This window comes from Gorilla gorilla, chromosome 2, assembly GCF_029281585.2.
Source record: "Gorilla gorilla gorilla isolate KB3781 chromosome 2, NHGRI_mGorGor1-v2.1_pri, whole genome shotgun sequence".
Lineage (NCBI taxonomy): Eukaryota > Metazoa > Chordata > Mammalia > Primates > Hominidae > Gorilla > Gorilla gorilla.
In genome coordinates, this window is record NC_086017.1 from 209,154,734 (window position 1) to 209,297,079 (window position 142,346).

General features: G+C 50.2%; 4 protein-coding genes and 2 pseudogenes across 20 annotated transcripts; 2 read left to right on the plus strand and 4 right to left on the minus strand.

Moving 5' to 3' along the window:
* Nucleotides 1–18,285: 18,285 nt before the first annotated feature.
* On the minus strand, nt 18,286–33,810 carry LOC115934054 (succinate dehydrogenase [ubiquinone] flavoprotein subunit, mitochondrial-like; annotated as a pseudogene).
* A 6,354-nt stretch (nt 33,811–40,164) lies between these two features.
* On the plus strand, nt 40,165–41,787 carry LOC115934000 (serine/threonine-protein phosphatase 4 regulatory subunit 2-like; annotated as a pseudogene).
* A 1,190-nt stretch (nt 41,788–42,977) lies between these two features.
* LOC115933999 (uncharacterized) lies at nt 42,978–43,865 on the plus strand (the record flags this gene model as incomplete). Its single annotated transcript, XM_031009348.3, has 1 exon — nt 42,978–43,865. A coding segment is annotated over one exon (780 nt), but the record flags the coding sequence as incomplete, so codon positions are not given.
* Nucleotides 43,866–52,830: 8,965 nt separating this feature from the next.
* LOC101138917 (protein MOST-1) lies at nt 52,831–59,812 on the minus strand. Of its 4 annotated transcripts, none has more exons than XR_010133055.1 (3): nt 57,856–59,812; nt 56,560–56,621; nt 52,831–53,305 (listed from the first exon to the last, which is right to left on the minus strand). XR_010133055.1 is itself a non-coding variant. In XM_063704539.1 (2 exons), exons 1-2 carry the CDS (start codon nt 56,420–56,422, stop codon nt 54,082–54,084), a joined length of 246 nt encoding a protein of 81 aa, XP_063560609.1. In that variant the 5' UTR covers nt 56,423–56,553; the 3' UTR covers nt 52,831–54,081. The 4 variants fall into 4 exon arrangements, 1 of the variants encoding a protein (XP_063560609.1); XR_008678412.2 differs by having other exon boundaries at nt 52,831–54,243; XR_010133056.1 differs by lacking the exon at nt 57,856–59,812 and having other exon boundaries at nt 56,560–57,846.
* Nucleotides 59,813–107,529: 47,717 nt separating this feature from the next.
* On the minus strand, nt 107,530–111,698 carry LOC134758136 (uncharacterized). 7 transcript variants are annotated; one of them, XR_010133061.1, is made up of 4 exons: nt 111,446–111,698; nt 110,477–110,671; nt 108,357–108,414; nt 107,530–108,238 (listed from the first exon to the last, which is right to left on the minus strand). XR_010133061.1 is itself a non-coding variant. In XM_063704541.1 (3 exons), the coding sequence occupies exons 1-3, from the start codon at nt 108,703–108,705 to the stop codon at nt 107,722–107,724; spliced, it is 639 nt and encodes a 212-aa protein (XP_063560611.1). In that variant the 5' UTR covers nt 108,706–108,754; the 3' UTR covers nt 107,534–107,721. The 7 variants fall into 7 exon arrangements, 2 of the variants coding, with proteins under 2 accessions (XP_063560611.1, XP_063560610.1); XR_010133058.1 differs by having other exon boundaries at nt 107,538–108,235; nt 111,446–111,697; XR_010133057.1 differs by having other exon boundaries at nt 107,541–108,235; nt 110,481–110,671; nt 111,446–111,697.
* A 7,094-nt stretch (nt 111,699–118,792) lies between these two features.
* Nucleotides 118,793–138,391, minus strand: LOC134758137 (uncharacterized). 8 transcript variants are annotated; one of them, XR_010133067.1, is made up of 6 exons: nt 138,139–138,390; nt 137,170–137,364; nt 123,754–123,811; nt 123,428–123,660; nt 119,923–119,980; nt 118,793–119,829 (listed from the first exon to the last, which is right to left on the minus strand). XR_010133067.1 is itself a non-coding variant. In XM_063704543.1 (3 exons), exons 1-3 carry the CDS (start codon nt 135,397–135,399, stop codon nt 134,416–134,418), a joined length of 639 nt encoding a protein of 212 aa, XP_063560613.1. In that variant the 5' UTR covers nt 135,400–135,454; the 3' UTR covers nt 134,226–134,415. The 8 variants fall into 8 exon arrangements, 2 of the variants coding, with proteins under 2 accessions (XP_063560613.1, XP_063560612.1); XR_010133066.1 differs by lacking the exons at nt 118,793–119,829; nt 119,923–119,980; nt 123,428–123,660; nt 123,754–123,811 and adding exons at nt 134,223–134,932; nt 135,051–135,108 and having other exon boundaries at nt 138,139–138,391; XR_010133063.1 differs by lacking the exons at nt 118,793–119,829; nt 119,923–119,980; nt 123,428–123,660; nt 123,754–123,811 and adding exons at nt 134,229–134,929; nt 135,051–135,108.
* Nucleotides 138,392–142,346: the final 3,955 nt, after the last annotated feature.

Below are 142,346 nucleotides of genomic sequence, written 5' to 3' on the forward strand. Positions count from 1 at the left end.
GTCCTTGGCTCACCGCCTGTGCTCCATTTCTGCATCTCTCATGGCCCGTAATACTCCAGATCCTGCCACGAGTAGGGGCGAGGGGAAGAGGAACTGGGCTCAGAATTGGTAGAAAGACTTGATTTAGGAGAGCTGTGTCTCGGCACGGAGATGGGATTGCTCATTAGGCAGAAGCTGGTGACCACCACACCAGGTGCCTTAAGATTTCAAAATCACAGGCCAGGCATGGTGGCTCACGCCTGTGATCCCAGCACTTTGAGAGGCCAAGGTGGGTGGATGACCTGAGGTCAGGAGTTTGAGACCAGCCTGGCCAACATGGTGAAACCCTGTCTCTACTAAAAATACAAAAATTAGCCGGGAGTGGTGGCAGGCGCCTGTAATCCCAGCTACTTGGGGGAGGCTGAGACAGGAGAATCCCTTGAACCCAGGAGGCAGAGGTTGCAGTGAGCCGAGATGGTGCCACTGCACTCCAGCCTGGGTGGCAGAGCGAGACTGTGTCTCAAACAAAAAAACAAACAAACAAACAAATCACGGGTGTATGGAGGATGCACCTGACAGCAATAACTTAAACATACCCCTGAGAATGAACCTAGGCCTAAAAAGAATGTGTTTGGAGTTCTGAGCTAAGGAATTGGGAAATGGGGCCAACCTGGAGACTCATTCCTTACCTGCGAGGGGCATCTGAACCCCCCGCCCATCCTGTGGAATGCAGGCCATAGAGGGGATCCAGGCCCTTTGTTTTGGGTTAAAGGAAGGTTGGCAGGTGGAGGTTGCTAGGGGGAGGGTGCTAGGTGAAAATGCTATATAAACTGCATGCTTTTTATGAATGGTTGCCATTCTCTGGTCCAGCCTGCTGCCACTGGACTGCCCTGTATGTAAGTCCCCTCAGGAAGCCCTGTATCTCATTCACTGGCTCCCAGCCTCTTCTTTGGCGTCTCCAACACAGTACCAACGCTACTGCAGTCAGTAGGGCTCTGGCATGACAGCAGGCTTGCTTTTTTTTGTTGTTATTGTTGTTGTTGTTTTTGAGATAGAGTTTTGCTCTTTTCACCCAGGCTGGAGTGCAGTGGCGCGATCTCAGCTCACTGGAACCTCCACCTCCCAGGTTTGAGCGATTCTCCTGCCTCAGCCTTCCAAGTAGCTGGGACTACAGGCACACACCACCACGCCCAACTAATTTTTTTTTTTTTTTTTTTGTATTTTTAGTAGAGACGGGGTTTCATCATGTTGGCCAGGCTGGTCTTGAACTCCTGACCTCAGGTGATCCACCCACCGGCCTCCCAAAGTGCTGGGATTACAGGCACGAGCTACCGCGCCTGGCCCCAGGCTTGCTTTTACACACAAGTTCAACCCCAGACACCTTCCAAGAATGGCTTCGTAGTCAGCAAGAGAGGAGGCACCCTATAGCACTCAGCTAGAGACAATATCACACCATATCCAGCAGGAGAGAGAAAGGTCGATCTTATGCCATAGGCTGACAAACTTTAAAACAGCTGTGTAGAAGGGCCCTGGTGACATAGGTTTGAAAGGGGCCACTGCATTTGTCCAGTACAACATTTAAAGTCTGTTGTACTGTTGAGACTGATTTTCTTTCCTTACTGTCTGGAGCATCGTCTTATTCACAGGCCCGTTTATTCATCATGCGGAAACAGATGACCAGGGAATTCAAATCTAAATGATAGGTCTATCTCTGTATCTCAGTATTGAATAATAAAACCAATGATTTCTTCAGGGATTCCAAATCAGTGTTTGATAAAGATACAGGACCCGAGGGGAGAGAAGGGATCCGGAGCAAAAGAAGTTCAGATTAAATTTTCACTTAGCGTAAGATGCCCGTGACTCTATATCATGGTCCTCGAAGGTCAAAAGAGTAAAGAAAACACAAACTAGGACAAATGAGAAGGGGCCTATCCCCTAATGCCCAGTTATCCAGAGAGAAGGCAGGAAAACAACAGCTGCTGGAGAAAGTGAATGATGGTTCTCAGCCCCGGCTGCAAGTTAGAACCGCCAGGGAACTGTCAAAAATGCTAATCCAGACCGGGCGCGGTGGCTCACACCTGTAATCCCAGCACTTTGGGAGGTCGAGGAGGGTGGATCATGAGGTCAGGAGTTCGAGACCATCCTGGCCAACTCGGTGAAACCCTGTCTCTACTAAAAATACAAAAAATTAGCCGGGCGTGGTGGTGGGCGCCTGTAATCCCAGCTACTCGGGAGGTTGAGGCAGGAGAATCGCTTGAACCTGGCAGGTGGAGGTTGCAGTGAGCTGAGATCACACCACTGTACTCCAGCCTGGCAACAGAGCAAGACTCCGTCTCAAAAAAAAAAAAAAAAAAAAAAAAAAAGCTAATGCTTGGGTGCCACTCCCAGATTCTGATTTAATGGGTCCAGGGTTTGGCCTGGTTGTCAGAAATCTTACACCTCCCAGGTGATTCTAAAGTGCAGCTCAAGCACTGTTTTGGAGGCAGACTACTTCTGCTCCTGACGCTCTCTTGTCTCCATCTGTCACTCTCCCTCCTATTCTCCCTCCCTATGGGCCGCAACAGCTTGCTCCGGAGTTCGGATGCACAACTGACCCATTTGGGGAGTGAAGTGAGCTCTTCCAGCTGTGCCCTCCTGTCTACCGGTGCAGGAACTCCTTCCACTTCCTCCCTGTGATGTGAGTAGAGTGAATTCCAACTCTCCTGGCAGCAAGTTGCATACAAAATAAAGCTTGAGGGAGAGCACTTTGAGTAGTCCCGAAAGTTCCCTCGTGGAAGAAAGACAGCAGCAGAAGAGGGCAGTGTGAGGGGCACACAGCCAGAATTCCATTCATTTCCTTTAGAGTTTATATCTAGCCAAAGAAAAGCCCTCACAGGGGAGAATCAAGGGTTCTTTTCCCCACTGACAACTCTGTGCCCACAACGCTGGTCTGCTGCAATGGTAGGGTGAGCAAGTAAAACTCGTAAAAATTTTTCAAAATTCTTTGAAAAGCGAATCAATATTCTATCGGGCTCAGACAAACTATTTCTGCTGAGACCCATCTGGAAATGTGAAAAGCTCTTTGTAGAAGGAAATTGCAGTTGATCTGAGTATTTTCTACAGAATTCTACATTCTGGACTTCCTAGAGACCTAATTGTCCTTAAAAAAAAAGAAATGGGATTTTTTTAGTTTATTCTAATTGGAAATCAGCGACAGACATCAGAGGCAGAAGAGATAGCTGTTTTTTCTTTAAAACAAAACTAAATTGGGCCATCAGATTGCAATGGTAAAGTGCTTTTGAACCTGCCACATATGAAGTGCTTGGTAAAGGCAGTTTTTGTTATCCAGAAGTGGTATTGGCTAGGCAAACCATTAAACAAAAGTCATGCTACTTCACTTTTTAAGGAAGTCCAGGTGCAAATGGCCACAGGTAAAAAAGCAGTGGTAATAGGAGTTTAGAAAGGACAGCCTGGCAGGGGCAGGGGCAGGGGCAGGGGCTGGCGTGAGGGGATGGGCCGCAACAGGGAGAAGTGCCAGGAGTTTGCTTCTCTTCTCTCTGAAGCCAAGCAGGACCCTAAGAACAGCCTAGAACAGGGGTTCTCAAACCTCCGTGTGCAACAAAATCACTCCCAGTTTCTGATCCAGTGGGTCTGCAGTGGGACCTGAGAATTTGCATATCTAAAAAGTTTCTGGGTGCTGGTGATGCTGCTGGTCTGGGAACCACACTTTGAGACCCACTGGCCGGGAGAGAAGAAGCAGAAAAGAAGGTTGTGTGATAATGCTGGAAAATCCACTGCTGGAACGAGGCCCACAGGCTGCGTGAAACCAGACTGGGAACAGTCTCTTCTTTTCTTTTCTTTCCTTTTTTTCTTTGCCTTTTCTTAACTTGCAAATATATATATACCTTATTCTTTTCAACCAAGCAAACACAAGATTTTATTTTGCTAAAACATGTTAATAACATTTATTTTATTTATTTATTTATTTATTTATTTTTTGAGAAGGAGTTGCGCTCTTGTTGCCTAGGCTGGAGTGCAGTGGCACGATCTTCGCTCACTGCAACTTCTGCCTCCCGGGTTCAAGCAATTCTCCTGCCTCAGCCTCCCAAGTAGCTGGGATTACAGGCGTGCACCACCACACCCAGCTAATTTTTTGTATTTTTAGTAGAGACAGGGTTTCACCATGTTGGCCAGGCTGGTCTCAAACTCCTGACCTCAGGTGATCCGCCTGCCTCGGCCTCCCAAACTGCTGGGATTACAGGCGTGAGGCACCATGCCTGGCGTTAATAACTTTTTTTTAATGACGATGACTGGAAACAATTTCTAGCCTCTGCATCTGGGCCACCATGCCCGCTATGGTTCAAAACTCAGGCTTCTGGATTTTTTTTCTGTATCCTCTTCCCACCCCACACTGGTGGCCTGACAGAATTTCAACAGTGTCTTGGTGAACAGCGATTTGAAGTTGTGTTAGCATTCGGAATGAAACAGGACTCTTAAGGCCAGTCAGTTTTGCCACTGATTAACCATGTCACTCCTCCCTCTCTGAACCTTGGCTTTCTTATCACTAAAGGAAGAGGTTTGGACAAGATGGTATGCATGAAAATGACAATGTTTTGATGTTTATCGTTTATTTGGCCTTTGAGCCATAAGATCTCAGTTAATCCCTGTGAAATAATTTTTATTCCCTCCCCAGTTTTCACAGAGAAAGAGAATTGGAAAAGCACAGTCATTTTTGAGCATCAAGATAAAGAAGATGGCCACATAAAAGCTTCTGCAAAAACCCCACGGAGGACCTAGTCCCTTATGTTACTTAGTGTTCCTTATATAACAGTTTACGTGAAAAAATCCTCCTAAAAGTTAGTGCCTGATAAATATGTCCCTCCAGAAGATGTAATATGCGTCATTTTATAAGGCAGAATCAACTTTCTAACACTTCATGTTTTTCTTTTGTTTAACCGCCAGGAAGCTTGGAGCTAATTATGCCAAGATTATAATAACCATTTAAATCTCAAAGTCCTGGCATTATCTCTCATATCTTCTAAATCCTAATGCCTAAGTTTTCTTATGGAGACTATCTGTGAATAGGGGGATTGTGTAATTTATCATCGAAATGGGAGTCTTTTCAGAGGGAGAAAACTATTCATAAATATGCCAGGTGACAGATATAAGCCAGGACTGTCCCAGGCAAACCGAGATGGGTAGGCACCCTACCTGTAGGTGGAAACAGGTTTGCCAAAAATTATATACAAATAGCGGTCGATTAGACCTGGTTGGAGCAGCAGTTCTGGGTCTCATCAAACTCGGCAGAATAACACAGAGTAGAGATAGATGATAAGCCACAGGAAACAACAACAACAAAGGTTCTGAACGTATTTGTGGGTCTGGGAAGGGAATGGGTGAGCCCTCTCCCATCATGCAGCCCTATCCCACTTTATTTCCCAAAGCCTGTGCCTCCTCAGTACTGTGGACATCGTGTCTTGTGGCCAGTCGCAGCTCAGAGCCTCACTCTCTCCCAGGCTGGAGTGCAATAGCATGATCTCGGCTTACTGCAGCCTCCGCCTCCCAGGTTCAAGCGATTCTCGTGCCTCAGCCTCCTGAGCAGCTGGGACTACAGGTGCGAGCTACTACACCCAGCTAATTTTTGTATATTTAGTACAGATGGGGTTTCACCATGTTGGCCAGGCTGGTCTTGAACGCCTGACCTCATGATCCACCGCCTTGGCCTCCCAAAGTGCTGGGATTACAGGCCTGAGCCACCGTGCCCGGCCAGCTGTACAATTCTTTATAGGAGGGGCTTAGGTTGGGCAAATCTGTTTAGAAGGGAAGGTCAGGGGGACTTTAATCCGGAACTGTAAGGCACTTTACTGAAGACTGGAACAAATGTGATTGTCCATCTCAAAAAAATGGGGTGGTGCTGATGAAGATGATGAGACCCTGAAAGTCAGTCACCACGCAGTCGGCTCCCTCACAGAGCATGCCACCCAGCGTTTGCCTGCTCACATCCTGCTAAGCTTTTCCCCATGCAGAGGACAGTACTGACCTCCCCACCTTTCCCCTGGCACAGCCAGTTTAGCTGCGGGACCCTCTCTGCAGACAGGTCCCAGCAAGGCTCAGAGGCAGGAAGAAGCCGCTATGCCGCTTCTATGAACCAACACTAGAGGTCGCCCTTCTCCAGCATCGGACAAGAGTCCACCAAAGAGAGCTCCAGCTTCTGCTTAAAATGCCCTGATCACAGATGACGACTCCGGGAGGACCTCGCCCCACGTGGGAAGGCGCTGCTCTAAGGCAGAGGAGGAGGCTGAGCCCACCCAGCCCCAACGGAGGCCCAAGGTTGCTGAGGAGAAGCAGAGCTGGGCTGGAGGCAGGGACAGGCCCATCTTCAGAGTCCTTTCTCCCGCCCAGCCGTCCCCGTGGAGAGAACGCTGTGCTCCAGGGGAAGCCAAGTGCCTTGGGATCTGAGGAGCTGCCTGGCGCTGGGCTGGGAAAGACCGAATCGTTTCCACGAGCGATGAACTTCTGGGAGCGACAGAAGCCTGTGCAGCCTGCAGAGTGACTAATGTGTGTGTAAACTGTGAGGGGCTGTGCATGCAGAGGCAAGCACATTCATTCGTAATTGGCCTCTCATTCTCTGCAAATAGAGACCTGTCTAAAGAAGGCTCAGGTGCCCCGTAAGAGCCATCGTAGCCGGGGCTGCCTGGCTTGTCTGTTGTTCTCGCTCCCTTGGGTTCCTGGGCAAGCTTTTCTCACCAAGCCCTGGTTGTCTGTGTAAAAAGGAAGGGAGGGTGCTTCCAAAAGGCAATTCTACACTATTTTTTTTTGTTTTGTTTTGTTTTTGAGACGGAGTCTTGCTCTGTCGCCCAGGCTGGAGTGCGGTGGCACGATCTCGGCTCACTGCAAGCTCCACCTCCCGGGTTCATGTCATTCTCCTGCCTCAGCCTCCTGAGTAACTGGGATCACAGGCACCTGCCACCAGGCCCGGCTAATTTTTTGTATTTTTAGTAGAGACGGGGTTTCACTGTGTTAGCTAGGATGGTCTGGATCTTCTGACCTAAGGTGATCTGCCCGCCTCGGCCTCCCAAAGTGCTGGGATTACAGGCGTGAGCCACCGTGCCCGGCCCAATTCAACACTCTTTAGTTTTCTAGTCATAACCTATTTTCAGCTGGAAAGCAGAAAGGCTGGTTCTGTGTGCAGATGGCAATGCTGAGGTTTAGAGGTAAAACACCCACCTGAAGTGAATAGAGGCTGGACTGGAACCCAGGATGGCTCACCTGGAGGCGGCGCTCCCACACGGCACCCGGCAGCCTGTTTTGTACAGGAACAATACTTGCCTTCCTCAGCAAAAAACAAACAAACAAAAAATGCAGGGGTTGAAAAGAAAACTGCCTGAGCTGAAAAGTTTTGTTGTTGTTGTTCTGAGACAGGGTTTCCCTCTGTCGCCCAGGCTGGAGTACAGTGATGTGATCTCGGCTTACTGCAGCCTCCGCCTCCCGGGAGTAGCTGGGACCACAGGAGTGTGCCACAGCTAATTTTTGTATTTTTGTAGGATATGGTTTTGCCATGTTGCCCAGGCTGGTCTCGAACTCCTGAGCTCAAGCAATCTGCCAGCCTTGGCCTCCCAAAGTGCTGGGGTTACAGGTGTGAGCCAGCGTGCCCCACCTGAAAAGTTTTAAATGAGGCAAGGGTGTCAAAACAAACAAAAAACAACAACCGGGAGAAGTGAGCATTGCCTCTGAGCCCCATGTGCGAGCCCTCAGATGCCGAGGCAGGTTGCACTATCACCCGCCATGAGCCCTCCGACCATGGCCTGTGGAGTGGAGAAAAGACGCCACCTGCTCCCCTGCAGCACCCTGCGCTTTTCTTCCTCCAGGCCCGATGGTGGGTCTCAGCCAGCTGGTTACACACGAGTGCGCGACATGCCCAAAGCGAAGCACAGTCCTTTGTGTCGTCAGCAGGGGAACAGAGAGCAGTTGCTCCCGCATGAAGCCCAGGGTACCTGGCAGAGTGCAGCCCCTCCTCTTCCCACTGGGAGGAAATAGGGTAACTAACCCATTTCCCAGATGCAAAGTGATCTGGAGGTCCTCCCTCAACAGACCCTCCAAGCCGAGCGTCATCAGGAGCTGAGTCATCCAGACACTATGGTACTAGGTCTGTGCCATCACAGAACTAAAGTCACTCTCTCTTCAGCTAGAGGACAGCCTCTCATGGACAGGCGCCATGGCTGATTCATCCTAGCATTGCCCACAAACCTGGACTCACGGGGTACGGTGGGTGCTTAGTAAGTACTCATCCATCAAACTGTCCAAATTAACCTCACTGCCGAATGGAATTAAGCCAAGGCCACCTCTCTTGGGAGAAGCGTGTTTTTCTGGAACACAGGGAGGATCCTTAGCTCTAACAAGTTGACATTTTGAAACATAATAACCCTTTAAAGGCATCTGTTTCAGTTTTTTTTTTTTTTAAATAACTCCGGAAAAAAGGACCTTTCATAGCAGTACTGAGTATCTACCCAAAAGTACGCGTGATCGTATTTCTTCTTTGTTTCTTCTCAGGAAGGAATGGTTTTCCCAAGCGAGTGCCTTCCTGGGTGTTTCACTGCCCTTGAGAAGCTGGATGCTGCCAGAAGGGAGTGAAGCCATGAGAACAGTCTGTTATTCATGTTTGATTCCTCTTGACCTTGAAGATCTTTTTTCACGTGTGAGATAATAATAGAAGATATTCCTGAGAGTTTTGTGTATTTTCCTTGCTTGTGGATGGAAGCGCAATGTCTTCTATTACCAAATGTTCCTAAGCCCCAGCCTGTGGCTCTAAACAAGGTTACGTCAACATAGAAGTCACATTTTAATTTTCTGTCTTCCTGCACCTGCCTGCTGACTCAGGATCTCAGCCCAGCCACGTGGCGTCTCCCACCACCTCCACTTGTTTCTGGGACTGCCTGGAGCAGCTTGGATGCACTGTGGCTCAGCTCCCTCACAGTCTTCAGTCCAGCCGCTGTCAGGCTCCTTGTGGGGAGGCCTCTCGCTGCTGTCCCTTCAGCCAGGGGTCTCCAGGGGCGCTGCTGTGGCTGTCTCCAGAGCTCCCCAAGGGGCGAGTCTGTTGAAGGTGCCAGAACGTTCTGCGTTCCCTGCCGGCCAACACATCATCAGAGGTGGGGCGATGCTCCTCCTCAAGCAGTTCACTCTCTGTCCTGCGCCAGCTGGGCCTGACCACACTGCCCTTGGCCTTTTCCTGTCTTTCTCTGCACCACACTTGCTGCACCTCAATATGCATCCACCAACCCCCACCCAGAAAAAAAAAAAAGCTGCTGCTTCAGGACCCTTTCCGGACGACTCAGTCACCAGCGCCAAGCAGAATGTGCTCAAAGGGCATCTCCACACTGCTAAATCCATTCTACACCAAAATGAACACAACAAAAAAGTAACCCCTTTCTCAGGACTGCACCTGGGAAAGGGAGTTTAAACTTTACCTTTGCGACCTGGCTTCTTATGGGCAGCATTGTGCAAGAGCCGGGTCAGCACTCAAGAGTGATGCCACCTGAAAGGTCACACACTCAGTGCCCAGCTTGCCTTCCCCAGCCCTGGCCTGGCATCTCAGAGCCCTTTTCTTGCTGTGTGAAGCTTCCCCTTCTATCATCCCGGGCCCTCCTTGCTTTCAAAACCTGCTCCCAGGAAAGGCACTGCGGAAGCCACGTGTACCGTGGCTAAGTACCTGCGTGCCCTCTCTCAGACGGGCAGTGACCGCATCGCCCGGACCACAGAACAGTGAGGTTCGATGTAAAAAATGCCACACCTGCTGGCTGGTGGACTTTGGGAAAGTTAAAGTCTGAGGCTTTGCTTTCTCGTCAGTTAAATGAGAGTTGTGAAAACGACATTTGTCACAAGGTGATTGTGACAATGAGGTGAGATATGTCGCTGGAAAGCACTCAATAAAAAATGATTTCTTATTTAAGATGTAGGTAGGTGGGAGGTATTTTCAGGGAAAGTGGTGGGAGTGAGGATGGGCATGACAGGCACAAAACGTTTTTGAAAGAAATTGCTGTATGTACTTTGTTTTTTGAGTTTTTTGTTTGTTTTTGAGATAGAGTCTCCCTCTGTCACCCTGGCTGGAGCGCAGTGGCGCAATCTTCGCTCACTGCAACCTCTGCCTCCCAGGTTCAAGCGATTCTCCTGCCTCAGTCTCCCAAGTAGCTGGGACTACAAGCGTGTGCCACCACACCTGGCTAATTTTTGTATTTTTAGTAGAGATGGGGTTTCACCTTGCTGACCAGGCTGGTCTGGAATTCCTGACCTCAGGTGATGCCTACCCCTGAGGAGGTAGGAATCCTCCTACCTGAGGGCCTACTGAGGAGGCCCACCTCGGCCTCCCAAAGTGCTGGGATTACAGACATGAGCCACCATGCCTGGCCTATATTGCTGAATTTTAAAATTCTTCAATGTCATGGCTCTCAATATAGAATGTTAAATCATTTTTAGGTAAGCAAAAGTAGAATATAATAATATAGCTATATGCTATAAGCTTAATTGGGTAAAATGATATATGGGGAACCCAGAAAATGAGTTGAATTTGGGGGACACAGAATCTAGGGTGACTTTTTTTTCTTTCTTTCCTTCTGCTGTCTATTAAAGTTGATTGAATTTTTTATTTTCTTGCAAGATCTATTAGGATAGGAGGATTATTTGATGGTGAAGTGATTAATTCAAATACATGATCACATACATGAGGTCAGCATGGTAACCTGACATTGTTCCCAGAACTTATTTCCTTGGAACATTCTTCTCTTGAGAACGGGTCCTTGTTCCAGGCCACTTTCAGTATCCTTGAATCACACAACCTTCCGGTGCTACTTTTCAAAACTCTCATTCTGGTCACATTATTATTATTATTGAGACAGAGTCTCGCTCTGTCACCCAGGCTGGAGTGCAGTGGCGTGATATCGGCTCACTGCAAACTTCGCCTCCCGGGTTCAAGTGATTCTCCTGCCTCAGCCTCCCAAGTAGTTAGGATTACAGGCACCTGCCACCATGCCCAGCTAATTTTTGTATTTTTAGTAGAGACAGGGTTTTGCCATGTTGGCCAGGCTGGTCTCGAACTCTTGGCCTGGTGATCTGCTACCTTGGCCTCCCAAAGTGCTGGGATTACCGGCGTGAGCCACCGTACCTGGCCGCTTTATTTATTTATTTATTTATTTATTTATTTAATTTATTTTTTAGACAAAGTCTCGCTCTATCATCCAGGCTGGAGTGCAGTGGTGTGATCTCAGCTCACTGCAAACTTCGCTTCCCGGGTTCAAGTGATTCTCCTGCCTCAGCCTCCCAAGTAGCTGGGACTACAGGCATGCATCACCATGCCCAGCTAATTTTTGGTATTTTTAGTAGACGTGGGGTTTTACCATGTTGGCCAGGCTGGTCTCAAACTCCTGACCTCAGGTGATCCACTCGCCTTGGCCTCCAAAAGTGCTAGGATTACAGGCGTGAGCCACTGTGCCCGGCCTAGAGTTCACTCTTTATGTTGTACAGTTCTGTGGATACTCACAAGTGCGCAATGCCATGTATCCACCATACAGTGTCATACCAAATATTTTCATTGCCCTAAAAATCCCGTGTACTCCAATACACATTCCTTTCCTCAGCACATGAGTCATTCTGAAGGATAGACCATATGTTAAGTCACAAAATAAGTCTTAAAACTAGAAATCAGTAATGAGGAATTTTCCAAAAAATAAAAACACATGGAAATTAAACAACATGCTTCTGAACGATCAGTGGGTCCGTGGTTTTAATGTCATAAACTTTTGTTGATAATATGTCTTTCAGCCTGATATAAGGGCAAGCAGAGAGCCCCCATGGGGTTTTCCAGCTATGGGGAGTCAGTGGTATAGTGGGAAGGCATTGATTTTGAGTCACAAGATCTGAGTTCTAATAATACCCTGTCCAAATGCTGTCAGTAATAAACCAATTAAAAAATGATATAAACTTTCTCTAATTCCTTCAACATTTCTATAAAATACTTTAGGTGTCATACTTAAATGTCCATGCTTACACCACTACAGGCCACCTGCACAAGTGATCACTATGTACACCCTCTAGGGGTGAATTCTTCGGAGGCCATATGTGTGGCTAGATATCCCTTGAAGAATTCCTAGTGTTCTTGTCACACAAAGTTCTAGAAACTGCTTTGCAAGTGTGCGTTTTCATCCTGAATGTTTGCTGAGTTCCAGCTAGATTTTCACAGCAATATTGTCTCCTTTCCTTCTGATCTAGTTTGATCTTTGCACACGTGTCCAGGTTTTGCTACAAAATGAACTACGTTTGGTAACTCACAGGGCACCTCCTGCTGTCCCTTCTTCTGGAAAGACCCATCTCCAGGTCACAACGCAGAGCTTGCATTTCAGGCCCATTCGCTGGCTCTGCAGGGCCTTTTTGTGCAGTGCCCGAACTGCCCCACTGCATACTGCGGCCCTGGACACAATCCTCCCTTCTGCCAATAAACAGTGGAGCTGCTACCAATGAGTTGTTCTTCCAAGATTGAGGGCAAGAACTGTTCTAGCTCATCTGTAGTCAGTTTCTAGCACACAGTTTGGCATATAGTAAGTCATTAATTTGGGATGAAGGGGTCAAAGGGTGGCTTGAAGGATGGATGTCTCAAAGGATGGATGGATGGATGAATAATGCATGGATTTATGGAAGGATAGATGGAAGACAGAAAAGGAGAAAAATGTGGTAGTAAAGCAAGGCTGAAGGCAAAAACACCTGGAACGAAGGACTGTGGCCCTCACCTGACAGGCGGCACCCGATGTGAAGAGAGAAGGTTTAAGCAAGAAGTTATAGCCTACTCATAGTGCCAGCACTTGTTTCTGAAGCTGCGACTTGGAGCCTTTCCATTAGGACAGCCAAGAGACCAGGGCAGGCCATCTCCCATTCTCCCTTTCTCAGATCTTCTGTTTTCTCCTCAAGAAATGGGAGTGGAGAAAGTCATGAGGGATTTCTAAATAAGTCTTCAATGTATGAAGACACCAAGGAGATCCTGCAGCCTTTGTTTCTTGGGTAGATCTGGAGGTAATTTCCTAAGAAATAAGCTGAAGGAAGAAAGCATTCCTTTGTAATCTTCTCCAAAGCTCTGGGCAAAGCCTTCTGATAACAAATACTTTTTAAGGGCTTCATGCAATAAACATGGAGCTTTGAGCTAAGCCTGCTTGGGCTCCTGCTATGGTGCACACTGGTGAATCCAGGTTGTTCCAGGCCGTGGCCACTGAGTCCAAGGTAGAAGCCACATCACAGGTACATCCTAGCACTGGAGGCAGGACCTCAGGTTGTCATTTCTCCGGTGGGAAGGCTACACTGGGCTGACTTTATTGATGACTCTTAGCGTGTTCTCCATTAGGTAATGCTCCACAGGAGTGAAGATTCTGACTTGCTTTCTGACCAAGAGCTTTAGATGAGGTGACTTTGGAGTAAGCCTTTACATATGCATACATTTTTCCTCCTTTTACTTGAATTTCCTTGACTTCTTTTGCTCAGATGATCCGTGACAGACAATTTGCTTTATGTCAGGTGAAGGCCATTAACAACCAGGTGAGCGAACTGTGACAAAGTCACACTGGAGGCTGTTTAGGTCCTTGCTGACTTGGCCCTACTGTAAGGCCACGGAAGGCCATTGTTGTTGAAGGTGATAGTTGGGCCTTTTGCATGGGTCTGTGTTTGTAAAGACCTTTATAACGGAAATCTGTGAAATGTTTGGTACTAAGTCCTTCTGGGGTAAATGAACCACAAAAACTCTGGGCATGCTGACCCATGAAGGGAGTGTCAGGTTCCAGGACCAGTCACTAACTTGCAAATAACAATTGTAGCCTGGATTTCTCTTCCTGTGTTTTCTTCGTAACCTTTCAATCAGCATGCGGACAGCTAGCTAAAGGAGCTTAAAGCAAACCTGGAGAAGTTGATGAACAACACTGGGATCTTATTTGCTGAAATTTCCCTGAGAGCAAAACAGTAAAAGGAGAACTTGGATTTCCAAAACACAGTGGTCATCCCTGTCTTGAAAACACTGTCCTCATTTGAGAAGCAAGTGGCTTTAATCTGTTCCTCACCCCACTGGCTTGTCTCCTAGCTTTTCGTTTGGGTTCTTCCTCTAAAGTGTAGAATTCCAAAAGTGAGGAGCGTGTCTCCTCTGGATCCCCGACCAATGACTGGGCCTGGAACCATCACAAGAGCCCTGAGAAGACCTGCTAGCACCTTGCTGGGGTCTGTGTCCTGAGTGGACATGTCAGTTGCCAACCTTTAACAGCGCTAAGGGCCAACCTCGTGCAGCTGGAAGCTTTTGTGAAAAGGCACTCACAGGATTCCCTGCTGGATGCATGGTGCATGGCTCGGCACAATGAAGGGACACAAAAGCAATAAAGTGATGGTCCTTACAGTCTAATGACAAATGTGAATTATTCCACAGACACCAGGAACCCCTGACTAAGGAACGGGCCCTATCTAGGGAGCAGTTTCAAATCACGTTCTCAGGTAATACCTGGTACTCACATCCAGTCGGAGTGGATTCATCCCAGGTTCCAGGGCAAAGCCAGAGAAAATGCAGAGCCATCACATCTCTCACTTCCCCCAGGATGGGCTAGACTAGTAGGTAGGTCTTCTGGGCAGGAAAAAGACTATACCATATGCGTAAAAACCCTCGCATGCACACTCCCACACACATCTGAGTTGTTTGCCCTGAGCACCTCCAGCATATCCTCTGAGGGTCCATCCTGTATCCCATGCCTTTACCCTACTCCTATCTTTTTTTTTTTTTTTTTAAGATGGAGTGTTGCCCTGTCACCCAGGCTGGAGTGCAGTGGCACAAGCTCGGCTCACTGCAACTTCTGCCTCCCGAGTTCAAGTGATTCTCCTGCCTCAGCCTCCCGAATAGCTGAGACTGCAGGCACCCACCACCACGCCTGGCTAATTTTTTAATTTTTAGTAGAGAAGTGGTTTCACCATGTTGGCCAGGCTGTTCTCGAACTTCTGACCTCAGGTGATCCACCCGCCTCAGCCTCCCAAAGTGCTGGGATTACAGGCATGAGCACCACGCCCAGCTAAGGACGCCCATTTTCATCACTGTTATTCAACATAGTACTGGAAGTCCTACCCAGAGCAATCAGACAAGAGAAGGAAGTAAACGGAATCCAAGTTAGAAAGGAAGAAGTCAAATTATCTTTGTTTGCAGATGATATGATCTTATATTTGGAAAAAGCTGAAGACTCCACCAAAGAACTATTAGAACTGGTAAACAAATTTCAGCAAAGTTGCAGGATACAAAATCAACATACAAAAATCTCTAGCATTTGTATATGCCAACAGCAAACAATCTGAAAAAGAAATTTAAAAAGTCATCCCATTTACAATAGCTACTTAGGATTCTATTTAATCTTTTATTACTTTGGTTAAGTTCATTAACCATTTAATTAATTATTAGTTAACTAATTATAGAGATCTTGCATTTCTTTGGTTAAGTTTATTAACCAAAATGTGTATACCTTTATTATACATTTTATCAAAGAAATGAAAGATCTCTATAATTAAAACTATAAAACTTTGATGAAAAAATTTGAAGACCACACACACACACACACACACAAATGGCAAGATATTCCATGTTCATGAAGGCATCAATATTGTTAAAATGCCCATACTACCCAAAGAAATCTGATGATCCAATGCAATCCCTATCAAATACCAATGACATTCTTCTTCACAGAAATAGAAAAAAAAAAAAACAACTAAAATTTATGTGGAACCACAAAAGACCAAGAATAGCCAAAGCTATCCTAAGCAAAAAGAATGAAACTGGAGGAACCACATTAGCTGACCTCAAACTATACTACAGAGCTATAGTAATCAAAACAGCATGGTATTGGCATAAAAACAGACACATAGACCAATGGAACAGAATAGAGAACATAGAAATAAATCCATACATCTATAATGAACTCATTTTCTACAAAAGTGTCAAACACATACACCGGGGAAAGGACAGTCTCGTTAATAAATGGAGCTGGGACAACTGGATATCCATATGCAGAAGAATAAAGCTAGAACCCTACCTCTGGCCATAAAAAAAAATGGATTAAAGACTTAGATCTCACTTTGGGAGGCTGAGGCAGGTGGATCACCTGAGGTCAAGAGTTCGAGACCAGCCTGGCCAACATGGTGAAACCCGTCTCTACCAAAAATACAAAAATTAGCTGTGCATGGTGGGGCACCCCATAATCCCAGCTATTTGGGAAGCTAAGGCAGAAGAATTGCTTGAATCTGGGAGGCAGAAGTTGCAGTGAGCTGAGATCATACCATCACACTCCAGCCTGGGCAACAGAGTGAGATTCCGTCTCAAAAAAAAAAAAAAAAAAAAAAAAAAAAAAGACCTAAATCTAAGATCTCAAACTATGAAACTACTAAAAGAAAACATTGGAGGAACTCTCCAGGACATTGGACTGGGCAGTTATTTCTTGAGTAATACCCCATAAGCACAGGCAACCAAAGTAAAAATGGACAAATGGAATCACATCAAATTTAAAAAGCTTCAACAAAGTGAAGAGACAGCCCACAGAATGGGAGAAAATATTTGCAAACTACCCATCTGACAAGGGATTAATAACCAGAATATATAAGAATCTCAAATAACTCGACAGGAAAAATTCTAATAATCCAATTTAAAAATGGGCAAAAGATCCAAATAGACATTTCTCAAAAGAAGATATAAAATGGCAAACATACATATGAAAAGGTGCACAACATCATTGATCATCAAAGAAATGCAAATCAAAACTGCAAGAAGATACCATCTCACCCCGGTTAAAATGGCTTATATCCAAAAGATAGGCAATAACAAACACTGGCGAGGATGTGGAGAAAAGGAAATCCTCACACACTGTTGGTGGGAATATAAATTAGCACAACCACTATGCATAAGTTTCCTCAAAAAAGCTAAACTACCATATGATCCAGAAATCCCACTGCTAGGTATATGCCCAGAAGAAAGGAAATTGTATGGCAAAGGCATATTTGCACTCCCATGTTTGTTGCAGCTCTGTTCACAATAGCCAGGATTTGGAAGCAACCTAAGTGTCCATCAACAGATGAATGGATACAGAAAATATGGTACATATACACAATGAAGTACTACTGAGCCATGAAAAAGAATGAATCATTTGCAACAACATGGATGGAACTGGAGGAAATTATGTTACATGAAATAAGCCAGGCACAGAAAGACAAGCTTCACATGTTCTCGTTTATTTGTGGGATCTAAAACTCAAAACAATTGAGCCCGTGGAGATAGAGTAGAATGATGGCTACCATAGTCTGGAAAGGGTAGTTGGGGGTGGAGAAAATGAGCGATGGTTAATGGGTACAAAAATATAGTTAGACAGAATAAAATCTAATATTTGATAGGACAATGGAGTGACTACAATTTATTATACATTTAAAAATAACTAAAAGAGTATAACTGGACTGTTTGAAACATGAAGAAAGCATCAGTGCTTGAGCTGACGGATACTCCATTTACCCTGACATGATTGTTACACATTGTATGTCTCTATCAAAATATCTTATGTACCCCATTAATATATACATCTACTAGGTACCCATAAAAATAAAAAATAGGCTGGGCACAGTGGCTCGCGCCTGTGCCTTTGGGACTTTGGGAGGCCTAGCACTTTGGGAGGCCAAGGTGGGCAGATCACCTGAGGTCAGGACTTCAAGACCAGCCTGGCCAACATGGTGAAATGCCATCTCCACTAAAAATACAAAAGTTAGCCGGGCATGGTGGCACATGCCTGTAATCCCAGCTACTCGGGAGGCTGAGGCAAGAGAAATGCTTGAACCTGGGAGGCGGAGGTTGCAGTGAGCCGAGATTGTGCACCACTAAACTCTGGCCTAGGCGACAGAGTGAGACTCTGTCTCAAAAATAAAAATAAAAATAAATTAAAAATAAAAATAAATTAAAAATTAAAAATTAAGACCAGGCTGTACCCTGAGGTAGTTTAGAAGGCTAAACTCCTGTAACTTAGTCTTGGGAGGTCTCAAGGCTTAGCCAGCTCAAATTTTCCATTTCTCCAATAGAAGTTCTCTTATGAACTCTGAAGAAATTGCAGCATTTCTTTTGCTTTTAAATCTATCTACCTCTCCATAATTTTAGGAATACCCACTGGAGTTTCTTCTAATGTAGTGATTAATTCTGGTAAATTCAATATAATACAATTTAATTTAATACAATCCAGGGAAGTGGGGTGGATGGGGAAAGTGGAGAAGTTCATCAAAGAGTACAAAGTTTCAGTTAGACAGGAAAAATAAGCTTTAGCGATTTATTGCACAGAATAATGACTGTATTAAATAATAATGCACTGTATATTTTATTTTGTTTTGTTATTTATTTTTGAGACAGAGTCTCACAATGTTGTCTAGGCTGGTGTCAAACACCTAGGCGCAAGCGATCCTCTGGCCCTATCCTCTTGAGTAGCTGGGACTACAGGCATGTACCACCATACCACACCATTTGCATATTTTAAAATTGCTTGTGTACGATGCTCACGATCTGGCTGACAGGATCATTCATACCCCCAACCTCAGCATCACACAATATACCCATATAGCAAGCCTGCACATATACCCCATTAATCTAAAGTAAAAGTTAAAAATACTTTTTCAAAATAACAAAATAAATAAATAAATAAAATTGCTAAAAGAGTGGTGCATGCCTGTAATCCCAGCTACTCAGGAGGCTGAGGCAAGAGAATCACTTGAACCCAGCAGGTTGTGGTGAGCCAAGATCATGCCATTGCACTCCAGCCTTGGCAACAGAGTGAGACGCCATCTCAAAAAAAAAAAAAAAAAAAAAAAAGAAAAGGGTAGATTTTAAATGTTCTCACAACAACAAAAAATGATAAGTATGTAAGATTCTTAACCACAGGTGATGTACCTCACAGGAAGAGCTTCTCTTTCAAGATGTGTAGCTGCCCGATGGGTTCTTCCTGCCCACTGCACATGCAAAATCAGTTTATGGAGACCATGGCATTGCAGTAAAGAAAGAGGTTAATTGACATGATGCCAGCCACACCATGTGGGAGGCAGTTATTACTCAAATCAAACTCATCTAAGGCTTGGAGGTTAGGGATTTTTCAAAGGTAATTTGGTAGGTAGCAGGCTAGGGTATGGGGAGTGCTGATTGGTTGGGTCAGAGATGAAATCATAGGGTGTTGAAGCTGTCCTCTTTCTCTGAGTCGCTTCTGGGTGGGGACACAGAAGCCGTTGGCTGGTCCCGGTGGAGCCATGGGAAATCCTGAGAAGATATCTCAGAAGGCCAATCCTACGTTCTACAAAAGTAACATTATCTGCAGGGGTAACTGAGGAAGTTGCATATCTTGTGGCTTCTGGAATAACGCCTCACAATTGTTTTTGTCTACACCTTAGCAGAATTTAGGCTCCTCTCCTCCTCCTAGCCTGGTGGTCTCTCATTAGTATTACAAGGGTGGTTGAGTTTGGGGGAAGGGTTATTATAATTTAAACTATAAACTAAATGACTCCCACATGTAGCTTGGCTTAAACCCAGGAATAAGTAAAAGCAGCTTGAAAGCTAAAGGCAAGAGGGAGGTTGGCTAGATCAGCTTTCTTTCACTGCCATTATTTTCTCACTGTGATAATTTTTGCAAAGGCGGTTTCAGATGTGATTGGATTTTTGGATACTGTGAACCCTGAATATCTGAGACTGGTCTCGGTTGATTTAGAAAGTTTATTTTGCCAAGGTTGAGGCTGCATGCCTGTGGCACAGCCTCAGGAGGTCCTGACGACATGTGCCCAAGGTGGTCAGGGCACAGCTTGGTTTTATACATTTTAGGGAGACATGAGACATCAATCAATATATGTAAGATGAACACTGGTTCCATCCAGAAAAGCAGGACAACTCAAGCAGAGGGATCTTCCAGGTCACAGGTAGGTGAGAGTCAAATGGTTGCATTATTTTGAGTTTCTGATGAGCCTCTCCAAAGAAGGCAATTAGATAAGCATTTATCTCAGTGCACGGAGGGATGACTTTGCATAGAATGGGAGGCAGGTTTGCCCTAAGCCATTCCCAGCTTGACTTTTCCTTTTAGCTTAGTGATTTTGGGGGCCTCAAGTTTTCTTTTCCTTTCACATTTCCCCCCTTTTCTGTTTAAAAATCTTTTGGAGAAAGCATTTTAGAAGAAAACGAGTCTCTGGTCTCAGGTTTCGTCTGGTCTCTCACAGCTGGGATGGTTTATTCCTAGGCAGGTGGGTCTTGAGTTATTAGAAAAGCTCATTTTTATCAGGTTGAGAATCCTCATGTCCTATGAAGAGAAAATAGGGGGAGGAAGGGAGAAAAACAACAAACAAAATAACGATCCTAGAAAATTGATATAGGCCACATTACTCTGAAGTCCATACGTCAGTAGGCAGGTATGAAAGTAGCTTATATATGTAAATAGGCTGCTGTTATTTTCTTCTGAAGTTTAAGTTGTCTAGCTTCAGTTCACAGGGCTTCAAAAAGCACAGCTTAGCTTTCAGTGACTCCAAATTAGGAAAAATGGGAAAAAAGAAAGGGAAAAAATTGAAAACGTTATATTGAAGACTTGTAGCCAAGAAAAACTAGAATTTGGTCCAAACTGTAGAAAATAATAAAAATTGAAAAACATTGGGCAAGACTAGAATCTAACAACAGGTGTACTATAGTTTTTAAAACATAGTTTTTCTCTCTCCAGTTTCTCATTTTTACTAAAGATAAACCATGGTAGGACTGATTTCCTTTATTATACTTGGCCTGATTATTTGTATACAGTGCAGCAAGAATAATTATTTTTTTTACACAGGCTTTTAAATTGGCTTTGATGGAACTTTATTCCATAGAAGGAATCTCAGAAAAGACTTTTTTAAAGCTGAGCCCTGCCATGGATTTGTACCATCAAATACCTATGAGTTGCATGAATTCCTCTCCTTTTGAGGTCCCGAGGTAAAACTTGGGGCTCCTGGGCCTGTCAGAAAGTGACATTCTTTATTTACCACAGATCAGGAACCCTGTTCATGGACTGTGTAGACAGGGTATTTGGCCAGCTTTCCCAAGGGGCTTTTACTGGCTTCATAAAACAAGTTTAATTCCTTAAAGGAAAGCACACCATTCCAGTCAAAGCCATGGTAGAATAACCAGTTTCTTCAATTGTGTCCTGTTACAAATAAAAACAGATTATTATTGCACTTATGCAAATAACTATATTGCGATAAGTTAAGAATACTCACAAATAGTTTCCAAATTCAGGAGAAATCAGGCAGAGAGAAACAAATATGCTCCAAATTTTGTTCACAGGAGTATAATAACTTGTTAAAAGCTGTCAATAGCTCAAAAGAAAAGTTTCCTTGACTCTGAAAAAAACAAAACAAAGGATCAACAACGTTTTAAGCAAAAAGTCAAAAAGATTACTTCAGTCTTCTATAAGTTCAGTCCATGTAGTTCATTCCTGTTCTGCTTGATATTCATGAACATTTCAGCTCTCCATGAGTCCCGAAAGTTTTTCCTCTATTCTGATGTCACAATCTCCAAAGTTACCAGAAACCTGCATTCAAGAGCACCTTTTAGTTTTATAGCTGATTATAAAACCACTTTCTTTCTTTTTATTTTTTTGAGATGGAGTCTCACTCTGTCACACAGGCTGGAGTGCAGTGGTATGATCTCAGTGCACTGCCACCTCTGCCACCCGGGTTCAAGTGATTCTCCCGCCTTAGCCTCCTGAGTACCTGGGATTACAGGCACCTGCCACCATGCCTTGCTAATTTTTGTAGTTTTAGTAGAGACAGGGTTTCACCATTTTGGCAAGGCTGGTCTTGAACTCTTGACCTCATGATCCACCCACCTCAGCCTCCCAAAGTGCTGAAATTACAGGCATGAGCCACCGCACCCAGCTATAAAACCGCCTTCTAAAGAGGACCAAAACAAGACAATTGTCTGTGGATAACAAAAAGTTTAGGGCAGCCATAGTCAAAGATACAATTGACAAGGAAATTTGTTACCTCTGTGGCACAAAATAATGTAACATAACATTATTACTGATAATGTACAGTAAGTCATATCAGAATTATAGGAGTTTCCCATAATTTTAGAACACATACCAATAACATATTTATACAAATACAGTCCAAACAAAACCAAACACAATTTCATACTTGACAATGCTTTCTGTATAATTTTTATACCAAATAAGCCAAATTATGTCATTTTTGGACTTTAGGGAACCTAGTATCTTAGATGATTAGGACAGAAAAATACATAATTTATAATTTGATTTTGGAAAGTTTGTCAGACATCAAAGGTTTAAAACACTTGATATCACAGGTCATTGTAAAATAAGTCACTCATTTGACCAAAGTGATAGCTGAAGGATTTCAAAAAACAGGCAAAAGCTTTCATTGTTTTGGAGAGGAGACTTAATTTTTCAAACAATAAACCCTCATTTAAAAAAACAGCAGGAAGCTAATTAAATTTGTTTTTCAAAATTTTATAAACAAGCTATAAAATTTTAATCTTGACCATAACGTATAACTTCCATAAGCCTTTTATAACCTTTATTAAGGAGTCAGTTAATGCTTCAAGAAAATGTTGTTAATCTGACACAGGGGCCCATGTGCTGGTCTTGTGTCAGTGTGCCTTTGACATTAGTGATTAATTTACAGAGAAACTCAACTTATTTTATCTCTCAAAATTGGCCCTTACAATCTCACATGCCCATGCTAGTCCCCGGGCCTTGAGGATTTGAACAGCTTTAATTCTGTGTGTCAGGATGCAGTTCATTTTGATTGGCATCTTCTACTGGGCCTGAGGATGAGGCTTGAATCGCTGTCAGTGTTTAAGATTTTCTACTGGGCCTGAAGATGAGGCTTTAATTACTGTCAGTGTTTAAGATTTAGCAGGACTTGGTGCCCTTTCTAGACCCAGGAGTCAAAGCCCTGTAACTTTATGTCGGAAGGACTTGAAAAGCGCATACAGAAAGATACATGGATGTACTAACCCTAATTTAAGAAAATTTTTTCAATCTCAGTTTTTTTCTTAAGTAAATCAAAATTTAATAATAATGGCAATTATTTCAGGAAACCATAAAATCTGTTAGGCCAGTTACCAAAAGGCAAAAGAAAAGACCTTCTGCACTGCACAGAATATTATGATGAAAGAAAACATTTCCTTTAGACCTTTAAGAGAATATTGTTAGCATCAGGCCACAAAAAACAGAACTTGAGGAAAAAAACTTTTATGAGCTGACAGTGAGTTGAGGGAGAGCATTACTATTTTGCACCCTTTCAAAGAGGAGAGACAATAAAAAATGGTGAGATGCAATAAATGTTGAACTTTGGATTAAAAAAATCAGAGTCTCTTATAATTTATTAAGAGTAAATAAGTCCCTTAAGAAAATTCATTGTTTTAACCAATTATTTAGTGTATAAGTTTTTTTTTACATCAAGCCCAATCTCTAGAAAGATCTTCCGCCTCAGCCTCCCAAGTACCTGGGATTACAGGTGTGCACCACCACATCCAATTGATCTTTGTATTTTTAATAGAGACTGGGTTTCGCCATGTTGGCCACGCTGGTCTTGAACTCCTGACCTCAGGTGATCCACCCCTTCGGCCTCCCAAAGTGCTGGGATTACAGGCATGAGCCACTATGTGTCTGGCCCTATTTGTATTTTAGATTTGTGCTGTTCAAAAGGTTTCCCCAGTAAGCATATACTACTTTTATAACGAAAATTTTAAAATTTTTATGGATTTTGGTTTTTTCCCCCAGATTTACTGAGGTATGATTGATGAATTAAACAAAAAACAATACTGTATATATTTAAGGTGTACAACGTGATGATTTATTTTGTGAACTGATGACACAATCAACTTAATACACATCTCTCACCTCATACAATTATCCTTTTTTTTGGAGATACAGACGCCTAAGGCGTAGACCTTTGCAAATTTCAAGTTATATTAACGATAGCCACCGTACTGTATAATATTAACTATAGCCACCATGCTGTATAACATTAACTCTAGCCACCATGCTGTATAACGTTAACTCTAGCCACCATGCTGTATAACGTTAACTCTAGCCACCATGCTGTATAATATTAACTCTAGCCACCATGCTGTATAATATTAACTCTAGCCACCGTGCTGTATAATATTAACTCTAGCCACCATGCTGTATAATATTAACTCTAGCCACCGTACTGTATAATATTAACTCTAGCCACCATGCTGTATAATATTAACTCTAGCCACCATGCTGTATATCAGACCTTCAGAACTTCACCTTGTAACAGGAAGTTACACCTTTAATCAGCATCGCCACAGTCTGCATTCCCCCAGCCCCTGGCAACCACTGTCCTACTCTGTTTCTGTGAGTTGTGACAGTTTTAGATCCACATATGAGTGACATGCAGTATCTGTGTTTCTGTGCCTGGCTCGTTTCACTTAGCATAATGACTTTGGGTTCATCCACATTGTCACACATGACAGGATTTCCTTCGTTTTCATAGCTGAATAATATTCAGTTGTGTATACACACCACATTGTCATTAAACACCAAAAATTTTTAGGTTGTTTCCATATCTCGGGTATTGTGAATAACGCTGCAATGAACATGGGGGTCCAGGTGTCTCTTTGAGCTTCTGATTTCATGCCCTTTGGATATACACCCAGAAATGAGGTTGCTGGAGCACATGGTAGTCCTGTGGCTTTTGAGGAACCTCCAGAGTTTTCCATAAGAGTTGTACTAATTTACATTCCCACCAACAGCACACAGGGTTCCCTTTTCTCCACATCCTCATCAACACTCACTATCTTTTGTCCTCTTGGTAACAGCCATTCTAACTGGAGCGAGATGAGATGATACTCACTGGGGTTTTAATTTGCATTTCTCTGGTGCTTAGTGATGTTGAGCATTTTTTCATACATCAATTGGCCATTTGTATGTCTTCTCTGGAAAAATATCTATTCAAGTCCTTTGCCCATTTTTAGTAGGGTTGTTTTTTAGTAGGGTTTAGTAGGTTGTTTTTAGTAGGGTTTTTTTTTTCTTTTGCTATTTTAGATACTAAGATATCATTAGATATATGGTTTGGAAAATATTTTTTCCCAACCTGTAGTTTTGCTGATTTTTTTTCTTGGCTGTACTGACACTTCTTAACTTTTAAAGTGGCTAAAGTAACTGCCACTGTATAAAATTAAAGTTTTTTATTTTCATTATGTGGAGAAGACAGACTTATCTATCCCAGGAATCAGTATAAACACAGAACCCACTAAAACAAGAGAGATTTTGCCAGAAAACCCCATGTGACTCTTTGGGCCGCAGCTGCCTCATCTAAAATCGGGAGAGGTAAGCTGTGAACCTGATGGCAGCCACTACCGACTACTGAGGGCCATGCTTTCTCACCCCGAGGCAGGTGCTGCTGTCCTCACCCTTTACAGGTGAGGAACCACGGCTGGGAAAGGCCATCACCCTCACATGGTTATATCAAGGCCTGTGTCCGAACTGTTATTCTACAATGCCTCTATTTTCCCTAAAATAAAGAAACTCTAAATGAAATTTATTCATTTTTACAAAGGAAATAAAGTAGAAATTAGATTCCTACCCTGTGGCAACAAGTGTTCTTTGCTCTTCTGCGATGGATGGACCCATCCTCTATGCACAGTGCGATGACACCACGGCACTCCCCGTTCTCCATCAGGAGATCCAAGGCAAAATACTCCACAAAACACCTGGTATCATATCGCAGAGACTAAAAGAAAGAAAAAAAGGGCAAGAAGTGTTAAGCCAACCTTTAAGGTTTTAAGGTGATATCTGCTCATGTGAATAGGTGAAAGAACTTGATCCAAATGGACCAGGTAAATCCAAGGAGATCAGCAACAGTGTCAGTGACACTGTGAGGGCCTGAGAGGCATTCCACGCCGAGCAGTACAAGCAAGGCAGGTGTGCTAGAGAATGCAGCAGCAACACCTCCTATGTTGGTGACACATTTCCTACTTCTACACAACCCGAAGAGGCACTCCACACTGTCCGGTGGCCGCATGCAGCTCCACTCGGAGTCTGGTGCCAGAGTGAGGTCCGCAGACCATGGGGTCACAGCCCAGATGGGAGCTACTGGCAACACATAACCACTTAATTAATTAAAATAAATCAAAACGTTTAGCTCTTCAGCTACACCAGCCACATTAGCAACAGCCCCATGTGGCTGGCAGCTACCAAAGCGGACGGTTGCAGACGAGCAGATTCCAGCACCGCAGAAAGGTAGGCGCCGGACAGCGCTGCCCGCCTGGACCTGCCATTCCCTCAGCCAGCGCAAGTTGCTCTCGTGAGCCTGGGCCAGCTCCCCACATGACAGCTCCTGCTCCGGACGGAGCCGCTGTCTCCTCCCACCACACACTTGTCGATGCACTCAGCCAGAGAAGTCACTGGTGTTCTAACAACCTGCAAATTAATGATCCGTCCCCATTCATCAGAAAACAACAAAGTTCAGAACATTGATTACTCTGAATCAATACTGTTCAGAATATTATTTGGTCATGCCAAAGCGGACCCTGATTACACAGTAACTATTGTCACCTCAAGTCTTTGTCCAGTGGTAATAGTTAATATTAAAACAATCCATGGCCGGGTGTGGTGGCTCACGCCTGTAATCCCAGCACTTTGGGAGGCCGAGACGGGTGGACTGCCTGAGCTCAGGAGTTCCGGACCAGCCTGGGCAACATGGGAAACCCTGTCTCTACTAAAATACAAAAAATCAGCAAGGCGTGGTGGCATGCACCTGTAGTCCCAGCTACTCTGGAGGCTGAGGCAGGAGAATCGCTTGAACCCGGGAGGCAGAGGTTGCAGTGAGCAGAGATCGCGCCACTGCACTCCAGCCTGGGTGACTGAGTGAGACTCCATCTCAAAAACAAAGCAAAACAAAACAAACAAACCAAACCAATCCATTCAGGAACTCAGAGGTGGTAAAAGAGCCTTAAAATACTTGTTCTTTGTCTTTTTTTGAGACAGGTCTCCTGTTGCCCAGGCTGGAGTGCAGTGGTATGAACATGGCTCACTGTCTCAAGTGATCCTCCTGCCTCAGCCTCCTGAGTAACTGGGATTACAAGCATGTACCACCATGCTCAGCTACTTCTTAAACTTTTTGTAGAGACAGGGTCTCGCTATGTTCTCCAGACTGGTCTCAAACTTCTGGTCTCAAGTGATCCTCCTGCCTTGGCCTCCTAAAGTGCTGGGATTACAGACGTGGGCCACTGTGCCTGACCTGCTTGCTCTGTTCTTACATGCTGAGTGTCACATATGCCAAGCGAAAACCTGGTATATAAGATTATCAATTCAACTTTCCAACATAGAGGCAACAACTCACACATTGCCTTAGGGGCAGCTTCTCAAGGCACACGTCCGCTCCTGTCACATCCAGTCGCTGCATGTGCCCCACACCGCTGTTCTCTGTTGCTTTTTATGCAATCTCTGGCTGACTCACTGGGCACGCTAACCCATTCCCCGCTGTCACCATAAGCCCCAGCACTACGGGTCCTGTCTCAGGTGGACGGGGGGCGGCCTTACCCTCTCATATAAGGTGTGCAATATTGAGTGGCCGGTCCGATCAGCCACACAGCAGCACCGATGGACCTGCCCGCCCTTTCCAAACTTGAGGCTCTGTCCACCAAATGCACGCTGATAAATCTTCCCATCTTCAGTTCGGCTAAACGGCATGCCATACTTTTCTACCTGTGAAAGATAAAAACAAACAAAAGCCTTATTACCTTAAAGGAGTCAAGATATTCACAGCTAATCTACACTAAACGAAACTTAGTACAAATCTGCAAACCCAAAGTAACCTATTATATGAAAATGTCAACACTTCATCAAAGAGAAGTTTTTCTTATTACATGTAATGCATAGTTCATGACAGACAAAACCTTCTCTTGTGAGCTTTGCTAATCACCATTCTTTCGGCTGCCACATCTGCCTCAATTGCTTACATTTTTTCCAGGGCTCTTGTACTAGAAACAGGCCACAAGAGCACCGAGCCTCCCGCCCATCACCTCGACCACGGCAGTGGGGGCCTGCTCCATCACGTAGTGGATGGCATCCTGGTCCCCCAGCCAGTCGGAGCCCTTCACGGTGTCGTAGAAATGCCACCTCCAGTTGTCCTCCTCCATGTTCCCCAGAGCAGCATTGATTCCAACCTGGAAACACCAACCACTCCTTACAAGCCACAAACAGGAGCCCCAACTTTGTCTTCCAGGCCCAAATCCACCCGCTGGGGGATTCAGAGAAAGCCAACTACTCACGCGGTGACTCCCAGTGAGGGCTGACCTCAGCAGAGGAGCAGCCAGGCCTGACAGATTCCAGATCACAACCCCTCCCAGACTCACCCAGTGATTCCATCCCTTAGCCTCAGTCTCCTCATCTGTGTGGTGGAGACAGAGGGAACTCCAGGAAGGGCTGACTGGAGCAGTGAGTGAAAGGCTACCTGTAATATGCTTATTACCTAACGTATCTGGCACAGAAAAGGTACTCCATGAATCTCTCCACATAATTTTATTAACAAATCTTCCCAACAGCATTTACGGGCATGTGTTAAAGATTAGAAGTGCTTCCTGCCAAGTAATAAACTCCACACTCAGAGTCGCACTCCCCTGTACCCCTACTTCCTTTGGCTGTGTGTGCCCACCACCACCTTACCCCTCAGAGAGTCCCAGAAGACAGCAGCACAGGGACAAATGAAACCCTTGCCCTTTTCTTCCCCAACCTAAATTCTGATTCCTCCTCTTTAGATGATCTCCTTTTCTTAAGGTGTTGGGGTGGCAGGGGTGGGTGGGGAGGGTAGCAGGTGAGATGGTCAGAGAAGGTGTTGGGGTGGCAGGGGTGGGTGGGGAGGGTAGATGGTCAGAGAAAACCCAAGTGTGACTGGAGTCTGAATTACGAGTGACAACAAGGCTCCCGCCCTTCAAAGTCCCCAGGGAAGAGGCTCCAGGGATAGACCCGAGAGGGTGAGCTGAGTAAGGCACAGCAACAGGCCATGTGGCTGGAGCACGGGGAGGAGGCAGGAGGCTGCCCAGGTAGAAAGTGCGAGGCTGCGCGGGACCTGCACGGAGTGGGAGCACAGTGGGGCATCTTTCTCTTACCTGAGCTGCAACAGTGTGTGACCTGGTAGGAAACAGCTTAGTAACACATGCTGTATTCAACCCTGCCTCGGAAAGGCCAAATGCAGCTCGCAAGCCTGCCCCTCCAGTGCCTACCACCACTGCATCAAATTCATGATCCACTACTGGATACTGAGCAGAAATCTGGAAAAGAAAAATTCACCTGTCAATCACATGTTCCACTATGCCAAATATGAAGACTCTTGTGCCAGTGAAAGAGCTTGACAAAGATAAAAGGAGCAACTGCTGGGCACACAGGGCCTCCATCCTGTCCTGGGGCTGAGCCCTGCACAGCACGGGGAGAAGTAGGCACATTCGCTCCTGGAGGAGGGACTGATAATCAGATTCTATGAATGGTAGAGGGTCTATTCCGTGGGATCAGACTGAGGACCACACCTCTACTTCAGGGCCGTGCCTATGCTTATGCCTGAGAAAGAGCATTCAGTCGCTATTGTGAGCTTATGAGAAAAGAACTTCTCAGCAAGTTTCAGTTTTCCAACAGAGAGAGAACAGGCACACTCAATACCAAGGAACCCACACCAGAAGGGCCCCACGGTCCTCTTTTCAGTAGGATTTTATCATCTATCACAGCAGATACTGTTCATTTTAATTTATTGCTTTACTTGACCTAAATTTAAATCTAGTTTATAGATACATAAGAGATACAAGTAAAAATGTTAACATCTATGTTTATATTTGTACTTGCAATTAAGTATTATTACACTGAAAATAATTTCAGCATGCATTGGATACCTATGAGAAATTTTTCCCTTATGTCTATGACTCATATGAAAACAAACTGGTATAGATCCTTACCCCAAGCCAAAAAAATCATTTATAATGGAACAAAAAGCATGAACTTACGGGATCTGAAACTTTAGCAGATGTCCTCTCGTTCCTTCAACAGTGAAGTGAAAACCTCGGGTTCCTGTTTGCAACGCTGTTGGCCACTGGAGACACAGAAGACACAGATCCAGAGGGTTAGTGTCCTGAAGGAACAAATGCTGTGGGGGATAGTAATTCAAATTTCCCCTTGCAAACTGTTCACCTTCTTCTGTACCCAGGTGCTCCTGTGCATCCAGAGAGCTCAGCTGGGACCCTCTACTTAACCCTGAAGGGCAGCCCAAGGGGCAAGGAAGGACTGAGCCCCCAGGTCCTCCTTTCCACCCTGACTTGGCACTCTAGAAAACCAGGATGAAGCTTGTTTCCAAAAAGGATACTCACTGACTCAGATACGAGATGAAAAAGGCGCACTTCCTCTGGGAAGTCTTCACTTATGCTACTTAGTGGAGGAGGGGAAAGACATCCAGATCATATTACTGTATGTGGTATTTTGCAAATAATGAAGCATTTTAACCGGCTCCATCAGAGCCCTTTCCACATTACAGTTCCAGTCGTCCAGGAGGGCTTGCGCTCAGTTCAAAAGGCACTGGACACTGAATCAGGAGATCTGTATCCTGGAACAGTAAAGGCTGACAGCCCAGAGGGAAGATGTGTCATCCCTTCATCACACAGGAGGATGCTGGATGCACACTCTCCCCTGCCTGGCTGCTGCTGGCTTTTTCCTGGCCAACGTCTACAACTTGACAGATCTCGCTGCTTAAATTTTCCATCTTAGAAACCTTTACTCAAGAAAACTGGTTTTAGTGTTTAGTTTTTAGTGGCTCTGTGTGAGAGAGGTGACACTGTCCCATATGCTAAGGTTGGCCAGCCATTTAGGGGATACGTTTTCCATTCTGCTGGCGGCATTTTAGAAGACGACTGAATAGTCTCAGAAATTTCATAAATAGTTTTAGGGGCTGGGCGCGGTGGCTCACGCCTGTCATCCCAGCATTTTGGGAGGCCAAGGTGGGCAGATCACCTGAAGTCAGGAGTTCGAGACCAGTCTGGCCAACATGGCAAAACCCCCTCTCTACTAAAAATTAGCTGGGCGTGGTGGCGGGCACCTGTAATCCCAGCTACTTGGGAAGCTGAGGCAGGAGAATCGCTTGAACCCAGGAGGGAGAGGTTCCAGTGAGCCGAGACTGTGCCACTGTACTCCGGCCTGGGCGAGAGAGCGAGACAATATCTCCAAAAAACAAAAGAGAAGGAAAAAAAAGCTTTAGGAAATTATGCACTCAGCAATCAGAAGAGGGGATGTGAGGGGTGTCTTCAAGTATTTAGAAATACTTGCAATTCACAAATTACTTATTATGTGGGATAAAAAATTATTCTTCATTTCTCCAATTTCTAGTCTCTGTTTTTATTGACATAAGCTAATTCAGTTTTTTCTTTTTTCAGAAAATGAGAAAGAACAAATATTCTTCTACCTTAGTATAATTTTTTACATGGTAAAATCATATTTTAAGAAAGAAGTCTTTGAAATAATTTTAATAAAAACGTTCTTGAAAATTTTGTAAAGTGCCCTATTAACATAGGTAGTAGCACCAATAAAAACAGTATTTTATACCAAATGTAAGTAGAAACAGTGAGATCACTCAATGTTTATTCGTTCTTTCTAGGATGTTGATGTGGAATACACACTGCCCACCCCCCACCACACACACACACAGCGGGCTTAAAAGGGGCAGCTACTATAACACAATCTTGAACAAATCATCACGCCATCCCCCCGGGGAAAAGGACACTAACCCTCTGCATCTAAATCTCATCTGGGGCAGATTTTTGAATCTGGAAAGCCCAACTTTAAGCCAATGTCAGTCTTTAGATAAAACTCAAAACTACTTTTGACACAAAACTAGTCTTTTGTGCCAGTTATTAATTTTTTTAGGAGAAACTATCAAACATTTCCTCTAAGAAAAAACATCGGGAACATATAACTAAAAGGAATACTTAGACCTTGCTTAACTATACAGAATTTCAGATGACTGAATCAGGAGGTGGAGGGGGAAAAGTAAGAAGTGCAGAGACATTCATATCCGAAATCTAGCAAAGTCAGGGGTCCTCATCGAATAACATGCACCTATAAATCATGAGCAAGAAACTAATCTGCAGGTACAACCTACACAATCACAAAAGCAGCCAACGAAGAACCCAAAAACGCACGACTTTCTGTAGGAAAAGCTACCTTCATCAAGATAAAAAGACTTTAACAAAACCCAAGACTAAATTTTGGTTCCATTTTGCTATCTTGCCATCTGGTCTGAGGTGCCTGGGGCCTTAGTCTGCAGAAGGAACACTGGGCACCATCTGGGTTGGGGACAAAGACACTGGCTCTATCTAGCTTCTCTCCAACCACAAGCTACCATTGCCCCTAAAAAGTCCCACTGACCATGGGCTTCACCTCCTGCTTGTGGACGCCCTCCCGGCAGCTCCTAAGAGCCCAAGATGCGGCGGGGGTCTCTGCTCAGTCAGCACCAACCACAGCAACACGCTAGAACGGTTTACACGCTTTCCGATGCTGACAGGATGGCTGTATGACTAATCCTCACATTTAATTCAGAGATTTTTAAGAACTATTTCAAAAAGGAGAAAATTGCACAATCACAGGCATAACTCAAATCAATATTGCTGAATGCCTTGGTTCCTATTGAGATTTCTACTCTGCAATTTAAAATTACTCTGTAATTAAGAGGTGGGTGGGTAAGTTCATTTAAAAGAACCAAACAACTAAACCTATCCAATTTCGCTTGATTAAATAAAATCCTAGAAGGCCGATTCTGAAGATGCAATCGTAGAGGGCACATTCAGACAAACAGAGAGCAAGGGCTCAGGGAAGTATAACCCTGACCATCATCCTGGACTAAGCCGAGCCCGGCCCTCGAGGTACTCCGCGCACAGGCAAGCACAGCTCCTGGAGTCCTCGCTCGGTCAGTGCCCTGAGCTCTCCGTCTGATTTTTAAAAACTGGCACAGCTGCTTTTAAACACCGGCACATTTTTGGTGGCACAAGGGCCACCAAACAGGACCCAAAGTACAGGTCCTTAACTTCCAAGGTCCCGAAGTGGACATGCACAGATTTGCGCCTTCTGGAAAGGGGAACTGCAAGCCCAAGCAGGGGCGCGCCGCGCTTCCCACCGGACACCCACCCGGCCGAGCCCGGCCACTCCTCGCACCCACCCGGGCGATTTCACCCGCCCCGCCAGCCCCACCCACGGGCTGCGGGCGGCCCCTCAGGACAACCCTCACAGAGGGCGGCAGAGGCCCGGCCCAGCCAGGACTCCACCCCGGTGACCCTGGGCAGACACGACTCCTCCCCGAGTCCACCCGCCAGGCACTGAGGCGAGGGGCTACCTCAGCCCGCGAGGTCGCCGGACCCCAGGCCCGGACCAAAGCGGCGGAGGGGACGCCCAGCAAGCCCGCGGGGTCGTGACCTTCACCGGGACGCGGACTACCTGCTTAGGACCGAGCTCCCCAGGCCCCCGAGTACACTCCGCGGCTCCCCCTCGCACCGGCACACGGCTCTCCCAGCCCCTTCCCGATCCCCGGGCAAGGGGCGCGGGGACCCGGCGCCCGCTCCGCTCGGACCCGCTGGGGACCGTCCCGCTCCTACCGCCGCCTCGCCCCCCTCCTGCCCTGGCCGGTCCGCGGCAGGGACTCACCGCCTTGGCCAGCGCCAGCGCCAAGCGCTTAGCAGCCGCGACAGGCCCCGGACCCCCAACATGTCTGTAGTCGCCTCCGCGCAGTCCCGCCAGTCCCTGCGCAGACTGCGCCTGCGCTCCACGCCCGGGTCAAGGGGGCGGTAGTGGGGGACATTGCGCCTGCGCACCACGCCACGCCCGGGCCGGGGTCTAAGGGGCGGGGACGCCGCGCCTGCGCAAAGCGGACCCGCGGACGGTGGCGCTGGGTGGACACGGAGGTCCCGCGCTCCCCGACCGAGACAGGGCGGGCCCTATTTCGGGGAGGTGTTGGGCACCAACACTTTTTAAAGCCCCGTGGGTGGTTCTCCGGGATCTCCCAGACCGAGAGGGCCTGAACGTCCAGACCGCAGCGAATGGGGTCGAAATGGGCGGCGCTCGTCCGCGGAGGTGGGCGGGAGCGGCCCGGGGCCTCCGGCCTCTAGGGAGCGGGAGTGACCCTCGGTTTCTGGCCTCCGAGGGGCGGGAGCGATCCTCAGCCATGTCCCTAGCCTCTCGCTTCCGGCTGATTATTAAATTTTTTGTAGAGGCGGGATCTTGCTCTGTTGCCCAGGCTGGTCTCGAACTTGTGGCCTCAAGCGATCCTCCCTCCTCGGCCTCCCCAAGTGCGGGGATTACAGACAGAGCCACTGCGCACGGCCGTGGTCAGCTTTGAAAGCTGGGTAGATCCCTTTGGCTTATACGCCTTTCTGCTAGCTTACCCTGATTCTGCTTCTGGTTCAGATAGTATTTTAATATTTCTAGTGTGTCTTTCTGTAAGATATCTGAAATCTTTTTGTGGAATGAAGTGGCATGAAAAATAAACCAATAATCATTAGTGATTATGTTTCCTGTCTTTTCACTTTATTAAAATCTTCGTCTTGTGCATCATGTTTAACAATTTTGAGTTATTTTAGTAAATTTGCAAGGGTTCAGTCCCATTTTATTGATATTTGGGTTGTTTCCCATTTTTGCTCTTAATAACACCGTACAGAACATATTTGTGACCATAACTTTCTCTTTAGGATTATTTTTTTAGATGTATGCCCCAGACGTGGCCTTTATTGGCTTGCAGGGAATGAACATCATACCTCCTAGACTTATTTTTTTAAAGTTACACTGTTTTAGTCCTGGGTTAGTTACCTAATTTTGTTTGGTTTGAGATGGACTTTCGCTCTTGTTGCCCAGGCTGGAGTGGAATGGCGGGATCTCGGCTCACCGCAACCTCTGCCTCCAGGGTTCAAGAGATTCTCCCGCGGAGCTTACACTGAGCGGAGATGGCGCCACTTCACTCCAGCCTGGGCAACAGAGCAAGACTATATTGCTTTAATTTACTCTGCCGGCTATCTGGAGAGATGCAACCTCATCAGCAGAAATTATTTCCACCCTGCTGCTTTTTAAATGTTATTTCCTATAGCCAGGTACTGAGCCCTTCAATTGAGGTCTAAACCGTCCACCCTCTCCCTCCGGGATTGCCAAGCCTGTGGTTTCAGTTCCATGCTCCCAGGTAGATGATGTCAACTCAAAGTCAATGTGCTTTTGAAATACTTTTTGTGTTTTCTTAATTTTAAGAGTTTTTTTTTTTTTAAATATGTTTTTGTTTCATGGAGGTGACACCCTCTGTCTCTGAGTTGTGGGAGCCTTCCTCCTTCAGTCTGCATGTACTGAAGCCAGTGTTTGCTGTACAGCCCCTCAGCCGCAGCAGCCCACAGTGAGGTGCAGGTGCTCACGCCATCGCCCCAGAGAGCTCCTCCATTCTCCCCTCCACCCGTATCCCCTCGAAACCACTGCCCTGCTCCCCAACACGGTACACTGTCTTCTCCAAGATGTCATGTGTTGGCATCCTTCGGCCTGTGCCCATGGAAACTAGCTTCCTTCACCGGGCATGTAGCCTGGGAGACCTGGCGCATTTGGGTGCATCTTTCCACTGCTGGTTGGTGTCCCCTATGTGGAAGCATCCGCGTTGGTTCACGCCCTCTCCTGCTCCTGCCGATGGACATTTTGTTTTCTTCCAGTTATTGGCAATGAGGAATGAGGCCTAAACACTTGTGTGCAGGTTTGTGTGTGCACGTTTAAGTTTTCGCTTGGGGGACATTTCAGGAGTGGGGTTGCTGGATGACATGGTAAGGATGTGCTTAACTTCGTAAGAAACTCCCGGACCACTTTCCAGCATGGCGGGACCCCTCCCATTCCCACTGCAGCTTATGAGGGTCCCAGTTCCTCTGCATCATCACTAGAACCTGGGTTGGCCCATGGTTTTTGTCTGTTTTTAGCCATTTTAATACATTTGCAGAGGTACCGTTGACTGGCATTTCTCCAGCATCTCTATGATGTTGAGCCTCTTTCTCGGGCAATATGCCCTCCTTATACCTTCTTTGATGAGGCCTCCATTCAAATATTTGCCATCTCTTTACTACTGGGGTTTTTACTTTCCTATGGTTCAGCTTTGATGCTTCTTCATATATTCTGCGTGCCAGTACGTTGTGAGATGTGTGATTCACACATATTTTTTTCTAGACCATAGTTTGTGTTTCATTCTCTTTAGATTTTTATATTGCTTTATAGAATTATAATTTTAAATTTATGACTACATTTAACTTGTCAGTCTTTTATGAATCATGCTTTTGGTGTCATGTCTAAGAACTTTTCGCCTAACCCCAGGCCATACAAGTTTTCCCCTGTGTTTTTACCTAAGGGTTTGATAGCGTTATGTTCTCCATTTAGGCCGTTAATAAATGTTGAGTAACATTTTGTGTCCGCCATGGCCATACCTTTCTCCATCTCTCACCGTATCGTGGGCATTTGCAGCTCCCAGTGCGCCGTGCTGTTCCCGTCTTCTTGGTCCGCTCCTCCTGTCATACCTTTCTCCATCTCTCACGGTATCGTGGGCGTTTGCAGCTCCCAGTGCCCCGTGCTATTCCCGGCTTCTTGGTCTGCTCTTCCTGTGAGTTCCAGGGCACGTCTTAGTGCTGGCGCTGTCCTGGTCCATCAGGGGGTCCCATGAGCTTCTCCGTGTGGGAAGGTTGGAACTGTGATGCTGACGGGATGCCCTGTGAGTCAGGAGGAGGTGCTGACGGGGGTTTCCATGTAGGAGAGAGAGGTGTTTAGTTTTCCGGATGGGGCAGACTTGAGAGGGGACAAACGTGAGAAATGCCACCAACGAGAAGTGCAGGCACAGCAGGTCTCGGGGCCGCCCAGCCGTGTGGGAGCCAAACGTGGATGTGTCAGTGGCCACGCCAGGAGGTAAACCCTCAACCAAGGGCCTCTGGGTGTCCAAGACCAAGTCTTGCTCAAGAGGTGCATTCAGCTGAGCCAACCATGGCAGAAATGCATAAGGGAGATCCCATGGTTCCTCTGTTTAAATCCCCTGCTAATCCCACCAGACTCAGAGAAGCAGCCAAGTCCTCACAGCAGCCTGCAACCCCTGCCTGACTCGGCCTCCTCTTGGCTCTGATTCTCCGTACCCTTCTATCCCTGTCTCTTCTTCCATCAGAGAGGAGATCCGGCACGTTTATCCTGGTGGACTCAAACCCATCTTTGCCCCACATATAGTCACCAGAATGAATAGGTATAATCTAGAAAGAGTCCTTTTGAAAAAGAAAAAAGCAGGCCAGGCATGGTGGCTCATGCCTATAACCCTGCAGGGACCAGCCCCACAGGGTCGGTGGGTCTCTCCCTGTGTGTGGCGACGAGAGAGTGTAGAAATAAAGACACAAGACAAAGAGATAAGAGAAAGGGCAGCTGGGCCTGGGGAACCACTACCACCAATGCACGGAGACCGGTAGTGCCCCGAATGTCTGGCTGCGCTGTTATTTATTGGATACAAGGCAGAAGGGGCAGGGTAAAGAATGTGAGTCACCTCCAATGATAGGTAAGGTCACGTGGGTCACGTGTCCACTGGACAGGGGGCCCTTCCCTGCCTGGCAGCCGAGGCAGAGAGGGAGAGGAGACAGAGAGAAAGACAGCTTATGCCATTATTTCTGCATATCAGGGACTATTAGTATTTTTACTAATTTACCACTGCTGTCTAGAAGGCAGAGCCAGGTGTACACGATGAAACATGAAGGCGGACTAAGAGTGTGACCACTGAAGCACAGCATCACAGGGAGACGGTTAGGCCTCCGGATAACTGCAGGTGAGCCTGACTGATGTCAGGCCCTCCACAAGAGGTGGAGGAGCAGAGTCTTCTCTAAACTCCCCCGGGGAAAGGGAGACCCCCCCCCCCGCCCTTTCCCGGTCTGCTAAGTATCGGGTGTTGTTCCTTGACACCTTTTGCTACCGCTGGACCACGATCCGCCTGGTAACGGGCATCTTCCCAGATGCTGGCATCACCGCTAGACCAAGGAGCCCTCTGGTGGCCCGGTCCGGGCATAACAGAAGGCTCGCACTCTAGTCTTCTGGTCACACCTCACTATGTCCCCTCAGCTCCTATCTCTGTATGGCCTGGTTTTTCCTAGGCTGTGATTATAGAGCGAGGATTATCATAATATTGGAATAAAAAGTAATTGCTACAAACTAATGATTAATGATATTCATATATAATCATATCTAAGATCTATATCTGGTATAACTATTCTTGTTTTATATTTTATTATACTGGAACAGCTCGTGTCCTCTGTCTCTTGCCTCGGTGCCTGGGTGGCTTGCCACCCACATAATCCCAGCACTTTGGGAGGCTGAGGTGGGAGAATCACCTGAGGTCAGGAGTTTCAGACCAGCCTGGACAACATGGTGAAACCCCATCTGTAGTAAACATATAAAAATTAGCTGGGCGTGGTGGTGCGTGCCTGTAATACCAGCCACTTGGGAGGCTGAGGCAGGAGAATCATTTGAACCCAGAAGATGGAGGTTGCAGTGAGCTGAGATCGCGCCACTGCACTCCAGCCTGGGTGACAGAGTGATATTCTGTCTCAAAAACATACTAATAGGAATAATAAAGGAAAAGTGCAAAAATTCAAACAACTTAACAGAAACTGGGCAAAAGAGCTGAGCCAGCCCTCCACAGAAGAGGAAATGTGGAGGAATGGCTAATGAAAACATGAAGAGGGGCTCAGCCTAACAGGGGGAGATATCACGTGACACCCACCAGACGGGCAAAAATCCCACAACCCAATCCATGCAGGTGTTGGGGAGAATGGAGAGAAGCAGGAACACCAGGCACTGCTAACGCTTGTGAAGTATATTTCTGCTATGCTTGTATATGAAAGAGTGTGTGTTGTGGGTTATGAGGAAAATTACATTTTTACCTGGGATGAAATTTTAAAACTTGAAAGCTACTGACCAGAAGAAACTTGCGCTTGTGTACAAAAGAAACGCCCAAGAACGTTCCTAACAAAACACAGTCCTAAGGGCCCCAACCTGGCCAAACACTCATCCACGGGAAGATGAAGACATTTCCCATGCTCCCCTCAGACGACGGGAGACCGTGCAGCAATGAAACTGAGCCATGTCAGTGTGGGTGGGTCTCAGGGAGAGAATGGAGGACGAAAATAGACACAGAGCAGATGCTCAGAGCCATGCAGTGCAGGAGCAGCCACGCAGGAGAACTTCCTCACGTCAAAGTTCAAAACTACAGCCGAGGCAACAGAGCAAGACCCTGCCTCAAAAAGAAAACAAAGTTCAAAAACTAAATGGCATATTTTTTAGGGATGTACGCACACGGTGAAAGAAACGCACTATGAAGGAAAGTGTGCAAATAATAAAGACTAAAGCAGGAAGTGATTCCCTCCATAGGAGAAGGGAAGGGACTGGGACCCAGGCAGGGCCTCCAGGGAGCATCCAAAGTTATGTCTCTTCAGATTCTACTCCCTAAACTTGGTGGAGGTCCTCTGTGTCCAATGTGTCAATATTCTTTATACCTTACCCATACTGTACAAATGCTTTATTTCTATTCAATATTTAGAAGACAGTTATAAACAAGATGCATTCAATAGCAAGGTGGCAGATGAACATCAGGAAGGAACATCCATGAGCTTCCATCCACGGAACCTCACCATGGATACGCTTGTGATCAAGGGCCTGGTCTCCCCTCAAGACACAGTCACAGATCAGAGGCCACACCATCATAGCAGTGGAGCAGGACCAGCTGGGACAGGGTCCTTCTGTGACACCTGCTGCATCACCAGGCTGGGTGAACGGACTCAATTGCCAGAACTCACAGAATAGCAGTATCAGCACCGAAACCTCACAGGAAAAATGGTAAGTTCTAAGTTTCTCCATTAATAGTAACTCTCAGATTAATCTGTCATCCATCGCTTCTCCAAGAAATAACTTTTTAGGGTGACGTGCCAGGCGCCATGTTGGAGGGCTGGTAGTAGCGGCTTGGGGAGGTGCTCACTCTGTCGGTCTCACTCTCTCACACGCTTCCCCTGTTTCCCTTCGTTCCCCCCACCCCACTTGGCCTGCGTGCTGGAGGGTGTGCGAGGGAGTGGGAGGATGTCGGGGGGTGGGGGGAGGCGTTCCCGTCCCCAAGAGACCCGTGGAGGGAGGCGGAGGCTGTGAGGGACTCCGGGAAGCCATGGACGTCGACAGGCTCCAGGAGGCGCTGGAAGATTTTGAGAAGAGGGGGAAAAAGAAAGTTTGTCCTGTCCTGGATCAGTTTCTTTGTCATGTAGCCAAGACTGGAGAAACAGATTCAGTGGTCCCAATTTAAAGGCTATTTTATTTTCAAACTGGAGAAAGTGATGGATGATTTCAGAACTTCAGCTCCTGCGCCAAGAGCTCCTCCCAACCCTAATGTCGAATATATTCCCTTTGATGAAACAAAGGAAAGAATACTGAAAACTGTCACTGGATTTCACCGTATCCCTTTTACTATTCAGCAACTATGAATTGTTAACAGATCCAAGGAGAAACTACACAGGAACAGACAAATTTCTCAGAGGAGTAGAAAAGAACGTGATGGTTGTTAGCTGTGTTTATCCTTCTTCAGAGAAAAACAATTCCAATAGTTTAAATCGAATGAATGGTGTCATGTTTCCTGGAAATGCACCAAGCTATACTGAGAGGTCTAATATAAATGGGGCTGGGACACCCAGGCCACTTAATTGACCAAAGGTTTCTTTGTCAGCCCCCATGACAACAAATGGGTGGCCTGAGAGCACAGACAGCAAAGAGGCAAATTTGCAGCAAAGTGAAGAGAAAACTCACAGTGACTCTTCGACATCTGAATCAGAAGTTTCCTCGGTGAGCCCTCTGAGAAATAAACATCCAGATGAAGATGCTGTGAAAGCTGAGGGGCATGAGGTAAAAAGACTCAGGTTTGACAAAAAGGCGAAGTCGGAGAAACAGCCAGTCAAGCGACTTGCAGAGAAATTTCTTCAGTTATGGTAGAAGAAACAGAAGCATCACCTTCATCTCACAATAAAGACAAAGAAAGCCGTGGTAACCAGCACCGCGTTCAGAAGAGGATGAAGAAGATGAAGAGGAAGAAGAAGGGATTGAGAGACCATCTGTAAAAGGGAGGAGTAAGGAGGTCCTCAAATTCTTGCATTCATTGTTTTTGTGAAAGAACTGTACATCATGGAACTCCTTGTAATGCCGACGCTGGGCTTTTCTCCCACCTGTATGCAGTTGCTGCTGAATTTCAGGGGATGTGATTTGAACTACAGAACATCGGAATTCATGAAACTTAACTGTGGAGGTATTTTGAAAATAAAATTTAAGTACAACAACATTTGCTTATTTTTAGTCTTTTATGACATCAAGAGAAATGATCCCAGAACGAAAAAAACAAGAAAAAGAATCTGATGATGCCTCAACTGTGAATGAAGAGACTTCTGAGGAAAATAATGAAATGGAGGAATCTGATGTGTCTCAAGCTGAGAAAGATTTACTACATTCTGAAGGTAGTGAAAACAAAGGCCCTGAAAGTACTGGTTCTTCTGACTGCCGTGAAACAGAAGAATTAGTAGGATCCAATTCCAGTAAAACTGGAGAGATTCTTTCAGAATCATCCATGGAAAATGATGACGAAGCCACAGAAGTCACCGATGAACCACTGGAACAAGACTATTTAGAAACATTTACATGCAGTATTTTACACACAGTTCTGGTTTTAACACTGTATAAAACTTTTATGTAAAAAAGTGCACCTTTAGTTTTATAAGAAAAGCAGGTTGTAAAATAAAGTACTTTATGGATAATTCCTGAAAGAGTTGTCCACGTAAGAACTGTGCATATCAGCTCCTCTGGGTCCTGTTTACCTTACCGCTGATTTCTCTTTCTTTCTTTCTTTCTTTTTTTGGTCTGGGCAAATCAGTGGTTTGTATATAAATTTTTTTTTTTAATTTAGGACTGAAGTTTTTAAACTGGAAAGTAATTATAATTTTGAACAGTTTTTTGAGATTATCACATTTAGTTTATACACATGCAAGAAGATTTTGTCTTGTGTCTGATAGCTCTAGCAGTTTTCATATTTTGGTCATAGTTTCAACATTTTAACATGTGAATGTTATATATATATATATTATTCTAAGGGGGAAAATGTTATATTTTTCTGTTTGTATAAGAGATAAATACAGTGGATACTCTTTCTATTGGTAATGACTCAGTTCATCTCTTTCAGAAGACATTTTCTTTCTCTTCTGAGTAACTGAAATAAAATCTGGCCTTTGTGAAACCCTGGAAATACCACGACCCTCAACTAGAAACACCAATACCAGCTCCTCCGCGAGTTTCCAGCTCCACAACCTAAGACATCAGAGGCAGCATTGGTTCCTCACGTAGAGTCCAGCTACGGGACCCTCATATTTGAACCGCAGGGCCATCTCATCCCTGGATCTCCAGCTGCACGACACTCAAATTAGAACACCATCAGCTCCTCCCCAGGTCTCCACCTGCACAGCCCTCGAATGGGAATGTCAGCTCCTCCCCGGGTCTCCAGCTGCAGGGCCCTAAAACTAGAACATCAGCTCCCGCCTGGGTCGCCAGCAGCACCACCCTCAAACTGGAACATCACATCCCCACGGGTCTCCAGCTGCAGGGCCCTCAAACTGGAACATCAGCTCCCCACCAGATCTCCAGCTGCACGGACCTCAAACTGGAACATCAGCTCCCCACCGGGTCTCCAGCTGCACTGCCTGCAAACTGGAACATGAGCTCCCTGCCGGGTCTCCAGCTGCATGGCCCTCAAACTGGAACATCAGCTCCCCACCAGCTCACCAGCTGCACGGCCCTCAAACTGGAACATCAGCTCCACCCCAGGGCTCCAGGTGCACAGCCCTCAACCTGCAACCTCAGCTCCCCACCGGGTCTCCAGCTGCATGGCCTTAAACTGGAACATCAGCTCCCAGGCCCTCAAACAGGAACATCAGCTCCCCACAGGGTTTCCAGCTGCACAGCCCTCAAATTGCAACATCAGTTCCCCGCTGGGCCTCCAGCTGCGCCGCCTCAAACTGCAACATCAGCTCTCCACTGGGTCTCCAGCAGCACGGCCCTCAACCTGGAACATCAGCTCCCCCCAACCCGGGTCTCCAGCTCCACAGCCCTCAACCTGCAACACTGGCTACCCACCGGGTCTCCAGCTGCACGGCCCTCAAACTGGAACACCAGCTCCCTGCCGGGTCTCCAGGTGCACAGCCCTTAAACTGGAACATCAGCTCCCCGCCGGGTCTCCAGGTGCACGGCCCTCAAAATGGAACATCAGCTCCCCGCCGGGTCTCCAGGTGCACGGCCCTGAAACTGGAACATCAGCTCCCTGCCGGGTATCCAGCTGCACGGCCCTCAAACTGGAACATCAGCTCCCCACAGGGTCTCCAGCTGCACGGCTCTCAAACAGGAACATCAGCTCCCCACAGGGTCACCAGCTGCACGGCCCTCAACCTGCAACACTGGCTCCCCACCGGGTCTCCAGATGCACGGTCCTCAAACTGCAACATCAGTTCCCCCCGGGTCTCCAGCTACACCGCGTCAATCTGGAACATCAGCTCCCTGCCGGGTCTCCAGCTCCACGGCCCTCAACCTGCAACACTGGCTCCCCACCGGGTCTCCAGATGCACGGCCCTCAAACTGGAACATCAACTCCCCACCGGGTATACAGCTGCATGGCCTTAAACTGGAACATCAGTTCCCCGCCCAGGTCTCCAGATGCACGGCCCTCAAACTGGAACATCAGTTCACCGCCGGGTCTCCAGCTGCACGGCCCTCAAACTGGAACATCAGCTCCCCGCCAGGTCTCCAGTTTGAGGCCCATGCTCCTGGAGACCTGGCGGGGAGCTGATGTTCCAATTTGAGGGCCATGCAGCTGGAGACCCAGCGGGGAGCTGATGTTCCAGTTTGAGGGCCATGCAGGTGGATACCCGGTGGGGAGCTGAAGTTCCAGTTTGAAGGCCATGCAGCTGGATACCTGGTGGGGAGCTGAAGTTCCAGTTTGAGGGCCGTGAAGCTGGAGACCCGGTGGGGAGCTGATGTTCCAGTTTGAGGGCCATGAAGCTGGAGACCCGGTGGGGAGCTGAAGTTCCAGTTTGAGGGCTGTGAAGCTGGAGACCCGGTGGGGAGCTGATGTTCCAGTTTGAGGGCCGTGCAGCTGGAGACTCGGGGGTAGCCGATGTTGTAGTTTGAGGGCCGTGCAGCTGGAGGCCCGGGTGGGAACCGATGTTCCAGTTTGGGAGCCATGCAGCTGGAGGCACTGCGGGGAGCAGATGTTCCAGTTTGATGTTCCTCCCTGGGTCTCCAGGTGCACGGCCATCAAACTGGAACATCAGCTCCCCGGCCCCCAAACCGGAACATCAGCTCCCCGCCGGATCTCCAGCTGCAAAGCCATCAACATCAGCTCCTCCCCGAGTCCTCAGCTGCACGACCCTCAAGTTAGAACATCAGCTTCTCCCCAAGTCTTCAGCTGAGTGACCCTCAATCTAGAATATCAGTTCCTCTCCGGGTCTGCAGCTGCAAGACCCTCAATCTAGAACGTCAGCTCCTCCCTGAGTCTCCAGCTGAAAGACCCTCAAAACGAACAACATCAGCTCCTCCCCGAGTCTTCAGCTGCACGACGCTCAATCTAGAACATCAGCTCCTGTCTGGTTCTCCAGCTGCACGACCCTCAAACTACAACCTCAGCTCTTCCCCGAGTCTTCTGCTGCATGACCCTCAATCTAGAACATAAGCTCCTCTCTGGGTGTCCACCTGTAGGGACCTCAAATTAGAACGTCAGCTCCTCCCAGAGTCTTCAGCTGCATGACCCTCAATCTTTAACATCAGCTCCCCTCCGGGTCTGCAGCTCCATGACCCTAAAAATACATGAGCAGCTCCTCCCTGGATCTTCAGCTGTACGACCCTCAAACTACAACATCAGCTCCTGTCTGCATCTCTAGCTGCAGGGCCCTCAAACTAGAATATCAGCTCCTCCCCGAGTCTTCATCTGCACAACCCTCAAACTAGAACATCAGCTCCTGTACAGATTTCCAACTGTAGGGCCCTCAAACTAGAACATCAGCTCCTCCCCAAGTCAGCAGCTGCAAGACCCTCAAATTACCACCTCAGCTCCTCCCGGAGTCTTCAGCTGCATGACCCTCAATCTTGAAGATCAGATACTCTCCGGGTCTTCAGCTGTAGGGCCCTCAAACTATAACATCAGCTCCTCTCCAAGTATTCAGCTGGATGACCCTCAATCTCGAACATCAGCTCCTCTTCAGGTCTGCAGCTGTAGGGCCCTCAATCTAGAACATCAGCTCCTCCCTGAGCCTTCTGCTGCATGACCCTCAAACTAGAACCTCAGCTCCTCCCGAGTCTTCAGCTGTATGACCCTCAAACTAGAACCTCAGCTCCTGCCTGAGTCTTCAGCTGCACAACCCTTAATCTAGAACATCAGCTCCTCCCCGAGTCTTCAGCTGCACGACCCTCAATCTAGAACATCAGCTCCTCTCCAGGTTTGCAGCTGCAAGACCCTCAAACTAGAACATCAGCTCCTCTCCAGGTCTGCAGCTGCAAGACCCTCAAACTAGAACATCAGTTCTCCTACAGTTCTGCAGCTGCAAGACCCTCCATCTAGAACATCAGCTCCTCCCCGAGTCTTCACCTGCATGACCCTCAAACTAGAACATCAGCTCCTCTCCAGGTCTCCAGCTGCATGACCCTCAAAGTACAACATCAGCTCCTCTCCGGCTCTGCAGCTCCAAGATCCTCAAATGAGAACATCAGCTCCTCTCCACGTCTGCAGCTGCACCGCCCTCAAACTAGAACATCAGCTCCATTCCGGGTCTGCAGCTACAAGACCCTCAAACTAGAACATCAGCTCCTCTCTGGATCTGCAGCTGCAAGACCCTCAATCTAGAATATCAGCTCCTCCCCAGGTCTTCAGCTGCATGACCCCCAAATTAGAACCTCAGCTCCTCCCCGAGTCTTCAGCTGCACGACCCTCAATCTAGAACATCAGCTCCTCTCCAAGTGTGCAGCTGCATGACTCTCAATCTAGAACATCAGCTCCTCCCCGGGTCTTCAGCTGCATGACCCTCAATCTAGAACATCAGCTCCTCTCCAGGTCTCCAGCCGCACGACCCTCAAAGTAGAACATCAGCTCCTCTCCAGGTCTGCAGCTGCACGACCCTCAATCTAGAACATCAGCTCCTCTACCTGTCTGCAGTTGCAAGACCCTCAAACTAGAACATCAGCTGCTCTCCGGATCTGCAGCTGCTAGACACTCAAACTAGAATATCAACTTCTGTCCAGGTCTCCAGTTCCGTGACCCTAAATCTAGAACATCAGCTCCTCCCTCAGTCTCCAACTGAAAGACCCTCAACGCGAACAACATCAGCTCCTCCCCGGGTCTGCAGCTGCATGACCCTCAAATTAGAACATCAGCTCCTCCCCGGGTCTGCAGGTGCATGACCCTCAATCTAGAACATCAGCTCCTCTCCGGGTCTGCAGCTGCATGACCCTCAATCTAGAACATCAGCTCCTCTCCAGGTCTGCAGCTGCAAGAACCTCAAACTAGAACATCAGCTCCTCTCCAGGTCTCCAGCCGCACGACCCTCAAAGTAGAACATCAGCTCCTCTCCGGGTCTGCAGCTGCAAGATCCTCAAACTAGAACATCAGCTCCTCTCCAGGTCTGCAGCTGCAAGACCATCAGTCTAGAACATCAGCTCCTCTCCAAGTGTGCAGCTGCACGACTCTCAATCTAGAACATCGGCTCCTCTCCAGGTCTGCAGCTGCAAGAACCTCAAACTACAACATCAGCTCCTCCCCGGGTCTTCAGCTGCACGACCCTCAAACTAGAACATCAGCTCCTCCCTGGGTCTGCAGCTGGAAGATCCACTAACTAGAACATCAACTCCTGTCTGGGTCTCCAGCTCCATGACCCTTAATCAAGATTATCAGCTCCTCTCTGAGTCCCCAGCTGAAAGACCCTCAACACGAACAACATCAGCTCCTCCCAAAGTCCTCAACTGCATGACCCTCAAACTACAACATCAGCTCCACCCCGAGTCTCCAGCTGCAGGACCCTCAATCTAGAACATCAGCTCCTCTCCAGGTCTGCAGCTGCACGACCCTCAATCTAGAACATCAGCTCCTCTACCTGTCTGCAGTTGCAAGACCCTCAAACTAGAACATCAGCTGCTCTCCAGATCTGCAGCTGCTAGACACTCAAACTAGAATATCAACTTCTGTCCAGGTCTCCAGTTCCGTGACCCTAAATCTAGAACATCAGCTCCTCCCTGAGTCTCCAACTGAAAGACCCTCAACGCGAACAACATCAGCTCCTCCCCGAGTCTTCACCTGCATGACCCTCAATCTAGAACATCAGTTCCTCTCCAGGTCTGCAGCTGCAAGATCTTCAAACTAGAACATCAGCTCCTCTCCAGGTCTGCAGCTGCAAGACCCTCAAACTAGAACATCAGCTCCTCTCCAGGTTTGCAGCTGCAAGACCCTCAAACTAGAACATCAGCTCCTCTCCAGGTCTGCAGCTGCAAGATACTCAAACTAGAACATCACCTCCTCTCCAGGTCTGCAATTGCAAGACCGTCACACTAGAACATCAGCTCCTCTCCGGCTCTGCAGCTCCAAGATCCTCAAATGAGAACATCAGCTCCTCTCCAGGTCTGCAGCTGCACCACCCTCAAACTAGAACATCAGCTCCTCTCCGGGTCTGCAGCTACAAGACCCTCAAACTAGAACATCAGCTCCTCTCCAGGTCTGCAGCTGCATGACCCTCAATCTAGAACCTCAGCTCCTCCCCGGGTCTTCAGCTGCACGACCCCCAAATTAGAACCTCAGCTCCTGCCCGAGTCTTCAACTGCACGACCCTCAATCTAGAACATCAGCTCCTCTCCGGATCTGCAGCCACAAGACCCTCAATCTAGAACATCAGCTCCTCTCCAAGTGTGCAGCTGCACGACCCTCAATCTAGAACATCAGCTCCTCTCCAGGTCTGCAGCTGCAAGATCCTCAAACTAGAACATCAGCTCCTCCCCGGGTCTTCAGCTGCACGACCCTCAAACTAGAACGTCAGCTCCTCTACAGGTCTGCAGCTGCAAGACCCTCCAACTAGAACATCAGCTCCTCTCCGGATCTGCAGCTGCTAGACACTCAAACTAGAACATCAACTTCTGTCCAGGTCTCCAGTTCCGTGACCCTAAATCTAGAACATCAGCTCCTCCCTGAGTCTCCAACTGAAAGACCCTCAACGCGAACAACTAAAGCTCCTCCCCAAGTCTTCAGCTGCACGACCCTCAATCTAGAACATCAGCTCCTCTACAGGTCTGCAGGTGCATGACCCTCAATCTAGAACATCAGCTCCTCTACAGGTCTGCAGCTGCAAGATCCTCAAACTGGAACATCAGCTCCTCCCTGGGTCTGCAGCTGCATGACTCTCAATCTAGAACATCAGCTCCTCTACAGGTCTGCAGGTGCATGACACTCAAACTAGAACATCAGCTCCTCCCCGAGCTAAAACACCTCTCCCACCTGGATCTCCAGCTCCACGAGTCTCACAGAACAGCCACACTGGCTCCTTCATTGTCTTCAGCTCCACAACCTAAGACATGAGTGGGAGCACCGGCTCCTCCCTGGACCTCCAGCTCAACAACTCTCATAGACTTAAAAGGCAGCACCTGCTCCTCCCCAAGGCTCCATCTCCACCACCCTCAGATTTGAACAGCGGTAGCACCACCTCCTCTCCAGGTCTTCAGCCCCACGTCCCTCCCTGAACAATCCCTTCTCATGAAATTCAGCAGTCAAGAAATCTGCAGCGGAAGTAAATGAATAAAAGTTTTGTTTTCAAATCGATATCTCTTTTATGTTCATGAGTTAACTTTTCTACTTTCCATTAGCCTTGCAATCTACTTATGTCCAATGTGAAACAGAAACACACCATTTGAAATCACGTTTAAAAACTTAGTAATGTTTTTCAATAAAATCATCACACAGCTGTAGACACGATCTTATTTCTCTCTGCCTGTGCAGAAGTTTTATGAAAATTCAAACTATGAATTTACTTTGTTGAGATTCCCAGAATACACATTAATCCCAACTGTTACTCCCCTCCTTAAAATCTTTTAACACATTCCCATCACCTGAGCATAAATGCCAGCTCCCATCCACAGCCCAAAGTGCCCAGCACGGCCCTGCCCTCTGCCCTGGTCTATGGTCTCCCCTCTTAAATGCCAGCACCATCCACAGCTCACAGTGCCCAGCACGGCCCTGCCCTCTGCTCTGGCCTAAGGTCTCTCCCCTGTGCCGTTCCCTTCCTGACGGACAGGCCTCTGTCCGTTCCTCAAACCACACAGGCTCAGGCCTGACTCCAGGCCTTTGCGCTTCTGTGCCCTCTGCCTAGGGTGCCTTTCCCGGGCTCTGCATCCTCCTCTCAACCCGCTGAGCTCCAGCCTGCTGGTCGCCCCTCAGGTGGATGAACACACGGTGTCCTCTCGCCCCACCAGCTTTTGCACAGGCTCTTCTCTGTGCCAGACACACACCCTCTCTATCGGGGTTTACTCTCTAAATACCATTCATCCTTGCAGTCTCCACTGAAATATCGCTCCGTGCCCACGCCCCTCCCTTGGACTTAACCTTGGTTAGGTTGCCAACCCCCGTCTCCTGACTCCGGGAAGCTAGATGCTCTCCTAGCACTCAGAACTTGCCCATCGCCACATTTGCACACCCGTGGTTACTGGGTTAGGTTGGTGCACAAGTCATCGCGGGTTTTGCCATTACTATTAATGAACTGCAGCACCGGCTCCTCCCCGTTTCTTTTGTTTTTTTTGCCATTACTTTTAATGACTGCTGCACCAACGTGTTAGAATCATTAATATTTATCCATCCATCATCTGCCTTCCCCTCTAGAAAGGAAGCTCCACGAGAATAGAGGCCAAATCTACTCAAATCACTCCACATTCCCACCACATTGTTTGTCAATAATCATTTACCAACTGACTGATAGAGAAATGCCTTCCCTGTCGCTGGGATGAGGCACATGACACGCCCCTTTGAAAGTCAATTCCATGGACAGTTAGCATTTGCTCTTCACTCCTGCACCCGTGGCGTGGCTGGGCTTAGGCTGATCTAGTCTGGCTTTGACTCCAGGCTGAGGATGGGAACCATGCCTGCTCCACATGCCTCTCATCCCACAGCCAGAGCCGCCGTCCCCTGGGGCATGTGCATCTCATGGGGAAAATCAAGAGCCTTAGAGGGCAGGCCTGGCAGTGCCCACACATTCCAGGCTTCTGCTTGTACCATGTCTGTGAAAATCTCGTTGGCAGAAGGAAGTCACCCAGCCATGAGCAACACCTATGGGATGGATAAGTCCATCCACCCTCCCTCGGGCCCTGGCAAGGTTGTGGCTATGTCATACTCTTACGGGGGGAGTGAAAAATTGAGGCCCAACATTAAATCACCCACGCAAGAAATGTCAGCCTCTGTCCCCGCGCTGGAATCATTCTTCACCAGCGGGTTTGCCTGAATTCCCTTTGCAATGGTGTCTGCAGGTTTAGCCCAATGCTGGTCCCCGTGGAGGACACAGAAGCCTCAATGGGCCTCCGTCTGTTGGGAAGAACAAGATATTAGCTTGGTGCAAAACCACCGCAAGCCCCAGGGGGCCCTTGCACCATGAGACAGGAGAGGGGCAGAGAACTGTGGGAACTCAGGAAAGCTCACATCCCCAGCCCCTCCCGTGCATCCCCAGCCCTTCCGCTGTGACCCCAGTACCAGCCCTCTCCCCTGCTTGCCCCATCTCTGCTTTCTTTTTTTCATTTTCTTTCTTTCCTTTTTTTTGAGACGGGGTCTGGCTCTGTCACTCAGGCTGGAGTGCAATGGCACGATCTCAGCTTACTGCAACCTTCACCTCCCAGGCTGAAGCAATTCTCCCTCCTCAGCCTCCCCAGTGGCTGGGACTACAGGTGCATGCCACCATACCCAGCTAATTTTTTTTTTTTTTTTTGTAGAGACAGGATTTGCCATGTTGCCCAGGCTGGTCTCAAATTCCTGAGCTCAAGTAATCCTCCCACCTCAGCCTCCCAAAGTGCTGGGATTACAGGCATGAGCCACCGAGTCCAACCTACTTTATTTTTCTCCACAGTACTTGGAACCTTCTAATGTACTAAGGACACGTGTATTTTCTTTCTTGTCTTCCCTAGAACAGGAGCTTAATGTGGGCAGGTATTTTTGTTGATCTCATTTATCACCCTCTCCCCAGTGCCTGGAACAGGGTCTGGCACATGAATGGAGTGTTCTAAATAAATATTTTTAATAAATAAATGAAATATCCTACAAGAGAAAGCTAGTATCTGGAACTCACCCATCAACAGAACCTAAAAGCCAAAGACCTTTAGCCTGTCTCTGCCTCTGAACACACCCAACCCCGGAAGAGCCAGCAGAGGAAAAAGAGCAACAAAGGTGGGGAAGGGAGCAGGTGGTGCCCACCAAGTAAGGAACCCTGAGGCTTAGGCTGAACCCGAGCTGGAGAAGGGACTAATCTAGGAACTGGGTGTGAGATTAAAGTTTAGATTTGTCTGGCCTGGATTTTGTAACACCTAAACAAGAGTTATTCTATTCTTTTTTGGTTTTTTTTTTGAGATGGAGTCTCACTGTCCCCCAGGCTGGAGTGCAGTGGCGCTATCTCAGCTCACTGCAACCTCTGCCTCCCAGGTTCAAGTGAATCTCATGCCTCAGCCTCCCGAGTAGCTGGGATTACAGGCGCACACCACCATTCCTGGCTAATTTTGTATTTTTAGTAGAGATAGGGTTTCACCATGTTGGCCCCCTGGCTCACGCCTGTAATCCCAGCACTTTGGGAGGCCGGGGTGGGCAGATCACGAGGTCAGGAGATTGAGACCATCCTAGCTAACATGGCGAAACCCCATCTCTACTAAAAACACAAAAAATTAGCCAGGCGTGGTGGCAGGTGCCTGTGGTCCCAGCTACTCAGGAGGCTGAGGCAGGAGAATCGCTTGAACTCCAGATGCAGAGGTTGCAGTGAGCCAAGATCAATGCCATTGCACGCCAGTCTGGGTGACAGGGTGAGTCTCCATCTCAAAAACAAACAAACAAACAAACAAAAAACCTTCAAATGAATGTAAGAATTATTATTTTTTAAAGTACAGCTTTAAAAATGCCCCTTACAAATACATCAGTGTTATATTAAGGGAAACCCACATCAGAAGCACAAAGTTAATTTCTTATAATTCCAAGAAATATGTGAATGTCAAAAAAAACCCCAAACACCCGAAAAGGGATCAAACTCAAGATAGTTTGTAACATTTTATTGCAAAAAGAAGGGCAGATAACAGTCTTCTTCATACCTGTTCACCACAGTAATTTTTAGCAGCTCTCCTGTACAAAGAAGTCTCATCAATGAATCAGCGTATGGGCCACAAATACCTTCTCAGTGCGGTTTCACCTAGAATACGAGCACTCAGAAGCACAAATTTAACTGAAGTGAGAAACCACGCCATTTTGTAGCTTCAGTTTTTCTACCAGTAATATATTAATTTCTTGAAATAGCCTAATAATTTAGTTCTACTATCAAAACAGAAGCCCAATCTGGGAGAACAATTATTATACAAGTCAAACTAATTTCAATCATATTAGTATAGGAATTCATATTAGTATAGGCTAATAATTCATATTAGTAGAGGCGGGAGGATCACTTGAGCCTAGGAGTTTGAGACCAGCCTGGGCAAGACAGTGAGACTCCATCTCTAATTTTTTTTTTTTAAATAAAGAAATTCAGAGAGGAGAAGGAAGCAGATTGATATGTGTCTATCCAAGGACAAATTTTGTGTGCCTGTACATATAACACAACTATGAACTTTCCTTCATGCAGCTCACAATCTAGTAGCGAGAGGGAACTACGAAAACATGAGCCCCACGGTGAGGAAAAAGGCACACATCAGAGAAAAGAAAAATGCTGCGATGATCCAATGGCAGGAGCAGCGCGCATCCGCTTTCTTTGTTTTTTTGAGGTGGGGTTTCGCTCTGTCTCCCAGGCTGGAGTGCCGTGGCTTGATCTCAGCTCAATGCAGCCTCAACCTCCCAGGCTCAAGTGATCTTCCCATCTCAGCCTCCCAAGTAGCTGGAACTACAAGCGTGCACCACTACACGTTTACTTTTTGTAGAAACAGGGTCTCACAACGTTGCCAAGGCAGGCATCCTGAAGGGTGGGTGGGGCTTCATCCTACAGAGATGAAAGGCACAAGCAGCTCAGAGCCCAAAGCAAAGGGGTGGAGGACAAGGGCTTCTTCAGAACAGAGTGGCTCGGCTGAGACACCCAGTAGGATGCCACCAGGCAGAGGTGTGGTGGAAAAACACAGGGCCACAGGGTGAATGCTCACATGTGAGGAGCAAACCACCACAGAACACAACAGGAACACGGTGTACTAAATCAGGCTTCAAATCGCAGCCCTGCAACTTCAGAGCTACCACAGGTAACCCAGAAAGGGAGCACGGACAGCACCGCCCACTGCCTGAGGCTATGAGATGGACCAGAAACCTGTGCTTACTAACAACCTGCCTTATTCCAGAAGGAATTCAGAAAACACAAAGACACTCACAGTACAGCAAAATAAAGTAAATGTGAATCATGTTGGCTGAGGAGAAAGTGAAGAGTCTAAGACTATGTCATAAAGTTTACCTCTACTCTAAACTCTCATTACTGGCAAGCCACCAATCTGACTTTAAGTTTTCTAGCAGCTAAATTGAAGAGGAAAATGTAATCAGGTAAACGTTTATAAGATGCAAACAAAACAGAACAGCCACCACAGTTGCTGAGAACACGCGCAGCTCCAGCTCCAGGAGAAACAGGGTGGCCATCTCCTGGGGCTGCCCCGCAGCAGGCGTGTGAGCCCCAAAGCCAGCGTCTCTCAGGATGAACGGTGACTACGGGCTTCATGGGGCCACACGCCTCCAGTACAAGCTGAGGAAATCTCCCAGGGCAATTCAAGGAACAGGGTCTCACAATGTTGCCCAGGCTGGTCTCAAACTCCTGGGCTCAAGCGATCCCCCTGCCTCGGCCTCCCAAAGTGTTGGGAGGTCAGACGTGAGCCACTGCATCTGGCCCCGCACGCACTTTATAGAGGAGGGCTTTGCATCCTGTACGGCCGGTGGGGCTTCATCCTGCAGAGATGAAAGGCAGAGGAAGCTCAGAGCCCAAGGTAAAGGGGGGCGCCTAACAAAAGCGACTCCATTGGGACCACGGTGAGAGGGTCCCGATACACAGCTTGGGTTAAGCCAGACACTGATTTCAAAGTATCTCAGGAATGGTGGACTCAGCACCTGTCAGGCAATTCTCTCTCTCAAGCAGGCTCCTGGTAGATATTTAGTAGCAGCTGAAATCAAGATTATGTTCTGACTGACACTTGCTGATGGTTAAAGAGCTATATATGCTTTGAGGACCAGCTGAACTGGGGCAGGACTAATGCCCTCTGGTGAAAATACAGGAATCCAAACACACGAGTCAGAGCAGGAGGTGTCTCCCCCACCCCCAAACAATAATGCTGACCTTGGATTTGGGTTAAGTGCCTAGCCCAGCGTGTGAGTGTTGAGTAAGTGGAAACATCATCACCATCATCAGGTAATGGAAAACCATCAAAGCTTTGAGCTGGCTTGTTAGCCAAGAATAGTAGTAGTGTATTAGCTACTACTAATACTCACAGCTGACAATTACTGAGCACTTGCTCTGTGCCAGGAATCATGGGAAGCACCTCACATGCATTTCCTCAATTCTCCCTCCCAGTAACGGCACGGACACAAAACTGGTAGAGCCAGGACTGGAATCCAGGCAGGCCCCAAGGCACTCCAGTGGAGCCTGCCAAGGTGGGCAGGCTACCATGCTAATGAGGTCCAGTATTTGACCACCACTCCTAGTTGAGCAAGTTTAACAGAAAACCTAAAACTAAACTTAAAATCTAACAATTTGAGCAAATGCAGAAAAAGCAGGCTGTTAAAATGGATCATAAATCTTGCATCACTCGCTGGAAAACCACTCAAAATAAACGTCTCTGAGACATGGCCTCTGAGGAGGGCACTCCGTGTGGCTCGTATCACCCTGGTGACAAACCACGTGAACCTGGGTGGTCACCTGACCATACTGAACAGACGATGCACAGAGCCATTTGCATCCACTGTGGCCAACATTTAGGAAGTTTTAAGCTAAGATGTGCCAAATTGTAGCCTACTGGATTCCAGGTTCTCTTGACATCTCTTTCTAGTAGCCATGGCTTGCACTTCCCCGAGTATAAACGAACTGAGATGCAAATTAAAAAAAGGATTTAAGAATAATGAAAAGACAAAAATCAAGAAAGCACAATCACTAGTGTAGAGATAACAGAATTTCTGAATTCCCTGAAAACAATCTATATAAATGCATGTGAAATAATACACCAGCATCTGTGGCCCACACGTCACATATCAGGAACGGATGTCAGAATATAAGGTAAACATGTCACTCTGAAAACACAAATCCTCACAAATCATTAGGCAGTAAGGCTGAATCCAGCACCCCCCCACCCACAGCGCAGCGAGGCAGTGTCTAGCAGCCGCAGTGCTCCCCGCGCCCCAGTTCAGTCTCTGGCAACATCAGGTACTTCCCACTAAGAACGAGGAGCCTTTCAACATTTTCACAACATCTCAAAACTGACCCCTTTTCTAGCTTCAATGGCACGGATCTGGAAAGGCAAACTATACACAGAATCAGAAAAGATGACTGCCCCTGAGGGATTACAGAAAAAGCAGCAGTCAGGTGTTCAATGAAGTAAAATGTATCCAATGAGAGCTCAGGGGAGGGGGATCAATTGAGCTGAAACTGGCAAGAACGTAACTCCAGGGAGCTCACAACACGCAAGGACCCGGATTTCCCGCTGCCTGAACGCCCAGTATTCGCACACTGATAAGAACGCCTCCCCATAACTCCCCTGCCAGCGCCTCCAACACCCCCAATCCTTTCCCCAGGAACCCAGTCCCGGTTTCTGCAGTTCCTCTAACAGCCACGTTCCCACACAAGTGCTGCCTGAGCTCCCCAAGCCCTCCAGCAATCACCCCCCAGTGCCTTCGAAGGTCTATTCAGAGAAGTCACCAAGCTGCAGTCACCCAGGAAATTCAAGGACCTCCAACTGACCAAAAGGCTTTCGGCTGGACAGAGCTAACCTTCCTATTCCCCTCCTAAACCTACAACCTAGTTTTCATTTCTCAAGAAGCCTTTCCCTGTGCTCACGCACGCAGTTGTTAGCTGGCTCGGTGAGGCACTCCAAGCAGTAACAGCGGTAGCCACAAAATAAACCTGAAGCATCTCCACCATGAAGCAGTAATAATAATTTGTCCTAATGATTCCTTTGTCCTTGGAAAATCAACTTCAGGAAGAAAGTTATCCACTAGTGAGCAGGGCAGACTCGCGGCTTCTTGGTCCCGAGGCCCAGGTCCCACTGGCCCACTCACCGTTGGAGACAGCTTGCTGAAGCTCGGCGTCCGATATCACTCCACTCCTGTCTTTATCAACCCTACAACATCAAGAAGACCAAATAAGCTGGCGATCGAAAGTTCAGGAAAAGCAGAACAAACGTCTCCTGTCAACCCTGCACCGACTCTGGAAGGCTCCCTCCTGGAACCTCCGCCTCTCCCGTCCCGCTGAGGAGTACAGGGGAATCGAGGAAGTGTCCCAGGAGCCACGTCCAAGTGTGGTCTTCCCCTAAGAGGCCAATCATCTTTCCCTCTCTTTTCCCACCTCAATCCTTCCCTTCCTTCCCCTCCTGGCCTGTCTGAATTCGCCATTTGCACCAGCTTCCCTTTCTCACAAACAAGAAAAGATTCCCTCAGATAACTAAGCCATTCCCTGGCCATGAGTTACTACAGTTTCGGCCATTCATTCAGTGGAAAAGCGACCAGGGACAGAAGGCGCCGCCATAAAGGTCACTTGGCCCGACCAGACTCCAGGTCGCTGCTTCTTCCTTGGCTGCTGCCATTTTAACAGCGGCCCAGACAGTCTATTTCCGCTTTCCCCAAACAAGCGCCCTGGAGACGCTCCCCCTGACGCCTGGAGGCGAGAAACAGGGCCTGGCCTAGGGGCCGGTGGCCGCGACCTCGGGTCTGCAGTGGCGCAGTCTGCACCTTGGGAAGGGCCCGACGCACAGGACAGGGACCCGGCAGGAGGCAGGGGCGGCCACAGGAGACCGGGCAGGGGACGGGGGAGACGGCGGGGGACCCGGCAGGGGACGGGGGCGGCCGCGGGGGACCCGGCAGGGGATGGGGGCGGCCGCGTCGGTCGGGGTAGGGGTCGGGGGCGGCCGCGGGGGTCCGGGCAGGGGACGGGGGAGGCCGCTGGGGACCCGGCAGGGGTCGGGGTCGGCCGCGTGGGTCGGGGCAGGGGTCGGGGGAGGCGGCGGAGGTCGGGGCAGGGGACGGGGGAGGCCGCTGGGGACCCGGCAGGTGACGGGGGAGGCCGCGGGGCAACCGGCAGGGGTCGGGGTCGGCCGCGGGGGTCAGGGCAGGGGACGGGGGAGGCCGCTGGGGACCCGGCAGGGGTCGGGGTCGGCCGCGTGGGTCGGGGCAGGGGTCGGGGGCGGCTGCGGCGGAGGCGGGAGGTGCCGGGGCGGTGCCAGGTCGCAGCTCTGGAAGACGTTCCACAGGAAGCTGTGGTCGGGCAGCGCCCCGCCCGCAGCAAGCCCCGGGCCGCCCAGGGCCGGGGCGGTAGGAGTAGGCGGCCAAGGGCCAAGGCGCGCGGCTGGGCTGAGGCACCTGCGGCCGCGGGAGACCTCTCAGGGCGACTGCGCTTCCGCCTCTGCCGGGGGCAGGGCCTGGCGTTACCGCCACTTCCGGGGGCGCAGGAAATGCGCGTTGTCCGGGATCCTCCGGCGCAGGCCACCTGCGCGCGGGGCGGGAAGGCGCTTGGAGAAAATGTCCCGCGCCGCGACCCGGGACAGGCAGTGATGGAGCAGGGATTTAGTTTGCCTTTTAGTTCTTGTATAAAAAGAAGTTTTGACGTGAATATGATTCACGCTAACAGTCGGAAACTCTGGGCGGGGCGCGGTAGCTCACACCTGTGATCCCTGCGCTTTGGGAGGCGGAGGCGGGCGGAGCTCTTGAGCCCAGCAGTGCGGACCAGCCTGGGCAGCGTGGCTAGACCCCATCCCTACAAAAATTACAGCAAGTAGTCGGGCGTGGTGGCGCGCTCCTGTGGTCCCATCTACTCCATGGGCTGAGGCGGGAGGATCACTTGAGGTCCAGAGTTTAAGACCAGCCTGGACCACGTGGCAAAACTCTGTCCAAAATACAGAAATTAGCAGAATGTGGTGGTGCATGCCTGTAATCCCAGCTACATGGGAGGTTGAGGCACAAGAATCACTTGAACCTGGGAGGCGGAGGTTTTAGTGAGCCAATATCACATCCCTGCACTCCAGCCTGGGTGACAGTGCGAGACTCTGTCTTAAAAAACAAAACGACAACAACAACAAAAAACTCCCACTGAAATGCACTCGTGACACCTAAATAAGCAGTTTAAAACCAACCATTATTTTAAAATCACTCTGCTTTTAAAGACATCTCAGTGGAAGTAAACGTGTTTCAATTGATGGCATTATTTGCTAAACTCTGGATGAATGTTTTCTCTCTGCTTGGACAAGCTCCCGGGTGTCGAAGGGCAGATGGGTTGATGAGATTGCATTTGGCACACATTGTCTCACACACGCACAGCCCGACGGTGTTTGCTTACACGGAGGCCCTCCATTCCCTCCCAGAGCAGGGAAGAAGATGGTCAGAGTGGGACCAACTCCCTGGGAGAATGGCCTGCAGTGCCCCATCCACAGCAACCTTTCTGGATTTTTTGTCAAGTTCATCCTCGTTCTCTACAGAAGACAAAAGTATCCAGAGTTCCACAGAAAACAGCTGGGGACGGGCTTCCTCCTCTCTGTCCCCCACCACACTCTCTTTCAGGCTCACCATGAGATGGCTTTGCCATGTTGCAGGTGGAGGATGGAGGAGTCCTGTGCCCAGGTCGCCATGGTCCTGAACCAGAACTGTGTAACAGGTGGGAAAAATACACCAGAAGAATGTTCCCCTGAATTTGTGCTTTTCTGTTATAATTAGACATGCAAGGCAGAGAGCTCTTGACACAACTGTGTGTGCAAGTGGGTCCTGTCCTGGCAAACGCGTAGCCCTGGCAAACGCGTAGCCCTGTCGCCAACTGCTGGTGCTGGGTGGAGGGCTGTAAGCCTCCTCTTTTATCCTGGCCAGAGAGAAAGCAGTTTCACCTGCACACGCATGTGGGGTCACTGCCTTATCGTGAAGCAGAGTGACCCCTTGTTCCCATTACTCTGAAGGAGCAAAAATGCGTCTCTGGAAACCCTCAGAAGGTTTTCTCTGGAGTCATCCACACTCATGGGGTGCATTTGATGAAGCCTTGTGAGTGACACCTGAGTGACCTGAAAGGGGGCAAGAAGGTGAGACCCAGCGCAACCCTCCGACCCCGACAGCCGCGGGGTTTCAGAAGCTTGACTGTACCACCTCCTTCTGGGGATCAGCCTCTACGCCTGTGTTTCTCTGGTGTGAGTGATTTGTGAACTGTCTGGGTCAGGTCCTAGTACTTGTTTTTGACTCACAGGTTTGCTTTACCCCACCCCCAGCACTTCATCCATGAGGTCGTTTGTGGACACGATGGTTTTGGTAACGGTTGAAGTAAATATGTAGCTGTAAAAACACAATGCATATGCATGTGCTGCCTAAAGCTTCTTGGGAAGCCAGGGCCAGGTCACCCCAGTTTGGGACAAATCCTCACCTGCTCTATAAGACCAAGAATTCTGGTCCTCTGCAGGCACTGGGGGAAACGGCCTCTGGGTGAGAACCCGTGAGTGGAGCGTGGAGGGCTCTGGGGTCGGCAGCATAAGGGCCCCCCATGAAGGCATCCACACCGGAGCCCAGAACCCGCCTCAGGAAGCACATGCAGGGTCTCCTGCAGGTTTAATCTGATGGATGCTGCTGTGTCTTCCCAACAACCGGGAGACATCAGCTAAAACCAGACTCTTAAAAGAGTTTTTCTACAAGAGCATGGCAGTGCGGGTGATCAGCCTGCTCTGGCCAAGTGGCCAGGGTGCACATGGCTGCAGCTGCTCTGTGGGTGATCTGCCACCATCTGTCCAAATGCCAAGTGCACTTGCCTGGCATCCCACACTCCTACAGCCTACTCACGCACAGAGACTGGCGCAAGAGTGCAGAAATGGGCAGCCTTCAAGTTCAAGGCTGTCTGTTAGCACCGTGGCCCTGGCCCCTATGTCTTCAACATCAAACTGGCTAAGTCCACCGTGGCTCCCTGGGAGGCAGAGCACCCGCTGCTGTCCAGAGCCAGGGGTGGCTCCAGTGTATGGCTGAGGAGGCGGCTCTCAGGTGCACCAGGTGTGAGTCAGGACCCGGCTGGTGCCCTGTGTGTGGGATCTCACGCCGTGTGTGTGGGTGCCCGTACCCTGTGTGTGGGCTCTAGTGCCCTGTGTGGGTGCCCGTGTACTGTGTGTGTGGGTGCCCTCATGTCCCGTGTGTGGGTGCCCATGTCCTGTGTGTGGGTGCCTGTGTCCTGTGTGTGGGTGCCCATGCCCTGTGTGTGGGTGCCCATGTTCTGTGTGTGGTGCGCCCATGTCCTGTGTGTGGGTGCCCATACCCTGTGTGTGTGGGCTCTTGTGCCCTGTGTGTGTGGGTACCCTTGTGTCCTGTGTGTGGGTGCCTGTCTCCTGTGTGTGTGAATGCCTGTGCCCTATGTGTGAAAACTTGTGTGCTTGCTTTGCTCCCAGCAGAGGGAGGCTCCCTCTGTGCCATCTGCTCTGCCCATGCGTTTCTCTGGTGCTGCTTTCCATGAACATGGCCGGGGACTGACACTGGCTTGTCCACTCCAAGGGCCCGGGGTTCTGCTGAGTCATGGATAAAATCATTGATTCGAAAACTCACCATCAACTGCTGGGGCTTCCAGGGAAGCTAGGGAAGCCCATAATACTCCCATGCACCTGCAAACCCAACACCATTCCCACACTGCCACGACTCAGAGGTTGGCAGTGTGTGGTGGACGCCAGTTGTGGCAAGGCGTGGGCAGGAGCCACTGAAGAGACTGTGGGCTTCCCATGCAGGAGAATCCGCCCTTTCCCGGCAGTGAGACTTGTCCCTGAGGAACCCACCTATGTGCACTTAGGCAGGGCCCGAGCTCCTGGCCTCCTGGTTCTGCCTGCCATGAGATCATCCCACCCAGCGCCTACCCCTCCTGGCCTGCAGGGGCCTTTCTCTCGGCCCTTTTCCTCCTCACAGGCAGGGGAAGAGTCGCAGGCAGTGAGGACATAGTGGCCAGGCCCGCTAGATATGCAGGGGTGTCCACATGAAAATGTTGGTGCGTGGTCTGGTGAGTTTTAACCTCTGGCCTTCTGTTTCCTGAGTTCCACCTAAGGAGGTCATGTGTGCTGAGGCCAGGCAGCCACTGGAGGCGATGGAATGCCAGTCTCTTGGGTGCTCCAGTGAGCCTGTTCCAGGGGCCTCTGCGTCCCCTCCCTCGCTGCTCTGAGCTTATTGTCCCTGGGAACAGGGCAGGCAGCACTCAGGCAGGTGATGGCCAGAGACGCACTTGGACACTGTTTAAGGGGGCATTTCCCTCAACACGGGCAAATCCGCCAGGGACACGCCCTTTGATCCTCCTTCCATTTCAGCCTCATGGACCAGACATGGCAAGAGGGATGGGATCAGCCCTGATTTGGGCAACTGGCACAGCCTGGTCACTGACTCAGCACACGCCAGCGTGTCCTAGGTGCTGGGCTAGTGCGGGGGCAGCTGGGGTTGGCTGTTGTGAGCTGCTGCCCTGGAGGACACAGCTGCCCCGTGGCTGCCACAGCAGCCAGCTCTGCAACCTTGACCATCAGCGTGCAGGTCCCAGAGCTGGGAGGGTCTGGCGCTGTGCACCCCGACATCCCCTCACTACCCCACCACCTCTCCCTGCCCTGTGGTCACCACAGTTGCCGCCTCTGCAACCTTGACCATCAGCATGCAGGTCCCAGGGCTCAGGGGTCTCCCAATCCGTGCACCCCGACATCCCCTCACTACCCCATCGCCTCCCAACCCATGCACCCCTACATCCCCTCACTACCCCACCGCCTCCCAACCCGTGCACCCTGACATCCCCTCACTACCCTACCGCCTCTCCCTGTCCTGTGGTCACCACAGCAGCCGCCTCTGCAACCTTGACCATCAGCATGCAGGTCCCAGGGCTCAGGGGTCTCCCAACCCGTGCACCCCGACATCCCCTCACTACCCCACCGCCTCCCAACCCATGCACCCCGACATCCCCTCACTACCCCACCGCCTCCCAACCCATGCACCCCGACATCCCCTCACTACTCCACCGCCTCCCAACCCATGCACCCCGACATCCCCTCACTACCCCACCGCCTCCCAACCCATGCACCCCGACATCCCCTCACTACCCCACCGCCTCCCAACCCATGCACCCCGACATCCCCTCACTACCCCACCGCCTCCCAACCCATGCACCCCGACATCCCCTCACTACCCCATCGCCTCCCAACCCATGCACCCCGACATCCCCTCACTACCCCACCGCCTCCCAACCCGTGCACCCCGACATCCCCTCACTACCCCACCACCTCTCCCTGCCCTGTGGTTACCACAGTTGCCGCCTCTGCAACCTTGACCATCAGCATGCAGGTCCCAGGGCTCAGGGGTCTCCCAACCCGTGCACCCTGACATCCCCTCACTACCCCATCGCCTCCCAACCCATGCACCCCGACATCCCCTCACTACCCCACTGCCTCTCCCTGTCCTGTGGTCACCACAGCAGCCGCCTCTGCAACCTTGACCATCAGCATGCAGGTCCCAGGGCTTGGGGGTCTCCCAACCCAGGCACCCCAACATCCCCTCACTATCCCACCACCTCCCAACCCATGCACCCCAACATCCCCTCACTACCCCACCGCCTCTCCCTGGCTCTGCCTCTGTGTGGCTCCTCTCCTACTGCTGCCAGAAGGTTTTTGTAAAGCCGGACTCAGGGCGTGCGTGGCCTCTCCCGCTCCCGCGAGGCACGTGGCACGTGGGCTCCCCGTCCCCTCCAGCTCAGCAAACACACAGAGCATCCAGGAGCCACGTGGGACCACAGTGTCCCATGGCCGGTCCCCCAGGTCCCTTGGATGTCTCACCCTGGTGAGCCCCTCGCTCCAGCGCCCTCCAGGAAGCCCCCGTCTCCCCATACGGAAGGGATCTCTTCCCTCCTGAGCCATCGGTGCCCGACCCTCCCTCTCTGTCGCCCCATTTGTGGCAGGTCAGCCACACCCGTGAGCCCCGGAGCTCTGTGAAGGCCGTCACGGCTCCTTATGACGGCGCCCAAACAGTGCAGGTGGCTGGAAGCTGTTCCCTGATGAAAGAAAGGAAGAGGAGAGGAGGAGGGAGGGAAGAAGGCCTTTTCTTGTCCCGAGAGACTTCTGTAGGAATTTTTGGGTGATACTGAGCATGGTAGACCCAGGTCATCTTTCCATGAGAGGGGCCAGAGTACCGCAGGCTCAGCCACGGTCAGGGGCTCAGGGCGCCGGGGAGGCATTCGCGTGGGCTGCCCCCACGGGCCGCCTTTGCCACCAAGACCCACTCTTCCAGCCAGGCCTTGGGCCGGCCCTGCTTTCCCTTCAGACAAGGTCTTCAGTCCACGGAGAGGATGGCCCACCTCCTGCCCCTGGGTCAGTGCGCAGCCCCAGGGAGGAGCTGTGTGAGCCTGGGAGGTGCTGGGGAGCAAGGGTGCTCCACCAAGGGAGGCAGGAGGCCGGAGACCAGCCCAGCCCAGGAGGAGCCTGGCCAGGAGTCCCACCAAAGCCACTGGACCCGGGGAGCCTCCAGTGACCCAGCCTTGGAGGGTCAGCACTGTCCCTAGGACAGAGTCTGCTTCGCACACAGGTCTCGCTGTCTGTGGAGGCTGCAGGCCCCGATGCCTGGGCACACGGACTGACGGCAACCCTCGGGGTGGGAGGCCCCAGATGGGACTTCCTGGCCTGCCCGGGGTGGCGGGTGGGGTGGGGGTGGGAGAGGATGGAGCGTCTGTGTGCGTGTGTGAGAGCCTCAAGGATGGCATGTCTGTGAAGATGGCTTCTCCCAGCCGCAGCTGCCTTCCGTGTGTGAGCAGCGGTGACGGAGCCGTGACCGCACGGGACAGCCTTTGCCGTGTGGTTTTCCCGCCTCTGATCCCTTTCCTGGGCTGAGGAGCCTGGCTCTGGGGCTCAGGGTGTGGGGTTCGCCAGCACCAGCTCCTGCCATAGACATCCTGGTGGCCCTGGCACAGGCGCGTCCTCCAGCATGGTTCCTAGACCCCCACGCAGGACCCCTAGGCCCCTGAGGGTCGGCAGGAGTGAGGCAGGCAGTCACCAACTGCCCTTGGGTGAGGCTGGTGGCCGGGGGGGACCCAGCAGGTGCAAGCCAGGCCACCCCCAGCAGCCGCCGGAGCCCATGTCTTTCCCACCACACAGCACAGCCAGGACATGGGGGTCAGGCCATTACTTATGCTTCTAGTCCTTACCCACAACTCACCCCTAACCTATGCCTGGCTGTGGTGCCCGCAGCCTGGGCTCCACATAAACACAGGCCAGGAAGTCCCATCTGGAGCCTCCCACCCCAAAGGTTTCCGGCAGTCCGGGCTCCCCAGGCACCGGCCCTGTAGCCCCCACAGACAGAGAGACCCGTGTGTGAAGTCCGGGCTCCTCAGGCACTGGCCCTGCAGCCCCCACAGACAGGGAGACCCGTGTGTGAAGTCCGGGCTCCTCAGGCACTGGCCCTGCAGCCCCCACAGACAGAGAGACCTGTGTGTGAAGAATCCGTTTGAGGGACAGTGCTGACCCTCCAGGGCTGGGTCCCGGAGGCTCCAGTGGCTTTGGTGGGACTCCTGGCCAGGCTCCTCCTGGACTGGGCCTGGGCTGGTCTCCGGCCTCCTGCCTCCCTTGGTGCAGGATCCTTGCTCCCCAGCTTCCCTGGGAAATCCGACGCCTTCTGATCCTGCATGCATCCAGCACCCCTGACGCTGGCGGAGTTGCCTTTCTGCGTGTATAGCTCCTAACAGGGCAGCACAGCCGTTCTGAAACCTCACACGTCCTCACTGGGGTGGCTGAGGCTGGGCCACCTGGTGTTCACCTCCTGACCCTGGAACTGTGCAGAGAACCTCTCTTCAAATAGGAGGCAGGTCTTTGTGGCTGTGTTTAAGTTAAAGATCTTGAGATAAGGGGGTCATTCTGGATTAACTCGTTGGCCCTACATGCATGGCAAGTGTCCTTACACAGAGGCAGAGGGAGGTTAGACGCAGACAGAGGAGGAGGCCGCCTGGAGACCGAGGCAGAGGTGCAGCAATGCGGCCACGGCCCAGGGACGCCTGGAGCCACAGAAGCTGGCAGAGGTGGCAGGGTCCTCCCCTGGAGCCTCTGGAGGGAGCACGGCCCGTGGACTCGATTTCAGACCCCTCCCTGCTGAGCGGGGAGAGAATGAGTCCCTGTTGTTTTGAGCTGCGCAGACTGTGGGATCTGCCGTGGCAGCTCCAGGACCCTCAGACCTTTGGCTCAGAGCCCCTCCAGCACTGAGCAAGACGACCACTCAGGGCTGCCCCTCCTCGCCCAGCCAGCATGTGCCTCGCTGCTCACCCGACCCCGCAGCCCTCAGTTACAGATGCCTGCCCGGGATACGTGGGACGGGGGCTGCGGCTTCCCTGGGGACGGGGTGCGTGGAGCCTGCCTGCAGCCGTGTTCCTGTTTAGGTGCTGAGTGAAGCTGGACCTGGGTGAGACGGGGCATTCGGCCCAAGGGTCTCTTGGGGGTCCATGAGGACTCTGTTCTGACGATACTGCCCTCCTTCCTGAGGCTGCCGTGGGGCTCCATGGAGGCCATGGGGTGGTGAGGACGGAAGAACACCTAGGCTGGGCTCCTGGGACCCCAGCAGCAGCTGAAGGCACTTGGAGCACCACAATTCCCACCCACGGGCCAGGCAACGCCAGAACCGTCCCCAAAGAAGGGAGCAAGGAGACACGGCCTTTTAGTGATAATATCATAACCAAAAAGTTCTTTAACATTTTTTCATTTTCTTCTGTCACTCAATATTTTTAAAATTTTATGTCCTTTTTTTATTATTTCACCCATCTAATCATTGCCATCTATACCAAACAAAAAAATCTATGCACTGGTGTTCACAAAGCATTTAAGATGCCTGTGAAATGTAATAAGAACTAACTGCAGCTGCACAATATTCCCTCGTATGTATGTTATCACCATGCTGACGCTGGACACTCAGAGCATTTACAGGTTTTTATTATAATGAATTCCGCAATGAACGTCTTTCTATATACATTTTTGTGAGTACTTTGCATTATTTCGTAAAATAAATTAGAAGAAGGAATGATGAATTGGAGAATGTAAACACTTGGAGCTTTTGAAACACACAGTTTTTATAAATTAGAGTCTGTAGTTTTAATTCAGGGAGATTGTTGTGTCTCAGAAGATTTTTCACGGTGAAGTCTCACCTGACGGCCCTTCCTCGTCCTCCGCAGAGCCGTGTGTGTAGGGCCCAGGGTGCGGACTGGGCAGTTCTTCAACACAGTGAGTGGTAGCGGGAGTCCCGAAAGTTCTCAGGCCTTGTCTCCATGGAGGGCGTTTTGTGGCCTCTCCCAGGGCAGCCGGCAGGAGCCAGGCGAGAACAGATGCGTCTGTAGCAGGAGGGCGTTGATGCCTCTGAGGTTGTAGCGAGGTTGGTATTTACCTTTTCCTCCTGGTCCATTCTGAAGCTCCAAATAACGGTCAGTTTAATACAGAGACACAATTACAGCAAGCATCTAGTGTGAGGCGAGTCACGCGTTTTGGCCAGAATTACTCAGGGCATTGGAAAATCACAAACCTTTTCAAGTAACTTGCAAATTGCTAGCATTCTCTCTGCAAGACAAGAGATGCTGTCTGTGCCCTGACCCCTGACTCCACACCCCAGCTTGTTCTGCCCCTTTCTGATTGTTCTAAGTAACTGACATACTTAGAGCAGTTTAGAGCCACGTCGTGGCCTTTTGAGGCCAGCATGCTGTGATATTTTCCTACAGAGCACGGTCACTTCCAGAGGTGAGAGAGGCACAGAATTCTATTCTGAGAATCCCTGGGACGCACGCCGCGGTGGCTGTGAGTATGAAGGCAGATGCTGCGGAACAGCCTGGAAAGGATGTGGGGTCCGTGGCCCCTGGCAGTGCCCGGAGCTGAGCAGCCACCTTCCTGGAGGAGAAGGCCTGGGCCAGATGCCTGAGAATGACACACGCAGGCCCAGCTGTTCTTCAGAGATACAGAGCGACCCACCGTCTGCTTTGCTGGGACTGTCCAGTGTTCGCAGGGAAAGTCCTGCATCCGGCACACTGGGGTGGTGGCTGCACCAGCTGAGAACCAGTCTCTGATTTTCGGGGTGAGAAAAGTAGAGGTGGGTGCTCTACCTGAATGCTCACCAGCTCAGCAGTGCAGCTGAGCAGTGGACATCAGTCAGACATCTCTGTGAAGTGTTAGCGGGAAAAGTATCATGGAACCATTAGCAGCCGCTTGAGGTTAGGCCCAAACCAGTGGGGCCCACTGCATCCAAACACTTGGGGCCACCTGCCGTCATCGGGGGTGGCCCTCCTTTCTTCTGAGCGGGGATTCTCTTCCTGCCTGGAGGGAGCAGTTTGGCTACAAAGCTGCCTTTTAGAGCGAGACCCCGTCTCCCCTCCCTGCGTTCCCAGGACTTTGTGAAGAAGAGAAAGTGAGTGGCCCTTCCTTTCTCCTGGATCTCGGCTGTGGGGCTGCCCGCTGCCCTCCTCCTCTCACCCTAGGCTACCTGACCCGTGGAGGCCGGCCTGAGACAGACGCATCCCCAAACACCAAGTGCCCCGTCTTCTAGGCCATTCCAGGGACTGATGAGTCAACATGGGCTTCTTATCCTAATGTTTTAATTTGGAACTCTGCTATTGATCTGATGTTTACAAAGGAATCCATGCATGACATTAAACTGTCAAAAGAGAAGCCTGCACCCTGCGAGAATTCCTGCCTGAGATACTGTCTTTTTGTGAGTGTAAGTGCAGAGAGAGCCTACGCAAACCACAGGACACCAGAGCCACCGCCCTGCCCCTCCAGGCTGCCGGCACTCGGGCTCACCCTCTCTGGAGGAGCCATCATTCTGGCCTCAGATTCTCCTTCCGAAACACTGCAAATAGAATGTCAGGCAAAGAAAGACAGAGCCAGGCACACATGGAGAGATGGCAATGTGAGTATAAGCGGTGAGAAACCCAGCGAATGAAAACGTCTACACGAGAATGCGGACGCAGCACCCTCAGACGCCGGCTGCAGAGAGCACTGGAGACTGTCCGTGAGAAGAAAAAGAGAAGGCCAAGAACTTCCGTGGAGAAATAAAAATTACACAAAAGGAAAGATTTGTGTGTTTTTCCTTTGCTGATTGTATTCTTCCTATTCTCCCTCCACTTTCTTTCTAGAACTCCAACTTTTCTCATTGCGTTCTCTCTTTTCTCATTGCAGTCTCTATTTCCATGCCTATTTGTAAATGCAACACAAAAATGATTGCCTGGAAAAAATACAAGCAACGTTTCAGAACTCAGTAAGTGGGTTTAAAAATAGTTTAGATATCACTGAACAATAATGAATAACTAGAAAGTAGGTCAGAAGAAGATTCTCAGAATGAAGGACAGAAGCGTAAGGAGGAAAATAGAGCAAGTGTGAGGGACTGAACCGTGCCCTCCCAGAATGCACATGCGGAAGCCTGGCTTAGTTCTGGCTGCCATAACAAAATGCCATAGACTGGGGGCTCAGAAACAACAATGCATTTCTCACAGCTTTGAAGGCTGGGGAGTCTCAGATCAAGGTACCGGCAGATTCCGTGTGTGGTGAGGACCGGCTTCCCTGCTGTGTCACTGCGTCCTCACGTGGGGGACGGGGGAGGGGCGCTCTGGGGCCTCTTTTATGAGGACACTGATCCCATGATCAGCGGTCCACCTTCAGGACCCCGTCCCCTACCGCAGGCCCCATCTCCTAACACCATCGCCTTGGGGGTGGGGATTTCAACAGATGAATTTCGGGGAACACGGACATTCAAACCCTCACAAAGCCCCACCCACTGAGGTGAACTCTGTCTGGAGAGAAGACATTAGGGAGGTAATTAAGGTGAAGTGCAGCCAGCAGGGTAGGGCCGTGATCCGATAGGACTGGAGTCCTTATGAGAAGAGGAAGAGACACCAGATTGTGTGCGTGTGTGTGCACGTGTGTGTGTGTGCTCATGTGTGTGTGAACACGTGTGTGCACAGAGAAAAGGCCTCGTGCACACAGGGAGCAGGTGGCCCTCCATGAGCCAGTAAGAGAGGCCTCACTAGACCAACCCTGTCCCTATGCTGATCTTGAACTTGCAGCCACCAGGGTTGTGGAGCCCCTGGTCTGTGGTGCTGGGTTATGGCAGCCGTACTGCCCCAGTGAGACGGGAAGAGACAGCAGACACAATGAGAAGACACCACACATGGGCGGGGGCTCTCACCACTGGTCTTCGGTGGGGACAGGGTCTGCTAAATGCTACCCAAAGGGCCTCTGGAGAAACCCTGTGAGATGATCATGTTCTGAGAACCCCAGAACCTCACAGAAGCCTCTGCTCCTCCCGACCTCCCGCCAGTCTGCCCCTGAAGGCGGAGCAGCTCTACCGAGTGCCCGAGCGCCTCCTCTTTCCCGTGTCTTCTCGGGGAGGGTGTGACTCCGGCACAAGCCAGAGGAGTCCTGGTGGAACTGACCGGATTTGGTTTTTGAAAATGTGTAGGTGGAGAATCCAATGCGCCCACTTGGGTTTTCAAAACGTGGGCATCTTGAGTGCGGGAAAGGAAGTGCCTGCCGCTCCCCAGGGCACCCGGTGGCATCTGCAGAGGGCGGGGGGCAGCCGCAGCAGGCCTGCCGTGGTGACAGCAAATAGCCAGGCGGCCAGGGAGGCTCCTGCGGTGACAGCCCCGGGTCACAGGGTCAGAAGCAGCCCACCGGGGCCGGGGTGGCTTGCGTCAGTTTGGGAACATTTTCAGCCATTACCACTTTAAATACTGATTCTGCCTATTCTTTCTCTCCTTCCCAGAATTCCTTAGAATTGAGATCTGCATCCCAAGAAGAGCAACCTCCTCTCTTTCCTTCTTGCTTTTTCTCTTCCCTCCTGCATTTTCATCTGTCTCCCTGTGTTTCTTGGTGCCTTTGCCCCTCTGCTCTCATTGGCAGGCATCTAGCCTGGGCCTGATGCGTGGCTGCGATGACGGTAACTGGCTGTGTAACCAGATCCTGACGTTTGATCCGTCACCATCCAGCGAGGGTGGATGAAGCCCGCCTCGGACTTGCTGTGCAGAGGGGACGGGGTCAGGAGCCGGCTCCCAGGCCGACCGCGGCCTTGCAGGTGATGTGGGAAAAGTCGCGGAATCCAGCCATCTAAACATCACACACGCATTAACTCCAGCAGATGCGAATGGTTGATGTTGGTGATGCTGGTAGCCAGCTTCACGCTGGCCTAATACCCGGGAGGGTGACTGGCTGGGACACTGTGGACCTGAATCTTCCTCGGATATGCTCATTGCAGAACGAAGGTTGGAAGAAAGCCGTTCTGGTGACTTGGCCAGCCTCACCAGCCTGTCCCCTCCTCAAGCACACACCTGCCCTCACTCTGTGCTGTCTCTGGGACGGGATCACATTTGGAGCTGGCCAGGTCTCTACCTGGTCTCTGATGGTCTGACCTCCGGGAGGACACTTCCGTCTGCCTGCCACACTTGTCCTGGCTGCAGTAGGTTTCCTGAGACTGGACAGGAGCCCCGTCCATGCCCAGGAAGATCCCAGCTCCCCTCAAGACTCCTGTGACCGCTCCAAGTTCAGGTCCTCAAAGTCATCCTGACTCCAACCCCTGGCTCTGCCCCCGGCTTGGTTCTGCTGCACGAAGACCCAGACCCCAAGCCTGGCCCCACAGTTCTCCCCAAGTTCAGAATTCGGTGAACCTACCGAGGGCGGGGCCGGGGAGCAGGGGCGATCGCGTGCAGGAGACCTTCAGGGGAAGGGAAGACATGGCTCCCAACTCAACTTGCTGCTATTTTAGGGCTGGGCTGCTACCAAGTGCAGCTTCCAACCGAAGGGCCTCGGCCCCTGATTCCCTGCAGAAGGCGGTGGCATCAGCACATCCTGCTCTTAGCACCTCTGCTCCTTCCACCTGCCCCAGGGGTGCCCTTGGGGGGCCTGGTCCTCAGGGTCTTCAGGGGAGCGTGGCTGGGCTCCCTGCTCCCTGTGACTGCATGCCCACTGGGTGGTGACTCTCCCAAAGGAGGAGGGTCTGAGGGCCTCCGGGCTCTCCTGGCAAATACTGGGGTCAACAGAGCTGGCACGTATCCCTCTCGGCTGATTTCCTCCTATTTTTTAATGGAAACAAACAAACAGAAAAACAAAACAAGACAAAATTTCTAGACAAAAAGGCTTTTTCACATAAAATTATGAATGTTGCAAGGTTTCACTACTTGTCATTCTAGGAGGGGGTACAGAGAACTTGCAACACCTCCCCAAGTAAAACCAGCCAGGGTTGTCTTTGCTGGTCCTGCTGGTCTCCGTGACAGGGATGTCACAGGGCCGCAAAGAGGGTTCCAAGGGCCCCAGCTGGTGCCCACCTGCCAAGAGGGAACTGCAGAGCCTTGGCCTCTGGGCCAACAGCTTCCCTCTCCCAACTGCTGCTCACTCCAGCCACCCAGGAGTGAAGCCAGGTGCCTTTCCTCGTCCTGCTCCTGGTCCCTGGTTCACCTCACTTCTGGCCGCCTCAGTTCCTTGCTCCATCTCAGCCCCCAGGGAGACCCCAGGCAGTGAAGAGTGAGACGTTTTCTCCAAGCAGAGAGAGTGCCCTCCTTGCCTGCTGTGAAGGTGACTTCCGCACAGACTCAGCCCCCTGTCCCTCTGCTCTTGCCGACGGGTCTTATTTTGGGTCTCATGTCTCCAGGCCCTCAATTTGTATTTATCCCCCATTCCTAGAGTTTCTGCAGGATACTGAAACCAGACCCCCTGGTTTTGGGGTGGTTGTGAATCAGTGTCTCCTGTTCCTTGGAGCCCCCTCTGTGCTCCCCAGGAAGCAGGAAGTGGAAGCCCCCACTTTAATTCTACCAGGGCAGCCTCACTTTTACCACATTGATTTGTCCGTGTGTGTTTTGACGTCCTCTCTGAGCATGGCTGGGCACAGCAAGTCTATTTCCACTCCCTAAGCATGGGTGGTCCTGGCTGGCAGAGGGGACGGAGGCAAGGTCCAAGACTCTGCTGTCCCTGAGGTTCTGGGGCTCAGGCTGCTGGAGGCGGTGCCAGGCGGGATGGAGGTGTCGAGGTGCCTGGGCACAGATAGTACCCTCAGGGAGGGGACCGGCCTGGGGGACCACGCAGCTGGTATTACGGCCTGCTTGCACCCCATTGGCTGGAGCCTAGTCATATGTCATTCACTGCAAGGAATGCTGGGCCGGTCACAAGTCACTCGCTGCAAGGAATGCTGGGAATACAGCCATCCTGTGGGCTGGTGAGCAGCCAGGCATCTTGGCCACTCTCCTGTGGAGGGTTAGGTGTGGACAAAAAGTATTTGGTAAAAAGAGTTTGAAACCAGCAATGAGACCCTCCCCAGCTCTGCCCTTTCTACCTCCCACATAAGTTGTTTTTCTTTTAGTAACAGGGAGGGGCCTGAGCCAGCCTGGCCTGCTGCTCCCACACCTCCAGGACTCCTCCACAGGCAGGGTGGGGCCGCCACCAGCTCTGCCCAGCAAACTGTGGGCACAAGGACTGGGGGTCAGGCTGGGCTGAGGCAGCTCCTATTATGCCTGCTCTGTGACCCAGAGACCATAGCCCTGGGGGCTTTAGGAGGGCCACCGGCCCGGGTTCAGCAGTGACATGAATGACACACAGACCCTTTGCTTTGAGCCAGTGGGAGGTGGGTGTTACTGCAGCGCAGTCCCCGCCTTGGTGATGCCACCAGCATGTGCGGCACTCACCTGCACTGCAGGACCACCCCCTCTGTAGGACCACCTGCCTCCTCGCCCCACACACGAGCCCTCGGGGGCACCTCTTGGCCCTTATGCCTGTGCGGAGTCTGATGCCTATTTGAATAAATTATTAGAAAAATTATTAGGTGAGGCCGGGCACGGTGGCTCATGCCTGTAATCCCAGCACTTTGGGAGGCTGACACAGGTGGATCACGAGGTCAGGAGATCAAGACTCATCCTGGCTAACATGGTGAAACCCCATCTCTACTAAAAATACAAAAAAATTAGCTGGGCGTGGTGGCAGGTGCCTGTAGTCCCAGCTACTAGGGAGGCTGAGGCAGGAGAATGGCGTGAACCTGGGAGGCAGAGCTTGCAGTGAACCAAGATTGTGCCACTGCACTCCAGCCTGGGTGACAGAGTGAGACTCCGTCTCAAAAAATAAAAATAAAATAAAAATTATCAGGTGAAAGGAGCCAGACACGAAAGCAACCTTGTGTCCTGTGATGGCGTTCATATGAAATGCTTGGAATAAGCTGCTCTACGGAGGCAGAAAGCAGATAGGGGGCAGCCCGAGGCTGCGAGGAGAGGGAGCTAGGAGTGAATCCAGGGCTCCTTTTCAGGGTGATAGAAATGTTTTGCAGTTAGATCCTAGTAATGCCAATATACTAACAACTACACCTCTTTCAGATGCTGCAGGTGACAGGTGACAGGTGGGGACGCAGTCCCTGTCCCTGGCACTCCCGTCGAGAGGGCACAACCCTCTGTGCTTAGGGTGGGGGCGCCATGGCTGCAGATGCTCCTGCCCCGGCAGAGGCCGTTTCTTCCCAGACTCCCATGTGGCCCTGAGTAACTGGGGATCAGAATGAGCATGAGAATGTGGATTCGCGGGGCCCAGGTGGGGTTTTTTCACAAGCCCCCGGGGGCAAGGCTGAAGCTGGTAGCTAGTGGTCTATCAATTTTGTTGATCCTTTCAAAAAACCAGCTCCTGGATTCATTAATTTTTTGAAGGGTTATTTGCATCTCTATTTCCTTCAGTTCTGCTCTGATTTTAGTTATTTTTTGCCTTCTGCTAGCTTTTGAATGTGTTTGCTCTTGCTTTTCTAGTTCTTTTAATTGTGATGTTAGGGTGTCAATTTCGGATCTTTCCTGCTTTCTCTTGTGGACATTTAGTGCTATAAATTTCCCTCTACACATTGCTTTGAATGTGTCCCAGAGATTCTGGTATGTTGTGTCTTTGTTCTCGCTGGTTTCAAAGAACATCTTTATTTCTGCCTTCGTTTCATTATGTACCCAGTATTCATTCAGCAGCAGGTTGTTCAGTTTCCGTGTAGTTGAGTGGTTCTGAGTGAGTTTCTTAATCCTGAGTTCTAGTTTGATTGCACTGTGGTCTGAGAGACAGTTTGTTATAATTTCTCTTCTTTTACATTTGCTGAGGAGAGCTTTACTTCCAAATGTGTGGTCAATTTTGGAATAGGTGTGGTGTGGTGCTGAAAAGAATGTATATTCTGTTGATTTGGGGTGGAGAGTTCTGTAGATGTCTGTTAGGCCCGCTTGCTGCAGAGCTGAGTTCAATTCCCGGGTATCCTTGTTGACTTTCTCTCTCGTTGATCTGTCTAATGTTGACAGTGGTGTGTTAAAGTCTCCCATTATTATTGTGTGGGAGTCTAAGTCTCTTTGTAGGTCTCTCTGGACTTGCATTATGAATCTTGGTGCTCCTGTATTGGGTGCATATGTATTTAGGATAGTTAACTCTTCTTGTTGAATTGATCCCTTTACCATTATGTAATGGCCTTCTTTGTCTCTTTTGATCTTTGTTGGTTTAAAGTCTGTTTTATCAGAGACTAGGATTGCAACCCCTGCCTTTTTTTGTTTTCCATTTGCTTGGTAGATCTTCCTCCATCCTTTTATTTTGAGCCTATGTGTTGGAAGTTCTGGCCAGGGCAATTAGGCAGGAGAAGGAAATAAAGGGTATTCAATTAGGAAAAGAGGAAGGCAAATTGTCCCTGTTTGCAGAAGGCATGATTGTATATCTAGAAAACCCCATTGTCCCAGCCCAAAATCTCCTTAAGCTGATAAGCAACTTCAGCAAAGTCTCAGAATACAAAATCGGTGGACAAAAATCACAAGCATTCTTATATACCAATAACAGACAAACAGAGAGCCAAATCATGAGTGAACTCCCATTCACAGTTGCTTCAAAGAGAATAAAATAGCTAGGAATCCAACTTACAAGGGATGTGAAGGACCTCTTCAAGGAGAACTACAAACCACTGCTCAGTGAAATAAAAGAGGATACAGAGAAATGGAAGAACATTGCATGCTCATGGGTAGGAAGAGTCAATATCATGAAAATGGCCATGCTGCCCAAGGTAATTTATAGATTCAATGCCATCCCCATCAAGCTACCCATGACTTTCTTCACAGAATTGGAAAAAGCTACTTTAAAGTTCATATGGAACCAAAAAAGAGCCCACATTGCCAACTCAATCCTAAGCCAAAAAAACAAAGCTGGAGGCATCACACTACCTGACTTCAAACTATACTACAAGGCTACAGTAACCAAAACAGCACGGTACTGGTACCAAAACAGAGATACAGATCAATGGAACAGAACAGAGCCTTCAGAAATAATGCTGCATATCTACAACTATCTGATCTTTGACAAACCTGACAAAAACAAGCAATGGGGAAAGGAGTCCCTATTTAATAAATGGTGCTGGGAAAACTGGCTAGCCATATGTAGAAAGCTGAAACTGGATCCCTTCCTTACACCTTATACAAAAATCAATTCAAGATGGATTAAAGACTTAAGCGTTAGACCTAAAACCATAAAAAACCCCAGAAGAAAACCTAGGCATTACCATTCAGGACATAGGCGTGGGCAAGGACTTCATGTCTATAACACCAAAAGCAATGGCAGCGGAAGCCAGAATTGAGAAATGGGATCTAATTAAACTAAAGAACTTCTGCACAGCAAAAGAAACTACCATCAGAGTGAACAGGCAACCTACAAAATGGGTGAAAATTTTCACAACCTACTCATCTGACAAAGGGCTAACATCCAGAATCTACAATGAACTCAAACAAATTTACAAGAAAAAAACAAATAACCCCATCAAAAAGTGGGCAAAGGACCTGAACAGACACTTCTTAAAAGAAGACATTTATGCAGCCAAAAAGCACATGAAAAAATGCTCACCATCACTGGCCATCAGAGAAATGCAAATCAAAACCACAATGAGATACCATCTCACACCAGTTAGAATGGAAATCATTAAAAAGTTAGGAAACAACAGGTGCTGGAGAGGATGTGGAGGAATAGGAACACTACACTCTTGGGGGGACTGTAAACTAGTTCAACCATTGTGGAAGTCAGTGTGGCTATTCCTCAGGGATCTAGAACTAGAAATACCATTTGACCCAGGCATCCCATTACTGAGTATATACCCAAAGGACTATAAATCATGCTGCTATAAAGACACATGCACACGTATGTTTATTGTGGCACTATTCACAGTAGCAAAGACTTGGAACCAAGCCAAATGTCCAACAATGATAGACTGGATTAAGAAAATGTGGCACATATACACCACAGAATACTATGCAGCCATAAAAAATGATGAGTTCATGTCCTTTGTAGTGACATGGATGAAATTGGAAATCATCATTCTCAGTAAACTATCACAAGGACAAAAAACCAAACACCGCATGTTCTCAGTCATAGGTGGGAATTGAACAATGAGAACACATGGACACAGGAAGGGGAACATCACACACAGGGGCCTGTTGTGGGGTCGGGGGAGTGGGGAGGGATAGCATGAGGAGATATACCTAATGCTAAATGATGAGTTAATGGGTGCAGCACACCAGCATGGCACATGTATACATACGTTACTAACCTGCACATTGTGCACATGTACCCTAAAACTTAAAGTATAATAATAATAATATAATAATAATAAAATTGAAATTAAATGCTTTCCTTAGTAGCCCAATATTTTTCAGGACTCTCAACCCCAGAAACTATTTGTATATTTTAATATCATAAATAAATTTTAATATTAGTTTGGGACAAACAAAAAAGAAAAAAAAAGAAATTCACCAATATGGCCGGGCATGGTGGCTCATGCCTATAATCCCAGCACTTTGGGAGGCTGACGTGGGTGGATCACCTAAGGTCAGGAGTTTGAGACCAGCCAGGCCAACATGGTGAAACTCCATCTCTACTAAAAAATACAAAAATTAGCCAGGCGTGTTGGTACACACCTGTAATCCCAGCTACTTGGGAGGCTGAGGCAAGAGAATCGCTTGAACCCAAGAGGCAGAGGTTGGAGTAAGCCAAGATGGTGCCACTGTATTGCAGCTTGGGTGACAAAGTGAGACTGTGTCTCAAAAAAAAAAAAAAAAAAAAAAAAAAAAAAAAAGGAAGCCACCAATATCCAAACAGAGATTCATGGTTGAGTTCAATTTTCCCAGGAGGAAATCTGTGTAGACTACAATTTTCCATAACAGAGCCTTCTAGTAGGGGAAAACCCAGGTAGGGTGTGTTTCATTTTAAGTGTAATTTACATATTTTTGTTTAAAAGCTTAAATACTAATGACTCATCATTTGTATCTAAGTGCTATTTTAGTATGTTTAAATAAGGTGGCATAGTAAAAAAGAAAATCAACTGTAAAATCAATACTTCTACTTCAGTGTTAGTGATTTGAACTGCTGAAGAGTCTTGTTTATTTATACAGTATCTAGTCAAGTCAATCTGTTGTGGATGACAGCAAGTTTTTATCTCTAATTAATACATGGTGATTTTTCAAAGTATATTGTTACTTTGGTGGCATTTATAATTACATTAAACAGTTTCTGTTTTAATATTTTCCATTAATATTTTATATTCATTAAAATTCTTAATGTTATTAAATCTTAGCTGATTTTGACTCTTCTTCTTTATAGGATATTCATTAAAATTCTTGACATTATTAAATTTGAGCTGATTTTGACTCTTATTTATATGAAATGCTTTACATATGTATTTCATATAATTTATTAAATTTTTCTCTTCAAAATGCTGATCTGATTTTGGAATGTTTAGTGAGTTTAAAATATGTATTGGATTAATCACTTAGTAAGTTTGTGAAATTTACAATAATTATAAAAGATATTTTTGTAATCTATAAAAATTTATTAGAGAAGGAGACATTGGAATCTCCCTAGAGAAAAACAATAATATAAAAATTGTTTAACCTGGATTCATTTGAGGCAAGTAATCCTATTGTCTCAAAATGGTTTTTAACAATTGAATAAGAAAATTGAAGTTTTAACTCGACTGCATATGAGAAATTCATATTTCAAACAGTTTCTGAAGTAGGCCATATTTCTATCATCTAATACACAAAGCTGAAACAAAATGTGTTACTAATAATCTCGTGAGTATTCTCTCCGATTGTTTGAATATAGTATATTCATGTAAGTTTGTGAAATAGGCGCCTTCTTCACACACATTTATATGATATTCTTTGTATGCTGTTAAAAGCAGTGTAAGTGAAAACTTTTGATGTCTCTTTGTACTTTTTTGATTTAAAAGAGAAATCCCAGAGCTCAGGGCACAGGCAGACATAGGCTTTGTACATCACAGAACATTTCAATACATTCTCTCCAAACAGTGGGCTGCTGTGGCTAGATAGATGGGGAAGGAGCTTCTGTTTCCATTGTTGTTCGTCCAGGTGAAGGTAGATGTCATCATCAACCCCCAGAGAATGACACATCACAAAATGTCCAAATGTTTTTTTTCCTCCGGGCACCCTCAGGAATTCACATGTATTCAGCTAATGTCCTATGAGACATTGTGCAAGGACCTGTTCATTACCTATGTGTTTTACAGTCCGATGGGAAAATAAGCTAAATACACACCCACAATTAGAGTACACCACGAAGAGGGTTGAACTCCACAAGAGGGACATCTCAGGCATGTTCGATAATTGGATGAGGTAGGGTGTAGACGAAACGGACATGACAAAAGCTTCCAAAATACAGTGGTTCTTGCTAAGAAGAAGTTTGCTTCTCTCCCATACATGAGTTTAGGGGTAGGATGGGTGCCTAGCTAGGGCAGGTGGCTCGGGCAGCCATCCCCTATATGGGATGAAGGCAACAGAGATAGATCAAACCACACATTCCTACCCCAGCTCCCCAGAGGAGAGGAGAGAACGTGAAGTGGAAGCCACATCTTCACTTCCTCGTCACCTCTTAATTCTCAAAGTCGTCATTTGTCCATGGTCAGTTGCAAGAGAGGTGGCGCCACATCATTTCTTCTCATGGCCGTGCGTTCTGTGAAATCTTGATGGTGGTAATGAGGAGTTCTGTACTTACAGAAAAAAAAAGGGGAGAATGGCTGCTTAGAGACCATTAGCAGCTGGTGTAGTGAACTGCCACAGAGAGAGATGGGACTAGCATTTGGCTCTCAGTGAACTTCCTAAGCAAAGCTGTGGCCATGTTGGGGAAAACAATTACATCTCAGGTTCTTAACTTTCTTATATACTTTTGAATGCAGGGTAATAAATAATGAACAGATATGTGTTAAATAAATACATTTTTATTTTCCCTTAATTATTATTTATGATAATTATAGCAACTAATTTCACGTATAGTCAATATATAAACCAACCTGCTATTAAATGCTACTGAACATTTGTGTAAAGCTTTAGGCATTTAAACATACTGGTTTATTCTGTAATCTAAGCCCCCAAATGCCATCACATCCAGAGGAAATTCAAGAAGCCAGTTCAGGAGCGTTTTCCTCCTACTGCCATGATGAGCTGTTTGATTTTTAACCTGCTATTTTTGGGATATGTTTCTATGTATATGACACTCTAGGCAAGGCACATCAAATCTGTAGTAATAGAAAGGAGATCAGAGGTTGATAAGAGCAGGAGTGGAAATTGAGGACCAGCTTGCAAGGTCAGAGAAAACCACTTGAGATAACAAAAGTGTTTCATATTTTGATTGTGGTGGTGTTTTAAGAATGTATTGCATTGGCCAAAACCTTGAACTTCATTAGGGCTCCCCACCAGGATCATGATAAAAAGCAGGTGGTGGGAGCCATTCACACCAAGTTAGAGACAGTCAGTGCACACACTGTCTGCAGAGAATTTAGAATAATAGTAAAACTAACTAAAGGTCAGTCTGATTTTTATTATCCTCATGCATTCTCAATGCTAAGCACCATCAGTGATAAAATAGTTTTCTTTGAATAAATCTTGTTAGTCTAAGTTCTAAACACATGGTGCTGTTGCTAGTGACTTTTTAATAACATGTTATATTTTCAGGCTTCAAATTTGCACCTGTAGTTCAGATTTCACTAACTGTACACTGGACCCATGGAGAAGCTTCTTGGGCAAGGGGTCCTCCTGTCAGCCCCTTCTTATTCCAATCAGCCTTTCAGCACACAGCCACCCAAGGACTCCTCTGGTTAGAGGTACCAATTGTTTCCCTTTGCTAAAGTATAAGGCCACTTCTTTAGCTGAGAATAAGGGGGCCCTCAGGTTCTGGGTCCAGTTGTGCCTCTCAGACCCTCATTAGCCAGTTCTCTCTGCTCCTAGTTTAGTGCGTCTGGCAGTGTGGTCTGTGGACTACTGCATTGGAATCATTGTGGTATGGGAGATGGAGAGGGGTTTACCTAGGCCCTGCCCCAAATCTGCAGAGTTAGAGTATCTGGAAGTGGGTTCCAGGATGTGTCCTCAGATAACCCATTTTTTTTTTAAACTTGTTCTTTTATCATGTGGTGATGAGCAAAATATTTATAACATTAATAGCAAATATATACACCTTACTTATGGGATGATTCCTTCTATCAGAATTCTTTTCCAAAGGAGATGCCTAGGTTGAAATACTGGTCTAAATACTTAAATTATATGGAGGGAAAGGCAAGAATTTCATGCTTTTCTCAGCTTGCTTCCTCAAATTTGGTGCATTGACGTTCTAGCAAACTAAATTTGGAGATCCTGATCTCCCACTGCACCCTGACCCTGGGTAAAGATTATCCATCTTGCATTGGGCAAAATCACCCCTCACTACAAGATATTTGGGATCTCCAATACGGAACTTGGAGAAATAGGTCTTTGCCAACTATATTATAGGAAAATAGCATACACATGAGTGTTATCAGTATACTCATTGTGCATATCATAATTACTCATTAAATGTCAGCATTCTTCTCTAATCTTTTGCCAAGTGGCAGGCTGTGCCCTGTCTGGACTCCCACCCTCTCAGAAACCCTGCAGTACTGGCTGGGCACGGTGTCTCATGCCTGTAACCCCAGCACTTCTGGAGGCCAAGGTGGGTGGATCACTTCAGGTCAGGAGTTCGAGACCAACCTGACCAACATGGTGAAACCCTGTCTCTATTTTTAAAAATACAGAAATTAGCTGGGTGTTTAGTCCCGGCTACTTGGGAGGCTGAGGCAGGATAATCCCTTGAACATGTATATGACAGGGAGACAGAGGTTGCAGTGAGCCGAGATAACACCGTTGCACTCCAGTCTGGGCAACAAGAGTGAAACTCTGTCTCGAAAGAAAGAAAGAAAGAAAAGAAAACTGTCAGTATTGTATGGTGTCCATCACACCTGGGACACTTGGAGCCCCACCAAAACCAGCAGTGGTGTTTCTTTGCGTTTCTTTAATCCCTGCTTGCCTTCTCTGTTGATTTTTGGAAAATAAATTGGCCTTGATCAGTACAGAAAATTTATCCTGCTCACCATTTTAGCTGACTTTTCTAGAGCCCCACAGAAACCTACAAGCCCCGCTGTGCACTTAGCACTTCTGAGGACGTTGACAGAGGTTTGCTTGATTGTCGGAGTTGCTTTTCTCTGCTCATTCGAAGTTGCGTTTTGTGCTAGGTCACGGAAATACAGAATAACAACAATGGTGCATTCAATTTATATGTGTAGGGCGCTTTGAATTCTGCCAAAGCGTTTTCAACCTTGCGGTCTGATTTAACTACATTATGCTACTGGGATGGATCAGCCCTCCGGGATCATGCCAACATTGAAAGAAGCTGCCGAGTCTGGCTTTACTTGGACATATCTTTTTTTTTTTCTTTCTTTTTTTTGAGTCTTCAAAACTTACATGACCTTTTGTGCAGGCTTTGTAAAACTGTTGAAGAAATCCAGGAAGCTTGGCATTGTTCCCACAGGCTTAGTCCCTGGGAGGCTGTGCTCTCAGCAGAGATTCCCAGCAGGGATTGTGCTGCCATTTCTCCTTTCTACTCCTGGTCTTTTTTCTTTTCTTTTCTTTCCTTTTTCCTGGTTCTCCCTTTCAATAAAGATGCTGTAACTCAGGGCAGTGCGCTTCAAAACAAAGCCAGAGAGGATTTCAAGCATCATGTTGGGGTGGGTTTTCTGGCTCCTTCCTCCTTAAAAGTAGGGCATGTCACTCCTCCTCCATCTGCAGCCTTTCTCCAAACAAGTGAGACCTTATCATGGAAGGGAATATAGGTCAATTCAAGACTCACGTAAAGGTAGGCTTATATTTAATCTGGGAGTATTAGAAATGCCCTTTCAGATCCAGAATCTTCTCTAAAATTTTAAAAATTGGCACTTGAGATAAAGATGATAAATTCAACTTTTCAGGGACTCTGAATTTTATACCCTTGGTCAATTAGGGCATTTATAGTTTGGTGACTTAATTCATTTACTCACTAAATAGTTTTTGAGGTTGGGGCTGGGATGGAAGTGGGGATGGGTAATGGGTCCAAAAAAAGAGAACAAATAAGATCTAGTATTTGATAGCACCACAGGATGACTCTTGTAAGCAATAATTTAATTGTACATTTTGAAATAATTAAAGTAGTATGATTAGATTGTTTGTAACATGAAGAATAAATGCTTAGAGATTTATCCTCCAGGATGATGGATACCCCCATTTACCCTGATGCAATTAAAATTCATTGTATGCCTGTATCAAAATGTGTACTCCATAAGTATGTATATATGCAAAAAAAAAAAAATTAAATAAAATTTAAAAAAATTAAAAATTAAAAAAGTTTGTAGAATCTCTGCTCTTGATTAATTACTTTAGTGGGTGCTCTGTGTATTACTAGCCTCATTTCTTATTCCCTAAGTTGTGCTGCTCATAGTTCCTCCCTTCCAAAGAGTATAGGCTGCAAGGAAGTAAAAATACATAACTTTATAGTGGAGAAACTGGCAAACACCACCCTAGCCAAGTGATCAGGTCAACATCCAGAGTGTAAGTCCCACTGGTGGTGCGTGTTCCTGGTATGCTGCGACGAGAAGGGTTCTTTACCTCTGTGATCTTCCCAACAACCCATAACCTGGTGCATTGTGAGAAAACACCAGACAAGTTCCACAGGAGGGACATTCCAGAGACTATCTGGCCGCAACTTCTGAAAACCATCAAGGCCTTTAAAACAAGGGAGGTCCGAGAAGCTGCCCCAGCCAGGAGACACCTAAAGAGGAATGGCACGTAAACACAGTGTGGTATCCCGAATGGATTCCTGAAACAGAAAGCGAACATTAGGTAAAAGCTAAGATAATTCAATCAGACTTTAGTGAAGAAGAACATATCAATATTGGTCCACTGATTATAATAAATTTCCATACAAAGCTAAGATGCTAACAGTAAGGAAAACTGGCTGTGGCCATTTATGGAGATTCTCTACTATTTTTAAACTTAAAACAAATTTTTAAAATAGTCTAAATTTAAAAATTTATTAAGAATTCATAAAAATATCTATACCTATGCTTGTTGATTAGTAAATATAATGTTATTTTATGCAACTTACAGACAAATGAAATATTAAACCCTAAATGAAAAAGACAGAACAGGTAGTAGGTGGGTATAAAAATCTAGAAGTCAGGTAAGCGGTTGGCACTAGAGACCAAAGTGTAGATTCAAATCTTATTCAAAAAGGGTATTCAAATATGCATGGTATTTGAATGCCAGGGACTCGGTGACATCTTGTAGGCAGTAGTTTTTTGAGCTGGGGGTAATTTTTCTCCCCAGATGACATTTGGCAATGTCTGCAGAGATTTTTGATTGTTAGAACTCAAGGAGCTTGGAGTGCTATGGCATCTAGGGGATAGAGGCCAGAGATGTTGCAAAATGTCTTAACAGCCAGACAATCTCCACAGCAAATAATTATTTCATACAAAATGCCAGTGATGTCAAGGTGGAGAAGTCTACATACGGTATCAGAATAGATAGAGAAATACGCAACACCTAATATAGACTCTTTGATGTTACAATTAAAGTTCAATAGAAGAATAAGAAAGAATAGCTGTAAAAATAAAAGAATGTAGAGAGAGCAGGATAGAAAAAAATGGAGGCAATTCCTAACCATGAAAGGACTGTTTTGAGAGTTGTTGAGATGGGTGGTGAGTCTTGAAAAGATGATCATTAACATCACCTCTTTGTATCAACCTTAGAGAAATTCACACACATTTATAGGATAGATTTATAGTAGAAATATTTGTAGCATTTGAAATTGGAAAAATTGGGAAATAGACTATTTTTGTATGGAGCAGCTATAAAAACGAGTTTGATCTATCTGTATTGAACTCAGGCTTCTAAGGTGTATTGTTGAGTGAATAAAGCTTGTGACTACATATGCTGTATAATAACATTCATGTAACACAGATATACAGAGCTTTGCATTTTATATAGTTCCATAGATACACATGTATGTATTAATAAATGCACACAAATGTGTCTGGAAGGAAGCACATTGATCCAGTCACACTCCCCTCTGGTTGGAAGTCAGATTGACACCCAGAAATTATTTAAGAATTGCCTGTTTGGTGTATGCTGTTTGTGTACAAACTCTGGAGCCACACAACCTCAGGTCAAATCCTGGCTCTCCCCTTTACTTGGTTTATAAACCTGAGGGATGTTCCTTAACTTTTCTGCCTCGGTTTGTTCATGTTTAAAATGGGGATAATAGTAGCTACTGCAGAATCTTGTTGGGAAAACAGGAGAGTTCATGTTCATAAATTGAAATATGTACACAGTGCTTGGTCTAGGAAGCATCGTCTGTGTTAGCTGTTGTTATTAAGAATATAGTTAAAATAAGTTATTGAATAAATGAAAGACTCCCCTCTTTGTGTAACCAGCTCAATCTTATGCCCATAATTAGTGTAAAAATGTATAGGTATCACTTTTCATTCTAATCTCAGTGACTAATAACAAAGAACGGTAGGTTATTCGATATGAAAACATCCATACAGCAACAAGAACCAAAACAAAGTCTGACTGCATACGTTCTTTTCACCTTAGGCTAGTGTATTCAGAAATCAGTCTGGGTCTATCCTGAAATACTTATCAATTAGGAATGCACAAAATATTTGGAAAAGAATGAATGCTACATGTCATTTTAGTGGGCAAAAGGGTTTTCTCTCTCATACAAAGACATAAAGCTCTCAGGATGAAAAGAAACAAGGCCCAAGGACTCAACATGACATTATATTTTTGGGAAAACAATCCTAATATTTATAATACTACATAAAATCAAACTAAAGGCTCAGTGATGTAAATATCATTATTAGATCTGATCCTCTACCTCGTATATTTTTTTCAAGGCCACTTTTTTATTGAGGTGTTTCCTGACTACCTAACGTAAAATTGCATTCCCTACCTATTCCTATCAAAAAACATCATTTTCTCTTGACTTATTTTTCTCCATAGCATTTAAAATCAACTGACCTATTACAAATTTTATTTTTTTTAATTGTCTTTCTTCTCTCTCCATGCCCCAAACATACTCACTGAGGGCGATATTGCATTCCTAGTGCCTGGAAAAATATTCCACGCATAATATGCATTCAATAAATATTCAACATAATTTGCATTCTATAAATATTTGTTGAATGAATGAATGAATGAATGAATGACATATCACAATGTTGCCTTCCCTGCATTCATGCTACCACTAATCTGAGTTAGCTATAATGATTCTTAAGAATTCCCTGGGAAAAATGCCATTTCAATTTCAATTTATTTTTTCCACGATATTTCCTGAGCTTCCAAGATTGTTCCTATTCCATCAACAGGACCCTTCCCAAGGGCTTTGGGTAGAAGATCATTTTGTGTTCAGAATATTCCACTTTACGTCTCTCTCCTTCCTCTCTTCCTCCCACTCCAGAATACACATGCCTACCACTTAGATGACTTTGATGAACACTAGAGTCGGACGGAAATACAGATGAGTTAGTACAGAGCAACTGGCCCAGCACAGGTCAGATAGGTCAGGGTCACCGAACAGTTGCAGGCTGCTCTGCTTCTGCCACAGCTTCCATTGAAGCCACAGCTTCAATGCTATAGAGACCATTTTTAAAGACCACATTTAATTCTGTATTCATTTGGACTCCAGCTGTTCCCTCTATGTCACAACCCTATAGGGCTAAGTAATGTATCAGGGAGGGTTCTGGAAAGAAAAGAGCATCAGTTCTGAGACAAAGGTGGAGTTAGGACTCAGTTTCCCTCTTGGCAATAAGCCTCTCTCTGCCCATTTTTAGATGGCCTCATTGTCACATTCTCTGTGGGGCTCCTGCAAGAATTCAGGGAAATAATACATGAAGTGCCTAGCGCTTAGAGTTCAGTAATTATTAGTTCACTTGGTCCCCAGGCTGAGCATTAATTACAATATGTGTGTGTGTTATGGGAGAAACAAAAAAAAAAGTTTAAATCATTAGGTCATTTAAATATCTACATACTTTTAAAATCAAATGGAAATAAACCTTCACAGTGTATATCCTATCTGCACACTTGTCGTTTGTTATGATGGAATTACCAAGACTCAACAATCAACAGTAGGTCTTCAGAAATCAAAAATACCTGGAAGCCCACAGTTATACTATGTACAGAGTTGAATACATGACGTGTAAGGCAACAGCAACCACAAAACATGCTTCATCTTTTCCGAAAGACTCTTTTCATGAAGCTTGAGCTGTTTATGTGAATTCAGTAACAGAAAGCACATTTAGGTTTGAATGAATATGAAAATCATGGATTTGTAATATACCTATGCCTAGTAAATTAAAGTGTTTATAATCATAACATTGAGACTATTTTTAGAAGCTAACTTCCATGACAAAGAAGAGAAATAACTGAAGTTAGACTGAGAAACAGCCAAGAATTCAATAATTAGAAATAAAAGATAATTCCACATGACCTTTATATTGTTAAAATGCTTTTATTATTTTCTACACACACACGCACACATACGCATATAAATTGCGTGTGTATATAAATTTATGATATATAGTACATATATATCAGATATATATCAGCTATAGAATACATTATTATATGTTATATAATGTGTATATATAAATTGGAAGAACTGATTTTAAAATCTAATCTGCATAAGTCCTAAGTTTTATATTTGAATACAATTGTAGAACCATTATTTTGAATTATATCCACTTTACAGGAATCTAATATACTTTGATTTGAATGACTTAGAGGTATTTTTCCAGAAAATATATAATACCTGTGTGGTTCACGAGCATAGACATAAAAACCCTAATTTAAAAAAAAATAATTCAGTGCCCAGAGTCTGAAAGAAAAAGGGGATGATGAAGATGCTGAGAAGCCATGTCTAACAATGTCTGGAAATAGCTTTAAAGGATGTAATTTAGCGTTTGTGTTTCACAGTTCGCTTGTATTCACACGTTTTATTTTAGTCTTTGAATCTTATGGTTACTTACTGCTTTGACTGTTAGGTTCTCTACTTAAAATTATTTCTACTACAATCCACCTTCTCAAGCTAATTTCCCCTTTTCTATGTTGCAGCTAATAGCAGGAACATTCTTGAGTTCCTTTCATTCTAAAGCATTGCACATCCTCTTTCTGAGCTGTAACAGCATCTGCTGCCCACAGGGCCCCATGATGTCCCTGGATCTGGTCTTCCCCCAACTCGCGACAGTGTTCTGACCCCAGCACCAGTGGCCCTTCCGATGTTCTCAGCAGTCATTTCTACTGCTGTGGCCACTTGTCATTGATGATCGGTAATGCAGCACTGTTTTAAATGACAGCGTCCTTGAAACCGTTCATCTGCTCATATCATACACAATTGATGTTCCTTTTACTTGCCTAACCCTATAAGGACAGAATTCCTGTAGTATATGTGGGGAGAAATGAGAGGCTTTTTCTCACTTCTGCTCCTCAGCTCATTAGTGGGACGACTGTCACCCACACTGTGGGTTCCTCAGAGATGAATACCCCACCACCCGGTGCCCCAGCCCACCACTGCGTGGCAGCTGCAGATGGGAGGGCACAGGTGGTGACTGCCATGCTCAGTGTCTCCCTGTGCCCCGTCTGTGGCCCCCACACCATATCTCAGGTGCAAGGCTTTCCTGTAAATCAGCTTTGTAAACCTGGAAGATTCAGGCATAACATTGTAATTATAACACAGGAAGTAGAAACACCTCCGTGAACAAGATGTTGAATATAATTACTCTCAGATGCCATGGGGACATTTTTTTAAATTTAACTTTTCATGGGAGAAGTCAATCTGGGCCTGAGGGCTGCAAAGTCCAGGGTGGTGCAGTCCCCAGCATGGTACAAGCCTGGGGTGCTACTCATCCAGGATGGTTCACATCCAGGGTGGTACACCTTCAGGGTGCTACACGGCTAGGGTGCTATGTGGCCTGGGTGGTACATGCCCAGGGTTGTACAAGCCCAGGGTGGTACATGACGAGGGTGGTACGCATGTAGGGTGATACGTGTCCAGGGTGCTATGCATCCAGGGTTGTACACAGCCAGGATTGTAGGTGGCCAGGGTGGTACACAGCCAGGGTGGTAGGTGGCCAGGGTGGTACACGCCCAGGGTGGTACACGTACAGGGTGCGCTATGTCTCTTCTCATTGCACAAGAGAAGAAAATGAGACCTGGATTTCATTATCCTTCTGGTGACCGAGCTCTGCCGTGGTAGAATCACAGATGGAATGAAGTGTCCTGCTCCTCCTGACTCTCCTTCCTCCCTCTGGAGGGGTCGCTGGTCCCCTGAGATGTGACCCTCCAGTTAGATCGAGTTAAGCAGCTTTTATGGTAAAGAATTTTAGAGCTTGGAATGACACAAAGTAGACTGAGATTGCCTTTAGCTTCTTAAGACAAGGTTCTAATAAGTAAATAGTAAGCAGAATTGCATTGTGTTATCTTTAAATTTTGCATTAATTTTCAGAGATGATTTCTCTGTTTTTCCTTTGCCATTTTTATATTTTTTAATTTGCAATAAGGAAGTATGAGAAAATGAGTTATTTGTATTTGAAACAGGAGTTATTGTGCAGATTCCTCAACTTTTAGAATGAATGAGTCCACCCCAACTCTCATCTTCTTTCTTACTGTTAAGATGAGAACATGTGAGCCAGAAAATATAATATCTAATAATATCACAGCGACAAGCAATGGGCAAGAAAAGACAGGAACCCCAGTCTCCTAATTATTCAGCTTTTTTTTTATATTAAACTGTGCCGAAATTATTTCTTTCTGACATTACAGTTGCGTTTAAAAGCATTTCAATTATATCAACACAATTGGGACACTATGGTGTGGTGGAAATATCGTAGGTCTATACAGATTCAGGTTTATCTCTGTTAACTGAGTTGCTTAGAGTCTCTGTGTCTCATCATTTTTATGTATGAAATTGGAATAATGATGCCTCATTTGGAGACGTGTAAGGTTTGAAACACCATTTATAAAGCGTTCCAGCGTTTCAAACAGCTCAGCAAGATATCAATAGTATCTATTAGTAATTAACCTTATTTTAAGGTAATTGAATCTGTAATTCAGAACACTGAAATAAATGTGTAGATTCACCCAGGAACCACCACTCCTAGAATTACAAAATGCATTTCGTCTTTTGAAATTCCAGTTTGGCTATTCTACATTGATTTCCCTCTCAAGGCGCCCAGACAGCAGCACACATAAAGCTATTTGTATTTTCTCATTATTTTACTGTTATCTATTTGTCTGTTTGTATTTAAAATACTTTTTCTTGAAGACAACATAACACTGGGTGTATTTGTCATCCATTATCATGATGTCCACCTTGCAGCTGTGAGGTTCTTGTCATTTACGCTTCCTATGTTTATTGGTGTGGCTGTGTTTAATTTTACCACCTTGCAGTTTGCTTCGTATTTGTCATTCATTTTCTTTTTTCGTCTTCTTTTTATGTTTTCCTTTTGTTGGATTGGGTACTTTCTGTGATTCGTTTTGTCTCCTATGCTAGCCTAATAGCTGTAACATTTGTCTTTGCTATTTTAGTGGTGACTTTAGACTTTATAGCAGTCTACCGTAATCGACTGTGATGTTATACTGCTGCTTTTTTGATTGTTTTGTTTTGTTTTGTTTTGTTTTGTAGACAGAGTCTCACTGTCTCACCCAGGCTGGAAGTGCAGTGGTGCAATTTCCACTCACTGCACCCTCTGCCTCCCAGGTTCAAGTGATTCTCCTGCCTCAACCCCCCAAGTAGCTGGGACTACAGGTGCAAGTTACCACACCCAGCTAATTTTTTTTTTTCCATATTTAGTAGAGATGGGTTTTTGCTCTGTTGGCCAGACTGGTCTTGAACTCCTAAACTCATAATCTTCCCTCCTCAGCCTCCCAAAGTACTGGGATTATAGGCATGAGCCACCGTGCCCGGCCTGCTTTTTTTTTTTTTTTTAATATATTGTACCACTTCATCTATTGTATAGCAAAGATACAGCAATATGCTCTCCTTTCTTCTTACCCAGCCTCTGTGGTATTGCTGTCATTTCTGTCACTTCTACATATGTTAGAAACCTAAAATATATATTATTTGGCTTTAAACAGCTAATAGTGTTTTAAACAGATTTTTAAAATAAAATATATTTTATAATTCCCCATACGGGTATCATTCCTGGTGCTTGGCATTCCTTACTATGCTATTACCTTCTGCTGGAACGACTCATTTTAATATTCCTTGTGGTATGGGCCTGCTAGTGATGGGCTTTCAGTTTTCGCATGTCTGAACTTGTTTCTCTACCCTGTGATTTTGCAAAATATTTTTGTTGTATAAATTTATTTGGATTGGTGGTTGTTTTGGTTATTCGTTATTTCAGTACTTTCTAAAAGTTGCTGAATCTCTCCTTGGTTTCATTCTCGCTGAAGAGGCATCACCTGGCCCCTTTATCTTTGTCTCTCTACACCGAACCTTACTCCTACCCCCACTAGTAGGGATGCTTTAAAGATTTTTTCTTCATTGCTGTATTTAGTCACCTTGATTTTGACATGTGTGATATGGTGCTCTTCATGTTCTTTGCATTTTACACTTATTGAACTTTTTGTATTTATGAGTTCACTGTTTTAGTAAATTTTGAAGTTTTTAGGTAATTTGTTTCCTTTTTTTTTTCTTTTCTGTCCCTCTTTGTGTTCCCTGCCTTCAGTGAGTTTAATTACACACTTGTGTCTGCTTGGAGATGTGCCAAAGTTCATTGATTCTCTGTGCTCTTAGTTTTGCTTTGTTTTTGTTTGGAAATCTTTCTTTTTTCTTTTATGTTTCATTTTAAATACTTTATCTTGCTATCTCTACATTTTCATTAATGTTACCTTCTGCTATATCTATTCTACCTGATAACATCTGTTGATTTTTTGAATCTCAGATGGTTTTAACTCTTGATGTTCAATCTGGGTTTGTTTTGTTTTTTTGTGGGTTTGTTGCTTTGTTTTTTAATATTTTCCATGTCTCAAGACAACACGTTCCATCATCATCTGACTGAGAACAGGGCATAAATTCTAACAACAGTTTTAATGTTGGTGTTTACTGATTGAAAATTCTGTTTTATTTCTGGCTCATTTTTCATTGATTGAGTTTTCTTCTTATTATGGATATCTTCTTACTTTTTTGCATGCTTATTACTTTTTGATTGGATGCCAGACACTGTGAATCTCACTTTGACAGGTGCTGAATATTTTTGCATTCCCATAAATATTCTTGAACATTCTTTCACTGGGGTTTGGTTGGGTATTTTTGGAACAGTTTGATCCTTACACTACTTTTTAAGGCTGGATGTAGGTTGAGGCACGAAAGAAGTTGCTTTTTTCTTAGTAGTAAGCTTGATTTGCATTTAACAATTCTTGTCATAGTTTTGCGAAAATTTATATATGGATTAATTCTTCTGGTGTTTAAAATGGCAAAGGCCCGGCCAGGCGTGGTGGCTCACGCATGTAATCCCAGCACTTTGGAAGGCCGAGGCTGGCGGATCACGAGGTCAGGAGATAAAGACCATCCTGGCTAACACGGTGAAAACCCGTGTCTACTAAAAATACAAAAAAATTAGCCAGGCGTGGTGGCGGGTGCCTGTAGTCCCAGCTACTGGGGAGGCTGAGGCAGGAGAATGGCGTGAACCCGGGAGGCGGAGCTTGCAGTGAGCCAAGATCCCACCACTGCACTCCAGCCTGGGAGACAGAGCGAGACTGTCTCAAAAAGAAAGAAAGAAAATACAGGACCACGTGAGGATTAACTAGTGAAGTCAAAATGTAAGACCATAAGATTATTTAATAATTCACACTAGCAAATATTCATGATGCTTCTCAAAAGCCATTTACATAGTCAAGATCATTTTGCAGCAGCATTTTTATTTTTTCGATTGTCCAGAGCTGCTAAAGTCTTTCACGTGCTATTCAAAATCTTTTGAAAATCTAGTCTATAGGTTTCAAATCCATTTGCCAACTGGTCGCTTACCTTGTTTTTGACTTTGCTGCAGTCTCTCCTGCAGTGTTTTTGCTGTTATACGAATTTGCCTCGAGAGCTTGAAACTTTTTTAAAACTATGTTATAGTTGTGCCCTCTGTTCTACCTAAGAAAACATCATAAGTTTCCCAATCCATATATCCATGTTATTATAACAAAGCTCCATTGTGCACACCGTAGATCTAATCACACTTTATCATCACCTCTTTTGATGTTAGCCACATTTTCGTATGAAAGAGTTTTTGTCATGCTTCCAAGTAGAGATTCTGAATCCATCATCATATGCAAGCTCTACTACCAGTTCTTAACAGTTATCTGTCCTGGAAATTACTTGATCTCCCTGCAGCATGTTTTTGTTTGTTTGTTTGTTTGTTTAAAATGGGTATAATAATAGTACTTACTGATATATACTCTTAATATATATAAACTACTTGGAACAGTGTCTAGCACATAGTGTGTGTTGTGCAAGTATTTCCAGTTATTATTATGATAAGGCAGAAATAATGCAGTAGAGTTAATATTGCAAAATGAAAAACTAGGATGTCCTTCCCCTTCACTTCCATTACAACTATGCTAGCATTTCAATAATAGCCTTGACTCTGATACCCTTTAAAAATATTGTTTCTGAAATTGTGCTATGTTAAAATCTCTGTATACTTTGAAAATTGTATTATTTCCCTAACATTTGCTTGGTGCTTTAGAATGGGGAAAATAAATGTAACAGTCCTGACATGTATGGAGCACTTAACCTGTACCGAGTGCCCTGATGTTTTATTTGTGATATCTTTTTACAATTCTCTATAATAAACCCAAGAGTAAGCTTCACTTTTCATTCCCCTTTCTAAGATGAAGAAACTAAGATCTGAGTAATTTATCCAACATTCCAAAATCAGTTTCTGGAGCAGAAACCTAAATCTATTTGATGTCATATCTGATGACTGTAACTCATTGTGCCATATACTTTTCTATAAATGTTTGCCACAACGACTTCCCCCACATCAATTTATCTTTCGTATTTGGCCAAATCTTGCCCTTTTCCACCTTTAACTATATTTACAGCTCACTTCCTCATTGAGTTATTCTCAGCCATTTCTGATTACGTCGCATAGTAATGCTTTCTATGAGGTCCTAAAACAACCCTAACCCAGGGCCCTGGCCCTGACCCTAAAACAAGCCTAACCCAGGGCCCTGGCCCTGACCCTAAAACAACCCTAAACCTGGGCCCTGGCCCTGACCCTAAAACAACACTAACCGTGGGACCTGGCCCTGACCTAAAACAACCCTAACCCTGGGCCCTGCCCCTGACCTAAAACAACCCTAACCCTGGGCCCTGACCCTGACCCTAAAACAACCCTAACCCTGGGCCCTGGCACTAAAACAAGCCTAACCCTGGGCCCAGGTCCTGACCCTAAAACAACCCTAAACCTGGGACCTGGCCCTGACCCTAAAACAACCCTAACCCTGGGCCCTGGCCCTGAACCTAAAACAACCCTAACCCTGGGCCCTGGCCCTGACCCTAAAACAACCCTAACCCTGGGCCCTGGCCCTGAACCTAAAACAACCCTAAACCTGGGACCTGGCCCTGACCCTAAAACAGCCTAACCCTGGGCCCTGGCCCTGACCCTAAAACAAGCCTAACCCTGGGACCTGGCCCTGACCCTAAAACAACCCTAACCCTGGGCCCTGGCCCTGACCCTAAAACAACCCTAACCCTGGGACTTGGCCCTGACCCTAAAACAAGCCTAACCCTGGGCCCTGGCCATGACCCTAAAACAAGCCTAAACCTGGGCCCTGGCCCTGACCCTAAAACAAGCCTAACCCTGGACCCTGGCCCTGACCCTAAAAGAACCCTAACCCTGGGCCCTGTCCCTGACCCAAAAACAAGCCTAACCCTGGGCCCTGGCCCTGACCCTAAAACAAGCGTAACACTGGGCCCTGGCCCTGACCCTAAAACAACCCTAAACCTGGGCCCTGGCCCTGACCTAAAACAACCCTAATGCTGGGCCCTGGCCCTGACCTAAAACAACCCTGAACCTGGGCCCTGGCCCTGACCGTAAAACAAAACTAACCCTGGGCCCTGGCACTAAAACAAGCCTAACCGTGGGCCCAGGTACTGACCCTATAACAACCCTAACCCTGGGCCCTTTCCATGACCCTAAAACAAGCCTAACCCTGGGCCCTGGGCCTGACCCTAAAACAAGCCTAACCCTGGGCCCAGGCCCTGACCCTAAAACAACCCTAACCCTGGGCCCTGTCCCTGACCCTAAAACAAGCCTAACCCTGGGCCCTGGCCCTGACCCTAAAACAAGCCTAACCCTGGGCCCTGGCCCTGACCCTAAAACAACCCTAAACCGGGGCCCTGACCCTGACCAAAAACAACAATAATGCTGGGCCCTGGCCATGACCTAAAACAACCATGAACCTGGGCCCTGGCTCTGACCGTAAAACAAACCTAACCCTGGGCCCTGGCACTAAAACAAGCCTAAACGTGGGCCTACGTCCTGACCCTATAACAACCCTAACCCTGGGCCCTGGCCCTTTCCCTAAAACAACCCTAACCCTGTGCCCTGACCCTGACCCTAAAAGAATCCTAACCCTGGGCCCTGGCCCTGAACCAAAAACAACCCTAACCCTGGGTCCTGGACCTGACCCTAAAACAACCCTAACCCTGGTCCCTGGCCCTGACCCTAAAACAACCCTAACCCTGGGCCCTGGCCCTGACCCTAAAACAACCCTAACCCTGGGACCTGGCCCTGACCTAAAACAACCCTAACCCCGGGGCCTCGCCCTGACCTAAAACAACCCTAACCCTGGGCCCTGGCCCTGACCCTAAAACAACCCTAACCCTGGGACCTGGCACTAAAATAAGCCTAACCCTGGACCCAGGTCCTGACCCTAAAACAACCCTAACCCTGGGCCCTGGCCCTCACCCTAAAACAACCCTAACCCTGGGCCCTGGCCTTGACCCTAAAACAACCCTAACCCTGGGCCCTGGCCCTGACCCTAAAAGAACCCTAACCCTGGGCCCTGGCCCTGACCATAAAACAAGCCTAACACTGGGCCCTGGCCCTGACCCTAAAACAAGCCTAACCCTGGGCCCTGGCCCTGACCCTAAAAAAAGCCTAACCCTGGGCCCTGGCCCTGACCATAAAACAACCCTAACCCTGGGCCCTATCCCTGACCATAAAACAACCCTAACCCTGGGCCCTATCTCTGACCCTAAAACAAGCCTAAACCTGGGCCCTGGCCCTGACCCTAAAACAAGCCTACCCCTGGGCCCTGACCCAGACCCTAAAACAACCCTAAACCTGGGCCCTGGCCCTGACCCTAAAACAACTCGAACCCTGGGCCCTAGCCCTGACCCTAAAACAACCCTATCCCTGGGCCCTGGCCATGACCTAAAACAACCCTAACCCTGGGCCCTGGCCCTGACCCTAAAACAACCCTAACCCTGGGCCCTGGCACAAAAACAATCCTAAACCTGGGCCCAGGACCTGACCCTAAAACAATCCTAACCCTGGGCCCTGGCCCTCACCCTAAAACCACCCTAACAGTGTGCCCTGGCCCTGACCTAAAGCAACCCTAACCCTGGGCCCTGGCCCTGACCTAAAACAACCCTAACCCTGGGCCCTGGCCCTAAAACAAGCCTAACACTGGGCCCAGGTCCTGACACAAAAACAACCCTAACCCTGGGCCCTTGCCCTGACCCTAAAACAAGCCTAATCCTGGGCCCTGGCCCTGACCCTAAAACAACCCTAAACCTGGGCCCTGTCCCTGAACCTAAAACATGCCTAACCCTGGGCCCTGGCCCTGACACTAAAATAACCCTACCCCTGGGCCCTGGCCCTGACCCTAAAACAACCCTAACCCTGGGACCTGGCCCTGACCTAAAACAACACTAACCCTGGGCCCTGGCCCTGACCTAAAACAACCCTAACCCTGGGCCCTGGACCTGACCCTAAAACAACCCTAAACCTGGGCCCTGACACTAAAACAAGCCTAAACCTGGGCCCAGGTCCTGACCCTAAAACAACCCTAACCCTGGGCCCTGGCCCTGACCCTAAAACAACCCTAACGCTGTGCCCTGGCACTGACCCTAAAACAACCCTAACCCTGGGCCCTGGCCCTGACTCTAAAACAAGCCTAACCCTGGGCCCTGGCACTAAAACAAGCCTAACACTGGGCCCAGGTCCTGACCCTAAAACAACCCTAATGCTGGGCCCTGACCCTGACCCTAAAACAAGCCTAACCCTGGGCCCTGGCCCTGACCCTAAAACAACCCTAACCCTGGGCCCTGTCCCTGACCCTAAAACAAGCCTAACCCTGGGCCCTGGCCCTGACACTAAAACAACCCTAACCGTGGGAACTGGCCCTGACCATAAAACAAGCCTAACCCTGGGCCCTGGCCCTGACCCTAAAACATCCCTAACCCTGGGCCCTGGCACTGACCCTAAAACAAGCCTAACCCTGGGCCCTGGCCCTGACCCTAAAACAACCCTAAACCGGGGCCCTGACCCTGACCAAAAACAACAATAATGCTGGGCCCTGGCCATGACCTAAAACAACCCTGAACCTGGGCCCTGGCTCTGACCGTAAAACAAACCTAACCCTGGGCCCTGGCACTAAAACAAGCCTAAACGTGGGCCTACGTCCTGACCCTATAACAACCCTAACCCTGGGCCCTGGCCCTTTCCCTAAAACAACCCTAACCCTGTGCCCTGACCCTGACCCTAAAAGAATCCTAACCCTGGGCCCTGGCCCTGAACCAAAAACAACCCTAACCCTGGGTCCTGGACCTGACCCTAAAACAACCCTAACCCTGGTCCCTGGCCCTGACCCTAAAACAACCCTAACCCTGGGCCCTGGCCCTGACCCTAAAACAACCCTAACCCTGGGACCTGGCCCTGACCTAAAACAACCCTAACCCCGGGGCCTCGCCCTGACCTAAAACAACCCTATCCCTGGGCCCTGGCCCTGACCCTAAAACAACCCTAACCCTGGGACCTGGCACTAAAATAAGCCTAACCCTGGACCCAGGTCCTGACCCTAAAACAACCCTAACCCTGGGCCCTGGCCCTCACCCTAAAACAACCCTAACCCTGGGCCCTGGCCTTGACCCTAAAACAACCCTAACCCTGGGCCCTGGCCCTGACCCTAAAAGAACCCTAACCCTGGGCCCTGGCCCTGACCATAAAACAAGCCTAACACTGGGCCCTGGCCCTGACCCTAAAACAAGCCTAACCCTGGGCCCTGGCCCTGACCCTAAAAAAAGCCTAACCCTGGGCCCTGGCCCTGACCATAAAACAACCCTAACCCTGGGCCCTATCCCTGACCATAAAACAACCCTAACCCTGGGCCCTATCTCTGACCCTAAAACAAGCCTAAACCTGGGCCCTGGCCCTGACCCTAAAACAAGCCTACCCCTGGGCCCTGACCCAGACCCTAAAACAACCCTAAACCTGGGCCCTGGCCCTGACCCTAAAACAACCCGAACCCTGGGCCCTAGCCCTGACCCTAAAACAACCCTATCCCTGGGCCCTGGCCATGACCTAAAACAACCCTAACCCTGGGCCCTGGCCCTGACCATAAAACAACCCTAACCCTGGGCCCTGGCACAAAAACAATCCTAAACCTGGGCCCAGGACCTGACCCTAAAACAATCCTAACCCTGGGTCCTGGCCCTCACCCTAAAACCACCCTAACAGTGTGCCCTGGCCCTGACCTAAAGCAACCCTAACCCTGGGCCCTGGCCCTGACCTAAAACAACCCTAACCCTGGGCCCTGGCCCTAAAACAAGCCTAACACTGGGCCCAGGTCCTGACACAAAAACAACCCTAACCCTGGGCCCTTGCCCTGACCCTAAAACAAGCCTAATCCTGGGCCCTGGCCCTGACCCTAAAACAACCCTAAACCTGGGCCCTGTCCCTGAACCTAAAACATGCCTAACCCTGGGCCCTGGCCCTGACACTAAAATAACCCTACCCCTGGGCCCTGGCCCTGACCCTAAAACAACCCTAACCCTGGGACCTGGCCCTGACCTAAAACAACACTAACCCTGGGCCCTGGCCCTGACCTAAAACAACCCTAACCCTGGGCCCTGGACCTGACCCTAAAACAACCCTAAACCTGGGCCCTGGCACTAAAACAAGCCTAAACCTGGGCCCAGGTCCTGACCCTAAAACAACCCTAACCCTGGGCCCTGGCCCTGACCCTAAAACAACCCTAACGCTGTGCCCTGGCACTGACCCTAAAACAACCCTAACCCTGGGCCCTGGCCCTGACCCTAAAACAAGCCTAACCCTGGGCCCTGGCACTAAAACAAGCCTAACACTGGGCGCAGGTCCTGACCCTAAAACAACCCTAACGCTGGGCCCTGACCCTGACCCTAAAACAAGCCTAACCCTGGGCCGTGGCCCTGACCCTAAAACAACCCTAACCCTGGGCCCTGTCCCTGACCCTAAAACAAGCCTAACCCTGGGCCCTGGCCCTGACACTAAAACAACCCTAACCGTGGGCCCTGGCCCTGACCATAAAACAAGCCTAACCCTGGGCCCTGGCCCTGACCCTAAAACATCCCTGAACCTGGGCCCTGGCCCTGACCCTAAAACAAGCCTAACCCTCGGCCCTGGCCCTGACCCTAAAACAACCCTAACCCTGGGCCCTGGCCCAGACCCTAAAACAACCCTATGCCTCAGCCCTGGCCCTGACCCTAAAACAAGCCTAACCCTGGGCCCTGGCCCTGACCCTAAAACACCCCTAAACCTGGGCCCTGGCCCTGACCCTAAAACAACCCTAATGCTGGGCCCTGGCACTGACCTAAAACAACCCTGACCCTGGGCCCTGGCACTGATCCTAAAACAACCCTAACCCTGGGCCCTGGCACTAAAACAAGCCTAAACCTGGGCCCAGGTCCTGACCCTAAAACAACCCTAACCCTGGGCCCTGGGCCTGACCCTAAAACAACCCTATACCTGGGCCCTGGCCCTCACCCTAAAATAACCCTAAACCTGGGCCCTGGCCCTGACCCTAAAACAAGCCTAACCATGGGCCCAGGACCTGACCCTAAAACAAGCCTAACCCTGGGCCCTGACCCTGACCCTAAAACAACCCTAACCCTGGGCCCTGGGCCTGACCCTAAAACAACCCTATACCTGGGCCCCGGCCATGACCTAAAACAAACCTAACCCTGGGCACTGACCGTAAAACAAACCTAACCCTGGGCACTGACCCTAAAATAACCATAACCCTGGGCCCTGGCCCTAACCCTAAAACAACCCTAACCCTGGGCCCTGGCCCTGACACTGAAACAACCCTTACCCTGGACCCTGGCCCTGACCCTAAAACAACCCTAACCCTGGGCCCTGGCCCTGACACTGAAACAACCCTTACCCTGGGCCCTGGCCCTGACGCTAAAACACCCCTAAACCTGGGCCCTGTCCCTGACCCTAAAACAACCCTAATGCTGGGCCCTGGCCGTGACCTAAAACAACCCTGACCCTGGGCCCTGGCCCTGACCCTAAAACAACACTAACCCTGGGCCCTGGCACTAAAACAAGCCTAAACCTGGGCCCAGGTCCTGACCCTAAAACAACCGTAACCCTGGGCCCTGGCCCTGACCCTAAAACAACCCTAACCCTGGGCCCTGGCCCTGACCCTAAAACAAGCCTAACCGTGGGCCCAGGACCTGACCCTAAAACAAGCCTAACCCTGGGCCCTGACCTTGACCCTAAAACAACCCTAACGCTGGGCCCTGGGCCTGACCCTAAAACAACCCTATACCTGGGCCCCGGCCATGACCTAAAACAAACCTAACCCTGGGCACTGACCGTAAAACAAACCTAACCCTGGGCACTGACCCTAAAATAACCATAACCCTGGGCCCTGGCCCTAACCCTAAAACAACCCTAACCCTGGGCCCTGGCCCTGACACTGAAACAACCCTTACCCTGGACCCTGGCCCTGACCCTAAAACAACCCTAACCCTGGGCCCTGGCCCTGACACTGAAACAACCCTTACCCTGGGCCCTGGCCCTGACCCTAAAACACCCCTAAACCTGGGCCCTGTCCCTGACCCTAATACAACCCTAATGCTGGGCCCTGGCCCTGACCTAAAACAACCCTGACCCTGGGCCCTGGCCCTGACCCTAAAACAACACTAACCCTGGGCCCTGGCACTAAAACAAGCGTAACACTGGGCCCAGGTCCTGACCCTAAAACAACCCTAACCCTGGGCCCTGGCCCTGACCCTAAAACAAGCCTAACCCTGGGCCCTGGCCCTGACCCTAAAACAACCCTAACCCTGGACCCTGTCCCTGAACCTAAAACAAGCCTAACGCTCGGCCCTGGCCCTGACCCTAAAACAAGCCTAACCCTGGGCCCTAGCCCTGACCCTAAAACAAGCCTAAACCTGGGCCCTGGCCCTGACCCTAAAACAACCCTAACCCTGGGCCCTGGCCCTGACCCTAAAACAACCCTAACCCTGGGACCTGGCCCTGACCTAAAACAACCCTAACCTTGGGCCCTGGCCCTGACCTAAAACAACCCTAAACCTGTGCCCTGGCCCTGACCCTAAAACAAGCCTAACCCTGGGCCCTCGCCCTAACCCTAAAACAAACCTAACCCTGGGCCCTGGCCGTAACCCTGACCCTAAAGCAACCCTAACCCTGGGCCCTGGCTCTGACCCTAAAACAAGCCTAACCCAGGGCCCAGGTCCTGACCCTAAAACAACCCTAACCCTGGGCCCTGGCCCTGAACCTAAAACAACCCTAACCCTGGGCCCTGGCCCTGACCCTAAAACAACCCTAAACCTGGGCCCTGGCCCTGACCCTAAAACAACCCTAACCCTGGGCCCTGGCCCTGACCCTAAAACAAACCTAACCCGGGTCCCTGGCCCTGACCCTAAAATAAAACCAACCATGGGCACTCACCCTAAAACAACCCTAACCCTGGGCCCTGACCCTAAAACAACCCTAACGCTGGGCCCTGGCCCTGACCCTTAAACAAGCCTAACCCTGGGACCTGGCCCTGACCTAAAACAACCCTAACCCTGGGACCTGGCCCTGACCTAAAACAACCCTAACCCTGGGCCCTGGCCCTGACCCTAAAACAACCCTAACCCTGGGCCCTGGGACTAAAACAAGCCTAACCCTGGGCCCAGGTCCTGACCCTAAAACAACCCTAACCCTGGGCCCTGGCCCTGACCCTAAAACAACCCTAACCCTGGGCCCTGGCACTAAAACAAGCCTAACCCTGGGCCCAGGTCCTGACCCTAAAACAACCCTAACCCTGGGCCCTGGCCCTGACCCTAAAACAACCCTAACCCTGGGCCCTGGCCCTGAACCGAAAACAACCCTAACCCTGTGCCCGGGCCCGGACCCGAAAACAAACCTAACCCTGGGCCCCGGCCCTGACCCTAAAACAACCCTAACCCTGGGCCCCAGCCCTGACCCTAAAGCAACCCTAACCCTGGGCCCTGGCACTGACCCTAAAACAAACCAAACCCTGGGCCCTGGCCCTGACCCTAAAATAAACCCAACCATGGGCACTCACCCTAAAACAACCCTAACCCTGGGCCCTGACCCTAAAACAACCCTGAGCCTGGGACCTGGCCGTGACCCTAAAACAAGCCTAACCCTGGGCCCCAGCCCTGACCCTAAAGCAACCCTAACCCTGGGCCCTGGCACTGGCCCTAAAACAACCCTAACCCTGGGCCCCGGCCATGACCCTAAAACAAACCTAACCCTGGGCCCCGGCCCTGACCCTAAAACAAACCTAACCCTGGGCCCCGGTCCCTGACCCTGAAGCCCTAACCCTGGGCCCCGGGCCCGGACCCTGAAGCCCTAACCCTGGGCCCCGGTCCCTGACCCTGAAGCCCTAACCCTGGGCCCCGGTCCCTGACCCTGAAGCCCTAACCCTGGGCCCCGGGCCCGGACCCTGAAGCCCTAACCCTGGGCCCCGGGCCCGGACCCTGAAGCCCTAACCCTGGGCCCCGGGCCCTGACCCTGAAGCCCTAACCCTGGGCCCCGGGCCCTGACCCTGAAGCCCTAACCCTGGGCCCCGGGCCCTGACCCTGAAGCCCAAACCCTGGGCCCCGGCCCTGACCCTGAAGCCCTAACCCTGGGCCCCGGGCCCTGACCCTGAAGCCCTAACACTGGGCCCCGGGCCCTGACCCTGAAGCCCTAACCCTGGGCCCCGGGCCCTGACCCTGAAGCCCTAACCCTGGGCCCCGGGCCCTGACCCTGAAGCCCTAACCCTGGGCCCCGGTCCCTGACCCTGAAGCCCAAACCCTGGGCCCCGGCCCTGACCCTGAAGCCCTAACCCTGGGCCCCGGGCCCTGACCCTGAAGCCCTAACACTGGGCCCCGGGCCCTGACCCTGAAGCCCTAACCCTGGGCCTCGGGCCCTGACCCTGAAGCCCTAACCCTGGGCCCCGGGCCCTGGCCCTGAAGCCCTAACCCTGGGCCCCGGGCCCTGTCCCTGAAGCCCTAACCCTGGGCCCTGGGCCCTGTCCCTGAAGCCCTAACCCTGGGCCCCGGGCCCTGACCCTAAAGCCCTAACCCTGGGCCCCGGGCCCTGACCCTAAAGCCCTAACCGTGGGCCCCGGGCCCTGGCCCTAAAGCCCTAACCGTGGGCCCCGGGCCCTGGCCATAAATCCCTAACCCTGGCCCCGGGCCCTGGCCCTAAAGCCCTAACCCTGGGCCCCAGGCACTGACCCTAAAACCCTAACCCTGGGCCCTGGGCCCTGACCCTAAAACCCTAACGCTGGGCCCTGTCCCTAAAACCCTAACCCTGGGCCCTGACCCTAAAACCCTAACCCTGGGCCCTGACCCTAAAACCCTAACCCTTCGCCCTTACCCTAAATCCCTAACCCTTCGCCCTTACCCTAAAACCCTAAGCCTAACCCTAGTGAGCCTAGACCACACATTGCACTCCAGCCTGGGTGACAGAGCATGACTCTGTCTCAAAAAAAAAAAAAAAGAAAAAAAGACAGAGAAAAGAAAGCCAACAAGACACCATTAGGCAACCCATTGTCAGGTTATGGGAGTTTGAAAAGGAAAGTAGAGAAAGGAGAAGAAAGCTTATTTAAAGAATGGCTGAAGACTGCCTAAATCATGGGAAAGATTTAGACATCTAAATCCATGAAGCTTAAAGATTCCTGAAGAGGTTCAAACCAAATAGATACTCACCAAGTCACAATATAATCAAATAGTCAAAAGTTAAAGAAACTTTGCAGGTCAGGACAGAATCGAATAATACATTCAAAGTGCTGAAAGAAAAAAAGTGCCAGCAACTAATACTATGTCTGACAAAGCTGTCCTTCAGAAAGAAAAAAGAAATAACGTGCTTCCTCGACAAACAAAGCTGAGGGCATTCAGGACCACTAGGTCTACCTTAAAAAAATGCTTAACGGAGTTTTTCAAGTAAAAATGAATGAAGTTGGGAGCAGTGGCTCATGCCCGTAATCCCATTTTGGGAGGCTGAGGTGGGTGGATCACCTGAGGTCGGGAGGTCAAGACCAGCCTGGCCAACATGGCAAAACCCCACCCCCAGTAAAAATACAAAAAATTAGCCAGGTATGAAGGCCACTGAGATCGTGCCACTGCACTCCAGCCTGGGTGACAAGAGTCAAACTACATTTCAAAAACAAAAATACAAACAAAAAAAAACAAAACTTGAGGCCTGGTCTTCTGCTCCTCTCCAACCCCCACTTCTCTGGGCCCAAGCCACCTGGGCTGAGGAGGGGGTGAGGTGTGAGCTCCTGCCAGGAACTCCCTGCCCGGACCAAGTACTCGGCCCCCAGGCCTGCATTCAGTGAGGCCTCCCGTGGCGTCAGCATGTTCGTGTGGAGGAATGTGGAAGGTCACTCTGTGGCCGTGTTCCCCTGGCACTCCATCCCCTTCCTGACCCCTCCCTGCAGCCACACGAGGCCCAGCAACCTGCCAGTTACTCAGTGGCCTCCAACCAGAGAAAACAACCTGCCAAGTTGGCAGCTGTTGCTCATGAGCATCCACCAGGTGGCACAGGGAGTGTTGACCCTGGGCGGCCCCCTGGAGCCACCTGCCCTGAAAGCCCAGGGCCCGCAACCCCACACACTTTGGGGGTGGTGGAACCTGTTAAAAGCTCACCTCCCACCATGGAGGAGGAGCCCTGGGCCCCTCAGGGGAGTCCCTGCTGGACAGTGAGACAGAGAATGACCATGATGATGCTTTCCTCTCCATCATGTCTCCTGACACCCAGTTGCCTCTACCACTCAGATGATGTCAGGCCCAGTCCCTCAGTGCCCTGCGCAAGGAACAGGACTCATCTTCTGAGAAGGATGGACGCAGCCCCAACAAATGGGACAAGGACCACATCGGTGGCCCATGAGTGGCGGTCATGATCTTCAGCAAGCGGCACCAGGCCCTGGCAGGGCGCACCAGGGTCACTCCAACCAGGATATCCGGACCGTCAGCCAGATGCTGACTCTGGCCCAAAGACTTCTACTCAGTATGGAGCTCCAGGCCACTTTGCAGCCCCTGGTGAGGGAGGTGTACATACCATGAATTGTGGGACCTTCAGAGCTTTTCACTTTTCGGAAAATAGCTCCTGTTGGGGCTACAAGATGGAGTGTGAAGAGGGCCTTGGGCCACAGGGAGGTGCCTGTGGACTAGGGGGAGTTCATGCACCCCTTCTTTCCCCAGAGGGGCTGGACTCAGGTGAGTATGGGGGTGAGGGCTCCTGCACTTCGACACAGGCAGCGGGAGGGTTTTCTCCCCATTCCCTCTGCACTCCCAACTTGAGCTATACTTTTTAAGAAAGTGATTCACCCTGCCTTTGCCCCCTTCCCCAGAACAGAACACGTTGATCATGGGCGATATTTTTCATTGTGCCAAACAGTTGCCATGACCGTCATTAAACCTGTTTAACACCAAATAATAAGGAAAATAAAATAAAAAATTCGGGCTTGGTGCAGAAACTCACCCCAAATAAATCACCTACCAAAATATTTACATAATGGTGGAAATATTCCAAAATTCAATATTTTGGGATTTATACACAAAAGATAAACAAATTAGAGGCCAAGAGGCTGCCAGAAGGGAAAAACGGGGCCTGGGAAGGCCGTTGTGAGGAACGAGCTGGGCCTAAAGAGGCCACTGGCAGGCGGGAGCTGGGCCTGCCGAAGCGGCCGAGAGGCAGGAGCTTTGGACTCGGGAGGCCGCAATGAGGCGAGAGCTAGCTGGGCATGGAGAGTCTGCTGTGAGTCCGCTGTGAGTCCGGGCCCGTGCAGGCCTTCGAGAGGCAGGAGGCCGGGCCTGCAAAGGCCCACTGGAGGTCAAGTTCTGGGCCTGAAGAGGCCACCAAAAGTCAAAAGCGGGGCCTGGGAAGGCCGCCAAGAGCCATGAGCTGGTCTGGGCTGAAAGAGGCCACTGGGAGGCAGGAGGAGCTGGGCCTGGAGAGGCTGACTCGAGGAAGTTTTGCACCTGGAGAGGCCGCCTAGAGGACGGAGCTGGGCCCGGGGAGGCCGACTTGCTGCTCTTCCAGGCCCAATTCCAGGCCGACTTGACGACAACTTGGGCCTGCTGGGAGCTGGGCAGGAGCTGAGTCCAAAGACGTTGTTGGGAGGCCAGAGTCAGGCCTGGAGACGCAGCCAGGAGGAAGAGCTGGGCCCGGAGAGGATGCCGGGAGGCTGCAAGTGGGTCTGGAGAGGCCGATTTGAGGAGGCCCGGCCTCCGCCTCCCGCATGGCGGCCTCTGCAGGCACAGCTGTTTCTCCTGGCTGCATCTCCCGCCTCCCAGCAAACAAGCTTTTTTGGCTCAGCTCCCACCTGCGTTTGTAGACCCCGAAGTTTCTGCAACCAAGCTCTTCAGACCCACATCCCACCTCCCAGTACCTGAACAGTCCCAGCTCCGGCTGGAGAACAGAGTCTGTAGGCCCCGCGGTTGCCTCCCAGGGGAGTCTCCAAGCCCAGCTCTCACCCCACCACGACCTCCCAGGCCCAAGTCGCTGCCTGCCTCACAGCAGCCCGCGTGCGACCCTGCTCCTCCCTCACGGTGGCCTGTTGAGGCAGGGGCTCACGCTGACCTCTCTCAGCGTGGGAGGGGCCGGTGTGAGGCAAGGGCTCACGCCGACCTCTCTCAGCGTGGGAGGGGCCGGTGTGAGGCAAGGGGCTGATGCTGACCTCTCTCACCATGGGAGGGGCCGGTGTGAGGCAAGGGGCTCACGCCGACCTCTCTCAGCGTGGGAGGGGCCGGTGTGAGGCAAGGGGCTGATGCTGACCTCTCTCACCATGGGAGGGGCCGGTGTGAGGCAAGGGCTCACGCCGACCTCTCTCAGCGTGGGAGGGGCCGGTGTGAGGCAAGGGCTCACGCCGACCTCTCTCAGCGTGGGAGGGGCCGGTGTGAGGCAAGGGCTCACGCTGACCTCTCTCAGCGTGGGAGGAGCCAGTGTGAGGCAAGGGGCTCACGCTGACCTCTCTCAGCATGGGAGGGGCCGGTGTGAGGCAAGGGCTCACGCTGACCTCTCTCAGCGTGGGAGGAGCCAGTGTGTGGCAGGGGCTCATGCCTCTGGGCAGGGTACCAGAGGCATGGGCATCAACAGGCCACCGTGAGGGAGGAGCTGGGCCGCATGCGGGCTGCTGGGAGGCAGGCAGGGACTTGGCCCCAGGTGGCCGCCGTGGGGGCAAGAGCTGGGCCTGGAGAGGCCCCTGGGAGGCAAGAGCGGGACCTGCAGAGGCCGTTCTCCAACCATTGCTGGGCCCGTACAGGCCACCGGGCGGCAGGAATGAGGCCCAAAGAACTTGGCTGGAGAAAGTTCGGGACCTACAAAGGCGGTTGGGAGCTGGGCAGGAGTTGAGCCAAAAGAGCTTGCTTACTTGCTGGGAGGCATGGCTGGGAGATGCCGACTTCAGGACAACTTGGGCCTGCAGAGGTCACCGGGAGGCCCAAGCTTGGCGTGGAGGAGTCCACCGACCGGAGACCATTTGGGTCCTGCAGGTGCCATTGGAGGGCAGGAGCTCATCGTGGAGGGGGCACCGTGAGGCCTGACCTGGGCCTGGGGAGCTTGGCTTGAGGAAGCTGTGGGCCGACCAAGGACGCCAGGAGATGGGTAGGCACTGAGTCCAAAGAGGTTGTTGAGAGGCAGGAGTCGGGCCTGGAGACGCAGCCAGGAAGAGGAGCTTGGCCCGGAGAGGACGCCTGGAGGGTGCAAGTGAGTCTGGAGAGGCCGACTTGAGGAGGTTCTCAGCCCGGAGAGGCCGCCGGAAGGGAAAAACTGGGACTGGAAAGGCTGTTGTGAGGAATGAGCCCCATGGGCCTGAAGAGGCCACTGGCAGGCGGGAGCTGGGTGTGCAGAAGCTGCTGAAAGGTTGGGAGCTTGGCTTGGGGGGTCCACAGTGAGGCAGATGCTGGGCCTGAAGAATCTGCTTAAAAAGATTTAAGCACATTTACATTTATTAGGCACTTTATTTCCATTATTACATATATATAAATATATATACGTATTATATATCCAATATATAATAAAATGATTATACAACTCACCATAATGTAGAGTCAGTGGGCGTGTTAAGCTTGTTTTCCTGAAACTGGATGGTCCCACCTGAGCGTGATGGGAGAAAGTGACAGATCAATAGGTATTAGATACTCATAAGCACAGCGCAACCTAGATCCCTCACATGCACGGTTCACAACAGGGTGCGTTCTCCTATGAGAATCTAATGCTGCTGCTCATCTGAGAAGGTGGAGCTCAAGCGGGAATGTGAGCAAAGGGGAGTGGCTGTAAATACAGACGAAGCTTCCCTCACTCCCTCACTCGACACCACTCACCTCCTGCTGTGTGGCTCCCTACGGCTCCATGGCTCAGGGGTTGGGGACCCCTGCTCAAGTGCATCCAAAGCGACCCTTCCCACACCAGTCTTCATAGTGGTCAAGGGCAGCAACCACTTAGCTCCCAAGGCATGTGCCTCAGCTGGCATTTCGTCACAATCAACAGTAAGTGGTAGCTTGAGTCACTGTGAGGTCACTTCCTGGAAATCACCAGCATCCCATTTCCCACTGGCAAAGAGCTCAGCACTGCCCCCTGGGAAACCAAACCTATGCCCAAATCCCATCTGTGTGGGTTTATCTCCTGGGACCCTTCCTAACATATTAGTCAGAGTCCAATCAGGAAGCATAAACCACTCAAAAGTTTAAAGTGGTAAAATTTAATACGGAGAATTATTCATTATAACAGGTGAACAGCATAATGAGAGATTGGCTAGCACAAAGTAAAGAGAACTCTAGAGAATACAGGACTAGCCCAGGCCAGGCATGATGGCTCATGCCTGAAATTCCAGCAATTTGAGAAGCTAATGCAGGAGGATTGCTTAAGGCCAGGAGCTAGAGACCGGTCTGGACAACACAGTGAGAACCTGTCTCTATCCAAAAGAAGAAAAAAGTTAGCTGGGAGTGGTGGTGCACACTTGTAGTCCCAGCTACTCGGAATGCTGAAGTTTGAGCCTGGGAGGTCAAGGCTGCAGCGAGGCATGATTATGCCACTACAGTCTAGCCTGGTGACAGAGCAAGACCCTGTCTCAAAGAACAAAACAACAACAACCATTTACAGACAGAAAAGAGGTAGAGCTAATAAGCTAAGGAAAGATGTTGAAATGTGACAAGTAAAGTAATATGAGGTCTTTTATCTATTTAAAATAATCAAACAAAAAATGACTTACTAAATTATAATACCCTGTGCTGGCAAAGGTGCAGTGAAATGGGCACTTTCTTATACTATGAGGGGTGTTTACATTGTGTATAAGCCTTCCCGGGTAAAGCGTGTCAATTTTTTAAAATAATGGAGACAGGGTCTCACCATACTGCCATACTGCCTCCTCCAACTCTTGGCCTCAAGCAATCCTCCTCTCTTAGCCTCCCAAAGTGCTAAGATTATAGCTGGGAGGCACCCAAAACCCTGTCAATTTACATCAAGGGTAATGAGAATGTCCATTCACCATGACTCACAGTAATCTTACTTCTGGGGAGACAATTCAATCTAAACAAAAGGTCATCTGTACACACACAGTAAAAATCTGGGAGTAACTGAAGACAGAGTTGGTAAGTGAAATAAGAAACAGTTCTAAGAAATTAAACTATGGTATCAATAGGCACCTGGTATAAAAGGTCAGTTGATGTTAGCTGCTACTTTTTTGTTGTTTTGAGACAGGGTCTCACTCTGTCACCCAGGCTGGAGTGCAGAGGCCTGATCATGACTCACTGCAGTCTCAGCCTCCCTGGGCTTGAGTGATCCTCCCACCTCAGCCTCCCAAGTAGCTGGGACTACAGGAACGTGCCACCACACTAGGCTAATTCATGTATTTTTCTGTAGGGATGGTGACTCCCCCTTTGTTTCCAAGGCCTATCGCAAACTCTTGGCCTCAAGCCATCCTCCTGCCTCAGCCTCCCAAAGTGTTGTGATTACCAGTGTGAGCCACCACACCTGGCCAGCTGCTACTTTTAGCAATATTATTATTATTCTTCCACTCCATTAAAAATTATTATTTTCCAGGCTATGCAACAGTATGTATCCTACAGCGTAATTGTAAAAACATATACAGTTGCCGTCCCTCAGTATACAGAATTAGTTACAGCCCCCCATCTCTGCATATACCAAAATCCATGCTTACTCACGTTTCGCTGTCACCCCTCTGGAATCCACGTATATGAAAAAACCAAATATTAGTTGGGCGTAGTGGCAAGCACCTGTAGTCTCAGCCACGTGGGAGGTTGAGATGGGAGGATCGCTTCAGCCTGGAAGGTTGAGGCTGCAGTCAGCTGCGATAGCACTACTACCCTCCAGCCTTGGACAACAGAGGGAGACCCTGTCTCAGAAAAAAATAAATAAATAAAACACGTAAGAAATTGTAATGAGGTCTGTTGGGCAAAATTCCATATAAGCAAAGTATAAATTAATAAAGCAAATCGTGATAAATTAGTACGATTGACTTTCTGGAGTTTCTGACAATAAAAGTAAGGAAAATGCAGAACACAAAGACAGAGAGTAAAAAGAGAAATTAGGAAAGCATTCTACATGTTTAATACGAAGACACTGGCTGTGTTCGTGCAGCGGCAGTATGTCGTGACATGACATACTTTGGAGAGAAGTTAACAGATGAGGAAGTTGATAAAAATCATCAGAGTAGCAAAATACTGGTAGCGACACTCAAGTAAACCACGAAATTTCCATAACTTATGTCAGCAAAGTGGGAATATTGTACAGTGTGTGTTGAAGTTCCTATACAACATTGTTTATCTGCCGTTTGTTTGTTTGTAAGGAATGTATATACTAACAGTTCTTCTTGCTGTCAAAAGAATATGTGTGAATAAGTCATTTTAACTTATTCTTCTGTTTTTCTTTTATCTTCCTGCCATCATCCCACAGCCTTACTTCAGAAATTTTTTCCTTAGAAAATTGAACAAGTGCTCCTTGTGGTGGCACATACCTCGAGGATGGGAGGCAGGGGTGGAAGGGTCACTTGAGGCCATTAGTTTGACAGCAGCCTGGCCAACAAAGTGAGACCCCATGTCTGCAAAACAATGTAAAAATTAGCCAAGTATCATCATGTATACCTACAGTCCCAGCTACCTCAACTTACGGAGAAAGTTCAGGGCCTGGAGACAAGGCTGGGAGGCAGGAGCTGGGTCTAAAGAGGCCATTGGAACGATGGAGCTGTGCCTGTGGAGGCTGTTGTGAGGCAGTAGGCTCATCTGCGGAGACTGCCGTGAGGTAGGGTATGGGCCTAAATAGGCCATTGTGAGTCATGAGCTTGGTCTGTAGAGGCTGACTGGAGAGAGTTCTGGGCCTGGCAAGGCTGCCGGGAGGTAGGAGCTGGGCCAAAAGATTTAAGCACATTTACGTTTATTTGGCACATCATTTCCACTATTACACTGGAATATATAATAAAATAATTATAGAACTCACCATAATGTAGAATCAGTGGGCGTGTTAAGCTTGTTTTCCTGAAACTGGATGGTCCCACCTGAGCGTGATGGGAGAAAGTGACAGATCAATAGGTATTAGATTCTCATAAGAACAGCGCAACCTAGATCCCTCACATGCACGGTTCACAACAGGGTGCGTTCTCCTATGAGAATCTAATGCTGCTGCTCATCTGAGAAGGTGGAGCTCAAGCGGGAATGTGAGCAAAGGGGAGTGGCTGTAAATACAGACGAAGCTTCCCTCACTCCCTCACTCGACACCACTCACCTGCTGTGTGGCTCCTTACGGCTCCAAGGCTCAGGGGTTGGGGACCCCTGCTCAAGTGCATCCAAAGCGACCCTTCCCACACCAGTCTTCATAGTAGTCAAGGGCAGCAACCACTTAGCTCCCAAGGCATGTGCCTCAGCTAGCATTTCGTCACAATCAACAGTAAGTGGTAGCTTGAGTCATTGTGAGGTCACTTCCTGGAAATCACCCTAAACATGGGCCCTGACACTAAAACCCTAACCCTGGGCCCTGACCCTAAAACCCTAACCCTGGGCCCTGACAATAAAATCCTAACACTGGGCCCTGGCCCTGAGCCTAAAACCCCACACCGGGGTCCCGGCCCTGACCTTAAACAACCCTAAGCCTGGGCCCTGTCGCTGACCCTAAAGCAAGCCTAACCCTGGGCCCTGGCCCTGACCCCAAAACAACCCTAACTCTGGGCCCTGGCCCTGACCCTAAAACAACCCAATCCCTTGGCGCTGGCCATGACCCTAAAACAAGCCTAACCCTGGGCCCTGGCCCTGACCCAAAAACAAGCCTAACCCTGGGCCCTGGCACTAAAACAAGCCTAACCCTGGGCCCAGGTCCTGACCCTAAAACAACCCTAACCCTGGGCCCTAGCCCTGACCCTAAAACAAGCCTAACCCTGGGCCCTGGTCCTGACCCTAAAACAAGCCTAACCGTGGGCCCTGGCCCTGACCCTAAAACAACCCTAAACCTGGGCCCTGGCCCTGACCCTAAAACAACCCTAACCCTAGGCCCTGGCCCTGACCCTAAAACAACCCTAAACCTGGGACCTGGCCCTGACCTAAAACAACCCTAACCCTAGGCCCTGGCCCTGACCTAAAACAACCCTAAACCTGGGCCCTGGCCCTGACCCTAAAACAACCCTAACCCTGGGCCCTGGCACTAAAACAAGCCTAAGCCTGGGCCCAGGTCCTGACCCTAAAACAACCCTAAACCTGGGACCTGGCCCTGAACCTAAAACAACCCTAACCCTGGGCCCTGGCCCTGACCCTAAAACAAGCCTAACCCTGGGCCCTGGCCCTGACCCTAAAACAACCCTAACCCTGGACCCTGGCCCTGACCCTAAAATAAACCCAACCATGGGCACTCAACCTAAAACAACCCTAACCCTGGGCCCTGACCTAAAACAACCCTAACCCTGGGCCCTGGCACTAAAACAAGCCTAAACCTGGGCCCATGTCCTGACCCTAAAACAACCCTAACCCTGGGCCCTGGCCCTGACCCTAAAACAACCCTAACCCTGGGCCCTGGCCCTGAACCTAAAACAACCCTGACGCTGGGCCCTGGCCCTGACCCTAAAACAAGCCTAACCCTGGGCCCTGGCCCTGACCCTAAAACAACCCTAACGCTGGGCCCTGGCCCTGACCCTAAAACACCCCTAAACCTGGGCCCTGGCCCTGACGCTAAAACAATCCTAATGCTGGGCCCTGGCACTGACCTAAAACAACCCTGAACCTGGGCCCTGGCCCTGACCCTAAAACAACCCGAACCCTGGGCCCTGGCACTAAAACAAGCCTAATCCTGGTCCCTGGCCCTGACCATAAAACAACCGTAACCCTGGGCCCTGGCACTAAAACAAGCCTAACACTGGGAGCAGGTCCTGACCCTAAAACAACCCTAACCCTGGGCCCTGGCCCTGACCCTAAAACAAGCATAACCCTGGGCCCAGGCCCTGACCCTAAAACAACCCTAACCATGGGCCCTGTCCCTGACCCTAAAACAAGCCTAACGCTCGGCCCTGGCCCTGACCCTACAACAACCCTAACCCTGGGCCCTGGCCCTGACCCTAAAACAACCCTAACCCTGGGACCTGGCCCTGACCCTAAAACAACCCTAACCCTGGGCCCTGGCCCTAAAACAAGCCTAACCCTGGGCCCAGGTCCTGACCCTAAAACAACCCTAACACTGGGCCCTGTCCTTGACCCTAAAACAAGCCTAATCCTGGGCCCTGGCCCTGAACCTAAAACAACCCTAACCCTGGGCCCTGGCCCTGAGCCTAAAACAAGCCTAACCCTGGGCCCTGGCCCTGACCCTAAAACAACCCTAACCATGGGCCCTGGCCCTGACCCTAAAACAAGCCTAACCCTGGGCCCTGGCCCTGACCCTAAAACAATCCTAACCCTGGGCCCTGGCCTTTACCCTACAACAAACCCAACCCAGGGCCCTCACCCTAAAACAACCCTAACCCAGGTCCCTGACCCTAAAACAAAACTAACCCTGGGCCCTGACCCTAAAACAACCCTAACCCTGGGCCCTGGTCCTGATCCTAAAACAAGCCTAAACCTGGGCCCTGGCCCTGACCCTAAAACAATCCTAACCCTGGGCCCTGGCCTTTACCCTAAAACAAACCCAACCCAGGGCCCTCACCATAAAACAAACCTAACCCAGGTCCCTGACCCTAAAACAAAACTAACCCTGTGCCCTGACCCTAAAACAACCCTAACCATGGGCCCTGACCCTAAAACAAACCTAACCCAGGGCACGGACCATAAAACAACCCTAACCCTGGGCCCTGATCCTAAAACAAGCCTAACCCTGGGCCCAGGTCCTGACCCTAAAACAACCCTAACCCTAGGCCCTAGCCCTGACCCTAAAACAAGCCTAACCCTGGGCCCTGGTCCTGACCCTAAAACAAGCCTAACCGTGGGCCCTGGCCCTGACCCTACAACAACCCTAAACCTGGGCCCTGGCCCTGACCCTAAAACAACCCTAACCCTAGGCCCTGGCCCTGACCCTAAAACAACCCGAAACCTGGGACCTGGCCCTGACCTAAAACAACCCTAACCGTAGGCCCTGGCCCTGACCTAAAACAACCCTAAACCTGGGCCCTGGCCCTGACCCTAAAACAACCCTAACCCTGGACCCTGGCACTAAAACAAGCCTAAGCCTGGGCCCAGGTCCTGACCCTAAAACAACCCTAACCCTGGGACCTGGCCCTGAACCTAAAACAACCCTAACCCTGGGCCCTGGCCCTGACCCTAAAACAAGCCTAACCCTGGGCCCTGGACCGGACCCTAAAACAACCCTAACCCTGGACCCTGGCCCTGACCCTAAAACAAGCCTAACCCTGGGCCCTGGCCCTGACCCTAAAACAACCCTAACCCTGCGCCCTGGCCCTGACCCTAAAATAAACCCAACCATGGGCACTCAACCTAAAACAACCCTAACCCTGGGCCCTGACCTAAAACAACCCTAACCCTGGGCCCTGGCCCTGACCCTAAAACAACCCTGACGCTGGGCCCTGGCCCTGACCCTAAAACAAGCCTAACCTTGGGCCCTGGCCCTGACCCTAAAACAACCCTAACCCTGGGCCCTGGCCCTGACCCTAAAACAAGCCTAACCCTGGGCCTTGGCCCTGACCCTAAAACAACCCTAACCGTGGGCCCTGGCCCTGACCCTAAAACAAACCTGACCCTGGGCCCTGGCCCTGACCCTAAAACAACCCTAACCCTGGGCCCTGGCCCTGACCCTAAAACAACCCTATCCCTGGGCCCTCACCCTGACCCTAAAACAAGCCTAACCCTGGGCCCTGGCCCTGACCCTAAAACAACCCTAACCTTAGGCCCTCGCCCTGACCCTAAAACAACCCTAACCCTGGGCCCTGGCCCTGACCCTAAAACAACCCTAACGCTGGGCCCTGTCCCTGACCCTAAAACAAGCCAAACCCTGGGCCCTGGCCCTGACCCTAAAACAAGCCTAACCCTGGGACCTGTCCCTGACCCTAAAAGAAGCCTAATCCTGGGCCATGGCCCTGACCCTAAAACAACCCTAACGCTGGGCCCTGGCCCTGACCCTAAAACACCCCTAAACCTGGGCCCTGGCCCTGACCCTAAAACAATCCTAATGCTGGGCCCTGGCACTGACCTAAAACAACCCTGAACCTGGGCCCTGGCCCTGACCCTAAAACAACCCGAACCCTGGACCCTGGCACTAAAACAAGCCAAATCCTGGTCCCTGGCCCTGACCATAAAACAACCGTAACCCTGGGCCCTGGCACTAAAACAAGCCTAACACTGGGAGCAGGTCCTGACCCTAAAACACCCCTAACCCTGGGCCCTTGCCCTGACCCTAAAACAAGCATAACCCTGGGCCCTGGCCCTGACCCTAAAACAACCCTAACCATGGGCCCTGTCCCTGACCCTAAAACAAGCCTAACGCTCGGCCCTGGCCCTGACCCTACAACAACCCTAACCCTGGGCCCTGGCCCTGACCCTAAAACAACCCTAACCCTGGGACCTGGCCCTGACCCTAAAACAACCCTAACCCTGGGCTCTGTCCCTAAAACAAGCCTAACCCTGGGCACAGGTCCTGACCCTAAAACAACCCTAACACTGGGCCCTGTCCTTGACCCTAAAACAAGCCTAATCCTGGGCCCTGGCCCTGAACCTAAAACAACCCTAACGCTGGGCCCTGGCCCTGAGCCTAAAACAAGCCTAACCCTGGGCCCTGGCCCTGACCCTAAAACAACCCTAACCGTGGGCCCTGGCCCTGACCCTAAAACAAGCCTAACCCTGGGCCCTGGCCCTGACCCTAAAACAACCCTAACCCTGGGTCCTGGCCCTGACCCTAAAACAAGCATAACCCTCGGCCCTGGCCCTGACCCTAAAACAACCCTAACCCTGGGCCCTGGCCCTGACCCTAAAACAACCCTATGCCTCAGCCCTGGCCCTGACCCTAAAACAAGCCTAACCCTGGGCCCTGGCCCTGACCCTAAAACACCCCTAAACCTGGGCCCTGGCCCTGACCCTAAAACAACCCTAATGCTGGGCCCTGGCCCTGACCTAAAACAACCCTGACCCTGGGCCCTGGCCCTGACCCTAAAACAACCCTAACCCTGGGCCCTGGCACTAAAAGAAGCCTAAACCTGGGCCCAGGTCCTGACCCTAAAACAAGCCAAACCCTGGGACCTGGCCCTGACACTAAAACAACCCTATCCCTGAGCCCTGGCCATGACCTAAAACAACCGTAACCCTGGGCCCTGGCCCTGACCCTAAAACAACCCTAATCCTGGGCCCTGGCACAAAAACAACCCTAACCCTGGGCCCAGGACCCGACCCTAAAACAACCCTAACCCTGGGCCCTGGCTCTGAACCTAAAACAACCCTAAACCTGGGCCCTGTCCCTGACCCTAAAACAACCCTCACCCTGGGCCCTGGCCCTGACCCTAAAACAACCCTAACCCTGGGCCCTGGCCATGACCCTAAAACAACCCTAACCCTGGGCCCTGATCCTAAAACAAGCCTAACCCAGGGCCCCGAACCTAAAAAAACCCTAACCCTGGGCCCTGGCACTAAAACAAGCCTAAACCTGGGCCCTGGCCCTGACCCTAAAACAACCCTAACCCTGGGCCCTGGCCCTGACCCTAAAACAACCCTAACCCTGGGCCCTGACCCTAAAACAACCCTAAGCCTGGGACCTGGCCGAGACCCTAAAACAAGCCTAAACCTGGGCCTTGGCCCTGACCTTAAAACAACCCTAACCCTGGGCCCTGACCCGAAAACAACCCTGACCCTGGGCCCTGACACTAAAACAACCCTAACCCTCGGCCCTGACCCTAAAACAATACTAACCCTGGGCCCTGATCCTAAAACAAGCCTAACCCTGGGCCCCGACCTGAAAAAAACCCTAACCCTGGGCCCTGGCACTAAAACAAGCCTAACCCTGGGCCCTAGCCCTGACCCTAAAAGAAGCCTAACCGTGGGCCCTGGCCCTGACCCTAAAACAACCCTAACCCTGGGTCCTGGTACTACAACAAGCCTAAACCTCGGCCCAGGTCCTCACCCTAAAACAACCCTAACCCTGGGCCCTGGCCCTGAACCTAAAACAACCCTAACACTGTGCCCCGGCCCTGAGCCTAAAACAACCCTAACCCTGGGCCGTGGCCCTTACCCTAAAACAAGCCGAACCTTGGGCCCTGGCCCTGACCCTAAAACAGGCCTAACCCTGGGCCCTGGCGCTGACCCTAAAACAAGCCTAACCCTGGGCCCTGGCCCTGACCCTAAAACAACCCTAACCCTGGGCCCTGTCCCTGACCCTAAAACAAGCCTAAACTTTGGACCTGGCCCTGACCCTAAAACAAGCCTAACACTGGGCCCTGGCCCTGACCCTAAAACAAGCCTAACACTGGGCCCTGGCTCTGACACTAAAACAACCCTAACCCTGGGCCCTGGCCCTGACCCTAAAACAACCCTAATCTTGGGACCTGGCCCTAACCTAAAACAACCCTAACCCTGGGCCCTGGCCCTGACCTAAAGCAACCCTAACCCTGGGCCCTGCCCCTGACCTAAAGCAACCCTAACCCTGGGCCCTGGCCCTGACTCTAAAACAACCCTAACCCTGGGCCCTAGCACTAAAACAAGCCTAAACCTGGGCACAAGTCCTGACCCTAAAACCACCCTAACCCTGGGCCCTGGCCTTGACCCTAAAACAACCCTAAACCAGGGCCCTGGCCTTGACCCTAAAACAACCCTAACCCTGGGCCCTGGCCCTAAACCTAAAACAAGCCTAACCCTGGGCCCTGGCCCTGACCCTAAAACAACCCTAACCCTGGGCCCTGGCCCTGACCCTAAAACAAGCCTAACCCTGGGCCCTGGCCCTGACCCTAAAACAACCCTAACCCTGGGCCCCGGCCCTGACCCTAAAACAACGCTAACCCTGAGCCCCGGCCCTGACCCTAAAACAACCCTAAACCTGGGCCCCGGCCCTGACCCTAAAACATGCCTAACCCTGGGCCCTGGCCCTGACCCTGAAACAAACCTAACCCTGGGCCCTGGCCCAAATTGTAATGAGGTCTGTTGGGCAAAATTCCATATAAGCATAGTATAAATTAATAAAGCAAATCGTGATAAATTAGTACGATTGACTTTCTGGAGTTTCTGACAATAAAAGTAAGGAAAGTGCAGAACACAAAGACAGAGAGTAAAAAGAGAAATTAGGAAAGCATTCTACATGTTTAATAGGAAGACACTGGCTGTGTTCGTGCAGCGGCAGTATGTCGTGACATGACATACTTTGGAGAGAAGTTAACAGATGAGGAAGTTGATAAAAATCGTCAGAGGACCAAAATACTGGTAGCGACACTCAAGGAAACCACGAAATTTCCATAACTTATGTCAGCAAAGTGGGAATATTGTACAGTGTGTGTTGAAGTTCCTATACAACATTGTTTATCTGCCGTTTGTTTGTTTGTAAGCAATGTATATACTAACAGTTCTTCTTGCTGTCAAAAGAATATGTGTGAATAAGTCATTTTAACTTATTCTTCTGTTTTTCTTTTATCTTCCTGCCATCATCCCACAGCCTTACTTTAGAAATTTTTTCTTTAGAAAATTGAACAAGTGCTCCTTCTGGTGGCACATACCTCGAGGATGGGAGGCAGGGGTGGAAGGGTCACTTGAGGCCATTAGTTTGACAGCAGCCTGGCCAACAAAGTGAGACCCCATGTCTGCAAAACAATGTAAAAATTAGCCAAGTATCATCATGTATACCTACAGTCCCAGCTACCTCAAATTACGGAGAAAGTTCAGGGCCTAGAGAGAAGGCTGGGCGGCAGGAGCTGGGTCTAAAGAGGCCATTGGAACGATGGAGCTGTGCCTGTGGAGGCTGTTGTGAGGCAGTAGGCTCATCTGCGGAGACTGCCGTGAGGTAGGGTATGGGCCTAAATAGGCCATTGTGAGTCATGAGCTTGGTCTGTAGAGGCTGACTGGAGAGAGTTCTGGGCCTGGCGAGGCTGCCGGGAGGTAGGAGCTGGGCCAAAAGATTTAAGCGCATTTACGTTGATTAGGCACTTCATTTCCATTATTACACTGGAATATATAATAAAATAATTATAGAACTCACCATAATGTAGAATCAGTGGGCGTGTTAAGCTTGTTTTCCTGAAACTGGATGGTCCCACCTGAGCGTGATGGGAGAAAGTGACAGATCAATAGGTATTAGATTCTCATAAGAACAGCGCAACCTAGATCCCTCACATGCACGGTTCACAACAGGGTGCGTTCTCCTATGAGAAACTAATGCTGCTGCTCATCTGAGAAGGTGGAGCTCAGGCGGGAATGTGAGCAAAGGGGAGTGGCTGTAAATACAGACGAAGCTTCCCTCACTCCCTCACTCGACACCACTCACCTGCTGTGTGGCTCCTTACGGCTCCATGGCTCAGGGGTTGGGGACCCCTGCTCAAGTGCATCCAAAGCGACCCTTCCCACACCAGTCTTCATAGTACTCAAGGGCAGCAACCACTTAGCTCCCAAGGTGTGTGCCTCAGCTGGCATTTCATCACAATCAACAATAAGTGGTAGCTTGAGTCGTTGTGAGGTCACTTCCTGGAAATCACCCTAACCCTGGGCCCCGGGCCCTGACCCTAAAACCCTAACCCTGGGCCCCGGGCCCTGACCCTAAAACCCTAACCCTGGGCCCCGGTCCCTGACCCTGAAGCCCTAACCCTGGGCCCCGGGCCCGGACCCTGAAGCCCTAACTCTGGGCCCCGGTCCCTGACCCTGAAGCCCTAACCCTGGGCCCCGGGCCCTGACCCTGAAGCCCTAATCCTGGGCCCCGGGCCCGGACCCTGAAGCCCTAACCCTGGGCCCCGGGCCCTGACCCTGAAGCCCGAAACCTGGGCCCCGGGCCCTGACCCTGAAGCCCTAACCCTGGGCCCTGGGCCCTGACCCTGAAGCCCAATCCCTGGGCCCCGGGCCCTGACCCTGAAGCCCAAACCCTGGGCCCTGGCCCTGACCCTGAAGCCCTAACCCTGGGCCCCGGTCCCTGACCCTGAAGCCCTAACACTGGGCCCCGGGCCCTGACCCTGAAGCCCTAACTCAGGGCCTCGGGCCCTGACCCTGAGGCCCTAACCCTGGGCCCTGGCCCTGACCCTAAAACAACCTTAACCCTGGGCCCTGGCACTAAAACAAGCATAACCGTGGGCCCAGGTCCTGACTCTATAACAACCCTAACCCTGGGCCCTGACCCTGACCCTAAAACAACCCTAACCCTGGGCCCTGGCCCTGACCCTAAAACAAGCCTAACCCTGGGCCCTGGCCCTGACCCTAAAACAACCCTAACCCTAGGCCCTGGCCCTGACCCAAAAACAGCTCTAACGCTGGGCCCTGGCCGTGACCCTAAAACAACCCTAACACTGGGCCTTGGCCCTGACCCTTAAACAAGCCTAACCCTGGGCCCTGGCACTGACCCTAAAACAACCCTAACCCTGGGCCCTGGCCCTGAACGTAAAACAACCCTAACCCTGGGCCCTGGTCCTGATCCTAAAACAAGCCTAAACCTGGGCCCTGGCCCTGACCCTAAAACAATCCTAACCCTGGGCCCTGGCCTTTACCCTAAAACAAACCCAACCCAGGGCCCTCACCCTAAAACAACCCTAACCCTGGTCCCTGACCCTGAAACAAAACTAACCCTGGGCCCTGACCCTAAAACAACCCTAACCCTGGGCCCTGACCCTGAAACAACCCTAACCCAGGGCACTGACCCTAAAACAACCCTAACCCTGGGCCCTGAACCTAAAACAAGCCTAACCCTGGGCCTCGACCCTAAAACAAACCTAACCCTCGGCCCCGACCCTAAAACAACCCTAACCCTGGTCCCTGGCCCAGAACCCAAAACAACCCTAAACCTGGGCCCTGGCCCTGAACCGAAAACAGCCCAAATCCTGGGCCCGGGCCCTGACCCGAAAACAACCCTAACCCTGGGCCCCGGCCCTGGCCCTAAAACAACCCTAACACTGGGCCCCGGCCCTAAACCTAAAGCAACCCTAACCCTGGGCCCCGGCCCTGACCCTAAAACAACCCTAACCCTGGGCCCCGGCCCTGACCCTAAAACAACCCTAACCCTGGGCCCCGGCCCTGACCCTAAAACAACCCTAACCCTGGGCCCTGGCCCTGACTCTAAAGCAACCCTAACCCTGGGCCCTGTCCCTGACCCTAAAACAAGCCAAACCTTGGGCCCTGGCCCTGACCCTAAAACAAGCCTAACCCTGGGCCCTGGCCCTGACCCTAAAACAAGCCTAACCCTGGGCCCTGGCCCTGACCCTAAAACAACCCTAACCCTGGGCCCTGGCCCTGACCCTAAAACTACCCTAACCCTCGGCCCTGGCCCTGACCCTAAAACGACCCTAACCCTGGGCCCTGGCCCTGACCCTAAAACGACCCTAACCCTGGGCCCTGGCCCGGACCCAAAAACAACCCTAACCCTGGGCCCTGGCCCTGACCTAAAACAACCCTAACCCTGGGCCCTGGCCCTGACCCTAAAACGACCCTAACCCTGGGCCCTGGCCCAGACCCCAAAGCAACCCTAACCCTGGGCCCTGACACTGACCCTAAAACAACCCTAACCCTGGGCCCCGGCCCTGACCCTAAAACAAACCTAACCCTGGGCCCCGGCCCTGACCCTAAAACAACCCTAACACTGGGCCCCGGCCCTGACCCTAAAACAACCCTAACCCTGGGCCCCGGCCGTGACCCTAAAACAACGCTATCCCTGAGCCCCGGCCCTGACCCTAAAACAACCCTAAACCTGGGCCCCGGCCCTGACCATAAAACATGCCTAACCCTGGGCCCTGGCCCTGACCCTGAAACAAACCTAACTCTGGGCCCTGGCCCAAATTGTAATGAGGTCTGTTGGGCAAAATTCCATATAAGCATAGTATAAATTAATAAAGCAAATCGTGATAAATTAGTACGATTGACTTTCTGGAGTTTCTGACAATAAAAGTAAGGAAAATGCAGAACACAAAGACAGAGAGTAAAAAGAGAAATTAGGAAAGCATTCTACATGTTTAATAGGAAGACACTGGCCGTGTTCGTGCAGCGGCAGTATGTCGTGACATGACATACTTTGGAGAGAAGTTAACAGATGAGGAAGTTGATAAAAATCGTCAGAGGACCAAAATACTGGTAGCGACACTCAAGTAAACCACGAAATTTCCATAACTTATGTCAGGAAAGTGGGAATATTGTACAGTGTGTGTTGAAGTTCCTATACAACATTGTTTATCTGCCATTTGTTTGTTTGTAAGCAATGTATATACTAACAGTTCTTCTTGCTGTCAAAAGAATATGTGTGAATAAGTCATTTTAACTTATTCTTCTGTTTTTCTTTTATCTTCCTGCCATCATCCCACAGCCTTACTTTAGAAATTTTTTCTTTAGAAAATTGAACAAGTGCTCCTTGTGGTGGCACATACCTCGAGGATGGGAGGCAGGGGTGGAAGGGTCACTTGAGGCCATTAGTTTGACAGCAGCCTGGCCAACAAAGTGAGACCCCATGTCTGCAAAACAATGTAAAAATTAGCCAAGTATCATCATGTATACCTACAGTCCCAGCTACCTCAACTTACGGAGAAAGTTCAGGGCCTGGAGACAAGGCTGGGAGGCAGGAGCTGGGTCTAAAGAGGCCATTGGAACGATGGAGCTGTGCCTGTGGAGGCTGTTGTGAGGCAGTAGGCTCATCTGCGGAGACTGCCGTGAGGTAGGGTATGGGCCTAAATAGGCCATTGTGAGTCATGAGCTTGGTCTGTAGAGGCTGACTGGAGAGAGTTCTGGGCCTGGCGAGGCTGCCGGGAGGTAGGAGCTGGGCCAAAAGATTTAAGCGCATTTACGTTGATTAGGCACTTCATTTCCATTATTACACTGGAATATATAATAAAATAATTATAGAACTCACCATAATGTAGAACCAGTGGGCGTGTTAAGCTTGTTTTCCTGAAACTGGATGGTCCCACCTGAGCGTGATGGGAGAAAGTGACAGATCAATAGGTATTAGATTCTCATAAGAACAGCGCAACCTAGATCCCTCACATGCACGGTTCACAACAGGGTGCGTTCTCCTATGAGAATCTAATGCTGCTGCTCATCTGAGAAGGTGGAGCTCAGGCGGGAATGTGAGCAAAGGGGAGTGGCTGTAAATACAGACGAAGCTTCCCTCACTCCCTCACTCGACACCACTCACCTGCTGTGTGGCTCCTTACGGCTCCATGGCTCAGGGGTTGGGGACCCCTGCTCAAGTGCATCCAAAGCGACCCTTCCCACACCAGTCTTCACAGTAGTCAAGTGCAGCAACCACTTAGCTCCCAAGGTGTGTGCCTCAGCTGGCATTTCATCACAATCAACAATAAGTGGTAGCTTGAGTCGTTGTGAGGTCACTTCCTGGAAATCACCCTAACCCTGGGCCCCGGGCCCTGACCCTAAAACCCTAACCCTGGGCCCCGGGCCCTGACCCTAAAACCCTAACCCTGGGCCCCGGTCCCTGACCCTGAAGCCCTAACCCTGGGCCCCGGGCCCGGACCCTGAAGCCCTAACTCTGGGCCCCGGTCCCTGACCCTGAAGCCCTAACCCTGGGCCCCGGGCCCTGACCCTGAAGCCCTAACCCTGGGCCCCGGGCCCGGATCCTGAAGCCCTAACCCTGGGCCCCGGGCCATGACCCTGAAGCCCTAAACCTGGGCCCCGGGCCCTGACCCTGAAGCCCTAACCCTGGGCCCCGGGCCCTGACCCTGAAGCCCAAACCCTGGGCCCCGGGCCCTGACCCTGAAGCCCAAACCCTGGGCACCGGCCCTGACCCTGAAGCCCTAACCCTGGGCCCCGGTCCCTGACCCTGAAGCCCTAACACTGGGCCCCGGGCCCTGACCCTGAAGCCCTAACTCTGGGCCTCGGGCCCTGACCCTGAAGCCCTAACCCTGGGCCCTGACCCTAAAACAACCCTAACCCTGGGCCCTGGCCCTTTCCCTAAAACAACCCTAAACCTGGGCTCTGGCCCCGACCCTCAAACAACCCTAAACCTGGGCCCTGGCCCTCACCCTAAAACAAACCCAACCCTGTGCCCTCACCCTAAAACAACCCTAACCCTGGGCCCTGACCCTAAAACAAACCTAACCCTGGGCCCTGACGCTAAAATAACCCTAACCCTGGGCCCTGATCCTAAAACAACCCTAACCCTGGGCCCTGGCCCTGAACCTAAAACAACCCTAAACCTAGGCCCTGGCCCTGACCCTAAAACAACCCTAACCCTAGGCCGTGGCCCTGACCCTAAAACAACCCTAACCCTGGACCCTGGCCCTGACCCTAAAACAAGCCTAACCCTGGGCCCTGGCACTAAAACAAGCCTAACCCTGGGCCGAGGTCCTGACCCTAAAACAACACTAACCCTGGGCCCTAGCCCTGACCCTAAAACAAGCCTAACCCTGGGCCCTGGCCCTGACCCTAAAACAAGCCTAACCGTGGGCCCTGGCCCTGACCCTACAACAACCCTAAACCTGGGCCCTGGCCCTGACCCTAAAACAACCCTAACCCTAGGCCCTGGCCCTGACCCTAAAACAACCCTAAACCTGGGACCTGGCCCTGACCTAAAACAACCCTAACCCTAGGCCCTGGCCCTGACATAAAACAACCCTAAACCTGGGCCCTGGCCCTGACCCTAAAACAACCCTAACCCTGGGCCCTGGCACTAAAACAAGCCTAAGCCTGGGCCCAGGTCCTGACCCTAAAACAACCCTAAACCTGGGCCCTGGCCCTGAACCTAAAACAACCCTAACCCTGGGCCCTGGCCCTGACCCTAAAACAAGGCTAACCCTGGGCCCTGGACCGGACCCTAAAACAACCCTAACCCTGTGCCCTGGCCCTGACCCTAAAACAATCCTAACCCTGGGCCCTGGCCCTGACCCTAAAACAACCCTAACCCTGTGCCCTGGCCGTGACCCTAAAATAAACCCAACCATGGGCACTCAACCTAAAACAACCCTAAACCTGGGCCCTGACCTAAAACAACCCTAACCCTGGGCCCTGACCCTGACCCTAAAACAACCCTGACGCTGGGCCCTGGCCCTGACCCTAAAACAAGCCTAACCCTGGGCCCTGGCCCTGACCCTAAAACAACCCTAACCCTGGGCCCTGGCCCTGACCCTAAAACAAGCCTAACCCTGGGCCCTGGCCCTGACCCTAAAACAACCCTAACCCTGGGCCCTGGCCCTGACCCTAAAACAAGCCTAACCCTGGGCCCTGGCCCTGACCCTAAAACAACCCTAACCCTGGGCCCTGGCCCTGACCCTAAAACAACCCTATCCCTGGGCCCTCGCCCTGACCCTATAACAAGCCTAACCCTGGGCCCTGGCCCTGACCCTAAAACAACCCTAACCCTGGGCCCTCGCCCTGAACCTAAAACAAGCCTAAACCTGGGCCCTGGCCCTGACCCTAAAACAACACTAACCCTGGGCCCTGGCACTAAAACAAGCCTAAACCTGGGCCCAGGTCCTGACCCTAAAACAACCGTAACCCTGGGCCCTGGCCCTGACCCTAAAACAACCCTAACCCTGGGCCCTGGCCCTGACCCTAAAACAAGCCTAACCGTGGGCCCAGGACCTGACCCTAAAACAAGCCTAACCCTGGGCCCTGACCTTGACCCTAAAACAACCCTAACCCTGGGCCCTGGGCCTGACCCTAAAACAACCCTATACCTGGGCCCCGGCCATGACCTAAAACAAACCTAACCCTGGGCACTGACCGTAAAACAAACCTAACCCTGGGCACTGACCCTAAAATAACCATAACCCTGTGCCCTGGCCCTAACCCTAAAACAACCCTTACCCTGGACCCTGGCCCTGTCCCTAAAACAACCCTAACCCTGGGCCCTGGCTCTGACACTGAAACAACCCTTACCCTGGGCCCTGGCCCTGACCCTAAAACACCCCTAAACCTGGGCCCTGTCCCTGACCCTAATACAACCCTAATGCTGGGCCCTGGCCCTGACCTAAAACAACCCTGACCCTGGGCCCTGGCCCTGACCCTAAAACAACACTAACCCTGGGCCCTGGCACTAAAACAAGCGTAACACTGGGCCCAGGTCCTGACCCTAAAACAACCCTAACCCTGGGCCCTGGCCCTGACCCTAAAACAAGCCTAACCCTGGGCCCTGGCCCTGACCCTAAAACAACCCTAACCCTGGACCCTGTCCCTGAACCTAAAACAAGCCTAACGCTCGGCCCTGGCCCTGACCCTAAAACAAGCCTAACCCTGGGCCCTGGCCCTGACCCTAAAACAAGCCTAAACCTGGGCCCTGGCCCTGACCCTAAAACAACCCTAACCCTGGGCCCTGGCCCTGACCCTAAAACAACCCTAACCCTGGGACCTGGCCCTGACCTAAAACAACCCTAACCTTGGGCCCTGGCCCTGACCTAAAACAACCCTAAACCTGTGCCCTGGCCCTGACCCTAAAACAAGCCTAACCCTGGGCCCTTGCCCTAACCCTAAAACAAACCTAACCCTGGGCCCTGGCCGTAACCCTGACCCTAAAGCAACCCTAACCCTGGGCCCTGGCTCTGACCCTAAAACAAGCCTAACCCAGGGCCCAGGTCCTGACCCTAAAACAACCCTAACCCTGGGCCCTGGCCCTGAACCTAAAACAACCCTAACCCTGGGCCCTGGCCCTGACCCTAAAACAACCCTAATCCTGGGCCCTGGCCCTGACCCTAAAACAACCCTAACCCTGGGCCCTGGCCCTGACCCTAAAACAAACCTAACCCGGGTCCCTGGCCCTGACCCTAAAATAAAACCAACCATGGGCACTCACCCTAAAACAACCCTTACCCTGGGCCCTGAGCCTAAAACAACCCTAACGCTGGGCCCTGGCCCTGACCCTAAAACAAGCCTAACCCTGGGACCTGGCCCTGACCTAAAACAACCCTAACCCTGGGACCTGGCCCTGACCTAAAACAACCCTAACCCTGGGCCCTGGCCCTGACCCTAAAACAACCCTAACCCTGGGCCCTGGCACTAAAACAAGCCTAACCCTGGGCCCAGGTCCTGACCCTAAAACAACCCTAACCCTGGGCCCTGGCCCTGACCCTAAAACAACCCTAACCCTGGGCCCTGGCACTAAAACAAGCCTAACCCTGGGCCCAGGTCCTGACCCTAAAACAACCCTAACCCTGGGCCCTGGCCCTGACCCTAAAACAACCCTAACCCTGGGCCCTGGCCCTGAACCGAAAACAACCCTAACCCTGTGCCCGGGCCCGGACCCGAAAACAAACCTAACCCTGGGCCCCGGCCCTGACCCTAAAACAACCCTAACCCTGGGCCCCAGCCCTGACCCTAAAGCAACCCTAACCCTGGGCCCTGGCACTGACCCTAAAACAACCCTAACCCTGGGCCCTGATCCTAAAACAAGCCTAACCCTGGGCCCCGAACCTAAAAAAACCCTAATCCTGGGCCCTGGCACTAAAACAAGCATAACCCTGGGCCCTGGCCCTGACCCTAAAACAACCCTAAACCTGGGCCCTGGCCCTGACCCTAAAACAAACCAAACCCTGGGCCCTGGCCCTGACCCTAAAATAAACCCAACCATGGGCACTCACCCTAAAACAACCCTAACCCTGGGCCCTGACCCTAAAACAACCCTGAGCCTGGGACCTGGCCGTGACCCTAAAACAAGCCTAACCCTGGGCCCCAGCCCTGACCCTAAAGCAACCCTAACCCTGGGCCCTGGCACTGGCCCTAAAACAACCCTAACCCTGGGCCCCGGCCCTGACCCTAAAACAAACCTAACCCTGGGCCCCGGCCCTGACCCTAAAACAAACCTAACCCTGGGCCCCGGTCCCTGACCCTGAAGCCCTAACCCTGGGCCCCGGGCCTGGACCCTGAAGCCCTAACCCTGGGCCCCGGTCCCTGACCCTGAAGCCCTAACCCTGGGCCCTGGTCCCTGACCCTGAAGCCCTAACCCTGGGCCCCGGGCCCGGATCCTGAAGCCCTAACCCTGGGCCCCGGGCCCTGACCCTGAAGCCCTAACCCTGGGCCCCGGGCCCTGACCCTGAAGCCCTAACCCTGGGCCCCGGGCCCTGACCCTGAAGCCCAAACCCTGGGCCCCGGCCCTGACCCTGAAGCCCTAACCCTGGGCCCCGGGCCCTGACCCTGAAGCCCTAACACTGGGCCCCGGGCCCTGACCCTGAAGCCCTAACCCTGGGCCTCGGGCCCTGACCCTGAAGCCCTAACCCTGGGCCCCGGGCCCTGGCCCTGAAGCCCTAACCCTGGGCCCCGGGCCCTGTCCCTGAAGCCCTAACCCTGGGCCCCGGGCCCTGACCCTAAAGCCCTAACCCTGGGCCCCGGGCCCTGACCCTAAAGCCCTAACCTTGGGCCCCGGGCCCTGGCCCTAAAGCCCTAACCGTGGGCCCCGGGCCCTGGCCATAAATCCCTAACCCTGGCCCCGGGCCCTGGCCCTAAAGCCCTAACCCTGGGCCCCAGGCACTGACCCTAAAACCCTAACCCTGGGCCCTGGGCCCTGACCCTAAAACCCTAACGCTGGGCCCTGTCCCTAAAACCCTAACCCTGGGCCCTGACCCTAAAACCCTAACCCTGGGCCCTGACCCTAAAACCCTAACCCTTCGCCCTTACCCTAAATCCCTAACCCTTCGCCCTTACCCTAAAACCCTAACCCTAACCCTAGTGAGCCTAGACCACACATTGCACTCCAGCCTGGGTGACAGAGCATGACTCTGTCTCAAAAAAAAAAAAAAAAGAAAAAAAGACAGAGAAAAGAAAGCCAACAAGACACCATTAGGCAACCCATTGTCAGGTTATGGGAGTTTGAAAAGGAAAGTAGAGAAAGGAGAAGAAAGCTTATTTAAAGAATGGCTGAAGACTGCCTAAATCATGGGAAAGATTTAGACATCTAAATCCATGAAGCTTAAAGATTCCTGAAGAGGTTCAAACCAAATAGATACTCACCAAGTCACAATATAATCAAATAGTCAAAAGTTAAAGAAACTTTGCAGGTCAGGACAGAATCGAATAATACATTCAAAGTGCTGAAAGAAAAAAAGTGCCAGCAACTAATACTATGTCTGACAAAGCTGTCCTTCAGAAAGAAAAAAGAAATAACGTGCTTCCTCGACAAACAAAGCTGAGGGCATTCAGGACCACTAGGTCTACTTTAAAAAAATGCTTAACGGAGTTTTTCAAGTAAAAATGAATGAAGTTGGGAGCAGTGGCTCATGCCCGTAATCCCATTTTGGGAGGCTGAGGTGGGTGGATCACCTGAGGTCGGGAGGTCAAGACCAGCCTGGCCAACATGGCAAAACCCCACCCCCAGTAAAAATACAAAAAATTAGCCAGGTATGAAGGCCACTGAGATCGTGCCACTGCACTCCAGCCTGGGTGACAAGAGTCAAACTACATTTCAAAAACAAAAATACAAACAAAAAAAAACAAAACTTGAGGCCTGGTCTTCTGCTCCTCTCCAACCCCCACTTCTCTGGGCCCAAGCCACCTGGGCTGAGGAGGGGGTGAGGTGTGAGCTCCTGCCAGGAACTCCCTGCCCGGACCAAGTACTCGGCCCCCAGGCCTGCATTCAGTGAGGCCTCCCGTGGCGTCAGCATGTTCGTGTGGAGGAATGTGGAAGGTCACTCTGTGGCCGTGTTCCCCTGGTACTCCATCCCCTTCCTGACCCCTCCCTGCAGCCACACGAGGCCCAGCAACCTGCCAGTTACTCAGTGGCCTCCAACCAGAGAAAACAACCTGCCAAGTTGGCAGCTGTTGCTCATGAGCATCCACCAGGTGGCACAGGGAGTGTTGACCCTGGGCGGCCCCCTGGAGCCACCTGCCCTGAAAGCCCAGGGCCCGCAACCCCACACACTTTGGGGGTGGTGGAACCTGTTAAAAGCTCACCTCCCACCATGGAGGAGGAGCCCTGGGCCCCTCAGGGGAGTCCCTGCTGGACAGTGAGACAGAGAATGACCATGATGATGCTTTCCTCTCCATCATGTCTCCTGACACCCAGTTGCCTCTACCACTCAGATGATGTCAGGCCCAGTCCCTCAGTGCCCTGCGCAAGGAACAGGACTCATCTTCTGAGAAGGATGGACGCAGCCCCAACAAATGGGACAAGGACCACATCGGTGGCCCATGAGTGGCGGTCATGATCTTCAGCAAGCGGCACCAGGCCCTGGCAGGGCGCACCAGGGTCACTCCAACCAGGATATCCGGACCGTCAGCCAGATGCTGACTCTGGCCCAAAGACTTCTACTCAGTATGGAGCTCCAGGCCACTTTGCAGCCCCTGGTGAGGGAGGTGTACATACCATGAATTGTGGGACCTTCAGAGCTTTTCACTTTTCGGAAAATAGCTCCTGTTGGGGCTACAAGATGGAGTGTGAAGAGGGCCTTGGGCCACAGGGAGGTGCCTGTGGACTAGGGGGAGTTCATGCACCCCTTCTTTCCCCAGAGGGGCTGGACTCAGGTGAGTATGGGGGTGAGGGCTCCTGCACTTCGACACAGGCAGCGGGAGGGTTTTCTCCCCATTCCCTCTGCACTCCCAACTTGAGCTATACTTTTTAAGAAAGTGATTCACCCTGCCTTTGCCCCCTTCCCCAGAACAGAACACGTTGATCATGGGCGATATTTTTCATTGTGCCAAACAGTTGCCATGACCGTCATTAAACCTGTTTAACACCAAATAATAAGGAAAATAAAATAAAAAATTCGGGCTTGGTGCAGAAACTCACCCCAAATAAATCACCTACCAAAATATTTACATAATGGTGGAAATATTCCAAAATTCAATATTTTGGGATTTATACACAAAAGATAAACAAATTAGAGGCCAAGAGGCTGCCAGAAGGGAAAAACGGGGCCTGGGAAGGCCGTTGTGAGGAACGAGCTGGGCCTAAAGAGGCCACTGGCAGGCGGGAGCTGGGCCTGCCGAAGCGGCCGAGAGGCAGGAGCTTTGGACTCGGGAGGCCGCAATGAGGCGAGAGCTAGCTGGGCATGGAGAGTCTGCTGTGAGTCCGCTGTGAGTCCGGGCCCGTGCAGGCCTTCGAGAGGCAGGAGGCCGGGCCTGCAAAGGCCCACTGGAGGTCAAGTTCTGGGCCTGAAGAGGCCACCAAAAGTCAAAAGCGGGGCCTGGGAAGGCCGCCAAGAGCCATGAGCTGGTCTGGGCTGAAAGAGGCCACTGGGAGGCAGGAGGAGCTGGGCCTGGAGAGGCTGACTCGAGGAAGTTTTGCACCTGGAGAGGCCGCCTAGAGGACGGAGCTGGGCCCGGGGAGGCCGACTTGCTGCTCTTCCAGGCCCAATTCCAGGCCGACTTGACGACAACTTGGGCCTGCTGGGAGCTGGGCAGGAGCTGAGTCCAAAGACGTTGTTGGGAGGCCAGAGTCAGGCCTGGAGACGCAGCCAGGAGGAAGAGCTGGGCCCGGAGAGGATGCCGGGAGGCTGCAAGTGGGTCTGGAGAGGCCGATTTGAGGAGGCCCGGCCTCCGCCTCCCGCATGGCGGCCTCTGCAGGCACAGCTGTTTCTCCTGGCTGCATCTCCCGCCTCCCAGCAAACAAGCTTTTTTGGCTCAGCTCCCACCTGCGTTTGTAGACCCCGAAGTTTCTGCAACCAAGCTCTTCAGACCCACATCCCACCTCCCAGTACCTGAACAGTCCCAGCTCCGGCTGGAGAACAGAGTCTGTAGGCCCCGCGGTTGCCTCCCAGGGGAGTCTCCAAGCCCAGCTCTCACCCCACCACGACCTCCCAGGCCCAAGTCGCTGCCTGCCTCACAGCAGCCCGCGTGCGACCCTGCTCCTCCCTCACGGTGGCCTGTTGAGGCAGGGGCTCACGCTGACCTCTCTCAGCGTGGGAGGGGCCGGTGTGAGGCAAGGGCTCACGCCGACCTCTCTCAGCGTGGGAGGGGCCGGTGTGAGGCAAGGGGCTGATGCTGACCTCTCTCACCATGGGAGGGGCCGGTGTGAGGCAAGGGCTCACGCCGACCTCTCTCAGCGTGGGAGGGGCCGGTGTGAGGCAAGGGGCTCACTCCGACCTCTCTCAGCGTGGGAGGGGCCGGTGTGAGGCAAGGGGCTGATGCTGACCTCTCTCACCATGGGAGGGGCCGGTGTGAGGCAAGGGCTCACGCCGACCTCTCTCAGCGTGGGAGGGGCCGGTGTGAGGCAAGGGCTCACGCCGACCTCTCTCAGCGTGGGAGGGGCCGGTGTGAGGCAAGGGCTCACGCCGACCTCTCTCAGTGTGGGAGGGGCCGGTGTGAGGCAAGGGGCTCACGCCGACCTCTCTCAGCGTGGGAGGGGCCGGTGTGAGGCAAGGGCTCACGCCGACCTCTCTCAGCGTGGGAGGGGCCGGGGTGAGGCAAGGGGCTCACGCTGACCTCTCTCAGCGTGGGAGGGGCCGGTGTGAGGCAAGGGCTCACGCTGACCTCTCTCAGCGTGGGAGGGGCCGGTGTGAGTCAAGGGCTCACGCTGACCTCTCTCAGCGTGGGAGGGGCCGGTGTGAGGCAAGGGGCTGACGCTGACCTCTCTCACCGTGGGAGGGGCCGGTGTGAGGCAAGGGCTCACGCCAACCTCTCTCAGCGTGGGAGGGGCCGGTGTGAGGCAAGGGGCTCACGCCGACCTCTCTCAGCGTGGGAGGGGCCGGTGTGAGGCAAGGGGCTGACGCTGACCTCTCTCACCGTGGGAGGGGCCGGGGTGAGGCAAGGGCTCACGCTGACCTCTCTCACCGTGGGAGGGGCCGGTGTGAGGCAAGGGGCTGACGCTGACCTCTCTCACCGTGGGAGGGGCCGGTGTGAGGCAAGGGCTCTTGCCGACCTCTCTCAGTGTGGGAGGGGCCGGGGTGAGGCAAGGGGCTCACGCTGACCTCTCTCACCGTGGGAGGGACCGGGGTGAGGCAAGGGGCTCACGCCGACCTCTCTCAGCGTGGGAGGGGCCGGGGTGAGGCAAGGGCTCACGCCGACCTCTCTCAGCGTGGGAGGGGCCGGGGTGAGGCAAGGGGCTGACGCTGACCTCTCTCACCGTGGGAGGGGCCGGTGTGAGTCAAGGGCTCACGCCGACCTCTCTCAGCATGGGAGGGGCCGGTGTGAGGCAAGGGCTCACGCTGACCTCTCTCAGCGTGGGAGGAGCCAGTGTGAGGCAAGGGGCTCACGCTGACCTCTCTCAGCATGGGAGGGGCCGGTGTGAGGCAAGGGCTCACGCTGACCTCTCTCAGCGTGGGAGGAGCCAGTGTGTGGCAGGGGCTCATGCCTCTGGGCAGGGTACCAGAGGCATGGGCATCAACAGGCCACCGTGAGGGAGGAGCTGGGCCGCATGCGGGCTGCTGGGAGGCAGGCAGGGACTTGGCCCCAGGTGGCCGCCGTGGGGGCAAGAGCTGGGCCTGGAGAGGCCCCTGGGAGGCAAGAGCGGGACCTGCAGAGGCCGTTCTCCAACCATTGCTGGGCCCGTACAGGCCACCGGGCGGCAGGAATGAGGCCCAAAGAACTTGGCTGGAGAAAGTTCGGGACCTACAAAGGCGGTTGGGAGCTGGGCAGGAGTTGAGCCAAAAGAGCTTGCTTACTTGCTGGGAGGCATGGCTGGGAGATGCCGACTTCAGGACAACTTGGGCCTGCAGAGGTCACCGGGAGGCCCAAGCTTGGCGTGGAGGAGTCCACCGACCGGAGACCATTTGGGTCCTGCAGGTGCCATTGGAGGGCAGGAGCTCATCGTGGAGGGGGCACCGTGAGGCCTGACCTGGGCCTGGGGAGCTTGGCTTGAGGAAGCTGTGGGCCGACCAAGGACGCCAGGAGATGGGTAGGCACTGAGTCCAAAGAGGTTGTTGAGAGGCAGGAGTCGGGCCTGGAGACGCAGCCAGGAAGAGGAGCTTGGCCCGGAGAGGACGCCTGGAGGGTGCAAGTGAGTCTGGAGAGGCCGACTTGAGGAGGTTCTCAGCCCGGAGAGGCCGCCGGAAGGGAAAAACTGGGACTGGAAAGGCTGTTGTGAGGAATGAGCCCCATGGGCCTGAAGAGGCCACTGGCAGGCGGGAGCTGGGTGTGCAGAAGCTGCTGAAAGGTTGGGAGCTTGGCTTGGGGGGTCCACAGTGAGGCAGATGCTGGGCCTGAAGAATCTGCTTAAAAAGATTTAAGCACATTTACATTTATTAGGCACTTTATTTCCATTATTACATATATATAAATATATATACGTATTATATATCCAATATATAATAAAATGATTATACAACTCACCATAATGTAGAGTCAGTGGGCGTGTTAAGCTTGTTTTCCTGAAACTGGATGGTCCCACCTGAGCGTGATGGGAGAAAGTGACAGATCAATAGGTATTAGATACTCATAAGCACAGCGCAACCTAGATCCCTCACATGCACGGTTCACAACAGGGTGCGTTCTCCTATGAGAATCTAATGCTGCTGCTCATCTGAGAAGGTGGAGCTCAAGCGGGAATGTGAGCAAAGGGGAGTGGCTGTAAATACAGACGAAGCTTCCCTCACTCCCTCACTCGACACCACTCACCTCCTGCTGTGTGGCTCCCTACGGCTCCATGGCTCAGGGGTTGGGGACCCCTGCTCAAGTGCATCCAAAGCGACCCTTCCCACACCAGTCTTCATAGTGGTCAAGGGCAGCAACCACTTAGCTCCCAAGGCATGTGCCTCAGCTGGCATTTCGTCACAATCAACAGTAAGTGGTAGCTTGAGTCACTGTGAGGTCACTTCCTGGAAATCACCAGCATCCCATTTCCCACTGGCAAAGAGCTCAGCACTGCCCCCTGGGAAACCAAACCTATGCCCAAATCCCATCTGTGTGGGTTTATCTCCTGGGACCCTTCCTAACATATTAGTCAGAGTCCAATCAGGAAGCATAAACCACTCAAAAGTTTAAAGTGGTAAAATTTAATACGGAGAATTATTCATTATAACAGGTGAACAGCATAATGAGAGATTGGCTAGCACAAAGTAAAGAGAACTCTAGAGAATACAGGACTAGCCCAGGCCAGGCATGATGGCTCATGCCTGAAATTCCAGCAATTTGAGAAGCTAATGCAGGAGGATTGCTTAAGGCCAGGAGCTAGAGACCGGTCTGGACAACACAGTGAGAACCTGTCTCTATCCAAAAGAAGAAAAAAGTTAGCTGGGAGTGGTGGTGCACACTTGTAGTCCCAGCTACTCGGAATGCTGAAGTTTGAGCCTGGGAGGTCAAGGCTGCAGCGAGGCATGATTATGCCACTACAGTCTAGCCTGGTGACAGAGCAAGACCCTGTCTCAAAGAACAAAACAACAACAACCATTTACAGACAGAAAAGAGGTAGAGCTAATAAGCTAAGGAAAGATGTTGAAATGTGACAAGTAAAGTAATATGAGGTCTTTTATCTATTTAAAATAATCAAACAAAAAATGACTTACTAAATTATAATACCCTGTGCTGGCAAAGGTGCAGTGAAATGGGCACTTTCTTATACTATGAGGGGTGTTTACATTGTGTATAAGCCTTCCCGGGTAAAGCGTGTCAATTTTTTAAAATAATGGAGACAGGGTCTCACCATACTGCCATACTGCCTCCTCCAACTCTTGGCCTCAAGCAATCCTCCTCTCTTAGCCTCCCAAAGTGCTAAGATTATAGCTGGGAGGCACCCAAAACCCTGTCAATTTACATCAAGGGTAATGAGAATGTCCATTCACCATGACTCACAGTAATCTTACTTCTGGGGAGACAATTCAATCTAAACAAAAGGTCATCTGTACACACACAGTAAAAATCTGGGAGTAACTGAAGACAGAGTTGGTAAGTGAAATAAGAAACAGTCTAAGAAATTAAACTATGGTATCAATAGGCACCTGGTATAAAAGGTCAGTTGATGTTAGCTGCTACTTTTTTGTTGTTTTGAGACAGGGTCTCACTCTGTCACCCAGGCTGGAGTGCAGAGGCCTGATCATGACTCACTGCAGTCTCAGCCTCCCTGGGCTTGAGTGATCCTCCCACCTCAGCCTCCCAAGTAGCTGGGACTACAGGAACGTGCCACCACACTAGGCTAATTCATGTATTTTTCTGTAGGGATGGTGACTCCCCCTTTGTTTCCAAGGCCTATCGCAAACTCTTGGCCTCAAGCCATCCTCCTGCCTCAGCCTCCCAAAGTGTTGCGATTACCAGTGTGAGCCACCACACCTGGCCAGCTGCTACTTTTAGCAATATTATTATTATTCTTCCACTCCATTAAAAATTATTATTTTCCAGGCTATGCAACAGTATGTATCCTACAGCGTAATTGTAAAAACATATACAGTTGCCGTCCCTCAGTATACAGAATTAGTTACAGCCCCCCATCTCTGCATATACCAAAATCCATGCTTACTCACGTTTCGCTGTCACCCCTCTGGAATCCACGTATATGAAAAAACCAAATATTAGTTGGGCGTAGTGGCAAGCACCTGTAGTCTCAGCCACGTGGGAGGTTGAGATGGGAGGATCGCTTCAGCCTGGAAGGTTGAGGCTGCAGTCAGCTGCGATAGCACTACTACCCTCCAGCCTTGGACAACAGAGGGAGACCCTGTCTCAGAAAAAAATAAATAAATAAAACACGTAAGAAATTGTAATGAGGTCTGTTGGGCAAAATTCCATATAAGCAAAGTATAAATTAATAAAGCAAATCGTGATAAATTAGTACGATTGACTTTCTGGAGTTTCTGACAATAAAAGTAAGGAAAATGCAGAACACAAAGACAGAGAGTAAAAAGAGAAATTAGGAAAGCATTCTACATGTTTAATACGAAGACACTGGCTGTGTTCGTGCAGCGGCAGTATGTCGTGACATGACATACTTTGGAGAGAAGTTAACAGATGAGGAAGTTGATAAAAATCATCAGAGTAGCAAAATACTGGTAGCGACACTCAAGTAAACCACGAAATTTCCATAACTTATGTCAGCAAAGTGGGAATATTGTACAGTGTGTGTTGAAGTTCCTATACAACATTGTTTATCTGCCGTTTGTTTGTTTGTAAGGAATGTATATACTAACAGTTCTTCTTGCTGTCAAAAGAATATGTGTGAATAAGTCATTTTAACTTATTCTTCTGTTTTTCTTTTATCTTCCTGCCATCATCCCACAGCCTTACTTCAGAAATTTTTTCCTTAGAAAATTGAACAAGTGCTCCTTGTGGTGGCACATACCTCGAGGATGGGAGGCAGGGGTGGAAGGGTCACTTGAGGCCATTAGTTTGACAGCAGCCTGGCCAACAAAGTGAGACCCCATGTCTGCAAAACAATGTAAAAATTAGCCAAGTATCATCATGTATACCTACAGTCCCAGCTACCTCAACTTACGGAGAAAGTTCAGGGCCTGGAGACAAGGCTGGGAGGCAGGAGCTGGGTCTAAAGAGGCCATTGGAACGATGGAGCTGTGCCTGTGGAGGCTGTTGTGAGGCAGTAGGCTCATCTGCGGAGACTGCCGTGAGGTAGGGTATGGGCCTAAATAGGCCATTGTGAGTCATGAGCTTGGTCTGTAGAGGCTGACTGGAGAGAGTTCTGGGCCTGGCAAGGCTGCCGGGAGGTAGGAGCTGGGCCAAAAGATTTAAGCACATTTACGTTTATTTGGCACATCATTTCCACTATTACACTGGAATATATAATAAAATAATTATAGAACTCACCATAATGTAGAATCAGTGGGCGTGTTAAGCTTGTTTTCCTGAAACTGGATGGTCCCACCTGAGCGTGATGGGAGAAAGTGACAGATCAATAGGTATTAGATTCTCATAAGAACAGCGCAACCTAGATCCCTCACATGCACGGTTCACAACAGGGTGCGTTCTCCTATGAGAATCTAATGCTGCTGCTCATCTGAGAAGGTGGAGCTCAGGCGGGAATGTGAGCAAAGGGGAGTGGCTGTAAATACAGACGAAGCTTCCCTCACTCCCTCACTCGACACCACTCACCTGCTGTGTGGCTCCTTACGGCTCCAAGGCTCAGGGGTTGGGGACCCCTGCTCAAGTGCATCCAAAGCGACCCTTCCCACACCAGTCTTCATAGTAGTCAAGGGCAGCAACCACTTAGCTCCCAAGGCATGTGCCTCAGCTAGCATTTCGTCACAATCAACAGTAAGTGGTAGCTTGAGTCATTGTGAGGTCACTTCCTGGAAATCACCCTAAACATGGGCCCTGACACTAAAACCCTAACCCTGGGCCCTGACCCTAAAACCCTAACCCTGGGCCCTGACAATAAAATCCTAACACTGGGCCCTGGCCCTGAGCCTAAAACCCCACACCGGGGTCCCGGCCCTGACCTTAAACAACCCTAAGCCTGGGCCCTGTCGCTGACCCTAAAGCAAGCCTAACCCTGGGCCCTGGCCCTGACCCCAAAACAACCCTAACTCTGGGCCCTGGCCCTGACCCTAAAACAACCCAATCCCTTGGCGCTGGCCCTGACCCTAAAACAAGCCTAACCCTGGGCCCTGGCCCTGACCCAAAAACAAGCCTAACCCTGGGCCCTGGCACTAAAACAAGCCTAACCCTGGGCCCAGGTCCTGACCCTAAAACAACCCTAACCCTGGGCCCTAGCCCTGACCCTAAAACAAGCCTAACCCTGGGCCCTGGTCCTGACCCTAAAACAAGCCTAACCGTGGGCCCTGGCCCTGACCCTAAAACAACCCTAAACCTGGGCCCTGGCCCTGACCCTAAAACAACCCTAACCCTAGGCCCTGGCCCTGACCCTAAAACAACCCTAAACCTGGGACCTGGCCCTGACCTAAAACAACCCTAACCCTAGGCCCTGGCCCTGACCTAAAACAACCCTAAACCTGGGCCCTGGCCCTGACCCTAAAACAACCCTAACCCTGGGCCCTGGCACTAAAACAAGCCTAAGCCTGGGCCCAGGTCCTGACCCTAAAACAACCCTAAACCTGGGACCTGGCCCTGAACCTAAAACAACCCTAACCCTGGGCCCTGGCCCTGACCCTAAAACAAGCCTAACCCTGGGCCCTGGCCCTGACCCTAAAACAACCCTAACCCTGGACCCTGGCCCTGACCCTAAAATAAACCCAACCATGGGCACTCAACCTAAAACAACCCTAACCCTGGGCCCTGACCTAAAACAACCCTAACCCTGGGCCCTGGCACTAAAACAAGCCTAAACCTGGGCCCATGTCCTGACCCTAAAACAACCCTAACCCTGGGCCCTGGCCCTGACCCTAAAACAACCCTAACCCTGGGCCCTGGCCCTGAACCTAAAACAACCCTGATGCTGGGCCCTGGCCCTGACCCTAAAACAAGCCTAACCCTGGGCCCTGGCCCTGACCCTAAAACAACCCTAACGCTGGGCCCTGGCCCTGACCCTAAAACAACCCTAAACCTGGGCCCTGGCCCTGACGCTAAAACAATCCTAATGCTGGGCCCTGGCACTGACCTAAAACAACCCTGAACCTGGGCCCTGGCCCTGACCCTAAAACAACCCGAACCCTGGGCCCTGGCACTAAAACAAGCCTAATCCTGGTCCCTGGCCCTGACCATAAAACAACCGTAACCCTGGGCCCTGGCACTAAAACAAGCCTAACACTGGGAGCAGGTCCTGACCCTAAAACAACCCTAACCCTGGGCCCTGGCCTGACCCTAAAACAAGCATAACCCTGGGCCCAGGCCCTGACCCTAAAACAACCCTAACCATGGGCCCTGTCCCTGACCCTAAAACAAGCCTAACGCTCGGCCCTGGCCCTGACCCTACAACAACCCTAACCCTGGGCCCTGGCCCTGACCCTAAAACAACCCTAACCCTGGGACCTGGCCCTGACCCTAAAACAAACCTAACCCTGGGCCCTGGCCCTAAAACAAGCCTAACCCTGGGCCCAGGTCCTGACCCTAAAACAACCCTAACACTGGGCCCTGTCCTTGACCCTAAAACAAGCCTAATCCTGGGCCCTGGCCCTGAACCTAAAACAACCCTAACCCTGGGCCCTGGCCCTGAGCCTAAAACAAGCCTAACCCTGGGCCCTGGCCCTGACCCTAAAACAACCCTAACCGTGGGCCCTGGCCCTGACCCTAAAACAAGCCTAACCCTGGGCCCTGGCCCTGACCCTAAAACAATCCTAACCCTGGGCCCTGGCCTTTACCCTACAACAAACCCAACCCAGGGCCCTCACCCTAAAACAACCCTAACCCAGGTCCCTGACCCTAAAACAAAACTAACCCTGGGCCCTGACCCTAAAACAACCCTAACCCTGGGCCCTGGTCCTGATCCTAAAACAAGCCTAAACCTGGGCCCTGGCCCTGACCCTAAAACAATCCTAACCCTGGGCCCTGGCCTTTACCCTAAAACAAACCCAACCCAGGGCCCTCACCATAAAACAAACCTAACCCAGGTCCCTGACCCTAAAACAAAACTAACCCTGTGCCCTGACCCTAAAACAACCCTAACCATGGGCCCTGACCCTAAAACAAACCTAACCCAGGGCACGGACCATAAAACAACCCTAACCCTGGGCCCTGATCCTAAAACAAGCCTAACCCTGGGCCCAGGTCCTGACCCTAAAACAACCCTAACCCTAGGCCCTAGCCCTGACCCTAAAACAAGCCTAACCCTGGGCCCTGGTCCTGACCCTAAAACAAGCCTAACCGTGGGCCCTGGCCCTGACCCTACAACAACCCTAAACCTGGGCCCTGGCACTAAAACAAGCCTAAGCCTGGGCCCAGGTCCTGACCCTAAAACAACCCTAAACCTGGGACCTGGCCCTGAACCTAAAACAACCCTAACCCTGGGCCCTGGCCCTGACCCTAAAACAAGCCTAACCCTGGGCCCTGGACCGGACCCTAAAACAACCCTAACCCTGGACCCTGGCCCTGACCCTAAAACAAGCCTAACCCTGGGCCCTGGCCCTGACCCTAAAACAACCCTAACCCTGCGCCCTGGCCCTGACCCTAAAATAAACCCAACCATGGGCACTCAACCTAAAACAACCCTAACCCTGGGCCCTGACCTAAAACAACCCTAACCCTGAGCCCTGGCCCTGACCCTAAAACAACCCTGACGCTGGGCCCTGGCCCTGACCCTAAAACAAGCCTAACCCTGGGCCCTGGCCCTGACCCTAAAACAACCCTAACCCTGGGCCCTGGCCCTGACCCTAAAACAAGCCTAACCCTGGGCCTTGGCCCTGACCCTAAAACAACCCAAACCGTGGGCCCTGGCCCTGACCCTAAAACAAACCTGACCCTGGGCCCTGGCCCTGACCCTAAAACAACCCTAACCCTGGGCCCTGGCCCTGACCCTAAAACAACCCTATCCCTGGGCCCTCACCCTGACCCTAAAACAAGCCTAACCCTGGGCCCTGGCCCTGACCCTAAAACAACCCTAACCTTAGGCCCTCGCCCTGACCCTAAAACAACCCTAACCTTAGGCCCTCACCCTGACCCTAAAACAAGCCTAACCCTGGGACCTGTCCCTGACCCTAAAAGAAGCCTAATCGTGGGCCATGGCCCTGACCCTAAAACAACCCTAACGCTGGGCCCTGGCCCTCACCCTAAAACACCCCTAAACCTGGGCCCTGG

Coding starts and splice junctions, on each gene's coding strand:
- LOC101138917 (XM_063704539.1), bottom strand. CDS start 56,422: ATGGTGGAGATGCTTCAGGTTTATTTTGTGGCTACCGCTGTTACTGCT. Junction 54,244..56,338: donor GCCAGCTAACAACTGCGTGC/GTGAGCACAGGG, acceptor TCATCTCTGCAG/GATGAAGCCCCACCGGCCGT.
- LOC134758136 (XM_063704540.1), bottom strand. CDS start 111,602: ATGGCCTATTTAGGCCCATACCCTACCTCACGGCAGTCTCCGCAGATG. Junction 108,415..111,445: donor CCAGGCCCTGAACTTTCTCC/GTAAGTTGAGGT, acceptor CATCACGCTCAG/GTGGGACCATCCAGTTTCAG. Junction 108,239..108,356: donor CCCACTGACTCTACATTATG/GTGAGTTGTATA, acceptor AATCTTTTTAAG/CAGATTCTTCAGGCCCAGCA.
- LOC134758137 (XM_063704542.1), bottom strand. CDS start 138,295: ATGGCCTATTTAGGCCCATACCCTACCTCACGGCAGTCTCCGCAGATG. Junction 135,109..138,138: donor CCAGGCCCTGAACTTTCTCC/GTAAGTTGAGGT, acceptor CATCACGCTCAG/GTGGGACCATCCAGTTTCAG. Junction 134,933..135,050: donor CCCACTGACTCTACATTATG/GTGAGTTGTATA, acceptor AATCTTTTTAAG/CAGATTCTTCAGGCCCAGCA.